General features: G+C 42.6%; 7 protein-coding genes across 7 annotated transcripts; 5 read left to right on the top strand and 2 right to left on the bottom strand.

Moving 5' to 3' along the window:
* Nucleotides 1–444: 444 nt before the first annotated feature.
* LOC139456082 (hillarin-like) lies at nt 445–28,476 on the bottom strand. The gene is made up of 7 exons (XM_071237603.1): nt 27,942–28,476; nt 9,688–9,966; nt 8,820–9,188; nt 5,078–5,209; nt 4,781–4,863; nt 3,889–4,035; nt 445–3,268 (listed from the first exon to the last, which is right to left on the bottom strand). The coding sequence occupies exons 1-7, from the start codon at nt 28,350–28,352 to the stop codon at nt 1,915–1,917; spliced, it is 2,775 nt and encodes a 924-aa protein (XP_071093704.1). The 5' UTR covers nt 28,353–28,476; the 3' UTR covers nt 445–1,914.
* A 3,669-nt stretch (nt 28,477–32,145) lies between these two features.
* On the top strand, nt 32,146–55,950 carry LOC139455215 (lysophospholipase D GDPD1-like). The gene is made up of 10 exons (XM_071236761.1): nt 32,146–32,296; nt 38,365–38,407; nt 43,843–43,978; nt 45,329–45,374; nt 48,515–48,636; nt 49,301–49,390; nt 50,806–50,939; nt 51,876–51,938; nt 52,384–52,435; nt 52,809–55,950. The coding sequence occupies exons 1-10, from the start codon at nt 32,146–32,148 to the stop codon at nt 52,938–52,940; spliced, it is 969 nt and encodes a 322-aa protein (XP_071092862.1). The 3' UTR covers nt 52,941–55,950.
* Nucleotides 55,951–64,361: 8,411 nt separating this feature from the next.
* LOC139455214 (lysophospholipase D GDPD1-like) lies at nt 64,362–76,205 on the top strand. The gene is made up of 10 exons (XM_071236760.1): nt 64,362–64,530; nt 66,738–66,780; nt 67,918–68,050; nt 69,223–69,268; nt 69,678–69,802; nt 71,121–71,210; nt 73,968–74,101; nt 74,602–74,661; nt 75,370–75,421; nt 76,062–76,205. The coding sequence occupies exons 1-10, from the start codon at nt 64,362–64,364 to the stop codon at nt 76,203–76,205; spliced, it is 996 nt and encodes a 331-aa protein (XP_071092861.1).
* A 7,535-nt stretch (nt 76,206–83,740) lies between these two features.
* On the top strand, nt 83,741–94,841 carry LOC139455213 (lysophospholipase D GDPD1-like). The gene is made up of 10 exons (XM_071236759.1): nt 83,741–83,904; nt 84,398–84,440; nt 85,540–85,675; nt 86,705–86,750; nt 87,415–87,533; nt 89,101–89,190; nt 90,071–90,204; nt 91,371–91,430; nt 93,544–93,595; nt 94,420–94,841. The coding sequence occupies exons 1-10, from the start codon at nt 83,742–83,744 to the stop codon at nt 94,684–94,686; spliced, it is 1,110 nt and encodes a 369-aa protein (XP_071092860.1). The 5' UTR covers nt 83,741; the 3' UTR covers nt 94,687–94,841.
* Nucleotides 94,842–112,421: 17,580 nt separating this feature from the next.
* LOC139455212 (uncharacterized) lies at nt 112,422–118,146 on the top strand. Its single transcript, XM_071236758.1, has 5 exons — nt 112,422–112,649; nt 113,033–113,206; nt 113,856–113,957; nt 116,893–117,070; nt 118,058–118,146. The coding sequence occupies exons 1-5, from the start codon at nt 112,422–112,424 to the stop codon at nt 118,144–118,146; spliced, it is 771 nt and encodes a 256-aa protein (XP_071092859.1).
* Nucleotides 118,147–127,135: 8,989 nt separating this feature from the next.
* On the bottom strand, nt 127,136–128,449 carry LOC139456015 (SUMO-interacting motif-containing protein 1-like). The gene has a single exon (XM_071237533.1). The coding sequence runs from the start codon at nt 128,447–128,449 to the stop codon at nt 127,136–127,138; it is 1,314 nt and encodes a 437-aa protein (XP_071093634.1).
* A 241-nt stretch (nt 128,450–128,690) lies between these two features.
* On the top strand, nt 128,691–131,798 carry LOC139455211 (heparan-sulfate 6-O-sulfotransferase 3-B-like). Its single transcript, XM_071236757.1, has 2 exons — nt 128,691–129,252; nt 131,064–131,798. The coding sequence occupies exons 1-2, from the start codon at nt 128,738–128,740 to the stop codon at nt 131,680–131,682; spliced, it is 1,134 nt and encodes a 377-aa protein (XP_071092858.1). The 5' UTR covers nt 128,691–128,737; the 3' UTR covers nt 131,683–131,798.
* Nucleotides 131,799–132,485: the final 687 nt, after the last annotated feature.

The following is a 132,485-nucleotide window of genomic DNA, read 5'->3' as shown; positions in this document are numbered from 1 at the left end:
GGTCGGGGTTCGATCCCCGGCCGCGTCATACTAATAGACGTTAAGAAGAACTACACAGATGTGGAACAATAATCCAGTTTGGTGAAACTTTGCCAAACGGACCAATGACTACACCGCTTGCAACTCAACCAACCCATCAGCAGTATTTCTGGGATAAAACGTCATTGGGAAATCATCCATCAAATGACAATCTTTAAACGTTGTTAGCAGGTCTGCCCCTCGACATTAGGGAGATAAAACAAGGACTGGTCGGCTCGGAGTCAGTATACTGTGTCTGAGTGGGGTATTCATGTCACACTGCGGCATGTTAACACGTCGCTATATAAGTGCAATAATTTTGAACGCGGGTAAGCCCATTTCACTTCACCTCACGTCTCATGTGTTTACAGTACACGTAACTGGGGTTCTAAAGGAAACACACAAACTCAAAACTGTTCAAAGCGATATTTATTACAGAAATATAGCCAGAATGACGAAATACAGTTCGTGACTTTCCGCACACTTCCGTACGACCCTCCCGGATTCTGCCGAATGGGTCAGTATGACGAAATGTGTTACATTCAGCGTCGTGTGCCCGACTGTTGACATACTTTGGGAAGCCTTTTTTGAATGTGGGGGCACGGGTGGCCCAGTCGTCTAAGGCGCCGCGATTCGCTGTGCAGAGTTGCGTCCCTTGGGCACGCAAGAAACCTATGATTGTGGGTTCGAATCCCGGTTCGCCCCAATTATGTTTCTAGGTTTGTCAGCACCATACCCGTGCTCATGGGTTTCACCGAAGCGGTAAACGTCTGAGAGCTGCATCACTTCGGGCTTTCCTCCCACATTAAGCTGACACGCCGTGATATAACTGGAATAATGTTAAAAGCGGCGTTAAACCCAACTCACTCACTCACTCAATTGTATGGAATGTACATGAGGTGAATAATGTCATATCACACGGGGAGGCGCCTTTGACAAGTATACCTATATTGGGTATGGAATAACTAGGTCACAGTGAACTAACAAGCGGAAATAAATAACAACATGGCCTTGAATAGGGTAGCACAGTCAGAATTTGAAAATATTGAAATAATGTATTCGAATGTAAAAATGATTTTATAAATATTACAGCATGACGATCAATGTGTCAATAATGAAACATGGCAATTATGTAATGACAAGGGTGCGCATGCGTATATGTCAGTTGTTTATTGCACAATCACACAGTCCTTTTATGGCATACATGCGGTGAAATATGCATTACCATAATCCAAATTAAATATTGATCAGGTTAAAAAGCACGTTTATCACATTGATCGAAAACAGCAAAACGCTTCTATATGAGAGTAGTATGGTTATTTCCAATCACTATAACATACTTAAACAGCACGACAAAACGGTCCCTCTGTACATCTCAGTGTATACAATTCATATATTAATTATTCAAATAGCACATTTTATTGCAGCACTTATTATGTTGTCGCAATGCGTCACATATACATTGATACCTTACTTGCATCACGTGATTTAATGATATTCACGTCAGCCCTTTGACTAAAACAAAAAAATAAAATACACATTTAGAATGCTGAATTTCTGTCGATCTACACTTAGGTGTTTGGAACGCACATATTCAAGGGTTAGAAAAATACAATTTGCCCAGGTAATTATCCCAACAAAAATATAAAACAAATATTTTCCGAAGTTTCATTAATATCATTAACGAATTAGATTAATAAATTGTTTTAGTCACTTCAGAAATTTATATTGCTGTTTTAAGGAATGTAATTAATTACAAAGAATGATGTGGGCGAAAGTATGTTAGTGAAACCATTCCTCGCTATATCTGCCCCACCCCCCAATCCTCAATAACGCAATGTGATGAAGAATTAACATCATTTGTCATGAATCTGCTCTGAGTGAACACTGAACTCCTCAAATCTCAGTCTCAATCTCGTCCACAAGTTCATACTCCAATAGCTGAGAAAACAGGCTCTGGTCCTTTCCGGCTGGGAACCGCGCATATATTGTAGCACTTCCGGTACTATTTCCGGTATTGACGTTGGTCTCCCAGGTGAATCCTAACTTCCGTTTCAAATGATGCCAGATGTCCCCGATCACGAGGAACACTTCCACGGCTTGAGGGACATCGAGTCGGAAGGTGTATCGTTTGTCCGTCATTAAATCCCCACCCACGGGCTCATACAAGGTGCAACGCTGCCATTTTGGAAACGTCTTCGGGAACGCGTTTCCAGACGGACTGGGTTCTTGACAAATGACGAGATAGCGATATGCGCAGTCAAGACTGGTTTTGTCTCCTGTCGGATCTGCGCAAAAGAGGGAGAAGATGTAGAAGCCTTCTTTTGGACACCTCACCAAGTACGTGGCCCCTGTGTCGTTCCGCGAGCGGAGGAATACATATCTGTCAATGTCTTGCACGGATTCGTCAGCGACGTCGAAATATTGGAATGTATGCGATACTTTCGTGTCATTTTCCATTTTGAAGTTGATTTCTAAGTAGTCACTATTACACACAATCAGTGGATCGGTGCTCTCTGTGCTGATGCCCAATTTCTCCATGATGGGCGTGGCCCCAAAGAACGGCACGGGGGGATACGGAGGAGAGGGCGGTCCGGACATCTCCGAACAGCTGATGAGGAAGGAACAAGCACTCTCGAGGCATTCCGAATGCCAGAAATCTCCGGTAAAGATCGAGAAATAATATAACCCAGGTCGCGGAAGGGCAACTGTAAATATGGCCTCGTTTTTCACAAACCGTAACAGCGTCCTTCCATCAAGACTCCGGGAGTCTCCTGATGATTTGTTCACAGGTTCCAACATAGAACCAAATCCAAGAATTTTTGGCATCACAAGTCTCACTTCAATCATTCCCGTCTCTGTCGACAGAGTGGCACCATAGTTGGAATAAAATTTCAGTCCGTAGTTGAAAAATGGCGATTTAACCACAGGAAGGTTAATGAATTCGGAAAACGGAAGTGGAATTTCTAGAAGTTGCCATGCAGGGTCGTCTGGGTAATGTTGGTAGATGTAGTCTTCTGGGTCTGTGAGGAAGTAGAACTCGTCGTATTTGTGAAACAGCTGGGGCAGGTCGTCCATGTGACCTGACACGTGACGGGCTGCCCATGTGCAGTTGACGAATCGCCAACTCCCGTCGATGCACACAGCCGTCCACGAGTTCCGGAAGGTTGTGCCCTCAATGCGCATGCCCGGTTTGTAACCAGCTCCTTTGGAATATCCAAGAATAATCTCGCAATGAAGACCGGCGTACCTGGAAAAATGAGTTTGCTTCTATAATAAATTGTCTTCATGATTGTTTGGGGCTAATCCTTGTTTATAGTTCTAATTAATTTCTCTTGTAGACTTGTGTGTATTCGGTGTGATGTTAAAAATAGATACGATCCTTAACGAGAAAGCCAATCTAATCAGGGAACAATGTCTAGTTTCTATAATGTCATCATACCATCAAATAACTCACATTTTATACATATATTTTACATCAAAACAATCAAGAGTTTTAGACCTGAAATTAAGTATTGGTATTATGCCCGTGTGTGCACTTGTTCGAAAACAATGTACTAGCATTGTAATAACTATTTTCATTAAGTCAAAGTAGAAATCTCCCAGTGAGGCCACGACCTCGACCTTTTATCAGGTCCTGATTTTGAGACATATAAAAATTGACTTTGACGTCGTTCAGCGTAATAATGCAACACTAGCTCCGCCCATTCTATTATCAGCAAATCAGGAAACAGTATAGTCCGTTAGAGGGCGCCGCCTTATGATTTCCGGTTTATGGCAACAACAAAAATAAAAAAAATCCTTGTTTGACCAATCAAATGCCACGGAATAACTTGCGGTTATGTGTTTTAATTTTGAGAGTCCACTTACGTGCAGAGCCGCTTGAAAAGCTGATGGTAGGTCTCCTTGCCTGACTTAACTCCCTTGAGTAGCGTGATGGCGGAGGCGGAGGGACGGATGATGTCATTGACGGTATTCTTGTTCAGGTCTTTGGCGATCACCCAGCGGAACAGAACCCTGGAAAATAATGGAAATATCCACCTAGAAATAAGCCACTAATCCTTAATCGTCATTCAAAAATATCAGGTCACTAAGTTGGGCCTTGTGCCATTGATGACAATCGTACCCACTCGTATTCCGGGGCAAGCCGAATGGTTACGGAAAGGGTCCAGTAGTGCCGAAAGCATTGATGGGAATCATGCTGAATGCGGGGGTTTGGGGGATGACAACGGTAGGAATATACAACCTTGTACATTACAATTCACTTGTATAACTCAACTATACTTTGGGGATGTTTGTGTGTATATTGTACATTCACTTGATGAATAATGTCCATTTACTTGATGAATAATGTCCATTCACTTGAGGGGGCACGGGTGGCCCAGTCATCCAAGGCGCCGCGATTCGCTGTGCAGAGTTGTGTCCCTTGGGCACGCCAGAAACCTATGATTGTGGGTTCGAATCCCGGTTTTCCTCGATTATGTTTCTAGGTTTGTCAGCACAATACCCGTGCATACCCATACCTGCATCACTTCGGGCTTTCCTCCCACATTAAGCTTACACGCCGTGATATAACTGGAAGCGGTGTTAAACCCAACTCACTCCTTTCACTGGATACGTCGACAGGACGAACATGGCTCAGCTTTGTCAAAGAAAATATTCGGACATATATAATGATACAACCATTCGTGTTGTATGACAGCTTGCATTAGCGTTCTAACTTCTATGACTACTTGTAAGCCTACTGTGTATCTGAACTTACCTGACTTTCTCGAGTTCCGACTTGCAGTCTCGGGTAAGATCTCTCACGAGATCTGTGTAAGTCGAATACTCTCTGCTTACGAGCTGAAATATTATTATTATTTTTATAATAAATTATCAGATAATAAATATTAGCATCAAAATATAACGAAAGAATTTCCAAATATTTCAGTATAGTTCGGTAGACTTGAAATATGTCTTTATTTACATCGGTGTTGCTAAAGATAAATTTGGATCTACCCTCTCTCTACACAAATGTGTTTTCACAGTGCTATTTTCCAGGTATAATTGTGCCTACCTGCACGGCCTTTCTGTCCAGCTGCTCAAACCTGGCAGGTGTCTTGTACAGGTGAGCTTTCTTGGTCTCCGGCGGCTCCAGAGGCGGTCTCATGGAGTGGTCGTACAGCACGCTACGGTCGGCCTCGCGGTCCTGTGGAGGCAACACATACTGATTGAAGCGGCGGTAAAATATCTCAATCGATGAACTTGGTGTGTATGTTTGGAATCGAGATTTCCTCTTGTATTTGTCACCTTGTACTATCCAGGCATCCACGCGGGGTCCTCTAGTGGAATTAATGCCTACATACTACAAGGTAGTGAGTGTGTTTTTCACCTTTATCGCAATATTCAAACCATGGTAGGGGCACAAACAATGCCTTCTCACGAGGGATACCAACCGGTTCTTCAGTTTGGCGAGCGAACGCTTTAACCGCTGCATGGATGTAGCCTCAATTATTGGTAATAGAGTCTATGTATTCTGTGGAATAACTGTCTTACACTCGTGGACATGGCCTAAACTACAACACTTATTCACAGGAAAAAATCGCTAAAAAATCTCGGTTCTACCTACTAAACCTTCTATATTTTACCATAGACTTACCTTAGCTGTAGACCTAAGATCACTTTGTACAAGCGGGCACTTGTCTGTTTGGTCTCGTTTCATTTTTAATAAATAGATACCTGTCATATTTACGTCTGTTACTTTTTTTAGAACAATAATTTATGTTATCATGGGGACCTAAGTTGTTCATAACGACAAATGATGAAACTGTTTCACTTCATCATATTTACTAAGACATTTCAAAATCACACCTACCAACTCGCCCCCGAGCTCCTTCAGCAAGGACTTGAATGTGTGCATAACTTTCTTTCGTCGAATTGGAAACGACTTAAAACTTGACCCGAGTCGCTGACGGACAGGCATGTTTACAGCTCGTCAAAAAGTTATACAATGATTTCAAATACACGGATACCTTTTTTATAGCCAGGGTTAAAAGACTCCGTAATTAAATTTCTATTGCACTTAACCTGTCTCTAATTAATTAGCTCGAGTGTCCGCCATTGTTCTCGCACAGATGCGCGAGATTGCGCACATGATTACAATTAACAAGTCATTGATAGCACAACGTCAGTTTCCGCGGATGCTAGTTAATGAAACAAACGGCAACATCTTGGTTTTTCGGCTTAATGAAAAGGTCACGGGGGATGTGAAGCGGGTTGACACCGTGTCGCTAATTCTTGCGCTTTGATTGGCGATTAACGTGTGGAAAATTAGTAGTCACGTGCCCCGTGTAATGAGCGGTGTTGGTGAATGTGTTCCGCGATGGCCGACCAGCACACAATGCGAGATGTCGTGTGTGTATGTAAGACGCTCTGATTGTAATTACGGCCGCTGTGACACCGATGTTTGACAGTTTGTATACAGAAGGTGTATATACACACGCTGTACACTGCAAGACTTGGTGTTTATTTGTGGTATATTTAGCCAAATACCCCGTAGTGAAAAGAGTGGGACGCAAGTAAGATCGGCAGATGGCTATACAAAATTCAACCCAAGATCCTCCAAAAGCCCTACTCGTACTCAAATGAAAGGAAAGTTGAAATAGACATCTCATGCCTCAGACTCGGTCACAATTTAACAAGCACCATGACAAGGTATGCCCATCTTACAATCAACCTGAAACCATTGCTCACGTGTTACTGGAATGCCAAGGCCACGCCCCAGCCCGGGCTAGGTTAAAACAAGGATTACAGTTAGATCCGCTATCTATCGTAGATCTCCCAAAGCCAAAGGATGCAACAGCGAAGGCCTCACTAACTCTATTTCTGAGAGATGGACAGCTGTTCGAACGTATATAAAACCGTGCAGCCAAAGATAACATATGAAATCACGAAAATAGAAATCTTATCAATACAAAAACAGAAATTTTATCGAAACTCACAATAGATATTTTTGACCTACTCGCACACGACTCCCAAAGAGCGGCAGGTCAGCCGAAAATGCCAAGGCATAAGGCGACCGCTTAAACTATAAAACAACAACATTACGACTTCGTGCTGACATCAACTTGCGAGAGTCACACACAGGAGAATCTACGAGCGACTTGCGGCGACGTTTGGTTCGTGCTACGCTAGAGGGATCCTACGGCGTGGAGAGAATGATCTGGAGGCAGGAATATGCTTGAAACTGTGCAAATTAAACACCTAAAGCAACAACAACACAGGGCAAAGATTTTAAAGACACGCCAATGACCAGGCAGATGTTTATCATCCCGAAATGCAGCTGTTGGAAGTTTCGTGTTTCATACAAGTTCACGGCGGCAAATACTATTCGAGCACATGCGTTGACAGACCGTATTTGTGGGACTATGATAATCAAAAGTTCAAGCAGGATTTACAGTTTAAATATGGGGTGGATTTATTGGCACATATGGTGAGGTAAGATGAGCTGCAGGCGATGGAATACGCCTACATTTACAGGTACATAAGACCTGTTTAAATGGCTGAAAATTAACCCTTTTTTCTTTCTTAAACTTGTAATTTTTGAATGCATGATATGAATCAAATACATAAGTGTCGCATAAAGTGTGAAAAGAGTCGACGTTTTTAACTTCAAGAAAATATAACTGAGTATGAATCTTTTTACCAAATATATCTGTAAATATGTACTGTTATCATTTACACCCCTGCAAGGAAAAGCTTGGGTCAAATAATTAATGTCCCAAAATAAGACTCCCGTAAATCTCTTAAATTAGTCTTTTTGACATTTCTTAGCCTTGACAGGTCGTGTTTTTATAATGGATGTCAAGAGCCGAGGACGCGCGTGAGATGATCGCCGAGCGAACTTTGACCGCCCAGTGCAGATGAAGGCGGGGTGGGTTCTTGAGCCAACCACAATCCAGCTTTCTATAACGACCCCCCTTCATTCGTTTACCACCTGGACTCGGATATTTCGAATTTCATAAAATGAAAACCCAGACAGGACGCAAATAACTCTTCGATCGTACTCCCCTTTGGGTGTAGATGCCATGGCGCTCAGAAACGACTGAGTGTATAACATGATATAATGGCGCGGCTTTATTGTTTGGCCGTCCGTAATTATATTTGTTTTCCAGACACAAAAATCAGACATCCTTGTCTGAATGCTTCGCCCACTCGTACCGGTAACTTAGAAGCCTCGGTGCTGACTGGTGGATTGGAAAGTTCACTTGACGTGACCTCTTATGAAGGCGTCCTCAGATCTTCACGCAGAGGGTATGGACACAAGGGCAATGGATCTGATGTTGATGAGATTGTTTAAGTTGTCAGCATAACACGCTACAGAAAAATTCACCTAAGACACTACAATTACATTGCGTGACACATTAACTATACGGGGTAGAATAGGTCTTCAGCAACTCATGCTTGCCGTAAAAGGCAACTATGCTTGTCGTAAAAGGCAACTAACGGGATCGGGTGGTCAGGCTCGCTGACTTGGTTGAAGCATGTCATCGATCCTAATTGCGTGGATCGATGCTCATGATATCAATCACTGGATTGCTTGGTCCAGGCTCGATTATTTACAGATCGCCGTCATATAGCTGGAATATTGCTGAGTGCGACGTAAAACAACAAACCAACATTAACTTTATAGTCTAATACTAATATGAAACAATCGGATGGTCCTTGCATGTGTTTAGAAGTATAAATGTTTGACATTGTGCCTTTCAAGCTTAAACAAAGAACCATCTCATTGGACAAACTATTATGACGTCACCCACCTTTTCACCAATCAGCGTCAACATCTCATGACAGTGCCTCTCCAGCATCTTGGTGGTGCGGTTCTTCTCCTCCGTCCCCATCTTGTCCTGCATCGTCTTGAAGCGGTCGTCCCTGACAGTCTTGAAGTGATCCTCTATCCTGTCCCTCTCACCCAGGAGACTCCGCGTGCTGCCGTGAGCCCGGACCTGGTCAATGTTGGCAAGAAGCTCCTCCGCAGCGCGTTCCTTCTCCCCGGCGATGCTGTCGTCCAGACGCTTCATCTCTTTCTCCCTCTCCTCCAGGAGGAATCGCTGCAGACGCTCCTCCTCCTCCTTGTGGCGCGCCTCCAGGAACGACTGAGCCTCGAAAACGTTGCTGTTCTCAAAGTCCTACGACAAAAAAAACGTGTTGAAGATTCTACCATGCAAGACAGGACCAACTTGAGAAGATGGCGTTCTAAATTTGGACGGGCGTTTGGAAATCTTACTGAGTGAGTGAGTGAGTGAGTGAGTGAGTGAGTGTGTGAGTGAGTGAGTTACTCCAGAGTCAGCAATGTTCCAGGCAAATAAGTGGTTGACATGATGTAGCATCCTACACTATCAGGGTATGTTTATTTGTTTGATCGTTTGTTGCTTTTTTAACGCCACACTCAGCTATATTCCAGCTATTTGAAGGCGGTCTGTAAACAATCGCGTCTGGGCCAGACAATCCAGTGATTGACATCATGAGCATAGATCTACTCAATTGGGATACGATGACATGCATGAACCAAGTCAGCGAGCCTGACCACCCGATCCCGTTAGCAGCCTCTTACGACAAGCATAGTCGCCTCTTTTGAAAAAAAAATGTTTAACGACGAAGTTTTAGATAGTCGGACGTGTCCCCTACCTCATAGCTCTGCAGCACTGGTTTCGGGTGCGAGAAACTCTTCATATCATACGAATTTCCGAAGCTGTGGTCAGCGCTGTGCGGAGTGTAGGTCGTCCAGGGACTCCCCATGCTGGACTGGTCGTGCATGCTTCGCGGAGTGACACTGGTCATGCTTGACCCCGGGCTGTGGCCGTGGTTCATCGAAGTGTTGGGGGAGTGGCGTGGGGAGCGGCGTGGGGACCCAGAGCGAGGGCTGGAGCGACCGGAAGTCAGACCCGGCCGTGAGGTGCCATCGATCTAAAAATAATAAAAAGAATATCAATAATCAATCATATTCGAAGAATTGAAATATCCATGGTGAATAAACTAATTTACAAACTTTTGTTATCAAAGAGGCGTTTTGTGTGCTTATGTCTGAATGTTAAAATATAATGAACATGACGTGAACCCACACTATAGGCGAATGGAAACGACCACAGTGAAGAGGGAGGTATGAACAGATGAACATCCGGTCCTTCTCTAAGAGTTTGGCGATGTCCCTTCAATCTGTCCGCTATCATGGTGGATATGATTCTGATTCGGAGATAGCATGGCCTCCGACCACATGACTCGTGTTAAGTCCCGCCACGGGCCGGTTTATCATGGTTTTTTTGTTTGTTGTTTAACGCCGCCGTCATACAGCGTCAGAAACAGCCCCCGAGCCTGACCACCCGATCCCGCTAGTCGCCTCTTCCGGAAAGAATGGGTTGCCGAAGACCTATTCTACTCCGGATCTTCACGGAAAGAATGGGTTGCTGAAGACCTATTCTACCCCGGATCTTCACGGAAAGAATGGGTTGCTGAAGACCTATTCTACTCCGGATCTTCACGGGTCCGGTTGATCATGAGGTGAGGCGAAATGGGGTTTAACGTCGCGCTCATAATTATTGCAGTTATTTATCCACGTGTATGCACGTGTGTGTGTCGGTTTTATAGTGCCAGCCCACTGAGATATCACGCACCTAGTAATCACGTATACCCCTGGGTCCTTGTTTTAGCCCCTCAATACCGAATGTCAGACAGGGCAACATCAAGTTCCATCTTTTAACGTCGGTATGACGGCCTGGGATTGAACCAACGAGTGACCGCTTCACATCCAAGAAGTAACGGTAGACATGACCACCCATCTCCAAAACATCCTCAGTTTAGATGAGCATAGTCATGTTTGTTAGGAAAGGTTTCAGTGACCCACCAACAAAGCTTAACTAACCATGTTAATATTTTTTTCTACCTTTATAATGTATGTCCACATCTTGCCCGCCATCCCTGCAACCCTTGCTGCCCAGACGTTGAGACGCACCCTACACAACTGGTGGCTTGTCGCCGGACCTCGACCAAGCACACCCTGAGACTCTATCCCCATACAGTGTTGACATGGTTCGTCACAGTATTTAATTCCTTGCTACAACTAGTTAATTGATCAACAAATAATGAAGTGTCTGCGGATGTTGGAAGGCCGTGATGGAGTTGTGTGCTGTCGATGCCAGATCCCAGATGTCACACACCTGTATTGCACGTGTAAACGTAGGGCAGGTCTGTTCAGTTTGTCCTTTACGTCAATTAACACGTACCCGTAGAAGTAAATACATGATGGGGATGACTGAATATCTAGTTAAAACCAAACCTGATGTTACAGGCATGACTATCCTTAGAGGTAGTGATGGAGCGCTCTTCCCAGGCGCTGTTTAATACCAGAACGAGGCTTACATAAACGTGCCATTTTAGCATCACCTTCTTTTTGTCTCGACCTGTAAGTTAAAACTCTGGTGGCGTGTGCATAAATGGAATAGTTTTTTTATGTGGTCACGGGTTCCTTTAGATCTTCGAGCCTTTGGGTATTGTACGATGTATTCCTTTAATCGGGGGTAAGAATGGTCAATGTGCGTCCAGTGTTGCCATTTTTGTTTGAAATGATACTGATAAAAATGTTTTTGGAAGTGCATTTGTTTCAGTCAATGTGTAAAATCAGACATTTTCAGGCAATGTACCAGCGATGAGATGGAATGGTAGTTGAGGACATGAAACAAGTATAACTGCAACTGACTGCAATATCACAGAAGAACAAGATGTTTACTTAAATGCCACGCATTGTCCAGCATAAAAGTTGCTACGTAGTTCGAGTAGGTATGTACAATGCCCGGTCAGTATGACCTATGGGACGCTAATTTTTTTTTTAAAATGCGTAAAACATACATAGATTAAAAGGAAACAATATAAGTGAAAAAAGTAACATCAGTATAGGCACGCTCAGTCAATAACCCCATGTCTGCATGTCCCCCCGTGTATCCATACTCATACCCGCTCACGTGCATCCGCAACCGCTGCACTTACTTCATCTCACTATATCTACGCCAACCCATGATTTCACATAAACTGACACAAGCTCGGAATGACAGCCGTCTGATGATCTATCATCACCTTCCCCTAAAGGGACACGCCATGTTACCAGTCCGTGTGTCTGGCTGTCTACCGGCATCTGTCACGCCTGCCGCGGCACAGACGAGGAACATCATCGTGGACCTACATCTCGTATAGATGTATTGCATAATACGGCTGGCAGTGTCACAACCCCGTGAAGATCAGTGTTAGAATTGGTCTTCAGCAACCCATAACGGGATCGGGTCGTCAGGTTCGCTGACTTGATTCATGCATGTCATCGTATCTAAAATGAGTACCACCCGTGAAGATACGGGTTAGAAAAGGTCTTAAGCAACCCATGCTTGTCGTAAGAGGCGACTAACGGGATCGGGTGGTCAGACTCGCTGACTTGGTTGTTGCATGTCATCGTATCCCAAGGACGTGGGTCGATGCTTATGATGTCAATCACTTGGCTGTCTGGTCCAGACTCGATTATTTACAGACCGCCATCATATATAAGGAAGATAATTTATGTATGTCAACGTCTTTATTGTTAGGAACACGACGTTTCGGAGTATATATAGCTACTCCTTCACCAGGTGAATACAGCTGGAATATTGTGGAATCCGACGTCACCTTGCATAGAGTGAGTGAGTATGACTTTACGCCGCGTTTAGCAATATTCCAGTAATATCGCGGCGGGAGACGCCAGAAACGGGTTTCACATTGTGCCTATATGGGAGAATCGAACCCAGGTGAACGAACGCGTTAACCACAAGGCTACCCCGCCGCCCCCAAAACATGTTCACCGAAGCTGTCTGACCTGGTATATTTATGTATCCAACTTGTAATTTTGGATTTCGGTCGGCATAATATCACTGAAGGATGCCAGGCTTCAAATGGATATTAATTTACAATTCATTGTTTATTAATGTACAGCAAAATAGTAAGTGGTTGTCATGGCCCTAAATTAATAACCTACAAAAATCGTCCCGTGATCGAATAACCCTTGACCTGTTGCTTGTCAATATTAATTTCAAACAATCAAGTGTCCACTCGAGTCGGTCAAACTGACAAGTACACTAAAAGTCCATCGTATTTATCCTCATCAAGAACAGATAAAATACCCTGTATAAGTGAGGATGGACTACAGCCACCCCACGACGCTCCCGTCAAATGTTCATATGTCAAACAAATATGAGTGACAAGGCTTCTGTGTCATACGTGCATCAACATAATATTCAATACAATTCATATCTCATACAAGTCCAGGGGTCGATGCATAAAGATTCATTGTAAACAAACATGCCGCTCACTGCGCCGTGACCTTTACCCATATCCCCTTGACTGGCTTATCAATAGTAGGGCCCTGTGTCGAGCATAGTTAAAGTGACAGGTCGCGTTGTGTGCTGATGCACAAGGTGTAACGCTGGCGTGGGTGCCGCAACGTGTGCGTTACGACAGCACGAGTGGACATCGCCTGAGTTAGCATCGAACTCTTCACATTGTTGGCGCCATCTTGATGTTGATGATAATCCCCCTCGAGGATTAGGTCCATTGATGTCTGATCCGTGTGTTTTCAGAATGGACAGTTTCTGTTGTGTTTGTTTGTTGTATAACGCCGCAATCAGCAATTTTCCAGTTATAAGACGGCGGTCTGTAAATAATCGAGTCTGGACCAGACAATGCAGTGATTGACAAGATGAGTTTCGACCCACGTCATTCGGGTACGATGACATACCTCAACCCGTTAGTCGCCTCTTACGATAAGCATAGTCGCCTTTTAAGGAAAGCATTGGTTGCTGAAGATCTATTCTACCCCGGAACTCCACGGGTGGGTGACGCAACATGTGCGGTACGACTGCACACGGGTAGACATCGTTTGACCTTGCATCGAACTCTTCACATTGTAAGAGGCCATCTTGATGTTCTTGATAATCCCCCTAGAGGATTAGCTGCATTGATGGGGGCGAAGTGTGTTTTGTTTTCAGTATGGACAGGCAGGATGGACTGGGGGAGTGAATGTGAGTGAGTGGATATGGTTTTACGCCGCTTTTCGCAATATTCCAGCAATATCACCAGAAATGGTTTTCACACATTGTACCCACATGGGGAATCGAACCCAGGTCTTCGGCGTGACAAGCGAACGCTATAACCGCCAGGTTACCATAACGCCCGAGAGAGTGAAGGTAGTGAGTTGTGTTTTACGCCGCTTTGAACGGTATCTTAGTAATGTCACCGTGATTTTTTGCAGTCATATACCTTGTTAAACAAAGCCTGACAAGACTAACGCCGTTATGTTGCAAATAATCGTCGAATGCTCATCGCGGTTTGTTTGGAAACAACAGGGGCGGTCGGGTAGCCCAGTGGTTAAACCGTTCGCTCGTCACGCTGAAGACCCGGGTTCGATTCTCGACATAGGTACAATGTGTGTAGCCTATTTCTGGTGTCCCCCGCTATGACATTGCTGGAATATTGCTAAAAGCGGCGTAAAACCCTTTCACATAACCGCGTAGTGAAAATATAGACGGAGTAAAAAAATGTTGCGTAGTAGTTTTGTTTTACAACTAAAACCTCATCTTCAGTGCTTCCTTTTGACATATATTGAAAACCCCCCAACTATTTGTGCACATAGATTTATTAGGACACTCGTAAATGGATTTATTATCCACTGTGACCGTTCGTACAACACTCATAACTGATTAATAACCTATTATATGTAATATTATTACGATGGCTAAACGTGGCTTTGTTATGTCCTCTGTACAACCAACAGAAGAGGCTTTGTTATGACCTCTGTACAACCAACAGAAGAGGCTTTGTTATGACCTCTGTTCAACCAACAGGAGAGGCTTTGTTATGACCTCTGTACAACCAACAGAAGAGGCTTTGTTATGACCTCTGTACAACCAACAGAAGAGGCTTTGTTATGACCTCTGTACAACCAACAGAAGAGGCTTTGTTATGACCTCTGTGCAACCAACAGGAGAGGCTTTGTTATGACCTCTGTACAACCAACAGAAGAGGCTTTGTTATGACCTCTGTACAACCAACAGAAGAGGCTTTGTTATGACCTCTGTACAACCAACAGAAGAGGCTTTGTTATGACCTCTGTACAACCAACAGAAGAGGCTTTGTTATGACCTCTGTGCAACCAACAGGAGAGGCTTTGTTATGACCTCTGTACAACCAACAGAAGAGGCTTTGTTATGACCTCTGTACAACCAACAGAAGAGGCTTTGTTATGACCTCTGTTCAACCTACAAAAGAGGCTTTGTTATGACCTCTGTACAACGAACAAAAGAGGCCTTGTTATGACCTCTGTACAACCAACAGAAGAGGCTTGTTATGACCTCTGTACAACCAACAGAAGAGGCTTCGTTATGAACTCTGTACAACCAACAGAAGAGGCTTTGTTACAACAGTTTGTACAACATACAGCAGCGATATTTAATGTCTCTTACTAACTGACCAACAGCCTTGCATAAAAACGCAAAATATAGTCAAAACGCTTCACAAGTCTTATATCCAGAATTGTCGAACCAGTTGAATACTGCAAGTGAAACAGGTGTTTACTGTTGCTTATAATTATCAGAGCAGAACATACACCAAGCACAATCAACAACCATGCTGATAAATACATGGGTTATGGAGGGCCTCGCCAACACGTAAACATGGCAGACACACTTATGTGTAGGAATTATTTATGCGGATATAAAAAAAAGGTTAATGCTTGAAATTACACCATACCACAGGAAATAATTGCAGAAGGTTGTTTTTTAAAGGGAACAATGAACTTAATAACTTGCATACCGTTATGACAACTGAATTATACAACTTGTGAGTATACTACGTATACACTTCGCCTTGTCCATTCACATAGCCAACACATAGAACTCAGACGTACTTGTGGCAAAGATGACACCTAGTTCGCATAATATATTACAACAAATGAAGTTGTTTAAATTCGATCAGAATCTGAAAAATTGAACACACACCATCAGCTGAGAAAAGATTGTCGTCTGCCTTCGAATAGCAGACGACGTTGAACGGATGATGTTGAAGCAGACGACAATGACACCATGTAGAAAATGCAGGTAGGTTTGGATGTATCGGGCACTCTGACCAAACATCTACCCCAACAAACATGAAAATAAACATGGCGTACCTGAAATGACTCGATATCCGTGAAAAGCTTTTCATAAAATAAACTGCCGGCATGAAGTAGGTCACACAGGCTGCTGGTAGCAAGGTGAGAAAGACTGGGCAGTCAACTCGAACTAGCGTGCCCCCAGTGTGACACCGAATATCACCCGAGAGAATGTCGTTCACCTCCTTCATTGACAGGGTAATACTACAGTCTGGGCGGCAGAAAATATAATAATCTCGGCGGCCGACTCCCGGCAGTGTTGTAAGGAATATATGGCACAGAGCGTGCTGTGTGTTACAGCTGACGTCCGGGGCTGCAGCATGGTTTGGGGAACTGAATGTGAACTAATTATCTCTCAGGCAAATATTACAATGAACAAAAATGTCAATGATATGTATCGAAAATGGTGCTGACAAAGCTCAAGAGGCGTGGAATGAAATACTCGTCGATGGGTACTGAAGATGGTAAAGAGGCTTGTCAAACGCCCACTCCATGACGTGAACAGAAATAACAAGCGCGATACCGATGGGTGTCGAAATGCCTATCCAAAACAAAAGAAGTCTATTCAAAAGAATGTTCGATTTACAAGAAGGAGGATTACAATAACCGCGACTCTTAAATGAAATCTACGTGAAGCCATAAACATGATATTACGCTCCCTGTCACTATTATTTAGAGATGGGGGGGGGGGGGGGGGGGGGGGGTATTCTCGACCTTAACATGTAACCAAATTACTGCATTACGCGCCTTGATGTTCCCGCGGACAATTGGGTCCACGCTAGAACATACCACGTACCACTATGGTCACAGAATCCCCAAAGTAAGACAGACGTGATGGGGAACTGTTTTGTACTCGACTCCTGTCTCCGTTAATGAGCATCCTCAAGAAGCACCAGAAACTGCATGAATTATATTTGTAGTTTTTCAGAATATTAACGAATCACTATAATCATAACTCACTCGGCATAGGTAAAACAATGATCACACAATCGGATTGTTTAATGTACAAAAAGCCAAAATAACGCAATGGTTCATTCGAGTCAATGTGCCATGCGCACTCATACAAGGAATGACCATTGTCCATGGACGATGTTGGGCCATCTGGAGAGACCTAACAACGACCCCCCGAACCAAGCGCGGTCAGCTGGTCCGGCGCCGGACACCTCTTTTGTCGTAGGTAGGTTTCAGGCGCGGTCTGGTAGCCTTGTGGTTAAAGCGTTCGCTCGTCACGCCAAAGACCTGGGTTCAATTCCCGACAGGAGTACAATATGTGAATCCCATTTCTGGTGTCTCCCTCCGTGACATTGCTGGAATATTGCTAAAAGCGGCGTAAAACCAAAGTCACTCACTCAGTAGGGTTCTACTTTTCACATCTGAAACCCATGTCTGATATGATCCACGCGCAACACGGAGGGTGATGTATTTGTTGAGGTTGTGTTTGTCGCTTTTGGACTTCAGTTAATGTGAAATTGAGGGTGGGGAAACAGAGTGATGTGTTTGAAGACAAAAACGTCTGATTATAATTGGTTGATTTGTTGTTTAACGCCACTCTCAGAAATATTCCAGCCATATGCCTCTGAGCATACTATAATCAGAGGTCCGTGAAGATCCGGGGTAGAAAAGGTCTACAGCAACCCATGCTTGCCATAAAAGACGATTATGCTTGTCGTAAGAAGCGACTAACGGGATCGGGTGGTCAGACTCGCTGACTTGGTTGTTGCATGTCATCGTATCCTAAGAACGTGGGTCGATGCTCATGATGTCAATCACTGGTTTATCTGGTCCAGACTCGATTATTTTACAGACCGCCGTCATATAGCTGGAATATTGCTGAGTGTGGCGAGTGCGGCGTTAAACAACAGACAAAACAAAGAAAATGCGTGTTCGGGCCCTGCTTTCATGACAGGTATTGAAGCAGTGGCCGAAATATACACCCCAGCATCTGGGACAAAATCCGTCCCTCATATATGTTGTATCGTACACAGGATGACACTGAGATGTAATCGTATATTTCCTTATAAAATAATACCAGTTACTTTCACAGGGAATATTTTGTAACTTCTTGCTCAAACATTACAGAGTCACTTCATTTGTTTCACTCACGCCAACGAGTGAGCGTACATTAGAATGGAACCAAACCGTGTGGGAATCGAACCCGGGTATTCTGTCTGACGAGTCAACGTTACAATCACTGGGCCACCCTAACTCCCTTAATAATATTTAGGTGCAACGATTACAATCCTGACTGAATATCCACTATAAAGGTGTTACCGTCTTCCGTCCAGCCCTTCTCATTCTTTATTCACAATTAAAACCTTAACACGCCATCTTCTAAACACCATTCACTGTACAATAACTCTGTCAAAAACTCTGCCAATAGGTCAAGAAGTAATCACAGCCCTGTCTTGTGTCAACACCTTGAAATAAGGTCCGGTTTCGGACAGGACATGGCTGTTTGTCCACTGACTGTCCGAACGGACATTATGGGAGGGGTAGCGTCACTAACAACCCTCGTCCATGTTGCTTCCCGCCCTTACTGTGCCCCCCTCCTTACTGTAACGACCGGGCCCATGTCACAGCACGCGGTGGAATGCAGGAACTAGGCTTAAAACATGGGAGCAATGTGGACGCAGTATTTTCATTAACTAAAAACGTGTTTTGGGCCATCAAGGTCACTCTAAGGTCACTCTAAGGTCACGCGAACTACAGTGACACGACTTGTGACCGAGGCTTATTCGATAAACTGCATGCCAAACAAATGTTGACATTGATCACGCATACCCGACCATATGCCATACTGTTATTATAATGGTTACTTTTCAGGTTATTGTCCGGTGGGAATCCGCGCCGAATAGGTCCTGGTGGTTGTGCTCAATACGAGCAAATATGAAGAAAATGCTCAGCAATGAGTTGGCTTAAAACACTGGTTGTTGATAGTTACATTAATTATGATAGGAGTTACGTTCCACACATGGGGACAATGATTTTACGGTACTTTAACCTCTTGGGCAAGAGCCAGTCTCCTGAATGCGTTTGTTGGAAATAGTATGGACCAATAAATATACAACTCAAAGGGAATGTTATAGTCGGAGTATTTTAGAGGACAACTGCGTCAGATAAGCAGGATGCCTACGCCATGCGAAGTCCTGGTGGGACTATGATTGTTAATTGCGTGTCCTCGTACCCCGACCGCGTGAAGTATTGCTCATGCTATCAACCGCTGGTTTAACAAACACGTTATGTACATACTCTCTTCGTCACGTGCATCTTCCCGAGGCAAGAGAGTTAACTGACTTTAAAAGTCCAGTTTCCACCCTTGCCGAACTAGGCTGGAATTACTGGGCTCGATCGTAGCGCCACCAGTGGCTATTACCAGCTATGTCCCTTCTAAGCCTCGCCTATGGACCAATCAGATTCCACCTCTCGTATCACTTGCGTTTGCTTCACACAAAAAGGTCAGGACGATCTGATCGATAATCAATATTTATATTGTGATAAAACGTGTCTTACATCGCGAAATGCATCAAATCACGTGAGCACCTTGCTTAAAAACATGAAAAAAATTGGAAAATATTTGCTGACAACGAGTTGGCGGTGCACATGCTTTGCAAATCCTGCAATCGACCGAAATCTGAACGACAGTTAACGAACCGGATTTCGATTTCGGTGCCCGATTTTGATTGGACTATGCATAGACTCGTTAACTGGACTTTTATAGTCAGTTAACTCTCTTGCCTCGGGAAGATGCGTCCCGTGAAGATCCGGGGTAGAAGAGGTCTTCAGCAACCGTAAAAGGCGACTATGCTTGTATGAGACGACCAACGGGATCACGTGGTCACGCTCGCTGACTTGTATGACGCATGTCATCGTATCCAAAATGCGAAGATCGATGCGCATGACGTCAATTATTCACTGACCGCCGGCATATAGCTGGAATATGCTGAGAGCGGCGTTAAACAAAAAATAACAACAAGAAACCAAACACGACATACTCTTGTCAGTTGGCAATACTCAGTCCATGTCTAAAGGCCGACACACAGCACACCTATCAATAGTATCAATATGTTGTTTCAGAACCCCAAGCAGTGTCCTCACAAATCATCTACCTGCTGTTACAATGCTGTGAATATGTTACTACGCGTCACGTGATAACTGTCACCGTGACTTATATAAAAATAGAACGCTTCACGCACGTCAAGGCCACAGCGACCTTCTATCACCTGTCGCACTATCTCCCTCACAACTGGTTTGACATGAGCTCGTCGTGCGAGACAGAATGACGTTTAATGAGCATGATTGAACGACTATGACTGGCACAACTGACTGCTTTGCTAAGAATACAGAGATAGTATGGCTGTGCCGTGTAGTCGATATTGGCTCACAACCTTCTTCATACACACGATAAGTATAAAAGTAACACTTTGGTTCACAATTGTGAGTCACGAAAACCAAGATGAATGGGTGTGAAGCACCCTGACTTATTGCACGTGACCTGCATGCCAGGATTAAATCTCGAAACCGATTTATGAAATATGATTAAAAAGTTATTTTTCATATAGGCTTCAATACGTGCAATTTATAATGGTATCGTTGGAAGAATCTTTCCTCAGTGTAACATGAAAAACTATGGACAAAATCACAATAGAGTCCCCCAAAATGGTTGATGGTTGATGTTATTATCTATCTATATATACCACTCAAAAGAAGTTAAAGAACGCCCGATCCTTTTATATTACTATAGTTATTATTTCACACGGTAATATGAAAGAATCGGGATTTCCTGAACTTCTTTGGAGGAGTATAGCACTCCGGTCAGATGACAACTGGATTAACCTGAGGTATCACTCATCCTCGATTAACCAGTAGCACATATCTGCATATAAATGCCTGGGACAATTTCAGCGGCCGCAGATAACACCTGAATATCTTGCCGAGATTACGATATGAAATTTGGCTAGGATAGCATTGTTGTCGGATTCGAATGTCATAACGTAAACATAGGCGTCCAATCAAATTACATTCTCGAGCGCTTGGAGTGTGACGTCACTGAGAAGAGAAATAAAGAGAGTGACGTCACTAAAACAAGAAGCTATGGCAGCGAATGGATCATGGTCTTTGTCATACATTACAGATAGTAAACGCTGGACAGTCGAGGATGTTTGGCTATATTTTGGTACAGGCGTTTTACAAGCCGAGGTGTCTATTTCTGAGCCACAAACCTATACATACACTGACATATGACTGGCACATTTCGGTCAAGAGCGCAGGTCTCGAATCCAGCTCGCTCCGCCATTCTAAGCTGTGGGCGTGGCTTGAAGTTGAAGGCTATCTTTCAGATAACAGTCGCGGGCTCTCAAACTTCAATAATGTAACAGTACAGCTTATCTGTGCAAGTCGCGACGACACACTGTACGACGTCACACTCGATCATCCAGTTAATATTATCTGTGTTAAATATGAATGGTGATCAATTACACTGCACAATCGATGACGTGTGTACGTAAGCAAAATAATATTTATTTTTTCATTCACAATATCACGTCTGATACGTTATGGGAGCTGAAATCTCAGTCAGATTTATTTATCTTTCTTGACTGATGTTCATTTGACATACCCAAAAGTTATATTTGAGCTGTTACCAATGGTTACCGAGAGAGGTCACAACTAACGTGAATATATGACACGCTGGTCTGTACAGAAACATTGCAACACTCTTTGCAACACGCTTTTCATCCTCCATCATACACTCCTAGAATGTTAACACTAGATGTCAGTTTGAAGAATTCATTTAAATATATCTTTGCAGAGTTAATACATTATTGACCATAGCCTCTATAGGTTTAATAATGTATCTGCAACAGGGTAAACACACGAACCCCACTGCAAGGTTGATAAAGGTTTGGTATATAAGACCTTAAGGGGTGAAGCATTAACCTGGTGGTTCAAGTGTTCGCTGGTGACGCCTAACATCCGGGTTCGATTCGCCACCTGAGCAATGAGCATCAACTCGTGGGTTGTTTCGGCGCAATAGAAATGTCCATCATCTTTACACGGGTAGAATGTGTGAAGCCCATTGTTGGAGTCTCCCCGCCTTCATAACGCTCGAACATTGCAAACAGCGTCGTAAAACGCAACTTTTTCACACCTAAATTGGACGTTTATTAATACATTTCAATGCCGCTTGTTGTATTTGATGGGCACAACATATGCGACACATTATCAAACCTTCAACAAGAAATGACATATAAAATTCAGAAGCGGCCCACAATGAATTGTTTGATAGGCACTATAATACTTAGAAGTTGTCGGATGACAAAGCAGACACAAATTCTGAAAATGTTGTCATTCATACATCGTGTCTCCTTTGTCGGCCACAGCCGACTGCCGCCTCCAGTGTAAAAGAGGGGCACAAGACAGTTCCTTCAATGAAAGGAAATATTTATAGTCAATGCCACCTTGCAGGTTACTGCGGGACTGGGTGGGAGAATAGTTCCTACTCATGACGGAATGTTGGTCTGAATGGCTGACACCTGTGACAATTGCTTCTCACGCTGACTCAATCTCAGTGAATTGGAGACGCGTTACGCATGCGTCTGGCCACACTGCCCGACCAGTCCTTGGTGAAAACTGACAATATGAACCATGTCTATAGGATAAATAGATCTACTGTAGTAGTTTTCTGCAGAATTTCTGCAACAAATGAGACGCTGATTTGGGAGATATGTGACTTTTTAGCGTTAATTACCGAATATTGTGCATGTGTTTGATAATGGCAAGTCACTATCGTCATTATTTATTTTTTTGATGTATGGTATTAGGGAATCAGTACATTCTAACTTGGTTGTTTAAACATTATCTGGGCGGATGAACGGACACCAGCTGTGCATTTGTATAGTCAGCTCAAAGTTACCTCTCGTGGCCAACTCGTGTCATTCCGGGACAAGCCGAATAGCGGGTTACGCAAAGAGGCGAATGGTGACGAATGACTCGCATCCGTAACCTGCAGTCTCCATTCGGCTTGTCCCGGAATGACACGAGTAATCACGAATGGCAATTGCATGCCCATTGCTGGTTACTAACAGGGAAGGGTGATGACGAATGCGTAATCAGACCTGGCTTCGAGGAAGTGATTAATAAGGAAACCCTTATGGAAGCACTGTTTTCTAATTGAAATCTATATCAATGCAAGGATATCAGTATTTGAAACTTAAAGAAACTATAATCTCGAATAGGAGTGTGCACGACCCCCATGTGGCTGAATGTAAATACGACGATATGTGAAACACGCAAAACAAACAGATACTATTTCCCTACCACCTCCCCACGGTGCCTATGACTCACTAGGCCGTGTGGTCTTATCTAGATTGTTATGCAGGCGGGTGGGTCAGGAATGTCCACTGATATATAGGACACGTCAACAACGTCGTGTAATGGTTGGGGAAATAATATATTGGGAAGTCACGTCGCTGGAAAGTAGCTATGAAAATTCGACTTATTTATGTTATGGAGATGAACGTGTCCACATACGCTGTGGTACCCAGTTTGTTTCGATGCTTTCATGGTCCTACAATTGCTAAATAAGGCAATGTTTTGTGGTTGTTTAGTTGATGTTTGTTTGTTGTTTACGCCGCAATATGCCAGCTATATAACGGCGGCCTGTAAATAATCGAGTCTGGACCAGTGATTGATTTAAAGAAGAACGACCCACGCCGCTGGGGTAGATGGCACACCATCACCCAAGTCACTGAGGCTGACCACCTCACCCATTAAGTCGCATCTGATATTTTTCGATATTGAGTCGCTAGATGTCTGAATTCGCCATCATTATGTTTCTAGGTTTGTCAGCACCATAACCATTCTCGTGGGTTTCACCGAAGTGGTCTGAGACCTGCATCACTTCGGGCTTTCCTCCCACATTAAGCTGACACGCCGTGATATAACTGGAATACTGTTAAAAGTGGCGATAAACCCAACTCACTCACTCACTTTATGTTTGAAACGTCGATGCGATGTTAAAGTATAGCTCACTCACTCATCAATGATATCGATCTGGTACACATGAAATTATAACACTTTGATAATCAGCACTTCAACCCATACTATTCGGTTTAGTTTTATCACAAACACCCTCGGGACACCATATTGTATTATCAGATATATTATTCTATATGGTCTAATTCTGTCCAGAAAATGGAAAACCTAAACATCACTGCACGAGGGTGTGTGTGTGTGTGCGTGTTATGTAATACGAAACCCCACAGACACAGAAAAGTGACCCCGAGTTGATCAGCCCTAGTTATCTCCAAAACGCCGAGCGCCAGGCAGGGAAACAACAAATACCATCTCTTAACGTCCTTTGGTGTAACGCGGCCGGGGATCAAATCAGCGGCTTCCATTTCTGGGCATACGCTCTACCGCCAGACCACGGAGACGGTCTTCAGTTCAGAAACATAGTTCAGCAACACATTAATATAAAATACATTAAGATTGAATTTTGTGTCATCTTCCGTGTTTGCATGGTGAGATTTTCTTAAATTCGACACTGAGGAGAGTAAGGTAGGTCACAAAGTCACGTATAATCCTGAGCTCCGTGACGAGGCGTGTGGTCTCCGATATCAGGCGACATTAAGCCGTGAGTGGTAGTCAGCGGGCACCTGCACAACATTTGCGATAGAGGATTGTCAGTTACCACATCCCGGAAAGATTTGTCACTTGAGTACGCGTCACTCTCGCTTAATCTAGAGATTACGTCAGTGGGTGAACATACAACTTTGATAATCCACAGCTAAATCGTGACACAATTAGATTGATGGCTTCACAAAGTATCAGATAGATGTGTCAACAGATCATCTTACACTCACCCCGAAACTTAACGTCATGACACCGTCCGTCGATATACAACCATTTATAGTGAAACCTTAAACAGCTAACTCGTTCTGGCATTTCAGACGATTTACTTTGAGGTCCTGGTCGAACGCTTCAGGACACAGTCGTCAACATCAACAGTCGTCTACATATCATCTTACCTCAGGGGAGATAATTGATATCAGAGATTATTCTGTAAGCTAACGCAGCAACTATTACCGTACCAGAAATAAACACGAGTCTTCCTGGTGATACAATCTCAGTGTAAATAGTGCGGTGGAGTACGCATGTATTCACACCATTAGTTCATGGTTGTCTGGCGATCGGCATTAAGGGGCTAAAACAAGGACTGGTCAGCTAGGAGTCAGTATACTAAGTCTGAGTGGGGTATTCATGTTAAACTGCGGCATGGTATCTCTAGCTAGCGCTATAAATCGGCATTTGTCCGGACTAGTACAAGCAGCCACACACACATGCATGCACGTCGCTATATAAGTGCAATAATTGTGGACGCGACGTTAAACCTCATTTAACCTCACCTCATTGCCACGGGCAGGGTGAGTGAGTGAGTGAGTGAGTGAGAGAGTGAGAGAGTGAGTTGATGGGTGAGTACGTAAGTGAGTGAGGGAAGGGGGTTTTGCTTCACTTTTAGCATTATTACAGCAATATCACGGCTGGGGACACTAGTAACGAGCTTCACATTGATGAATGAATGACACATATATATGGATAGGTAACAGATCAGGATGGGATTCTCGACGGATGAAATCAGTCGAATCAACTGAGGTTTCGGTGGAAAACACATCTGCAACTGCAACGCATGTCAAACAATTTTATTCATCAATATAATGTCGCAAAAAAACCCGATGCATCTCAAACACGCTGTAACTAACGTATGAGTAAATAGTCATTTACACCGCTTTTTGTAACAACCAACTATTTCTAGAACAGGGACATCTGACGGGCTTCACACATCGTATCCATTTGGGAGTCGAACCTGGCTTGCGAGCGGACTACGTAACCACTAGACTACTAGGACTGACATACAAGGAACTGAGCACTGTGAGGTGGATCACAGGGGAGTAGAAGGAGTTCCTGCCTGGGTGAGAGTGTGCGGCGCTCCAGGCTTACAAAGCAAAAAGTACATCACCAGGAAGTCAAAGGGGCCATTGTTGTATAAGACATAAAAATGGGCGTATCTACTCTGACTCTAATTGTCTGCGTTTGATCAGGGTGTATTTGTTCTGGATCACCCAGCTGTGGTCGCCGAGGCAGAATGTAACGCGTTCACTGAAACTGCCACGCAAAACCATAAGGTCTGCAACGCTTGGCTATGCGTAACCATGGTAACTTGACATTGACACTTTATTTTATTTCCCAAAAGCGTATGTTCAAATACAAAAGAGCACTTGGGGACGATGTCTGTGCTGGTGATGTGTGTCTGACAACGTGTATAATAGGGAGTAGACATACGGTAAGAACAAATGAGAGACTTGCTTCTTAAGGTCTGACGTTTGTTGTGGAACGAGAGGAGCGATATTGATGTTAACACTCTACCTGCTTTAGTAGAGCTCCTAACCAACAAAGATACCCATTCAGTGTGATGGGCCTGGTAGCTGGAGATAAGGGATACAGGAAATGTATTGGACACGCTTGGAAGCCGGGGGTTCCTACCGAGAACCATCCTCTTTCCTCCAGGGTAGCATGTCTCCATTGTATTATGATTAAAGACCTTCGGTCACTGGGACAGTCAGGGACAGCGGGGAACGTGTTCTAATCCAGAATCACCATAACAATAAAGGTGAAACTGCCTACCTGTATGACACTGGAAGGTGAAACTGCCTACCTGTATGACACGAGAAGGTGAAACTGCCTACCTGTATGACACGAAAAGGTGAAACTGCCTACCTGTATGACACGAGAAGGTGAAACTGCCTACCTGTATGACACTAGAAGGTGAAACTGCCTACCTGTATGACACGAGAAGGTGAAACTGCCTACCTGTATGACACAAGAAGGTGAAACTGCCTACCTGTATGACACGAGAAGGTGAAACTGCCTACCTGTATGACACGAGAAGGTGAAACTGCCTACCTGTGTGACACGAGAAGATTAAACTGCCTACCTGTATGACATGAGAAGGTGAAACTGCCTACCTGTATGACACGAGAAGGTGAAACTGCCTACCTGTATGACACGAGGTGAAACTGCCTACCTGTATGACACGAGAAGATTAAACTGCCCACCTGTATGACACGAAAAGGTGAAACTGCCTACCTGTATGACACAAGAAGGTGAAACTGCCTACCTGTATGACCCGAAAAGGTGAAACTGACTACCTGTATGACACAAGAAGGTGAAACTGCCTACCTGTATGACACGAGAAGGTGAAACTGCCTACCTGTATGACACGAGAAGGTGAAACTGCCTACCTGTATGACACAAGAAGGTGAAACTGCCTACCTGTATGACACGAGAAGGTGAAACTGCCTACCTGTATGATACGAGGTGAAACTGCCTACCTGTGTGACACGAGAAGATTAAACTGCCTACCTGTATGACATGAGAAGGTGAAACTGCCTACCTGTATGACACGAGAAGGTGAAGCTGCCTACCTGTATGACACGAGGTGAAACTGCCTACCTGTATGACACGAGAAGATTAAACTGCCCACCTGTATGACACGAGAAGGTGAAACTGCCTACCTGTATGACACAAGAAGGTGAAACTGCCTACCTGTATGACACAAGAAGGTGAAACTGCCTACCTGTATGACACGAGAAGGTGAAACTGCCTACCTGTATGACACTAGAAGGTGAAACTGCCTACCTGTATTACACTAGAAGGTGAAACTGCCTACCTGTATGACATACTTCTTTTGAGGGTTGTTAATGGCGTCCAGGTTCATCATCTTTCCCTTCTTCAGCTCGCTGATGCTCTTCCCCACGTGCGTCTTGCAGAAACACTCCTTGTCCTTGCTGCCATTCTTGTTGTTCCGATAAAACGACTGCGTCGTGAGCGGCACCCCACAGATCCGACATCGGAAACACTGTTTGTGGAATAAAACTCCAACGTTGATCTGATCATCGGGGAACGCTTGCTTATTACACCGAAAACAGGGGTCGATGGGATCCGGCTCGGCCGCTCGCTCGTACTTGAATTCATACAACGATGCCTTCTCGTAGGTAAAGGAATACTTATACGTCTTGTTTTCGTCCTCCGACTCATGAACCAATACCCGACCCTCGGGCTCGGGGGAGGGGGCTGACATGGCTAGAGGTGATCCCGGGGCTGGTAATCCGTAAATGAATAAAATCACAAGCACTGGTATAATCCGTTGACAGGCTTGTCCGCCGCCGTTCTCTGACTGACACGCTCAGCTCTGTTGTGGCTGGGAACACTGACCTAGATTACCTGGGCTTGAATAACACAGGCACATAGCATTTATATATTCAAATAAAGCCAGGTCCAGTTTCCTGTAAAGGGAGACAACTGCTGTGGTGTTGCAAGGGGTGGTGTTAATGCATACCTGCGTCGGTTGGCCCTGATCGTGTGTTGACAATGGTTCTGGTAATCACAAAGTAACTTTCAGTGTGGTATGTGCAAACGTGACGACGCGCAGAGGACGCCATTCGTTCCGTGAATTCTCTCTCCATTGAAGACGTTAATGATAGCGTTTATGGCCTCATTGTCTACACCTATGTGGTACATTTGTAGCCACTGTTTGAGAATTGAAAAAAATAATTTCAACTTAACAGAATTAAGTTTCGATAACGGCTCCTTTGATCGTAGTAGGCGCTTATCAAAGGTCTATTCATACAGTTTTATTCTGGTATATAGTAGAATTAAGTAATCCATAATGTGAAAACGGGAAGCAATTGCATCCTTGAGTAACTCGAGCATTTCTGCAAAATATGATTTAATAAAGCGATCATGTTCTCTGTATGATTGGATTAGTGAGTAAGTTGGGTTAACAGTTTTCCAGTTATATCACAGCATGTCAGCTTAATGTGGGAGGAAAGCCCGAAGTAATACAGGTCCAACGCTCTCCTTCAACTAAAGCTCACTCACTCACTCTATTTTCTAATGACGTAATCATGTTCTCCAGACAATAATTATATAATCCATACCAACAGCGAACTCAGCAGGATACAACAAGGAAAGTAGGTTTTCTTTGGACACCGCCAAGAAACGTAACAAATATAGATATTATGATATTGTGTCTGTGAGATCTAATAATATTTTAGTCACATCACGGTGTCCAAACTTATGTGTTACGCATGTTTTCGGCCAGACGAGCTTTAAAAGCAAATATATGGTGCTGACAGATCACTGGCCATAGTCGGGACTTATCTGAATTTCGAACTCAGAACCAGCTGAACCCGTGAAGATCCGGGATAGAATAGGTCTTCAGCAACTCATGCGTAAAAGGCACTATGCTTGTCATAAGATATCAATCACTGGATTGTCTGGTCCAGGTTCGATCATTTACAGAAGGTCGTCATTTAGCTAGAATATTGCTGGAGTGTGGCGTTAAACAACAAACAAACACAGAAAAATCCCAAACAACCAGCTGATCCTAGCAGCTTAGGGAGGTAACTCTGCAATATCACGGCGGGGGACTTCACACATTGTGCCCATGTGGGGAATCGAACCCAAGTCTTCGGCGTGACGAGCGAACACTTTAACCACAAGGCTACCCTACTGCCCATGTGTCCAAATAAACAATGTTGAACAGTGATAGAGTATTACTGAATTACAAGTCTTTTCTTAGCAACGTTTGGTATAATTCTGGTTAGATTTCGCATATGTACGCACTTCCCGATCTGAAGGTAGATCACGTGACGCGATCTCTTTACTAAAACCGGTCGAAACAATACGGTTCCCAAAAGGATTAACCGGTTGTGTTGGGTGTTCTATTGCACTTCACCACCTGGATATTATATTTTTGATTCGGAAGTGATGTCACCATCACCCACTCCGTTCTCACTAACCTAGCACAGAATAACTTTCGCACAGGAGTGTAATTTGATTGGACGACTAGTTTTAGCTTTTTGTTGCCAGAACCGAAGCTCAAAACGAAGCTTTGGTGGTGAATAACATGGCGATATAATACACTGGAAAATCGGGGGTGGGACTTCACGTACTTTCTCCTCACTATTTTAACAGTTCAAACATAATCGGCTAGGCGTCCACACAACACGTACCTTTACTTACGGGGGCACTAGGCTTAAACGGGTACAATGTGTGAAGCCCATTGCTGGTGTCCCCCGCCGTGATATTGCTGGAATATTGCTAAAAGCGGCGAAAACCATACTCACTCACTCACTATGCTAAAACAGTACAGCGAAGTGTTTGTTAACTTTCCACTTGACAAATGTTCACCAACCATAGAAAACATGAAACTGGATATTTATATGACGCTTCGAACAATTAGTCCCCTTTGAAAGATGCAATGGTGTCCTCCTTTTTGACCCCTTAGCGACCGTCATTGTTGAGGAAATAAATGTCTTTCTTGCATTTGCGTGACGTAGTCTTTGTTAGACTTATACGTCCGACCGTTCAACCTTCCTGTTATTTTCTGCATCTAAATAAAACAAAATTACACATAATACTTATTTTACATTTAGATGAATACAATATTATTCCTGGTGATTTAAATAGGAATTATTCTTTGAGGTTTCAGAGCATTGTTCATACCAGGATGTATAGATTGTAGCAGATGGAGGGAAATATTTCTTCCATAATTTCACGGAGGGATTTCTTATGCTTGTCATGTTATTTGTGTTATCCGTGCTATTATAACGCATATTTCTCATAAGGGCTAAGAAGCCAATATTAACGTATTATGAAATTCATGTTGTAAACCCATTCTACATGTTCTGAAACTATTGCAACTGCCATGTGACATGGGCGTGGCAGTCCTAACAACAACGCAATAGATTCATATCTGGTCCTGTTATTTATAGAGAATCCCGAACAATAACAGGAAGCCTAATTTCAACATATACCGTTAGAAACCGGCTCTGCATTGTCCAAGCTCAAGGTCGCCGAAAAAAACCGAAAACGGTTGTATTGTTGGAATGTGATTAAGGAATATTATGACAAGCGCCCCCAACGGATACTGGTCTGCTGTTGGCTCTGTATCACATGAGTGCAATAATGACTTTACCAGTAAGCATATGAAGCGTGTGAAGTGGATGACAATCTTAAGACTCGCCCTATTCTTAAAAATTCTGAGGTGTTAAACAATCTTGATGTGAAATTAGCTCACCTTACTCCAGAACTACAAGGACGGTGTCATATTTAATTCACAAGTGTGTCCATTTGTTTCAGGATGTACCGGTGGCAGTGGGGTGGGGTGGGGTGGGGTAACCTATTAGTTAAAGCGTTGGCTCGTCAAGCCGATCGAAGGCCCGGGTTCGATTCCCCACATGGGTATATATTCCAAATGCTATTAGAAACACATCGGAACTTACAGTATTACACATCATGTTTGAACAAACCCTGGTAAATTTGGCAAATGGTCAGAATATTTCGAATCTATGATAATCAAACGTGTTTACTGCATGGGATGTCAACTTCGGAAGTCTGGCAATTTCGGCAGTTCCGGTCATAAGATTCATGACCGTAACCATATGTTTCAAGGTGTTGCTTCGTTTAAAATACACCCGCCTCTCTCCTCTTAAATTCAATGAAACCAGTGAATTCGAAGAGGTAGGTGACGTCACTGTTCTCTTCTTGTTTCATTTCTGTCCATTAAATCGTTACATTTTCCATATAATATTGGGACATTTCTTCTATAAAATAGTGTATATAATTGGTGTTTATGCCCGATAGAAGATGCTATACACGACAATCATTTAAACCACGGGCGCCTGGTCACGGCGCAGTAGTTGTCACAACTTTTCGACTACCCAGAAAACTCTTTATGATCTCTTCAACGATACGTCATCCCTGCATATCGCACCGACAAGCTCCTCACAGCGATATCGCGTCACGCGCTGGGATGGAGCTTACTCACCGGAACTGAAAGGGAGGTAACTCCTGTTTATTGTGAGTAGATGGAGTTCGTCGCGTTTGTCGTACTGATGGTGTTTCTCGCTCTCGTCGGCGGGTACATTGTGACCTCGCTGCTGCTGTTGAGGTTTCCGAGCCTCATCCACAAGAAAAAGAACCTTAAATTCAGATGTCGTCACATAAGTCACCGAGGAGGTATGTAAAACTGTCAAGTCATCGTTAGTTACTCATGGTTACTCGAGAGGCTCCCCACTCGATGAGAGTAATCATCAGCTGACAACAGAATTTCGAGAATATTTGCGTCCATTTCGTTTGTTTAAAAATACCCGCACGATTTAAATTCATGACAATCAGTCGATGACATTTGTTTTAAATATTTTGATTTCGTTTTATTCTCTCACTATTGTTACTAGTCTTGTCGTTTATGAAAAGTAAACAAAACATCCCCATTAGCGAAATACGTCATTAGTGAGCACTAGACATTTGAATGGTCGGGTCAGCCTTTATTATTTCCGTAATGCATTCTAATCAGTGATGCAGTGTTATGATGTGTGCATGTACATGAGAAAGTCATAATGCATCCAGCTGTGAGTTTTCAATGATCAATTAATGAATTATTGTCATTCATCAAAGGTTTATCATTAGGCCTAGTGTATTCAAAGCCGTATTCAAATGTCCACAATCGATACTGAGTGTTTATTTCCAATATTCAATCATTTATTACTGTCATTTTCTCTGATATTTATCAGCGCTTTCCATTTTCATTTTCACTAACTCTGTTACATGATTTTATTAGGTTTAACATTTTTGAATAACAAAGAAGTCAAGGAAAGTGCGGAATATATTAGCCTATCCTAAGCAATTATGTTTTTTGTGCACCATGACAGTTAACAGCTTATTGTGCTAATTGGCCGAAGCTGCTGTCTATGGCATTCACTTGAAAGGTACAGCACGTCAATGGTTCTGTTTTTTAAATCATACATGAAATAATTTCTTGAGTGGGACGTCACATGCCCGATTCAGTTCTCAAACCAAAACAATAGAGCTCAGCACGGCATAGCCAACAATGCAAGTGCTGCGCAGAGTAAACTGACTTCAGTAATGTTTTTTTATTATATCCTATTTGCATTGATTGATGGTCATGATGTCAATGACTGGATTGTCTGGTCGAATCTTGATTATTTACAGACAACCCCCACATAGCTGAAATATTTCTAAGTGCGGGGTTAAGCCACAAACAAAAAAGGCAAACACAGTGAGCAGTGTGATGTCATACTTGTAACATGCAGTGTCCAACTAATAAACCTTGCAAGGCTTACCTCATTTTCTTTAGGGTGCCATCTCTATGTTAGCTTAATAAATAGCAATACTACACACTTTCAATTACGTGAAACAAGAATGTTTGAGCATATGCAGCACCATAATCTGTTTTATAGAATAGTATCTGTGTTTCCTTAATTCAGTTAGAAAACTCACTCAAGACCCTGGACTCAACCAATCCCACTTCACTCACTATCTTAGCTAACATCAAAGAGTTCACTCTTAGTTTAGTCCTGGTAGAATTGAGATAAACAAACTGTGTTTTCAATGTAGATCTAGGTAAACTGTTGATTTACTTGCTCAAAATCTTACACTGTTTGTTTTGTTCCAAATGCAATTTACCGTATTCGACATAATAAGCGCCCAGGGCGTTCTCAAAGTTAGAAATAGGGGGCTCTTACTAGAATATTATTTTGGTGAAATTTTGTAAATTTCGTGGTTTATGCTGACAGCCTGAAATGTTTATATACGACAGATATATTTTTTCCAGAGTTTAAATTCCCATTATTAAGAATGCATATAACATAGGTATTACTCACGAATAGATAAGTCCTGTGTACATTGATCAATCGGAAGGGGTGCTAATTGGGATTTTTCACTAGACAATATACTGTATAGCAAATATCGCTGTGGGCACTTATTACGTCGAATATGGTAGCTAGGTTAATCCTGAAGCTAGCATCACTCTACATTGAAAACAAATGCTTTTTATGACATGTTATTTGTAATGAAAAGTTTATTTTTGTTGATGGGCGGTCCTTTAGGTTGCCACTAACATGAGTCATCCATGTCAAATTTCTCATTATAAGGCCAGACTTTCTTAATTTTATGTTTCACAGATTTATTCCTGCTTTTTAACAACAAGGTCTGTTGAAATAAAAATAAATAGCTGTGTCAATCATTTATTTATGTGAAAGTGATTCCGCCATAGAGTTTAAAACTGCAGCTGTCTTCTTGAATCACTGATAGTGATGTAGACATGGAATTTATATATAACATTTACATGTATAAGAGGGACTGTTTATTAGTGGGAGACATAATACAACAAATATTTTTATGTTTAATTTATTTCTTTTCCAGCTGCTTTTCAGTAGTGGTGGGGTCCCGTGAAACAAAAATAAAAAATGTGTGGCCTTATGTAGCTTTTTGGGCATGTTGGAGAACAAGAGACGATGATGCCATTATCCGCTTAATTATCTCCCAGCCCACAGCACCTTACATGAATATTATCTAGAAGATAGGTTATGTCATTGTGGGCCTGATGAGCTGTGGGGAGTTATAGATTGTATTTCCTGAGTGGAATGAACACAGGACAAAAGCTTGCTCTGTAGACATTGTGAACAACAATAGACCTTACTGATAATCAGGGATCTGCAGTAGATGCTGTGTTGGGTACGTACTGGTGTGTGTGTGCACTCACGTCACAGGCCTGCAGTTAACACTGGCTCTTAAGGTGGTTATAAAATCCAAATTGTTAGGAAGCTACTGGTGTGTCTTAGGGCCAAAAATTGCAATACATTGATGGTTCAATATGTCACTTCACTCCTAATGATTACTGTGATTATAGAAATCTTAAACATCTTGTATTTTTTAACAAAATTAATCTGATCTACTGATCCCAAAAACTTTGTTCTATATAAAATAATAACATATTGAGTTACACAATTTATTTCTATTTTTTGTTTCAACTTACCAATCATAATTCCTTTGTAAGAAAACTTTTAACAAAACAGTAAAAAGGTTGGCTTAATTAGAGTTATGTGTAGCTAGGCAACCGACAGAAATACAAGTCGTGCCTCCAACCAGTAGAGTGGAGATCTGCTATGAGGGAAGGACCCGCAGCATGAGTATTGTGACATGTTGCAGACAGTTCTCATACTGAGAGGATCTATTGAAACGTTACCTTTACCACTGCTGCACAGCTGTGGTCAGAGATGTGCACAGATATTTGGACCTGCTAATCAAACAAATATGTGACACAGATTAATCATTTGGTGTGCTACAATTCAGGTTAAATAAGTATCTATAAATTCAAATCAAAACAGCTTGCTCGCACGCTCTACTCAACAATTATTGACTTTTTCAGAATAAGTGGAACACAGTTTCAGAAACTGGCACTAGCCTGAGAGTCCTTGCCAAACTACCCAATAGTTAGGTATCACAAGGACTAGTGGAAAATTGCCCTTTGTAAGGGTTTTGCTATATGTTACCATGATAAGGACTAGTGGACAAAGACTGTTTTTCTAACGCTGGAACAGAATGGTCTGTCTTCTCCATGTCTAAATTGTCTTACTGACATGATTAAGCATGACCGGTAGTGTGACTTTGAATTCATTTTTATATTTGCCAGATAGTCGGCTTGATCATGTTGCTAACAATCCCACATGCCCCTGATATATCTATCAGTCCATGATGTGCAGGAACACTTCCCTGAGCCCTTTGTATAATCCCCATTGCCACTGATGGTGTAACTGATATCATTGTCAGTCCCCAGTGCCACTGATATCATAATCAGTCCCCAGTGCCTCTGATGTCATAATCAGTCCCCAATGCCTCTGATATCTTAATCAGTCCCTAGTGCCCCTGACCGCCTCCGTGGTCTAATGGTAGAGTGTCCGCCCAGAGAGCGGAAGGTCCGGGGTTCGATCCCCGGCTGCGTCATACCAAAAGACGTTAAAAGATGGTACTTGTTGTTACCCTGTCTGGCGCTCGGCATTAAGGGGGTAAAACAGGGTCTGGTCGGCTCAGAGTCAGTATACTGTGTCTGTGGGGTATTCATGTTAAACTGCGGCATGGTATCTCAGTGTGCTAGCACTATAAATTGGCATCAGTCTGGACTAGTACAAGCAGCCACACACACACATACACGTGCATGCACGTCGCTATATAAGTGCAATAATCTTGGACGCGACGTTAAACCCCATTTCACCTCACCTAGTGGCCCTTATATCATTATTATTGGATATCAGTATCCGATTTCCCAGATATCATTGGCAGTCCTCAAGGTTGCTGATATCATTAGCAGCAATAATCAGTCCCCAATTAATATTATTATCAATCCCCAGTGCCTAGATATCCTTATCAGTCCTTCTCAGGATTTTGTAATGAGACCAGATATTTTTTCAGCTACAACTGCAAAACCAGATTGCAATAATCTAATTTTTGTGGCAGTCATTTTCTTTATTATTTGCCAATATGAAGCATAATTATTATTTCAAGAATTTACATGGACAAAATGTAAAAAAAGTTGGCCGCTAAAACTGGGCTTGAGAACTTGTGTAAACCTTGTTTCACTAGGGCTCAGAAGTTGCAGCTAGCCCTGCTTGAACAAGAGAAAAATGTTCACTATGTTTACATTTTCTGTCAGTTTCATTCAGTTCGAATTTGAAGCAAAATTGAAGCACTGAGAACTGGTTCAGAATTATAGCCCTCAAATTCTACTCCCAGTATTCATTTTGCCCTTGATGCCAGTAAAGCCTGCTTCCAAATGACAGATGTTGCCAGATTTCACTGAAGAACCGCAACTTAACGCCAGAAGCATTAAACATGGAAAAAAACTGTGGTGCAATGCGAGAAAAGTGAGAAAAGACATTTGGTTGGGTGGTTCCAGAGTATGGTCAGTCAGGGCGCAGAGCACACACATTTTTGTCACTTGTGAACTGTTCCCTTTTAACAAACACTGCTTGATTAATGAGAGTAAATGTACCTGAGTGACGTAGCGGACACACCAAGTGTGAGTGTGAACTGTGTACATTGTGACCTTGCACTCAGTTGTGTCCGCTGCTGGTCAAACCCTTGTTGTCACCAATAGGTCAGTGCAGGTCAGTGCCTCATGCTTTCAATAAGAGTCACATAAAAGTGGGGTCATTTTATTAAATGGGGATCATTTCGAAGGGGGAGCTACAACCTACTTGGTGATCCTGGTGCTTGTTTTGAAATAGTTACAGTTTATCTGATGATTGAATTTAATTTTTTGAATGCACTTTCAAAAGTCAATTTCCAATTTTGGTCAAACAGCAACCCAAAGATAAAAACAGCCACTTCTCTTGGAAACAGCGGATGTTTTGCCCATCATGACAGCAAGACTGTAATGAGACTATACAGCTCACTTCTGAATCAACACCTTCAGCAAAAGAAGCACCTTCATGAGTGTTAATGTGATTAAACAAAGCCTGTTCAGATACATGACATTCCTTTGTATTAGAAACCATGTGCCCAACTGCCGAGTGTGAATGATTAGTTTTGCATTATTGTTGAAACAGATGCAGCAATGCCACACTCTAGAATGAACACTGCTTAGGAGGTCCGGTGTTCTATTACCAGTATCAGGGACCTGTGAAGATCCGGATTAGAATAGGTCTTCGGCAACCCATGCTTGCCGTAAAAGGCGACTATGCTTGTCGTAAGAGGCGACTAACAGGATCGGGTGGTCAGGCTTGCTGACTTGGTTGATCCATGTCATCGCATCCCAATTGCGTGGATCATTTTTCATGATGTCTATCACTGGATTGTCTGGTCCAGACTCGATTATTTACAGACCACCGTCATATAGCTGGAAAATTGGTGAGTGCGGCGTTAAACAACAAACAAACAAACAAACAACAAACTGTCTGTAGGGAAACCTGGCATCCACCCTGACCACTGATATTTTAACTGGTCCTCTTGGTCATGTGTAGTTGGGCCCAGAACAGTTTCCGTGCATCGTTTGGTGTGTGAGTCATCACACCTTATTTACAACACCAGTTGACTGCAGATCAGGAAGGTGTTCAGGTTGACATATTCTGTATGTCATTGTACAGCTTGACATGACTCGTTGTTCCGCTTTAACTGGTTTGATTCCCACCAGGGTACGATGTGTGAAGCTATTTCTGGTATTCCCCATCATCATATTGCTGGATGAGGTGTTGAACCCGACTCACTCACTCGCTCTGTTCTTGTTTCAGGTGCAGGGGAGAACTTGGAGAACACGATGGCAGCATTCAAACAGTGAGTACCGACTTTTTGTCATGAGTGGCCATATTGCTGCAGTGTGTTAACTTGTGTAAAGTTGTGTCTAGAGGAATGGACAGGGATCGATGGATGCTGTCATTATAAGAAATAAATGACAAATGGGAGTTGTTTATTGTACAATATAACACTGCAGGGAGAATAAATCTCAATGTATCGTATGCTCATTGTCTGCACATTGTTTAAACATTGTTTGCACATTTTCTGCACATTTATGCTCATTGTCTGCACATTTTCTGCACATTGTCTGTACATTGTATGGTCATTTTCTGCACATCGTCTGCGCATTGTCTGCACATTGTTTGTACATTGTCTGCACATTGTCTGTACATCGTATGCTCATTGTCTGCACATTTTCTGCACATCGTCTGCACATTTTCTGCTCATTGTTGCTGATTGTCTGCACATTGTCTGCACATTGTCTGCTCATTGTCTGCACATTGTCTGCTCATTGTTTGCTCATTGTCTGCTCATTGTCTTCACATTGTCTGCTCATTGTTTGCTAATTGTCTCCTCATTGTCTGGTCATTGTCTGCACGTTGTCCACACATGGTCTGCATATTGGATGCACACCATACATCCAGGGTTCCTGTGCTACTAGGCCAGACCCCACATTCCCTGGGGAAATTCCCTGGGACCTTCCCTTGATGTCCCAGTCTAGAACAAGGAGCATCCTCTGAATCAATACCTTTCATCTCACACAACATGGTGGAGGGCTTCTCCCACAAGTCTTAAGCCTTAAAAAGTGCTGATATTTCAGTCAGTTGAGATGTTGCACACAATCTATGAAGTGCTAGAACATGTACAGGAGGGGAGCTCAGATTGGGTAGAACAGGTTCTATAGTTGGCCATCAAGCATTTCCCTGTGGTTACTGAGGGTTTTTGAAGAAAATGCGAGGAACCTGAACATTATGCCTTAGAATGATTGAGTTGGGTTACTTGCTGCCTTGAGCATGTTGAGTCCATCACCTTAATGAGAGGGAAGCCCGAAATTAAACATGTAGACACTTATCACTGTGTGGATACCACCAGCCGGGGCATGGGGCTTTTCAAAACATGGGAACTGTAGGATTCAAACTTGGATCAGTGGATCCTGTCCCAGCTCTGGGATGCACGTAGAGGATTCAGTCATCACTGTTTACTGCTGTTATTGTGTTAACAATGTAGACTTTCCTAGTCTAGCTCACCTGTATGCTATCTGTCCATCTGTTTGTTATTCATTTTTACTTTCCATATCCCTGGAGATATCAGGGATACCTGGAATTAGAACATTTTCATCAGGACAATCTTTTTACCATTAATCAATTTCAAAAAATTGTAAGGAATTTTTGGATGATAATCCCTTGATATCCTTGAAAATTAGCTGATCTGATCCCCCAAACACACACACACACACACACAATACTGCCCACCTTCACACACTCATCCCTGCTTCACACATTCATCCCTCCTTCACACATTCATCCCTCCTTCACACACTCATCCTCCTTCACACACTCATCCCTCCTTCATTCACTCATCCCTCCTTCACTCACTCATCCCTCCTTCACACACTCATCCCTCCTTCACTCACTCGTTCCTCCTTCACACACTCGTCCCTCCTTCACTCACTCATCCCTCCTTCACTCACTCATTCCTCCTTCACTCACTCGTCCCTCCTTCACACACTCATCCCTCCTTCACACACTCATCCCTCCTTCACTCACTCATCCCTCCTTCACTCACTCATTCCTCCTTCACTCACTCGTCCCTCCTTCACTCACTCGTCCCTCCTTCACACACTCATTCCTCCTTCACTCACTCATCCCTCCTTCACTCACTCATCCCTCCTTCACACACTCATCCCTCCTTCACTCACTCATCCCTCCTTCACTCACTCATCCCTCCTTCACACACTCATCCCTCCTTCACTCACTCATCCCTCCTTCACTCACTCATCCCTCCTTCACTCACTCATCCCTCCTTCACACACTCATCCCTCCTTCACTCACTCATCCCTCCTTCACACACTCGTCCCTCCTTCACACACTCGTCCCTCCTTCACTCACTCGTCCCTCCTTCACACACTCATCCCTCCTTCACACACTCATCCCTCCTTCACACACTCGTCCCTCCTTCACACACTCATTCCTCCTTCACTCACTCATCCCTCCTTCACACACTCATCCCTCCTTCACTCACTCATCCCTCCTTCACTCACTCATCCACCCCTGCCTCACTGGCTACACACATACCTCACTGGCTACACACATACCTGCAACTGTTGATGTTATTGATCAGGGTAACCATGCCCCGGCCGGCAGGTCAGGCTGACATTATTTTAATTGCTTACTCAGAGGTTCTCACCATACTTTCTTGAGCTATTCAGGGAGGTATCTGGGGATTTACAGGAATATACTTGGACTTCAACTGATTAGATCTTTGCAAAAAATTGCTTCAATTACCGGTTTGTGGTTTAAGTCTTTTTGTTGTCATCGTGCTAAAAAGGAATGCATATTATTTGATGCTCTATGAGTCAGCATCTCATCTACAAGTGGCTGCTTGAGGTGCGAGATGAAGGATGGGACACACATCAAAGACTGTTCTGTGGTTCCTTGTTACCGAAGTTGTGTTTTCCTGTCATGTTTTAATCACCTATTCAGGGATGCCAACCATTATGGCTTTGGCAGAATCATTATTTTGCAGCAAATTAGGAATTCTGTCAAAGAATAGTGCCAGTAATTTTCACTGGTTATTGACATCGCTAATAAATGTGTTCATTTACGTGTTTAATCACCGTATTTAATGAATGAAGCTGTGTTCATTGAATTATTGCCGCATTCACCTTGGACACTCAGTACATTGCCAGGCAGAAAGGAAGGCCTGGTGTTTGAAAAATCAATCTTTGAGAAACCAGTTTACAATGATTTTCTATAGTCCATAGTGCGGCTAGGTACAAGCTAGGGCCAATATTAGACCATAGTGCAGCTAAGGACAAGCAAGGACCAATATTAGACCATAGTGCAGCTAAGGACAAGCAAGGACCAATATTAGACCATAGTGCAGCTAAGGACAAGCAAGGACCAATATTAGACCATAGTGGAGCTAGGTACAAGCAAGAACCAGTATTAGACCATAGTGCAGCTAGGTACAAGCAAGGACCAATATTAGACCATAGTGCAGCTAAGGACAAGCAAGGACCAATATTAGACCATAGTGCAGCTAGGTACAAGCAAGGACCAATATTAGACCATAGTGCAGCTAGGTACAAGCAAGGACCAATTTTAGACCATAGTGCATCTAAGGACAAGCAAGGACCAATATTAGACCATAGTGCAGCTAGGTACAAGCAAGGACCAATATTAGACCATAGTGCAGCTAGGTACAAGCAAGGACCAATTTTAGACCATAGTGCATCTAAGGACAAGCAAGGACCAATATTAGACCATAGTGCAGCTAGGTACAAGCAAGGACCAATATTAGACCATAGTGCAGCTAGGTACAAGCAAGGACCAATATTAGACCATAGTGCAGCTAGGTACAAGCAAGGACCAATATTAGACCATAGTGCAGCTAGGTACAAGCAAGGACCAATTTTAGACCATAGTGCATCTAAGGACAAGCAAGGACCAATATTAGACCATAGTGCAGCTAGGTACAAGCAAGGACCAATATTAGACCATAGTGCAGCTAGGTACAAGCAAGGACCAATATTAGACTCTAGTGCAGCTAAGGACAAGCAAGGACCAATATTAGACCATAGTGCAGCTAAGGACAAGCAAGGACCAATATTAGACCATAGTGCAGCTAGGTACAAGCAAGGACCAATATTAGACCACAGAGCAGGTAGGTACAAGCAAGGACCAGTATTAGACCATAGTGCAGCTAGGTACAAACAAGGACCAATATTAGACCATAGTGGAGCTAAGGACAGGCAAGGACCAATATTAGACCATAGTGCAGCTAAGGACAAGCAAGGACCAGTATTAGACCATAGTGCAGCTAGGTACAAGCAAGGACCAGTATTAGACTATAGTGCAGCTAGATACAAGGTAGGACCAATCTTAGACCATAGTGCAGCTAGGTACAAGCAAGGACCAATATTAGACTCTGGTGCAGCTAGATACAAGCAAGGACCAATATTAGACCATAGTGCAGCTAAGTACAAGCAAGGACCAATATTAGACCATAGTGCAGCTAAGGACAAGCAAGGACCAGTATTAGACCATAGTGCAGCTAAGTACAAGCAAGGACCAATATTAGACCATAGTGCAGCTAAGGACAAGCAAGGACCAATATTAGACCATAGTGCAGCTAAGGACAAGCAAGGACCAATATTAGACCATAGTGCAGCTAGGTACAAGCAAGAACCAGTATTAGACCATAGTGCAGCTAAGGACAAGCAAGGACCAATATTAGACCATAGTGCAGCTAAGGACAAGCAAGGACCAATACTAGACCATAGTGCAGCTAAGTACAAGCAAGGACCAATATTAGACCATAGTGCAGCTAAGGACAAGCAAGGACCAGTATTAGACCATAGTGCAGCTAGGTACAAGCAAGGACCAATATTAGACCATAGTGCAGCTAAGGACAAGCAAGGACCAGTATTAGACCATAGTGCAGCTAGGTACAAGCAAGGATCAATATTAGACCATAGTGCAGCTAGGTACAAGCAAGGACCAATATTAGACCATAGTGCAGCTAGGTACAAGCAAGGACCAATATTAAACCATAGTGTAGCTAAGTACAGGCCTGGGCCAATATTAAACCATAGTGCAACCCATAGTGGACCAGACAATCCAGTGATTGACATCATGAGCACCTATCCCCGCAATTGAGATACAATGACATGCATCAATCAAGTCAGCGAGGCTGACCACTCGATCCCGTTAGTCGCCTGTTACGGCAAGCATAGTCATCTTTTACAGCAAGTATGGGTTGCATAAGACCAGTTCTACTTCTTATCTTCACGGGCCATTAAACCATAGTACCAATATTAGACCCAAGTGCCAAAAGTAGACCAAAGCATAAATATTAGACCATAGCGCCAATATTAGACCATAGTGCCGATATTAGACCATAGCGGCAATATTAGACCATAGCGCCAATATTAGACCATAGTGCAGATAAGTAGAACCTAAGTGCTAATAGAACATAGTGCCAATAATAGTCTGATAGTGCTAAAATTTGATCTTAGTGCAGATAACTAGAAGCTCAGTGCCAATATTAGACCTCAATACCAATATGATATTGCTAATATTTAATCATAGTGCCAATTTTAGACCATAGCACGAATATTAGACCATAGTGCCAATAAAGATTCTACCGGGGCCATGATGTTATTAGTTTTAAACTATACAGTGGTGATGTAGAAATATTTACTTGAACTAAGTGTAGAAAGACTTAGTCTGATGTGGTGTTTGTTATTCCAGTGCCCTGTCTCTGAACACGGAGATGCTGGAACTAGACTGTCATGTGACCCGAGATGGTCAGGTGGTCGTGTCACATGATGAGTCCCTGGAACGAGCGTGTGGCTACAGTGGCAAGATCTCGGGTATGGATTATAAGGTAACTCAAATTATGATGTGTCGTGGATATTACATCGGTGCTCAAATGTAGGTTTACACAAGTTTCTAATTACTGTATCATGTATACAGAGATACTTACAACTCACACATGTTTTCAAGATTCTGAGTAAGAATTGGTCTACAGGAGCATTAAACACCATTCACTCACTCACTCCCTTTTAGTTGCTTGGGCGTCATGACTTGAAGTGATGCACTATGCCTACCTCTTCAGCCCAGAGATCCGGGTTTGAATAGGTCTTCAGTAAGAGGTGACTATCTGGATCCAGTTGTCAGACTCGCTGACTTGGTTGATGTATGTCATTGTATCCCAAATACGTAGATGATGGCAGTCTCTGGATTGTCTGATCCAGACTTGATTATTTACAGACCACCATCATATAGCTGGAATATTGCTGAGTTCGACAAAGAAACAAACAAACAAACAAACAAACAAACAGACCTCTTCAGCTGAGGGTCTTGCCAGGAATACCTGCCAGATTGTAGATATGTGTAGATAAGCAATATCTACTCTCTCACTCACTCACTTACTCACTCAAGGTTTAGTACTTGAGTACCTTATAAGTGTTGCAGTACTGAATATGTAATTTGCACTATTTGTCCTTCTCCATGTTTCCTGCGGCCCATCTGACATGAAGGTGATGCTGTCAACCAGTTTGTGTTTAATCTGCTTAGTTAGACTTGTTGTTATATTAATAGGGGGAACGGGTGTCCCAGTCGTCTAAGTCACCGCGATTCGCTGTGCAGAATTGCGTCCCTTTGGCACACCAGGAATCTATGATTGTGGGTTCGAATCACGGTTGGACCTGATTTTGTTTCTAGGTTTGTCAGCACCATACCCGAAGTTGTAAACGTCTGAGACCTGCATCACTTCGGGCTTTCCTCCCACATTAAGCTGACACGCCGTGATATAACTGGAATAATGTTAAAAGCGGCGTTAAACCCAACTCACTCACTCATGTTATATCAATAGTATTATGAAATCCTTATGTTAAATGTATTATGGAATTCTCATGTTAAAAGTACTATGGAATCCTTATCATATTAAAAGTATTATGGATTCCTTGTCATGTTGGTAGTATTATGGAATCCTTATGTTAACAGTATTATGGAATCTTTATCATGTTAATAGTATTATGCTGGGATGATGCTGGCCTGAGCAGCTCTCAGACTGGTTAAATGCAAAACTTGTAAGACCAATGAAAATACCACTGTTGAAAACCAATATAGATTTAAGACATGGATTGTTACATGAGTAGACGGATCATGACACTCTCAATCTGGACTTCACGTCATACATGGCTACATTGTACATGTTTTCTTCCCTCCACAGGACCTCCCTCCTCTGAAGCCCTGTTTGAACGTGGACTTCAGCTGCTGTGAGTTGAACCTTAGTGTCCCTGTGGGGAGTCCAGGGTAGAGCTGGTCTGACACAACCTACAGTTGACTAGAGTGGACAATAGTCAGTTGGGGTCATTGGTTGATAGAACCTGTGAAGATCCGGGGTAGAACAGGTCTTCAGCAACCCATGCTTGCCGTATCAGGCGACTATGCTGGTCATAAGAGGTGACTAACGGGATCGGGTGGTCAGGCTTGCTGACTTTGGTGGATGCATGTCATTGTATCAGGATTGCGTTGATCCATGCTCATGATGTTAATCACAGGATTGTCTGTTCCAATCTTGATTATTTACAGATTGTCGTCATATAGAAGGAATATTAGTACTGAGTGTGGCGTTAAAATACCAACCAACAAACCAAACAAACAAACAAACAAACAAACAAACCAACAAACAAACATAGGTTAATAATTATTCTACCATAAATTTGGAATTTACTCGATTCTGATTGGTCAATCAGAGCCTATTAAATCACAATAAACCCCCTCTGATTGAAACAGCTGGGTCGACAACCGCATCACCGCGGAAGGTAATATTCATAGAATAGTACTTTTTTCAGTCATTGTTGGTAGGCATATTTAAATAATTATATCTACAATTACAGGTTACAAAACGCACAGATCCAGTTACTACAATATTCAAAGGATGTATAGCAATACATTTCGTGCAGAAAACACGATAGCCAAATTTTGTTCGGTGATTCCGTAATTCAGATCAATAACCCAGACGAAACACTGGGCTCAACCCATATGCCGCTTCACTCAGTATATTTGCCGACACCAAAGAGTTCGTGTTTTATTTAGTCATGTTAGAATGGAGATAAACATACTGCGCGTTCGGTTCCAAATTCAATTTAGCGCGGTTAAATCTACATGTAACCTAGCTCTACATTGAAAACACAGTATGTTTATCTCCTAAATATGTATTCTTATCCCGTTGCTGGGTATTGTTCTCAATATCGATCAATGGTTTGCTTGGTCCAGACTTGGTATTTACTGATGCCATCCAATATTGATTCCATTATGTACAGAGCATTTGGGGATTTTGCCATGATGTGATACTGATGGCCGATTATAGTGGGTTCAAATCCCGGTTCGCCCTGATAATGTTTCTAGGTTTGTCAAGCCCATACCCGACTCATGTGTTTCATCTTTGGCTTTCCTCCCATGTTAGGGGTGGTGGGGTAGCCTAGTGGTTAAAGCGTTCGCTTGTCATACTAAAGATCGGGTTTGATTCCCCACATGGGTACAATGTGTGAAGCCCATTTCTGGTGTCCCCTGCCATGATACAGTGTTCCCTCATTATTGCGCCCTTCAATATAGCGCTATCTCGGTTATGGCGCGCAGTAAAGCATTGCTCCCAAAATTGACTCACATTTTCAATAAACTCAAATTTTCCAATGACACGATGTTTTCCCCCATCTCAGAAAACATTATCAGCTGATCGCCGCGATCACGTAATCCCGGAAATACCAGTCAACAAATCCGAACAGAAGTACGCAATTTAATCCTATTTTTATAATATCTGGAAATATAAAAAAAATTGCATTGTTTATCTGGACTTATGTTTGCATTATATATTTTTTAAATAATATTCAAAATTTCATTTAATAATTTTTTCAATAATTTCTGCGAAATCGTATGCGAAGTGATCGGTAGATCACACAACTCACTGTTATTATCAGCAACCACGGTCAGATTACCGCTGTTGACGCTTTGAAAAGAACTTTAGTTGCAAGAGAATGGATACACATATCATATATGCCATATATCATATATGTATTGCTGGAATATTGCTAAAATCGGCTTAAACACCATACTGACTTACTTACTCACTCCTCCCACATTAACATGACACGCCGTGATATAGCTGGAAGATTGTTCAAAGCTGCGTTAAACCCAACTCACACCCTCTCTTACTCAGCCACTCACTCACTCACTCACTCAGCCACTCACTCATGGTTTGTGTACACAGCATCCCTCCATCACCCTGAATACATCTGGCTCCTGTATGGTGTACTAGTGGTGCAGGTGTATGTAGTGAGCTGATGGAGTGCTGACGTTTATAACTCATGGAATTCAGAGTAAGACATCACCCTGAATACATCTGGCTCCTGTATGGTGTACTAGTGGTGCAGGTGTATGTAGTGAGCTGATGAAGTGGTGACGTTTATAACTCATGGAATTCAGATTAAGACAGAAAATTATACCTCTCTGACTGATGGGAAACTGGGATTTATCTGGGCGTGCTCAGATCCCAGTATCTGACCCCAAGTCTGCAGCCCATGTAACACCGTGTTGATACATTAATATATAAATAATACCTCATTTTATGGCTTAGTAGAAGTAGCCTGTAGTCACTTATAACAAGACCAATAAAAAGGAATAGGCTTTAATGACTCATTTTATATTATGGTATAAGATACAGTCTCAAAAGACCTCGAAATTTAAGAAATATGGACTTTTGATAAATCAAAATAATGATTTCCCCCAATTTGCCTGCCAGGGTCACTTGGTTAAGAATCCCCAGTAAACATGAAGAATTTACATTTTGAGCTAATATGAAAGCAGTGTATAGAGCAGGCAGTCACAAGGCCCATTTTGTACACGCTTGCTAGAGGTAGATCTGGATTTTCAGAAAGGGTGTGTGCACATTAGATAACTTGAGTTACTTGGCCAAGGGTGCAGTTAACATGTCACATGTCTGAACCCTCCGCTGTGGATCCGCAGTGTCAAGTGAGATGTTTGTGTGATGTAAGCTGTGCTCATTGTTGAGGTCACTGACTGTCTGCCCTCTCATTGGAGCCAGGCCATCGCTTGATTGGATGGTTGTGAGTGAGTGAGTAAGTAAGTATGATTTTACCCCACTTTTAGCAATATTCCATCAATATCATGGCGGGGCACACCTAAAATGGGCTTCACGCATTGTATCCATGTTGGGAATGGAAGCTGGGTCTTGGGTGCGACAAACAAATGCTTTAACTACTTGGCTACCAACCGCCCCGGTTTATGAATAGCGACTACAGCACATTGTTGAGGAACATTGTGTATACAGAGTACTGACGATGAAAGGTTGTAGGAAATAGCACAGCTACAACACTTCCCTCCTAATGTTGACCAGGTCATGAGATCCAAGGTGGAGAAGATCGCCAGATTCCGCTGCTGAGGGACGTGTTCGAGGCCTTTCCGAACTTAGCCATCAACATTGACATCAAAGTGGACGACGATGAACTCATCACAAAGGTTACTCTGAGACTGGATACATGTTTTAAAGATTAAAATTCCCCAGTATCCCATGCTTGTTGGAAGAGTTGACTGAGTTGACTGAGTTGACTTACAGGCACACTAACTAGGTGGCATTGTATCACAGTCGTCCTGGACCCGTGAAGATCCAGGGTAGAATAGGTCTTCAGCAACCCATGCTTGCCTTAACAGGCGACTATGCTTGTCGTAGGAGGCAACTAACGGGATCAGGTTTTCAAGCTTGCTGACTTGGTTGATGCATTTCACTGTGTCCCAGTTGCGTGGATCAATGCTCATGATGTCAATCACTGGATTGTCTGGTCCAGACTCTATTATTTACAGACCACATTGCTTCTTTATTGGCCGTGCCTAACAAATGTAAAACAAGCAGTAGAAAGGTGGTGGCAGAGGGCTGATACACCCTAGTGTATCTCAAGCTTGATGACAGAGGCCGGATGGGTATTGGTTGGGTACAGTGGCTGTATGGTATGGATAGAATTTGATTGCCTGACTTGAATGTCTGAAATTAATTTGATGTTGAATCATACCGGATGTGGATTAAATAACCATGGTGTTTTCTGCTCCTGCCAAATAATGTACAGACTTGGTGTGTCTCTCATATGTTTGAATTCACTTGATTCACTCACTCACTCACTCACTCTAGGTGTCGGACCTCGTGCGGGAGTACAAGAGAGAGTCACTCACAGGCTGGGGCAACCGCAGCGACAAGGTGGAGACCAAGTTACACAAACAGGTACACTGCCAGGGCAGCCATATTTACAAAACAATTTACGAATGGTGAACTTGTCCCTGATCAAGTCACCAGTAAAAACTCACTTGTTCGAAGTGAAAGTTATCCAGAACATGACTAGAAATTGTGTATGTACTCAAAATTGGTCATTCACTGCCCACAATTTTCATTTGATGTTGAACAAAAAAACTTCTCTGTGTTTTTTCCAACCATGAATTATTATGAATACATTATTGGCCAGTGTTACTTGCCGTGACATCTTACAATATGTTGTGCAAATGGCTACATGATACTCTAATCAACCAATCAGAGGGCATGTCTCAGCAGTGATTGAAATCAGAACAAGGACGTAAACAATATTGCCATCGGTTGGATTTCTACATCCCTGCCCATAAATGGTTAATGGTCATGACTCGGCCATCTTTTTTCAAAATAATATTGAAATTTGGCATATACAATTAACTATGGTTGTAACGAGCGCAAAGGGAGAGCTAATTCTAGTTTGTTATAACCATAGTTTGTTATGAGCATGTTACAGAGTATATACAGCAAATGGCTGGGACAGAAAAACCCAAATTGTTATTCCTGTCAGCTCGTTATAAGCGTTTCCTTTGTAAATGTAGTATACTGTATGTAGTTTGTAATAGTACCTTACAAGTTACATACATGTTGCTTTTTGTGATATTGAATTTTGACCTTGATTCCACCTTTTCACCTTCATGGCACAATAGTTGGTGTCTTCCGAATTTGTCAAAAATATAATATGTAATATAATAATATGTAATTAATGAAAACCTGTTTTTATGTATTTTATGTTGTTTTGTTTTATTAAAAGATATGGGTGCTATTGTACAAAGTGATCTAAGCGCTAAGGTGATAGTAACTCCCATAGCAGAATAGGTCTTCAGCAACCCATGCTTGCCGTAAAAAGGTGACTATGCTTGTCGTAAGAGGCAACTAACGGGATCAGGTGGTCAGGCTCGCTGACTTGGTTGATCAACATATTCCAGCTCATGATGTCTATGCCGTCGTGTGGCTGGAATATTGCTGAGTGTGGAGTTAAACAACAAACAAACAAACAAACAAACAAAGCATGTGGGCTTCACCAAAGTGGTCCAAATGTCTGAGCCCTTCATCACTTTACTTGGTTGTTGTCACTCCAGCTTGATAACAGTGTAAGAATCTACATCGAAATGTCGCTACATGCAACTTCTAGAATGCCAATCAAACAGAAAGCTTGTGGGCTTCACCAAAGTGGTACAAATGTCTGAGACCTCCATCACTTTGGGCTTTCCGCCCACATTAAACAGACAAGCTGAGATACAACTGGAATACATCGAGGTGGACTGCTGTGAAAAGTTGTTTAGGAATCACTACGATGTGAACATGACTGCATGTTTGTGTTTGTGTTTTCCCAGAACCCAGACATCCCGCTGATATTCTCCATGAGGAGGGTGGTGCTGCTCCTCTTCTATTTCTACTCGGGGTTACTTCCCTTTATTCCACTGAAGGAATCGCTGTTCGAGGTCATCATGCCTAGCATCCTGTTAGAGTGAGTACACAACAGAGTTACCTCCCTTCTGCTCCAGTTCGCAGGGAACATGTCCTCAGTCGGTGACTCAAGTATGGATGTTAATTCCATCTGCTCCTGTCACTGTATGTCCTTGCCGTCATCATAGCAATCAGAAACAACTATTATATTCTAATCTTTTCTAAAACTGAAACGTGCAGCGTAGATCATGTTATGTAGGCAGAGTAATAATGTAGTGTTGTGTTGCTCATCTACCCCCTACGACTCCACCTCGGGTAAACTGCTGATCATCTATAACGTTTATCAATTATTTAGCCCCCCAAGGTTAGTGTTGCAGTGAGGGATCACTGTACTATGTCCCTCAATCACCTGTGAATACTTACCATTGCAATGAGGTGTAATGGTGAGATTTTATTCAAGTATTGAAATGAGTTCTGTCCCTTTTTTTCTTAATTGAATGAGTATGGTTTTACACAGATTTTAGCCTTATGCCAGAGGATATCAGAAATGGGCTTCACACATTTTACCCAGGTGGGGAATCAAACCCAAGTCTTTGGCTCAATGTACCTGGGTAGAATAGGTCCCTTGATTGGATGAGATGGTCAGGCCCGGCACTCTTTTGCTTGTAAGAGGCAACATGATTGGATGAGGGGGTCAGGCCCTGCACTCTGTTGCTTGTTGTAAGAGGCGACATGATTGGATGAGGGGTCAGGCCCTGCACTCTGTTGCTTGTTGTAAGAGGCAACTTGATCGGATGAAGTCCAGCACTTGTTTGTTGTAAAAGGCCACTGGATTGGATGAGGTGGTCAGGCTTGTCATTGGGTCATCATGCTCTGACAGTGTTGAGCGTTGTTCATAATATTAGTCACTAGTTCGTCACTAGTTTGTCTGTTGTAGTCCGAGTCCCCATATAGGTGGATACCAGTGCCTGTGTTGATGGAATGTTTATGTTCACAGTGAAGGCAAGAGCCCGATGAAACTCTCCAAAAAGCAGAGGTTCGCCATCCGAGTTGTTGATGCGTGAGTATGTCTCAGCTACAAAGTGACCGAGACAAGAAGTATCTCCGTTTATGTGCTGTTGCATCCTTTGTTACAAGACAAGGAAAGCTTGTTGTACCATGTTTGCTTGAACATTTTGTAAACCATTTTCATTAAGTTCACCATGTAGTTACATTTCGGGGAGGGGAGGGGAGGGCCCAAATGTCAGAGGTTCTGCAACTGGCTGAAATACTGTTGACAGTGACATGAAACCAAACTAGCTATGAGACCATGTGATGTCGGCTACAGTTAGTGTTAGCTGTCAAGGTACAATGTTCTACTCTGTGGCCTCAAGCCTCCTTTTGTTATTTTGTAATTTTGAGCTTTGGCAAAAGCGATATTTCACAAATCAACACAATTTCTCAATCATGGAGACAATTACAAACTGAAAGAATGCAACATAACAGAGATGCTGTGTGTGTTTTAGGCTGATGATGAGGCCACTGCTGTTTAAACATCTGGAAAGACGGGGTATTCAGGTAGGTGGATTATTGTGAACACTGCTGTTTAAACATCTGGAGAGACGGGGTATTCAGGTAGGTGGATTATTGAGACCACTGCTGTTTAAACATCTGGAGAGACAGTGTGGTCTCATCCACCTTCCTGAATGATCTCGTGGATTTTCCAAGTTAGAGTTGGTCCCAGCGGTCAAGGCCGTGGCATATAATGTTTTGAGTCGTCCGGTCGATGTCTTGGTTGTCATCGTACTTTGACATTTTTTATTGTTGCTCATAATATCAATCACTGGATTGCCTAGCCAAGATTTGATTATGTTCTGGCCGTCGTCACATCGCTATAATATTGCTAAGAGAGGCATTGAATACAAACTAATAACCCCATATTTTGTTTCAGACATATCTGTGGGTACTGAACACAGAGGACGAGTTTGAGCGAGCGTTTAAACTGGGAGTGCATGGTGTGATGACCGACTTCCCTACAAAGTTGACCGAATTCCTTGATGCCAACCCGCAGTACCGGAAATAAACTGTCTTTGGCTCTTCCTCCTTGAAACCAGACAATACCATCGTCAGCGACGTACAGTCAGTGTGCTTTCTTGGAAATATGACCGTGTCTTTCTCTTACTTTGTTTACAGTACCACCGATCAATAGTTCATAATTTTTGAGTCCAAGTAAACATTTTTAAATCATGTTTAAAAAGCCAAGAGTACAAGAATTCGAAAATGGATTCTATTGTAAGGGAGGTAACTCTTTGACTTGCTCAGCGTGGCATGAGTTGTATGTTTCATATATTTTCATTATTTTGTGAGAAAAATGCTTTGCTGTTTTTTTTATTTGATGTCAACCACACACATATTTTTAAGTAACAAGTAATGTCTATTCCATGTTTAAGAAACATTTCTTGTGTTCGTGGTTGGAGGTATGTGTCTTTTTTAAAAAACCCTCACAAATGCATGCTTAAATGCTGAAACTAAGGAATAATCTGCATTAAGTTAATCTGTTATTTGACTTTCTTCATTGGGGGAATATTCAGTAACCATGGTTACAAGCTTTGATATTGGCTGACTGGACAGGATATTGAATGTTATGCCACTAATGGCCAAATTAGTTGTTGCCATGGCCATTGGACTGTATTCATTGGCTGATCAGTTACCATGGTGACAGGCTTTGTTTTCTTGTTGACAGAAAGGGCATCAAAGCTAGACCACGTGTTTTTTCTTTCTTCAGGAATCAAGCTTATGTAAAAGTCTGCAGAAGCAAAACAAAGAAACTTAATATATAAAACTAAGTATACGGAAATGTCTTTGATTGAAACTATGTTATTATTTGTATTTTTGTTTCACTTTTATTTCAAGATCATTATTTTTTTAAAAGGACATTTGACCCAAATCAACTTGGACTTTGTATTTTTTAGAAACATGTTTATGTTTACCCTCTTGCATGTTTTGTATTGGACTTATCATCTGTGAAAGCAAGAAAACATTGACATCCTCTTGAACTGATTGTATCTCCAGCTATTGTGACAATAGAAGCGTCATTGTAGTTGTTTGAGCAAACCTGTATTTTCTGTGTGTATAGTTATATATTTTTGCTTTGAATATGTCAATGAAGTTTGTCCTTTTGAAGAATCCTTTTGGATGTTCAAATCCAGTGGCTGGTCACAGGTGATTGTGATTGTAATGATAGTGGCTTAAAAATACTATATTTTGTGTGTGATATTGTCAGGGTACTCATTGATCATTGTATGTGATTGTTGGAGTGGTAATGTTAGTAGACAGTGTGGTGATGGACTGTGTATCCCCCATGTATCTGTAAGAGGCATTTCGACACTGTCTTCATCTTCGTTGTGAGGTAGGTGGCCCAGTAAGGTCGCGATGAATGATACATCAACTATTGTCCTCACAATGTTGTGGTAGTGAGGGAGTCTTGTTAATGAGAGAGCGAGAAATTAAGCAAGTATATAATGTCAGGAAATCTTTCATATATCATTTTCTTACCAGATAGCATTTCTTACATCAATTATATTCTGCTCAATCAAACTATATCTCCATTATGATCCTTGTGTGACATTTCACAGATCACAGTTTCGTCCATTGTCAAACTAAGTGACATTCATGACAGTCTGTGCCCAATCATTTTTGTCTAAAAGTCCAAAATTATCATTTTGAGATTTTCTTACGAGAATTTAGGCTATATGATTTTATATTTAGCTGAGCTGACAAGACCAAAATATATTTGACTTGGCTCTTGCATCAGACTAGTCGTAGACTGTTAGGCTTTATCTGAATTGAGATTCTCTTCCGGCATTTTGTTCATGTTTATCCTGATGGAGTAGCCAAGTAGCCAAGTAGCTGAGTGTTGATATATTTGATATCAAAAGAGGCAAGGGTGAGATTTTATTTATCATCCAACATCATTCTTCCAACTGTTTCAGTTTGCAGACAGTAATAAACAGTGTCTTAGTGTAAAAAGTGCTGCTAACAGCTTCAGTTGCAGAGCCATTAGTGATGTCATTTGATTGTGACGTCATGGTAACTGATGATGTCACAATGGTCTGCAAAGCATTGAGATACAATATGATTGCAGTGATATCTACAATGTAGATATCGCTTGATCACACCTAAGCGATATCTCTTGTGGGAGCCAGTTTGGATGATAAAGTGTTGGCTCATAATGTCAAGGTTTGGTTCCCCATGGTTACAAGGTGTGAAGCCAGCTGTGTTGTCCACCAAGGAGATATTGGTGTAGTATCGATCAAAGTGGGAGATCCAACGTTCCCGGATACGGAAGGTTTACTCGACCGCAATTCATCTTCCATGTTAGGACAGAAATACAAGACCTTGGGTTCAAATGGAAGTCACAATTTTGTTCTATGTACAAAGAGGCTGGCTTGCTGTCATTATTTTCTTTTTTTGGTAATGTTTAACAATTGTTTTTCATCAGTTTAGCAAGCAGGCTACAAAACATATCAATGATGCATATCTTGTTGTCATTCATGCTACCCACCGTCTTGGCATCCGTGATGCATCTCATCATCAGTGGTACATGCGCAGCAATGATGCAGTCTGTATTGACGTCTCTGATGCATTGTGATATAATATTGATAATGATGTACTTATTAGTCATCAAGATCAAACTGAAAATGTCTTGTGCCGTAATAGAAATATGTATCGATCAAATTGGGTAGAATCTCAATCTAATACACATATGCTCCCTGACACACTTCCTGTTGATCTGAGAGCCTTGGCGTTTGCTTGGGTGTATGGCATGATTTGGTGGCCGAATCTGTGATGTGCTTGATGTGACTGTGAACATGGTGGATGGTTCCGTGACTTCAAGATGACACACATACTGGTGTGTCAAGGTACTGTGACACCCAAGGTACTGTGACACCCAAGGTACTGTGACACCCAAGTTACTGTGACACACAAGGTACTGTGACACCCAAGGTACTGTGACACCCAATGTACTGTGACACCCAAGGTACTGTGACACCCAATGTACTGTGACACCCAAGGTACTGTGACACCCAAGGTACTGTGACACCCAATGTACTGTGACACCCAAGGTACTGTGACACCCAATGTACTGTGACACCCAAGGTACTGTGACACCCAAGGTACTGTGACACCCAAGGTGCTGTGACACCCAAGGTACTGTGACACCCAAGGTACTGTGACACCCAAGGTACTGTGACACCCAAGGTACTGTGACACCCAAGGTACTGTGACACCCAAGGTACTGTGACACCCAATGTACTGTGACACCCAAGGTACTGTGACACCCAAGGTACTGTGACACCCAAGGTACTGGAACACCCAAGGTACTGTGACACCCAATGTACTGTGACACCCAAGGTACTGTGACACCCAATGTACTGTGACACCCAAGGTACTGGAACACCCAAGGTACTGTGACACCCAAGGTACTGTGACACCCAATGTACTGTGACACCCAATGTACTGTGACACCCAATGTACTGTGACACCCAAGGTACTGGAACACCCAAGGTACTGTGACACCCAAGGTACTGTGACACCCAATGTACTGTGACACCCAAGGTACTGTGACACCCAAGGTACTGTGACACCCAAGGTACTGTGACACCCAAGGTGCTGTGACACCCAAGGTACTGTGACACCCAAGGTACTGTGACACCCAATGTACTGTGACACCCAAGGTACTGTGACACCCAAGGTACTGTGACACCCAAGGTACTGTGACACCCAAGGTACTGGAACACCCAAGGTACTTTGACACCCAAGGTAGTGTGACACCCAAGGTACTGGAACACCCAAGGTACTGTGACAGCCAAGGTACTGGAACACCCAAGGTACTTTGACACCCAAGGTACTGTGACACCCAAGGTACTGGAACACCCAAGGTACTTTGACACCCAAGGTACTTTGACACCCAAGGTACTGGAACACCAAATGTACTTAGACATCAATGTTTGGCCGACAACAAAACCTGAAATGCCATCTACAACTTAGAATTATTATTATACATTTTGAAGATGTCCTTTGTAATATTCAATTTTAATAATTACTTTTCTTTGTAAAATTGATTTCTGCATTAATGTTTTTGCTGAAAGATGTTTAGGTATAAAACTCTGAAACACAGAAAATAATGTCTCTATTATCCCACGAATCAGATTCCACCGGACACCAGAAGGAAAAACACTTGGGAAACAGCTGGTTGTCTTGCATATTTCAGTGTTCATGGCAATCATGCATGTTACTTAAAGCTTGTGTCAGTCTTTGTTCTGTATTTCTGTATACATGTATTTATTATGTTCTTGTGATTGGACTACTAGTCATTCATAACCATAAACCATTAGCAACTGATTGGAATTTGTAGAAAATTAATTTTTTCAAAACTTTGTTTTAAGGGATGTCAAATGATTCATATCAATGTCAAGGCAATTCACAGGGCACTCATGCTCTCAGTAGGGTATGTCTTCTTACACTATAAATTTTTGGCACCTGATTTGTATTTTAATAAGGTCAACAAAGTATTAATACCAGTACCTCTTTTTATGAATGCCTTATGAACTATAGGTGTGGGCTTATACTGCCTAGTCCCCACTGGCATATTGCTGGAATATTACTTAAGGCGGTGTAAACCCATACTCACTCACTCACTCACTCACTTAAGCTGTTTATTTCTTGAGGACAAAGAAGGGATATTACTTGATCTCTTGAAGGATCATTTCTTGTGGGTGTTGAAATGATATAAATTATGTTGTTTTCCAATAACTGATGATAACCTACTTTCCATCATTGATGATGATGATGATGATGATGATGATGTTGATGATGATGAAGGAGTGCTTATAGTTTTACACGATGGAAGATAATGCTTTATATCAATAAAATAACTTGCTCAATGAGATGTTAATCTCTTGTGTCCCCACTTGTGCTAAATTCATTTGCAACCCATGGGGATTATGGGTAAGAATATAGTTCTCCAGGAATCTGTGCTTGTTGTGAAAGAATGGTCAGGGTCGGTGGTTTGATGAGTGGATCGATGCTCATGATGTCAGTCACATGAGTGTATACACAAATGACTGTCTTGTGCTTGGAACATTGCTTCGTGTGGAGTTTCCTTCTAGATAATAGGTATGGCACCTCAACACCATGATGATCTTGGGGACATTTTTCTTACTTCTTCTGTAAGTCAAAGGGTCCTGCTGGAACCAGAGATCAGCTTCAGTAGCAGAGCTATAAGTGATGTCATCTGATTGTGACGTCATGGTATCCAATGACATCACAATGGTCTGCAAAGCAGAGATGATTAAGAACAAAGTATGTGTGTCTTTGTATTGCTGTTTGGAGAACTATATCACAGTTCATACTACCAAAATGCTACTCAACTTTTGATAGGCATATTCCTATGATTGCATGTTACACCAAGCTGATTATTTTCACATGTATGTTTAGATATCATGAGAAGTCAGTGTCCCTATCAAAGTGTGGTGTAGCGTTTTCAGCAGTGTTACCGGTACCCATGTTTTATATTTGTATCGTCCAACATGGGGAAACATCTGAGCAAATATCTGTCTCACTGCTGGCTGAGGGGTGGCCTTAGGGTAAGAGTGGTTGCTTGTTATGGTGAAGGTCGGGTTCATTTCTCCACATGTGTGCAATGTGTGAAGCCATGTCTGATGTCTCCCGCCTGATATTGCTAGAAGGGGGGCACGGGTGGCCCAGTCGTCTAAGGCGCCGCGATTTGCTGTGCAGAGTTGTGTCCCTTGGGCACACCAGAAACCTATGATTGTGGGTTCGAATCCCGGTTCGCCCCAATTATGTTTCTAGGTTTGTCAGCACCAAACCCGTGCTCGTGGTTTTCACCGAAGTGGTAAACGTCTGAGACCTGCATCACTTCGGGCTTTCCTCCCACATTAAGGTGACACGCCGTGATATAACTGGAATACTGTTAAGAGCGGCGTTAAACCCAACTCACTCACTCACTCACTGATATTGCTAGAGTTGTTACAAGCATCGTAAAACAATACACACTTCCACTATTGTTGCAAGAAGCAGCAAAGTTGCTGATGTGGCAGAAAGCAATGTTCTCTCACTCATGCTGCTGATGTATTCTTTCAGAACTAACTCATTCGTGACTTACTCGTGTTATTCCGGGACAAGTCGAGTAGTGACTCGTGCCCTTCTCGTGGCCATTTTTGCGACTAAGGGATCTGTCTAAGGACAAATGGGCATAGTTAAAAGAATTGTCAACTCGGTGCGTCATGATTCACGTATATGTCCCCCATGTCATATACATTTCAGGTGTTATTTAAAACACATCGGGAATTACAGTATCTATCCAGTATGATTGAACACATTTAACTGTATATTTTCAGATTCAGGACATGTACAATCATTATTCCTGAGGGATTCTTTGACCAAAATACTTGAAGTCATACGCGCATTTGGATTGGTTTGTCATATTTTTGCACATAACATTCATTGATAGGGGGACGAGCCTTCTTGCAGGTTGCGGAAGGGGCGAGTGGTGACGAATGAGAACTATCTGTGTTTCATATTGGACAATCAGTCTGTCCACAGGGCGCCCTGTTTTTGTAACGTGTTCTGGAAAGGCTCACCACAACATAAGACACCAGTTAGAATAATTATTGCAGGCTTATGAAGAATCTGACCTATTTTTATATTGATATTACCAGTTGCCATGGAAATGGGCAAGACAGGTTCTTGCTTCAACACTGAGTATTCTCCAGCATTATGGGCAATGGAGGCGTCAATTGTTGAGAAATGGACTACGTTGTGGCGTAAAGCGTATTATTTTATCATGATGGAAGTTTTGATGTGATTATTGTGTTGTTAGTCGTCATATTGTTAGTGTATTTATTATGTGTGGCTGCATTGACTGTTATTTATAAGATTTGTTTTGTATGTACTGAATTTGTTCTGTTGGTTTAAGTGTAAGACTTACGATGAGCAGGCCTTTCTGCCTTAACAACATTCCACATAAAGCTGCAAAATATTTATTTAAATACATTGTACTCAAACACACAATTATCCGTGATAATATTATCTGACACTGAAAGTTATTATTCATAAATGATTGTATGTGGCTTTGTAGATTCTGTGTAGAAAAGCACTTGTCAGGATGCACCAGGGTCACTGCAGTGAGTATTGGGCTGATGATGAAAGTCATATCTAAAATGTACCCTCTCTTTCAAATTGATGTATATCTCGTACTGGAAATAAAAAAAATCAGACATTTTACATTTTGTGTAAGAAATTGTTTTATCCAAATTCGAAAATATTAATTAATGAAATTTTAGTTTTTTAAAAATAGTAATCTTTAGAAACACAACGGTGGTTATGTTCAGCCCAATTGAGAAATAGTACACTTAGATCTTAGAACATGAGAAGGGTGTTGAATTGTTCAAGTACCACAAAATCACATAATCGTTCAAAATAAATCACAGTTAATTTTGTGTTTGAGTATAGTTCTGATCTTCTCAAGGAGGTTACAATGTATTGGACATTGAGTTGATTCCCCTCTATATCTCTATCAATGTGTGTGTGATGGTCTAGTTGGTGATGCCGTCTATCTGGATGCCTTGGTCCAAAGTTTGAATCCCAAACCCTGTCATTCTTGGTTCGTCACCAGTCTATGTCTACTTCCCACACCAGTTTGGACTTTCTCCCTAAGTTTGTTAACCTACTGGGACATTCCTTAAGTACTGTTCAAAGTGGCATTAAACCCAACTCACTCACTCACTCACTGAACATAGGATCATCTACGCAAAGTCTCAATTTTGAAAATGTAAACTGAAATAGGAATTTTGAATCTGTAATTCCATATCATTGACAATATTGGTTACATTGAAACCCTGTTAGTCTGAGAACTGGATGTGTACTGTTTGGAATGTTTATACTTATTTTAAGCGTCATCACTAGTGCAATGTTGTGCTGTTCAAAGCTGTGTTAAACCATACTCACTTATGGATCTGATTCAGTTATCTAATCGTTTGTAAGTCTTGATGTTGTCAATGGAAACACCACAGTCTAGTTCAACAGGCTTTCACTACACCACAATGTTTCATCAGTTTGTGCTCAATATATTACATCTATGTATTTGTATTGGAATATAACCTTTGTTGTATAACTCAACTTGTGACTTCTTGCTTTAAGATTCAGATGTGATTACTTGTATTTGTAAACGTTTCTACCTTGATTGTGTTGTGTGTTGTCTTTTGTCCTTTATCTTTAGCTACATTAACATCACTACTGAACACTTGCTTCTCGTTCTCTGCATCTGCTGACACCCTGTCAGGAGTCTGGGTTCAAACTGGTCCACAGACACCTAACCTGGTTGTCACAGGCGACTAAATGGATCGGATGGTCCGGCTGGATGACTTGGTTGATTGTGTGTCAATGACCATGGTGCCCAGTGTGGCATAACAAAAAAAATCTAAACATGGGGATGATGTTTGTCGTTTAACACAGCACTCAGCAATATTCCAGCTATATGATGGTGGTCTGTAATTAATCCAGTTTGGACCAGGCAATCCAGAGGTTGACATCATGAGCATTGTTCCACGCAATTGGGACATGATGACATACAACAACCAAGTCAATGAGCTCGACCCCCGGATCCCATTAGTCACCTCTTACAACAAGCATAGTCACCATTTACGGCAGGCAAGGGTTGCTGAAGACCTATTCTACCCCGTATCTTCTCAAGTCCAAATCTGAACAACTAAAGGGCCAAACTTTGACCAGTGTTCCATTTTGCAGCGCTGCACTCAGAAGCAAGGAAAGGATCGGCTTGTTACAGGTTTCGAATACCACAGTCCCTAAAATTATGTTCCTTGAACTGTCAACATGTTACACGTTCTGAAGACTTTTTTTACCAAAGCAGTATTTTGGGCTTTCTGCTCCATTATAAACTGTCACACCATGTTATCACTGAAATTCTGTTTATAACATTAATGTTTCTTACAACTATGACTCGCCCTGATTATGTCTATTGGCACCACCATATCTGTGCGGGTGTAAAATCTTTGGAAACATTTACACGAGGTTGATCTCATTTTAATAAATGTCTAAGATACCGCCAATACTTGATTGAAGACAGGTAAAGGAACATTGTATGATATTCTAGATGGTGAGGTGAAATTGGGTCTAACATCGCGTCAAAGATTATTGCACTTATATAGCGACGAGTATGCACATGTGTGTGTGTGTGGGTGTGTGTGTGTCAGTTTGTACTAGTCAAGACTGATGCTGATTTATGGTGCTAGCTCACTGAGATACCATGCCCTAGTTTAACATGAATACCCCACTCAGACACAGTATACTGACTCCGAGCCGACCAGTCCTTGTTTTAGCCCCTTAATGCCGAGCACCAGACACCAAGGATAACAACAAGTGCAATCTTTGAACGTCTTTTGGTGTGATGCGGCCGGGGATCGAACCCCAAACCTTCGGTTCTCCAGGCGGAGGCCCTACCACTAGATCATGGAGGCGTCGATGTTATATATGAATGTGCAGTGTAGGAATGTATAATGTCTATTCTAGAGGGACACTGCTTCACATCATGTGTATGATGACGTCCAAAAGAAACTATACCAGGAATAATTGTCTTCAATTCCAAAGGATATGAAATGTTGCCTAAATATGTCGCTCAAATATGTTGCTCAAATACAACCAAATGTATCTGATGACTAAAAGCCAGTGGAAGTGTGAATGATAAAAAAACAAAACAAAACAAAAAACGTAGAACAAAATGCACCAGCTAAACTGGTATAGAAATCAGCTGACACTATCCGTTAGAGTTACAACTAAAAACACACAAAATGCCTCGGTTTATCAGCACCACAGAGAGTGAGTGAGTGAGGTTTTACACCGTTTATTTCAGAAATATCACGGTGGGGAACACCAGAAATGGGCTTCATACAATGTACTCCTATGGGGAATCGAACCCGAGTCTCCAGCGTGACGAGCGATGTCAGCAACAGAGCATGACAGATTGGTATGGCGCAGCATGGAGTCGCGCATGACCACATTGCAACAGTGGTTGGGGCTGCCATAGTGAGTGAGTTGGGTCCGCTTTTAACAATATTCAAGTTATACCACGGGTGTCAGCTTATTGTGGGGGGAAAGCCTGAAGTGATGCAGGTCTTCGACGTTTACCACTGTGGTAAAACCCATGATCACGGGTATGATGCTGACAAACCTAGAAACATAATCAGGGAGAACCGGGATTCGAACCCATAATCATAGGTTTCTGCCATAGACAAGGGACGCAACTCTGCACAGCGATTGCGGGGCCTTAGACGACTGGGACACCCGTGCCCCAAACGGGGCTGCCACAAAGAGGCTGATGGAACGTTGTCGGCAAACAACTGACAGGACGAGGATTAGGACGACCGGTGTGACCACGCCCATTCAAGACTGTCACATGTTCTCCTTCACGAAACTGCTTCCTCTCCACTATGACATCTGCATCGACTGTACTCGGACATCGTGTAAGTCGACAGTGTCCAGACAATTGATGGGCCATGGTATCCCAGTGACGTAAATGTTAACAACGCGGACGTGACAGATTTCTGACGTGAAATAATAAGCTCTCTATTTTTCTGATAATATGGTCGCTATTTTCGTACGTGTGAGTTTAACTAAAATAATATAGTCGCTTTTATTTTTACGTGTAAGTTCAACTCAACTAATATTGTCGCTGTTTTACGACGAGTGGGTTCAACTAAAAAAATAAGGTCTCTATTTACTAACGTGTGGGTTTAACTCAAAAAATAAGGTCGCTATTTTTTTATTATGTGTGGGTTTACATATTTTCGCGACACGCACACGCACACACACACACACACACACACACACACACACACACACACACACATGCAATAATCTTGAACGCAACGCTAAACCTAGTCTGCACCATGACCGGGGAATATATTTATATATGTATTTTAAGATTTTTTTTAATTTTAGAGTCAAGAAGGATATTGTGGGGAATGGAACCCGGGTCTTCGGCGTGACGATCTAACGCTTTAACAACTCTGCTACCCATCGTCCGCCCCTTCCTTATCAGTACATAGATAATAGGATTACCTTCTTCCACTGCTGTTGTATTTCTCTCTCTCTCTCTCTCTCTCTCTCTCTCTTAAGAGAGTGGTACAATATCGGGCGGGAATACAAAATGAAAAGACCGCGTTCTACAGCACGTCCACCTGTCTCTCCCAGAAGTCGGATCACGTCTGTCACGCGCGTGATCATGTGACGTGCATATCTACTCGATGTTCGGGACAACTCCCAGCTTCGTCAGTCTCTGCACACTTAATATATTTGACTGAATAGCAATGAACACATGAACAAAAGCTTCGCCAGGAGACCGCACATTCATTGCTGGCGACCGCTGCTGTAGATTTGGCTGTGAACAATGACGTGATCCAAGATGGCGGCCGATATGGTGTTTCTGGTCACTGTGTGCATCGTGTCTGTTACTGGATTCTTCTTCCTGTGTTTCGTGGTGTTGTCCGTCGCCTGCAGCGTCTACCCCAACGTCTGCCACAAGCGGAAGTCGCTGGGAAAGTTTCGGGGAAGGGTCTGCAGTTTCAGGGGAGGTAACCGGAGTCTTCTTCATCGTCATAACGCCATTGTATTAATCAACACATTTATGAGTATTTTCTCTGATCTCTAGGTAAACACATCACGTGTTATGTGGTAGATATGGTTTTGTGCAGGTAAATGAAGATGTTACACATTTTGATTAAAGTGGAAAATGTTGCTGGTGTTTAATGCAACGTATCCACGACGACGCGCGTCCCAGTTTAAGCGTTCGCAAATTACGTTAATAAACTGTTTCCTCCTGCAGCCATCAAATGATAGCCAGGGGATTTCTGGTTCTCGGCAATTGTGTCTTTCTCAAATATCACTGTAAAGTATACTATTTCGCTATTGGAAGCATTTTGTATTTTGAAGGCAAGAAAACTAGCCATTTGGATATCGGACAATGGAAAAGATGGTTGGTACGCACACGCACACGCACACGCACACACACACACACACGCACACACACACGCACACACACGCACACATATATATTTATATAATTCCTTGTCGCTTGTTCTGAGATTGATCGATAGCTCGTTTCAAACTGTTTAAGAAATCTAGTATATCTACATATAGCGTATATCGACAAACATTTCACATGACCCTGAACAGTTACGAAATTGTTAAATTATGTATAGGTATTTTTTAGTCCAATATCAAGTTTGAAGAGTGTGGTATGAATAACATAGAAAGGAAAATATTGCTTATTTCACCGATATAGTTCCCATGCAATACTGCAGCAGATATACATTGGATACAACGTTGTTAAATTTTGTAATTAACTAATCGAATATATTGAAAAACACTTCTGAACCGTCGATGACATTACTGGCAAGATCAGTTTTATCACATTTTAAACAGTTTTCACTGGTTTTGATGCCAGTTGATATCGAACATTTTTAGCCATATACCTAGAATATCCGGGCGTGCTCTCCGCTGAAGTGATATCTAGATATATACTAGTATGTGTTTCATGTAGCTGCTTCGTGACTGGCATAGCCATGGTAGATTACCCTGACCAGCCGTGTGTGTGTTGTAAATACTCTGTGAATACTCGGCGAATTCTCTGTGAATACTTTGTGAATATTCTGTGAGTAATCTGTAAATATTCCGTGAATATTCTGTGAATACTCCGTGAATATTCTGTGAATACTCCGTGAATACTCTGTGAATATTCTGTGATTACTCCGTGAATATTCTGTGGATACTCCGTGAATACTCTGTTAATATTCTGTGAATACTATGTGAATACTCTATGAATACTCTGTGAATACTATGTGAATATTCTGTGAATACTATGTGAATTCTTTGCGAATGTTCTATGAATACTCAATGAATACTCTATGAATACGCCTGCAATAGCTTTTCTGACATGTATTTTGCTAAATGAAGTAAATGACCAGCCGATGCATTCCGGAAATAACCGAACATTGGAAGAAAATATCCAGCACTTTTAACTGCTCCCTAACTTATTGCCATCAGTATATTCCAACACCCACATGATGAATACCTCAAACTAAACTTACATTTAACTTATGTGGCACAAATCCAATATAACCACCAAATATCAATATTTATCTCTTAAGATGTGTTGGTGAGTTAAAATATCAATGTTGATTGGTAATGTCTGTATCTACTTATTACCATGACAATAAACACTATAACAAGAAAATAAACAAATCCCAAACCCAGCTTATGTGGTCTCTTAGCTCACCGGGAGCACGGGTGCCCCAGTTGTCTGAGGCTCCGCGATTCGCCATGCAGAGTTGCGTCCCTTGGGCGCGTCAGAAACCTATGATTGTGGGTTCGAATCCCGGTTCGCCCCAATTATGTTTCTAGGTTTGTCAGCACCAAACCCGTGCTCGTGGGTTTCACCGAAGTGGTAAACATCTGAGACCTGCATCACTTCGGGTTTTCCTCCCACATTAAGGTGACACGCCGTGATATAACTGGAATACTGTTAAGAGCGGCGTTAAACCAAACTCACTCACTCTCAGCTCACCACCCGGTCAGCTGGTCGTGAGTTCGAACCTCAGATTCACCCCGCTATGCTCCATGGTTCACCGGCACCATACCCGTTGTCGTGTTGCTGACCTGGTTAACGTCTGCGACATTATTTGCTCCCGAATTAAGCAATCATGCCGTACTTAACTGACATACTGTTCAAACATTCATGCTCACACTGGATAACCGAGTCTGACCTGCTGTTTCTCTTCAGGAGGCGGCGAGGCTCTAGAGGGATCCCTCTCTGCTTTCAAACAGTAAGTACATTGTAAACTGCTGGACGACAGAAAGTATGCACTTGGAAATTAGATTTGACAAAAAAAGTACAAACAACATAAAACGTAACTTGGCTGCATCAGTCGCCGAAACTCTGTAAACATGACTCTTCAACCGGAAGTCAGAGATTTCACCGCAGACGCTGTTGCCCGGATTAACGGGGGTTACCCCGTGGTCTAGCGGATAGAGCTCCTCCCGGAGTGCGGGAGGTCGGTGGTTCGATCCCCTGGTCTCGTCATACCAAAAGACGTAAAAAGTTGGTACTTCTTGTTACCATCCCTGGTGCTCGTTATTAAGGGGCAAAAACAAGGCGTCACTATACTGTGTCTGTGTAGGGTATTGATGTTACGGGGCGGTCGGGTAGCTTAGTGGTTAAAGCGTCCGCTCGTCACGCCGAAGACCCGGGTTCGATTCCCGACATGGGTACAATGAGTGAAGCCCATTTCTGGTGTCCCCTGCCGTGATATTGCTGGAATATTGCTAAAAGCGGCGTAAACCCATACTCACTCACTCACTATTGATGTTACACTGCGACATGGTATCTCAGTGGGCTGGCACTATAACAGCAGCAGGAGTCTTGACTAGTACAAGCAGCAACTCACGTCGCTGTATAAATGCAATACTCTTTAAAGCAACGTTAAACCCACCTTATATACCTAGCCAGTGGGTGCTTACACCGCTGATTTGTGTGAAACTCCACAAGACCGTGGATGTGTACTACTCACAACAAGTTAAACGACACCTAATTGGAAAACTGTGTGTACCCACCAGCCTTGGCATCATAACTGTCATATTCAAATCGGGCGTTCTTTAACTTCTTTGAGCGGTATATATGCACCTACCTTGGTTAATGTGTTAACATGCTGACACGACAGATATAGGTCATGGACTGTTCTTCCGGCAGTGAGCGTAGTTTTTAGCAGCGACACCACGCTGCGTATGGTTTGTAAACACGCATTGTATACAGCTTGGGATCAAACCCGTGACTTCGTTGTGACGAGCGAACGCATTAACCGCTAGGCTACTGTTCCGCTCTTCACATTAAAGTAGTATGCGTCATCTCAGAGTGTAGGGTGGTGCTTGAACACATTTAAACATGTAACTATAACCTGTGACAGTTCTTCCTCGATCGGAGCAGACTTCTTCCTCACTGCCAGAAGAACGAGAGATGGCGAGATTATCGTCTTCCCAGACGAGACTTTGAAGCGGTGTTGTGGCACGCCGTGGAAAGTAACTGACTCGTTATATAGGGTAGGTTCGCATGTCAAAGTAGCAAAGGCACCGTTGTTATATTTCCCTTCATTGTGAATACCAATATATCTTAATAAACGAACAAATGTTATTTATTTATACAGAAAGATAAAGTATTGTTTCCGAACGTGATTTAGGTTACATTTTTTAAGTGAAATCTCGTTTATCAGCACGATACTACCGTATGGAAACAGAATAACGAAAATTATTGGCGCGTAGCATTGTCGGTTTAAATATTTACGGACATGATCCTCCAGATGATGGAGCTTCCGGGATGTCGAAATTTCGCTTGGGAGTTAAAATTGCGTTATTGAGTATTTGACCACCATTAATTTCATTCGGAAATGACTAGATTCAGAACAAAAAAAATATATTTATTTAGAAAAAAATGGGGATATTCTTACGTAGTGAAAGGATTTCCGGGTTCCAAACTGATTTAACAAGTTTCAATCAATCATGACACTCTACTGTTTATTTTATAAAGTAAAGAAAAGGGAATGTGACACAGAGATATAGTGTTTGTTTGTTTGTTTGTTGTTTAACGCCGCACTCAGCAATATTCCGGCTATATGACTGCGGTCTGTAAATAATCGAGTCTTGACCAGACTCCACGCAATTGCGTGGATCATGAGCATCGATCCACGCCATTGGGATGCGGTGACACGCATTAACCAAGTTAACCAAGCATAGTCGCCTTTTACGGCAGGCATTAGTTGCTGAAGAGTGTAGAATACCGAGTGACGACCGTCGATGAAACAGTTGGCATATGCCGATTGAATATCAGCTGCAAACTCGTTTAAAGGTTATGAAACCTTAAACTCCAAACCCGTTCATCTGACAGAGCACTTTTAAAGGGGAACAACTTCGGTTTCTTTTGAGACAGGTATTCAACCAATCACTTATTTGTAACATTTAGTGCATGTGAATTAGGGTGTACGTCGATCGGCAAGTTCGCACAAAAATGAAATCAAAATGGTCTTACCTGTAGGCAACGACCATTTGATATTCTGAGGGGTTCGGGGTATATTGTTTCAGCTCTAGTTTCCAAAACAGATATTTTTAAAAATTTAAAAGTATGAAAGAAAAACATGTAGCAAATATGTCATTTTTGTGCATCTTAAGTCTTTGGATCTTAAGTTTATGAGCTTAAGGTTATGTTTTGTTGGTTACAGGTGCTGCCATGCCTGAGGCCGCCATTCTTCCTGCGGTATCAGAAAGGTGAGGCCATAGGATCGCCCCAGACTGCCTTTCGATGTTAAGCATTACGTGTACGCGTCCAGGTGTTCCATGGAATCCTGCCATGAGTGAATGAGTGAGTGAGTGAGGGACTTTGGTTTTACGCCGCTTTTAGCAATATTCCAGCAATATCACGGCGGGGGACACCAGAAATGGGCTTCATACATTGTACCCATGTTGGGAATCGAACCCGGGTCTTCTGCGTGACGAGCGAACGCTTTAACCACTAGGCTACCCGACCGCCCCTATCCTGCCTTGAAGAAGGGTAAACAAATACCCAGAAGTTGTACTTAAAATACCCACTGAAACTACTGTGTCTTGTAATGTACTAAGTTTTTTTATATTTGATAAAACATATCTACCATGATTTACGGTACAATGTCTATGACAGGATTCGCATCACGAGGAAAGCCAGAACCGATTCCAACTCTTCGGGAAATATTTGAGAGGTTTCCTAAATCCGCCGTCTTTATTGACGTCAAATGTGAGGGTGTGGACCATGCGTTGATTGACGGGGTGAGTTGCAACAGGTGCAGGCACGTTCAGAATTCTTGTTGATCATGACCCCGCTCTGAAAGTTGCCCCGACGACGAACTTGTATTTAGTTTATATGCACTGTTAAGAACGGCTATTTTGAACCTGATTCCTACTTTTCTCTCTCTCCCCGCCCCCAGTACCCAGTCTGTTTTGAAAAAAGTCATAAGAAGGGTAGTCTTTACTGGCCTTATCTCCACTTACCGCTTGGTGAATGGATTCTAACGCGTAATAAGTTGACGTATAATTGATATGTGCCTCAACGTCATGTACGTGTTTCGACGTTCCATCAACGTTCCACCAACGTCCGACGTCTGATGACTTTTGTATGTAAGGCCCATTGACGTAGGCGATCGCAGCCACAGATGAACGGTGGCTCGTAACGAAGGAATGTGAACTAAATCGTACTTAAAATAGAATGAAAATGAATTATACTAAATCAGCGTTTGCCTAATATAAGTTTACACTATGCATGAATTTCGCCCTGTCTATATAGGTCAGAGTGGAACAGGTCACCAGCACTGTTACATGTTGTAAGGAGAGTTGCATCTTCCTGAGGCAAGGGCGTTAACTGACTATATAAGATAGCTATATGATAAATCGCAAAGAACAATGAAGAACGAAGTGTTGTTTATTCTCCCTGCAGTTTTTTTATTGTACGATAAACAACTCCCACTTGTCGTTTATTTCTTAAATAGAAGTCCAGTTTCCGTCCTTGCCGAGTGAGTATGGTTTTACGCCCCTTTTAGCAATATTCCACGGCGGGGGACACCAGAAATGGGCTTCACACAATGTACCCAAATCGGGAATCGAACCCGGGTCTTCGGCGTGAAGAGTGAACGAACGCTTTAACCACTAGGCTACCCGACCGCCCTCTGCCCTTCCCGAACTCCCGTGGATTTTTTTCCAAACCTTTTCATGATTTTAATCAAGGGGCTCGCGTGATTTGATGCACCTCGCGATGTAAGACCCGTTTTATGACAATATAGACCTTGCTGATCGACCATATCTTCTTGACTGGGGGCCACCGTTGTGTTTGAAACAAATGCAAGTGATGGAATCTGATTGGTCCATAGGAGAGGCTTAGAAGGGACATAACTCGTAATAACCACTGGTGGCGCTACGATCGAGCCCAGGAATTTCGGCCAAGTTCGGCAAGGGTGGAAACTGGACTTTTAAAGTCAGTTAACTCTCTTGCCTCGGGAAGATGTGGACCACTGGACCGCACACCATCTCTATCCCAGATCCATGTTTGTGAAGTCTGTTTTGTGTATGATCTGACGTCACTTCCTCTGTTCAGATCGCGAAGCTGGTGGTGAAACATAAGCGAGAGACATCCACCGCGTGGGGGAGCCACGACACCAAGCTGGTGAACGCCCTCTACAACAAGGTGCGTGTTCGTGTCGGGGCATCAGGACGTCATGGGTATCTTCTCTCCCGCCGACCTTGAGGTTACACACAACCAAATGTTTTCCCATAGACTTCTATAGTAACGTTATATATTTTTAAAACAAAGTAGGCAATCAACAGTCATTACTTGCACATGTATGCACAGTCTGGCCTTAATGCTGTCATAAAAACACAAAAGAGCTCCTTTGCGAGAACAGTTCCACACCAAATGTCACCTTCTTGAAAATATCTCTGGTCACATTCAGCACAAGTCATCTTGTTAAAAAAGTCAGCACCAAATATTGAAAAACATGGTCAGTTTTAAGTACTGGATGGATGTATACAAAAGACTAAAAATCTAAAACAATATCATCCAATCACAGCCTCCAGATATCTCTCGATCTGCACTGTAGGCTCTACGGAAACGGCTCTTACTCTCAGTCGTCTCGGAGTAAATAATCACCAGATGCCAAGTAGCGCTGAACACAAGTCAAACCAGTCGAGATTATAGTCCATAATAAGCAAATTTTGAAACCGCGAAGAAAAAGCCATCAACTTTGAAAGTTGGAGTGTTGTTGCCCATTAAATTACCGCCCCACTCAAAACATATTTCCATTTCCCCCCGCTTGAATATATCTTATCAACACAGCCGGAAAGAATGAACGAGTTTCCCTTTCATAATCAAATCCGCGCTGCGTCGTTGTGAGAATATTCCAAGAATTAACTCTGGCCATTCCTTTCTTCTAATATTATTATTCGTATCCAAAGCACGGGTTAACATGTCAACTTCATGAAAAAAACCTCCTTGTAAAATAGTTCCTGTGTTTGTTGTTTAACGACGCACTCAGCAATATTCAAGCTATATGGCGGCGGTCTGTAAAAAACGAGTCTGGACTAGACAATCCAGTGATTGACATCATGAGCATCGATCTATGCAATAATTGGTCAGCGAGCATGACAACCAGATCCAGTTAGTCGCCTTATACGACAAGCATGGGTTGCTGGAGACCGATTCTCATCAGGATCCCGACGGTGAAGTGAAATGGGTTTAACGTGTCCAAAATGATTGCACTTATATAGCGACGTGTGTGTGTGCGGCTGCTTGTACTAGTTCGGTCTAATGCCAATTTTAAAGTGCTAGCCCACTGAGATACCATGCCACAGTTTAACACGAATACCCCACTCAGACACAGTATACTGACTCCGAGGCAAGTCCTTGTTTAAGCCCCTTAATGCCGAGCGCCAGACAGGGTAACAAGAGGTATAATCTTTTAACGTCTTTTGGGACCGGGGATCGAACCCCGGACCTTCAGCTCTCCTGGCGGACGCTCTACCACCAGACCTGGTGGTCGATTATAAAATGTAAACACGAGGATAAATTGAGAATCTCACCCGAGTGTCGTTTGATATTTATCACCCAACATCATTTTTCAGTTTGTAGACAGTGATAAGCAGTGTCTAAAGTGTGAAAAGTACTGCTAGCTTCAGTAGCAGAGCCATTGGTGATGTCATTTGATTCTGACGTCATGGTAACAATGACGTCACAAGCATTGTGATGCAATTTCATTGCAGCGATGTCTACCCAAGCGATATCTCCTGTGGGAGCCAGTTTTGGATGATAAATACTTTTTTAATTTGAAGTTTACACGATATAAGGCTTTTTCATTGGATGAGAGGTCGGTCACATGACCGCGAAATTGACGTTCATAAGTGTATGAACGACACAATTTGACGTTCATACGTTTTTCACGAGACCGTGTTCTTTAAATGACGTAAACACTGACGGACTACTTCCACATTCCTGGGGAAACCCCTGGGAATTCCCTAGCACGAAAACACACATAAGCGTTCTTTCTGATAATTTAGAACCTTTATTCTTGGTCTCAGCGTTTCAGTATACATTGAGAAATGTCAGAGAGCGTGACTGCATGATTGTTCACGAATATCCTCGCTGCGGCCTATCCTAATGAACAAACGATGAAATGCACATCTAAACTATCGTAGTATCGACTCGATCCGTGCCAAGGCTGACATTGACCGTCTCCAGCAATCTATGAATTTACCTTAGTGTCTGTTTGACGCATCTTTATTCACCTTTCAATGAGCGGCCAGTTGATCAATGATGACGCACACATGTAACCGCCACACGTTCATTAACAACTTCGGAAATCTCTCCCGTCACGTTTATCGTGTCGGCCATTTTGACGTCTTGTACTTGATGTAAATGTATTACGACCCGCTGTCATTGTGACTGACTTACTGAGGTAGTTCTTTACAGACCTTTCTCATCTAATGAGGATATGATTTGAACACATGTGCTGCTTAAGATGTTTCTGAAGAGCAAGTTGTGCATCCATACGCCCATGTCACCTCTCTTTTTGAGGAACTATTTTACTCCGCGATATAGCTGGTTGTTGTATGGCTGTCAGAGTAAACATGAAGTCACACGTACTAAATAAAATTGTGTTTAGATCTTGGCCTACATCGTTTGAGGTAAGAAATTGTGATGAAAAAATTATAAGCATTGACTTTCACTTTGTGTGAGTTCATTGGAGTATGAACCTTCATAGAGTGAGGGCCAAACATTGTATGAACGTCGTCGCAAGCTCCGACGTTCATACAGTTTGGCCCTCACTCTATGAAGGTTGATACTCCAATGAACTCACACAAAGTGAAGGTCAATTCTTAAATGAATTTCGATAATTCCTGGCGTTAGCTTGAGTACCATGATGACGTCACTGAGTGGTTATTATTCCAGAACCCCTTCATCCCGCTGTGGGTGAACCGCCACCGTCGCTCTGTATTCCTCTTCTTGTTCTACCTCGGTCTCCTGCCCTTCACGCCCATCAAGGAGACGGTGTATCTCACCCCTATGCCGTTGCTGACGCTGGAGTAAGTCTGCGTGATGCTTGAGTCCCATTCGGTATTCGAGCCCACACTCTCATATTTCGTACGTGTGTTTTGTATGGTAAATACCCTGCATCAGGAATACCCATTGTATTTGGCGAGCCTTGGGTAACCCCAACGAATACCGTCCTCCTGGGCGTTATCCTGGAGCGAAACCTATTCATTATATGATAAAATATTATGTCAACACACTAAGGGACTAATAAAGATCGTTAGCCGAGTGGGTTTCAGTATCGTAATTATCCCATGTTAGGAATAAAGATTGTGAACCTTTGGCGAATATAATTATACATTTTAAGTATTCCCAATGGGGAAGCACATGGGGAAATCCCTTTCCAAGCAGCATATTGGGAACTTTAGTCAAAAGCTTCATCATCATCATCATCATCATGATCATGCTCATCATCACTCGCCGTCTTTGTATTATTATTGTTGTAGTAGTCGTCGTCGTACTCGTAGGTGTAGTTGTACTGTAATTATTGCAGCCCTCAGCGAGGCTTCCAGGTCGGGTACATGAGAGGCTGGAAAACATGGATTATTGACAAGTGAGTTTGGTTCTCTGATGTCACGGTGCATGAACCAAAAGGGAGGGTCGTATTGAAAATGACGGCACAAATATGATATGAAATCTTTAACACGTCACAAATATATAACATACAATCCTCATTTTAGTTTGTTAATTATTTTCTGTAATGAAAAATGACCTTAAAGTCGGTCAGCCCATTGATTTGTAGTTATTAACAACTTAAGACATATATTCATATATAAATTTGTTTCATCTTCAAACAGTTAAGATAATAAGGCCTACCGAAATCACAAACTGATAATGGTTATGAGCATACTAACAGTAGGTGCTGTGATACTATCAATGGGTGAAGATCCGGGGTAGAATAAGTCTTCAGCAACCCATGCTTGCCGTAAAAGGCGGCTATGCCTGTCATAAGAGGCGACTAACGGGATCGGGTGGTCAGGTTCGCTGACTTGCTTCATGCATGTCATCGTATCCCAATTGCTTTGATCGATGCTCATGATGTCAATCACTGGATTGTCTGGTCCATACTGGATTATTTACAGACCGTCGTCATCTAGCTGGAATATTGCTGAGTTCGGCGTTAACAACAAACAACCAGTGGGTGTTGGACTGGGTATGCTGGTTGTGACGGGTCTCTCAGGCAATTACCACTCAACGAGAAACCAGATAAACTGAAGACGTAGTGTGAGGTCATACGTAACTCACTAAATCTCCCTTTCAGACTGATGATGAGCGGGGGATTGTTCAAACATCTGAGAGCCAGAGGGATACCGGTGAGCTGTGACCTAAAAGCATTTGTGACCAACTCATGTTACTCCGGGACAATGCGAATAGCGACTCGTGTCCCTCTCGTTGCCATTTTTGAGACTGGGTTCCGTCTAAGCGCAAACGGGCAGAGCTAAAAGAATTGTCGTACATATAATGATTCACGTACATTTCCTCCATATATCGAAAAGAGATTCTATTGGAAACACATCGGAAGTTACAGTATTATACAGTATGAGTGAACACAGTTTACTGTATCTTGGGTATATTTATAAATGCAAGACATATGATAACCACACCCTTAGAAAATATTCGGCATACGTGTCCTCGAGAAACCATTCGTTACACCTCGTTTTACTTACGGTCCATTCGGGACATCTCGTGACCCTATGAAATATTATCCTTGCGAAGCACAAAGAGTTGCGTCCCTTGTGGTTCGAATCCAGCTTCGCCCCGATTCTAATTCTTGGTCTGTCAGTACCGTCCTGTTCTCGTTGGTTTAGCCAAATGGTAAACGTAAAAGACCTGCGTCACTTCGGGATATCCTACCAAGCGGCTATGTATCTGAAGTAATGTTCAATGCGGCGTCAGACAAAATTCTACACTTACAACTGTCTCCTATTGTTCATACACATTGTTCTATTTCAGACATACGTCTACTGTCTGAATCAGCCACACGAGTTTGACCGCGCGTTCGAGATGGGCGCGACCGGTGTCATCACTGACTTCCCCTCCCGACTGAAGGACCATCTGGACCGTCTGGATGCCGAGAAGAAGGATCGCGAGGAGTAGAGCCATGGACCATGTCGGCCGATTGGAGATAGTGGACCTATGGACCATGTTGGCCGCTCTGGGAAACAGTACCATGGAACATGTTGGCTTTCAGAAACACTGGACCATGGATCATATTGACCTCTCTGGGATAGTGTACCATGGATCATGTTGTTCTCTCTGAGATACTGTACCATGGATCATGTTGGTCTCTCTGAGACACTGTACCATGGATCTTGTTGTTCTCTCTGAGACACTGTACCATGGACCTTGTTGTCCTCTCTGAGACACTGTACCATGGACCTTGTTGTCCTCTCTGAGATACTGTACCATGGACCATGTTGTCCTCTCTGAGACACTGTACCATGGACCTTGTTGTCCTCTCTGAGACACTGTACCATGGACCATGTTGTTCTCTCTGAGACACTGTACCATAGATCATAGTGTCTTCTCTGAGCTACAGAACCATGACATCTGCTGTGCTCAATGCATTTTATATCAATAATTACTCTTGGCGAGGTCAATTAGCGCAGTTCAAGGACCTGTGGACCCGACCCCCGGGGTTCGGTCAGACCGGCGATGGGATCGTGTCCAAGGTTCTTTGTTTTCGTATACTGACCTCGTCAAGAGTAAACATTTTGTTGTTCCGAAGTTCACTTTAAGTTTATGAAGCCTTCAAACACTCCGCCGTTCACTTCAGTAATATATGTACTGCTATCTGTCAACATGAGAGATACCCTAACTGAGGGTTGTCTCCCTTACACTGAGCACTGGTCCCAAAAGGCAGCCAGGAGTAGCCTCCCTTTGCATCCTTCACATACATGTGTGCATACCATGTTGCCTCCGTCAGACAGAGTCAGGGAGTTTCAATGTGCCACAATAAACATATTTCACAAAAAAGCAAAAATGGTAAACATATACAACTTTATTTTAACATTGTTCATACACAGACTAGCTGTGGAAACCCATTTCTTTTCACTGTTTGGCAATCTGGGAATGTCAAGTGACCCTCATGAAAAGATAAACCATAAATCTGATCTGCGTGGGACTGACATCTTGACATTTGGAATAATTAAAGAGGATAACTTGTCCAACGTCAGTTATTAAGTAATAGGAACACATGTCTGTAATATCAAATGTCAGATTAGACAAAATTTACTTTGCCTGGTTGCAGTGAATTTGAGCTGTATAATTGACTGTTTGTGGGGCAAGATGCATTTTCTGCTGCATCGTCTGTCACGCTGAAATCAGTTTCCTGCAAAAGTTTCTGGATGCAGTCGTTGGAAACTAGTATGAAACCACTTCCCCCTCAGGAACATTTGATAAAACCTCCCCTAATACACGACACACGTCATGTTCCTGTTCCCATTTCCCGCGTGATGTTTTGGTTGATGAATACATGACACACTTCTTTTATTCTTTGTACGACGTTTTAGAGCTACGTCTCGTTCCTTAATCATTCACCTGATGAAAGAGCAGGAAGTAGCTCGGAAACGTTGTACAAAGAATAAAAGAAGTTGCTATCCATAAAAAGTGTCATGTATTCATGTTCCACCAACTTCTAAATGCCTATCAAAGACTTCATGTTTAACTGATGTCTCTGATTTGTGTCCAACTACATCAATGCTGTGTCTGCCCCGTGAAGATTCCGGGGTCAGAATAGGTCTTCAGCAACCCATACTTGCCGTAAAAGGCGACTATGCTTGTAGTAAAAGGCGACTAACGGGATCGGGTGGTCAGGCTCGCTGACTTTGTTGATACATGTCATCGTATCCCAATTGCGTGGATCGATGCTCATGATATTAATCACTGGATTGTCTGGTCCAGACTCGATTATTTACAGACCGCCGTCATATAGCTGGAATATTGCTGAGTGCGGCGTAAAACAACAAACAAACAAACAATGCTGTGTCTAGCCTCTATTCCCTTGACATCCAGCACAGTGATGCATGTTGCTGTGGGGCAGTGGTTGGTATACAGTCATGAAAGTCCTGCCTCTTCAGAAGTCGTCTTCATCCTCTTCCCCCGGACATTAGGACCACCAGGGAGATTGTCATATCCCAATTTCTTGGAAATGTTTTCCCTGTCTTTACCACAGGCTTTCATTGACAAGGATGATGTTTTGACAAATACTTTTCCAAACTGGACACTTTGGTTGCCTACCTTTTGAATAAAAGACACTCAAGAATCACACTAAAATTTCAGTTTTCACATGAGCTCACTCAGACTACATGCATCATTGGAAAGGAAAAGATTCAATATTCAGCAGACTTTTACACGAAATCATTGTGACTATAGATTCACTTTACATCTACTGGTACAGGTTGACATGATAAATCTAAGTACATGTAGATAAAATAGATCCCAAGTTCAGTAATAGCGAACACATGCCACGACTGACGGAATCCTAACGCAACAACGCCATCGGCCGACTACAAACAGGAGAGTCATCTTTGGCCGTACCCAGGTTTTTCCACGTAGCACCAAGCACCATTACAAGACTGTGGAACCGTTATCAGACACAGGGGACAACACGTGACCTTCCCAGATCCGGTTGATCCCGATCACTACCAGAGCAAGAGAGAGATTCATGCGGCTACATCACTTGTGTGAAAGAACCACCACAGCCACCTCTACAACTACGGCAATACCAGAATTGCGTAGGATATCAGCTCAGACAGTGGGGAACCGTTGAGGGTATTCGCTCTAGACGACCAGTTCGAGGTGTCATTTTGACGGACCTGCATCGTCGGCTGCGACATCAATGGTGTCAAGGTCACAGAGTATGGCCACATATGCGATGGAAACAAGTTTGGTTTTGTGACGAGTCATGTTTTATGTCACGGATTGTAGACGTCATGTTTACAGGCGTCGCGGGGAACGTTATGCACGAAACTGCATTCAGAAAATGGTGGCAGTGTGATGATGTGGGCAGCCATCTCCTGGTAGAACAGACTGGAAATATAACGGCACAACGTTATACGTAGGAGATTCTTCGACCACAGGCCCTTCCAACAAGACAACGCCCGATCTCACATGGCAACACAGACAACCGCCTTTTTCAGGAATCCCAACATCCAGGTCCTGCCATGGGCCTCCGGGTCTCCAGATTTAAACCCCATCGGACATTTACTGCATGCACGGGATCAACGGCTGAGAGCACGTCAGCAACAATCACAGAACCTTCGACAGTTGGCACAAATACTGCAGGCAGAGTGGGTGAACATTCCCCAGGCCACAACTCGGGATCTGATTGCTTCTTATGAGACGACGATGACAGTCAGTTTTGGACTCTAATGGTGGCCATACAAGATATTGAGAACGGACGACCTTCACCTTGAACATCTACTGTTCCATGTGTGCCATATGAAACCTTGGTCAATGACAATGATATGTGCCGTTTTTGAAAAATCGATTATTTATATGATGTATAGAATATTTATCTAATATCACTTTTGCGTTTCTACTGCCTAATCTAAACAACGCCAGTTATATTGGCATGGATAACGCCAGTTATCACCAGATACCAGATACTGTCGCGTCAACCATTAGTAGTCTGAAAGCGACTCTGGAAATCAACTGAAGAACTACAAATACTTCTTGATTAAAAAACCCCCAACCTCCCAATACTCATTTCATAGCTTATAATTATTCTACCATTTTCCCAAGCAAATATAATGCAGTACATATCTTAATTGCTCCTCCCGTCAACGCATATCTCAATAAAGTAAATAACAGCATTTTGAAACCACCTCCAAGTCAGGTGATATTTGTACAAGTGAGAAAGCACGGACCGGTGTGAGGTCATCACCTCGGGACAGGTGTCAGGTAATTACCTCAGGCTATAGGCCGTATCACACATGCATGACAACACACGAATAGTTGATCATTTTACCTGTAAAAGTACCTTTTTAGGTTAAAGATGACACAATTGATGGATAAGAACTTCTTTATTTACCGTAAAGGTGACGTTTCGGTATAGATCCTTACACCGTTGTCAAGCAATAAAGAAGTTGTTTTCCATAAAAAATATATCTATTTTGTCATCCGTCAACTTCTAAGTAATGCCAATCGAACTCAATTAGATTTGCGTTGTTTTGATATATGTCATTCGTAGTTACTGCATGAAGCCAGCAAAGCATCTCTTCCGCCAGTATTTCAGCAGGACCAAGTGATGAAGCGCTGCCGACGTGTCGATGTAATGCTTGCGTCAGGAGATTTTCTGCAGACACTACATACTAATCCTCTCCCAGCAACGCGCACATTTATCCAATAACCCCCTTCATCATTAAAACCTCCTCCCCCCCCCCCCCCCCCCCCCCCCCACACACACACACATACTCAGTCATCCCCGACTCGATCCGCCAGCTGGTGTAAACAATTAACTCCTAGACGTCAAATAGTTATAACTTCCTGAAGACGGCCGGCGGGGGTCTGTGAGTGGCGAGTGGCGTACACACGGAGGGGTGGATGCTGCGCGGGGGACGAGATCTACATCTGCAGGTCAGTGTCAGTGTGTTGTTAACAGAATGAATCACATTATAATTGTTATAGACGTTATTTTACAATGACTTTTGCCTCATGTCGTAAGGTGCAGATATTGTGTAGATAATGTACAGGGCCACGGATAGCCACACTATTACTGACTGTACTGATTACATTTTTTTCATGTAAACAGTACAGTCAGTATGGCTATCCGTGGCCCTGTGAGATAATGCAGCCAGTCTGACTCAGCCCAGCTGGACGTACATCTATGCTCCCCACAACCCTTAACCCTGTCTTCGAGTCAGTTCATCACACTGTAGATGTATGATTCAACTGACACCAGTTGAACTGCACCGTCAAGCTGCCGCAGAGGATCAATGCTGTCAAGTGCAGAGAACAATATACTATAACCTGCTCAACGATTTCCTCTGTGCTACACGTGGATGTTTCTGCTTCATAGGCGGTGAGTGAGTGAGTGAGTGAGTGAGTGAGTGAGCGTGCGTGCGTGCGTGAGTGAATGAGTGCATGGGTGAGTGAGTGAGTGAGTGAGCGTGCGTGCGTGCGTAGATGAGTGAGTGAGTGAGTGAGTGAGTGAGTGCTTGGGTGGGTGAGTGAGTGAGTGAGCGTGCGTGGGTGGTTGAGTGAGTGGTTGAGTGAGTGAGTAAACGTGCGTGCGTGCGTGCGTGCGTGGGTGGGTGGGTAGGTGAGTGAAAGGTGAGTGAGTGAGTTGTGGTTTAGGTCTAAAGATTTTAGTATCTGGACCGAAACGCACAGGAATAACAGAAGCTGGACCACACGGTCTGTGCTGTCACAATCTCAGTAGCATTTATCAATTATGCTGAGTCAACTTTAAAATAAATATTTGGGACATTTGGGCAGATAATGACCTTAACCTTTCATATTCAATAATTCTACATATCCCTAAATGCCAATGACTTAAAATATATTACGTTCTAAAGGATATACTTTAAATCGCTTTTATCAATAGTAACTGTCGTCACAACGTCACACACGTTACATACTGATGCTTATGGTTTAAATATACTTGTACATATACGCATACAAACTATACACCCGACCTGTATGATTGTATCACGTATGATGTTGAAGTATGACCCTACTCCGCCGAACTACTGGACCGGTTGACCTTGTTCCAGAGTTCGGCACGGAAGTATTTATAAGCATGCCGTTTTATATTAACCCTGGGGTCTTCCGTTGCTTGATCAGGTGATTTGCACAGTCAATGAGTTCATGGAATCTCCTAACACTATCCTTAGCGATTCCTCACGTGATATAAGAATGAGTTCCACATCTACAGCGTGGTCTGTGAGTCTACATAATGTAGTGTTTGAAGTCAAAATCTAAGTGAACAAGTTATTTTTTATTCGAACACTTCTACAGATGACTCAGAACTACAAGTAATTAATACACGTGAGTGCAGTCACGTCACGCTTGACATACTATGACGAAGATATGGAAAATCAATAGTTGACTGGTTCTATTTTGGGTGTGAGAATCATTCTATAGTCGTTGTTGCGGACATAGAAACGCAACCGCTTGACCCCTGAACAGATACAGCCAACCCGTGTGCGCTTGTATGTCACCTGGGCTTGAAAAGATATCTGTTAGGCGGGAAGGCCAGAAGATCGATTTTCTTCCTTCACTGCAGGACAAGCCCGAGCAGACGACAACTGGAGCAGAGGACAACTGGAGCAGAAGTGAATTTGTGTAGTCATGTGAGTAATACTTTATTGTGTACTCATTAACACACATAGTTTGTCCGGATAATCAACACAAGGTTCAGTTGCTAATAGTGCGGGGTCGTTTTGTAGTCGAGACTCGGTTTAATGATCAGATACCTTTGTGTAAGCTTCTCAATACTGTTTGCTTGGCTTTAATTTGCGTTTTTGTTGTGAGTTAGCGGCAGAGTCCCAAGTGAACTTAGTATAACAAGAACGCCCGTTTTAAAGGTACAAGGTAGCTTTTTCTAGTGTGGCGTTGTTCATTTTATGAAATTGAGTTCTGTTTGAAAATGGGCAATAAAGTCCCCCAAATTGGCTTTAATTACACAGTCCCGTGCAAAGATACCATTGTTAAAAAGGGAATTCAAGCATGGACGCCGGCTAAAAATAGACTCATCGGAATACAATCTACATCGAGAAGAAAAGCTATATCTAAATAAGATTTAGATGACGCAGCGTAAACACAGCAATGAACCAGACTTGTAGTTGCCACTTTTTGTAGTCTCTGAAAGTGCTGAAGCAAGGGTCAGACGTTGCATCTTTAATTGAATGATAGAGATGGGATACAGTCGTTGTGTTGACATCAGCTGCGGAGACGGAATGTGAGGCCGGTAATTCCATGTTTAATTGATGGTCCGGCAATTAATACAGTACTACTGAATGTGTTAGTCGAGGAGGATACAGAAAGAACGTTGGAGCTACTCACAGTTCTAGTGACAGTAACGGTGTTCATGAGATGAGAGAGGTGCGAGTAGAAGGGTGACGTCACAATCGTGGATATTACAGTTATGTCACGGCTGTGTCCACACCGGGGAACCAACGGTTGATAGTGTGAATAATAGGTACCAGTAGTGTGTAAATGAATGTTGTTTTATGTCATATTTATCAGTATTACAGTTATAAGACAATTCTGCACCCGGCGAACCAGTGGCTGATAGTATGAACAGGAGTCGTGGGTTAATAGTGATTAATAGCTTATAGTGATTTCATAGACAGCAATGATGTAGTATATTACCCAGTCTGTACCGAGTGGGTTCTTTTGAGTGCACAGGGTGAATGTACTGTACACTAGGAGTAGTGACAACACTATAAAGACCTCTAAACATTGTTGGTCCCAAGGCTGAATAACAACCTGTCTGCACAATGCGAACCAGTCACATTTTATGGGTGAACTTGATACAGTTTTAGCCTGCTTCACACACACACACACACACACACACACACACACACACACACACACACACACACACACACAGAGAGAGAGAGAGACACAGATATGTTATTATTTTAACTTATTTCCCTTTCAGACAACTATCGATACCGAACCAAGATGGCCGATTGGACTCTTCCTGTGGCTTTGACCCTCGGTGTCGGACTTCCGATTCTCATCTATGTAATTGTGTCAGTTGTATTTTTCCTGAAGCCTACATTAATTCACAAAAGGAAGAAGGACTACGGATTTAAGCTGCGACGACACTTGAGTCACCGAGGAGGTAATTACATCGAACACGGCGTCATGTGACATGCCTCTGTAGCTGCATGGGAGTACTTGACTGACCTTTCCAATGGTTTGTTCGTTTGTAGTAACTGTTTAACGACACACTAAGTGTATAACGATGGCCTGTTTATAATCGAGTGTTGGCCAGACAATCCAGTGATTGATATTATGACTCACGATCCACGCTGTTGAGGTATGACGACACACTATCAACCAAAACTGACCACGCGATTCATTAGTTGCCTCTGGCTTGGGAATCTGTTCCTGCGATTTGAATATTTGTGGCTAGAGAATTTTGATGAACTAGAACGTTTTGATATTCTAAATTTAGTGAGTGAGTTTACTTTACGACCGGAAATACTTCAGGTTTATCACAGGGTCCTGTAATGGCATTCTCTCATTATAACACTATTTCAACTGACAGTTTTACAACCTGTTGTAAGTATTTTTGCATGCAATACAAAATAAAGTAATATTATTTTTTTCAGGCGGTGGAGAGAAGCTTGAGGGAACCATGTCCGCATTCACCAAGTATGTACAGCAAAACCTCGCTTATCCGGACGTTAAATTCTCAATCAGAGAAACAGCCCAGATTAACACATATCCAAAATTCCCAATTTTACTAAGGAGTATTGTGCTTTAAGTATTTGTTAAAGTCCCTCACAGTAATTGTTCGGAAAGCGGCTTCGCATAAAAAGGGGTTCGTATATCCGACGACCTTGGCCTATATTAAATCGCTTCTCTCTGCATGTTGGAAGATTATCCTGAGAGATGTGACGACATCGGTAAATGTTTCACGTTCACGCAACTATCCGAATATCTGTGTAACTTAATCTGAATATGACAGCGAGTTGAGGCCACATGTCAACAGTGTGTGTGCGGTGATTAACTCGCTCAGCTGACCCGATGTCATCCGATAGAAAGATGTTGTGAAACTACAGTAAACTTCATTCATAACGAACACGCTTATTACAAACTGACGGATATAACGAAATGTGTTTTGATCCCGCCCAGGTCGTATATACTGTATATATGCTTATAACGAACTACGGTTATAGCGAACTAACATTAGTGCACGTGGTCCCTTTGAGTTCGTTATAGCCGTAGTTTACTGTTTGTCTCCTCTCGTGGTGGTGATGTTTAAAGGTGACGTGGGCCAACAGAAGGCCTATTTATGCCCAACACATTGACTTAACTTAATAAGAGTCAGAAAGTACAGTATTGTATTGCGAAAAACAACGACACGAAATCGTTCAGATAGCATGAAGGAGACGTCAGCATAAGTGTTACTCATTTGGTTACACACATACATTGCACGTGAAAATTAATAATGGGAAAAAGAAAAGAAATTCAGAAAAATAATCTCTGTCATGATATGAATTAAAGCCTTCAGCAGACAGTTGCATTTCTGAAAAATCGCAGTAGATCAACATGAGAGAATCTTTAAATGATTGCAAATCATAGAACAAAATCTGTTTAAGCCATTTGGGACCCTATCTAAGTTATATCATATTATATTAAATCATAAAGGCCTAAACCTTGACTTGGACCCAAACCGTGATTAAGGCCTTCAGCAGCAACACAGAACGACGAGGAAATCCGCAGTCTTAACACATCTCTCATCTTGCAGCGCCGTCGAGTGCGGAACCCAGATTCTGGAGATGGACGTCAGGTTGACGAGCGATGACGTCGTTGTGGTGTTCCATGACGAGACCCTGCAGAGGTGCTGTGGAGTCCCGGACACCGTCATCAGCACTAAATATGAGGTATGTCGTCAAAGAACAGAAACGTGTCACCAAGGACGCAGGGTCACGGGCGGGCCAAGTGGCGTATTTGCAGTTCGCGGTGCAGAGGAGACAGGATCCGCTGAGTCTAGTTTCAGATAAATAATCCTGTATGATCAGTAGGGACGGTCGGGTAAGACTATTGGTTCAAGCGTTCGCTCGTCATGCCGGAGACCCGGGTTCGATTCCCGAACATGGGTACTTTGTGTGAAGCCCATTTCTGGTATCCCCCGCCATAATATTGCTGGAATATTGCTGAAAAAGGCGTAAAACCAAACTCCCTCACTGACTCATTCTCCTCTTGGTCAGTCAGCATCACCACGAGCTCGTTTCAGCATGTTGGAGACGTGTAAGACCTTCCTTCGACGTAAGTTCCTAGCCGTATCATTGCTGGATTATTGCTAACAGTGGCGTAAACCCCCCTCACTCACTCCACCTGGGACTGACGCGAAATGATGTAACTGAAATTCGGTGGCCTTACAAATTCATTCACATCGTGATTCTTATAGTTTGTTTTTGTAAGTTATTATTTCTCCCCTTGAATTGCTGTGTTCTCCGTATTTGTTGATTCCGGGTGATTTGCTCTCCGGTGCCCCACTACCCAATGCTGGCCCAAAGAGCCGATGACGTGGAGGATCTAGTGGTCACCGCTGATGGCGTTTCAACGTACTCCAATTGCGTGGGTCGTTGTTCGTGCTGTCAGTCACTGGTTTGTCTGATCCAGACATGATTATCTTCAGACCGTCATCATATGTATGGAATGTTCCTTATTGAGATCTAAGCTCAACACCCTCCGTGCTTCCAAACAGGAGCTGAGACGCCAATTTCCACGTAACCGCGCAATGTACAGTGCAAGGGTTATTGTATGCCTACATATGGACTCTGACCTCTGATCAGCGAGTCATTCGTCTGTCTAGCGACTGGTTCAATGTCAATTCGGTAAACTCTTTAACACATCTGAGAGAGTTTCCGTATTTTATTTTTCTTGTAAATCGCTATGTTCTGTCCCAGGACCTGCCACCAATGAAGCCACCGCTTGACCTCTACTACAGAAAAGGTGACATGCTACACATGATATCATCTTTTGCATTCATTCATTCATTCTACTACTCCAACTACTGCTGCTGCTACTACTACTACTGCTATTAATGCTGTCATTATAACTGCTACTACTACTACTACTTCTACTACTAATGCTAATACGACTACTGCTGCTGCTGCTACTACTACTACTACCTTTACAACTACTGATACTACTAATGCTTCTACTTTTACAACTGATATTGCTACTACTACTACTACTACTACTACTTCTACTACTACTACTACTACTACTACTTCTACTACTAATGCTAATACGACTACTGCTGCTGCTACTACTACTACCACTACTACTACTACTACCTTTACAACTACTGATACTACTAATACTTCTACTTTTACAACTGATATTGCTACTACTACTACTACTACTACTACTACTACTACTACTACTACTACTCATACAATTACGACTACATCTGCACATGATGAATATATATAAATATGAATGATTATCTTACTACTAATGTGTTAGAAGATATAATTATCTTCAGAGGCTCTGATTAACGAAAGAGGTGACAACACATTCCAGGAACAAAACTTATAGATTGTTCTTGCAACTGATGTCAGACGGTCTGGTTATCCATACACACTGACGTACTCTCTTGTATTGTGAACAGGTCACAGGACGTACGGCGATGACACGCGGATACTGACACTGAGAGAAGTGTTTGAGGCATTTAGGGATGTTCCTGTCCTGATTGAACTGAAAGGCACACAGGAGCTGCTCATCCAAAAGGTAAGATATGTGAGTGAGTGAGTGTGTGAGTGTGTGAGTGTGTGAGTGAGTGAGTGAGTGAGTGAGTTTAACTCCGCAATTAACAGTATTGCGGTTATATCACGACGTGCTTGATGTGGGATGGGTGGGTGGGTGGGGGTTGGGGGTGGGTGGGGGTGGGTGGGGGTGGGGGAGAGCCCGAAGTGATGCAGGTCATAGTGCTGACGAACCCACGGTTACAGGTTTATAGCATACCTAAAGGATACAAACGTAGTCAACTGCGGTGCCCTAAGCTACTGGGCCACCCGTGCCCCCTTCAACTCAGAACGATCGAGCTGTACATAATAGGTTGAAACCGGTTGTGGTTCAGATGTATTACACTATCTTAAGGCACGTACATCTGCATCCTCGATTATCCAGGGTACTATATCCGCACTGTACTGTTTGAATGGCAAAATAATACCCTGGTTAACCGAGGATGGTACATCGGATCGGTGTAGTAGCTAAGTAGACACTGATTGTGAGTTCATGTATGCCAGGACCCGCTGGTGATGTGTTCGAATCCCAGCTTGGTTCCGATTATGATCCATGGTCAGCAACATGTCCGTGCTCGTATAGGTTCCCGACCTTACTTCACTGGATTGTCTGGTCCAGACTCGATTATTTACAGACCGCCGTCATATAGCTGTAATATTGCTGAGTGCGGCGTTAAACAACAAACCAACCAACTACACAACCAGACGGTCATGCTGATGCTAGACCTCCTCACACGGGCGGTTGACTAGAAACAGAACGGTAACGAGAACTTGGTGGTCATTTAATAATTTGAGTGTCATGGAATAAACATTTATCATCCAAAACTGGCTCCCACAGGAGATATTGCTTGGATGAGATCAAGCGATATCTACACTGTCTACACTTATCTAATTTAATAATATTTGAGTATTTGAGTCCTGGCGAATGAAATATTTGAGCACGTTATCATTAGATAATCGGACAGCAGGGTACTTGTGTATTACAGTGTTTAATCAACAGCAAACATACACTGAATATGTAATCAGTATAGGAGAGTATGTATAGTAAGTATGTCAATGCATATTCGTTTGGAATGCTGTGTGTTGGATGAATTGTCAGTTAATGAGAATTACGATTCTTAAAAATAAAAGCACGGCTTCGAGTTTGTATTTAAGGAGGTGGCTAACGTTATAGGAGTGGAATAAGTAGGAACAACGCGATACGCTAGCTACTTCAGGTGGCCTAGTGGTAACAGCATCGCCTCGAAACGCTGAACACCCGGGTTCGATTCCCACTAGGGTACAATGTGAAACACCCTCATGTAGAGCCCAGGTGTACAATATGATGGGAGTGGTCAGTATCAAATACTAAGATAGCGGTGACAACAAAGGTAATTGATAACAATAGATTCACCCAGCAGGGACAGTGGTCAAGCTTCCGAGATATACCTAAGCGGCGTAAAATCCCACTCACTCACCTACAGTCGCTGTCGCCATGACGCTGCTATTGGACCTGTGATTGACCTCCACCCGTGTCGTGTATATCAGAATAGAGCTGTGTTCTGTCCCTGTAGGTGTCGGATATGATCACAGAGTTTGACAGAGTGGACAGGACAATCTGGGGCAGCGAAAATAAATCCACGTCGACACTCATGTATTCGCAGGTAAGTCACTTTTACCATACTTTCCTCCCGCTGCATTTCTTAAAACTGACAAGCCAGAGCTCTCACCTTATTCCAAACTTAGACACTTTGCAATGATACGGGTAATGGTAAGAATGTTCCATTAATGCTTAGTTTGGCTCCTGCATACTTACAGGAACTGATCCTGTGAGATCAAAAGATCAATATCTGCTAGTGGTGCCCAAGTCACGTACCAAAACATATCGCGATAGGTCATTTCAACATGCAGAAAACAACAGAAAATCTGACAAACTTTAAACAGACACTGTCTCTTCAAGAGAGCCTTTGACTAGATCAGTCATGGTCTAAGTGCATTTGAGCAGTTGTTAATTGGAAAATGCGCTCTACAAATTCTTAATTTAATTTATTATTTTTCAAATTTTACCAAAAATTAATATGTTAGAACAAAATTTTACATTATTGGAAATTCATCAATTTACCATTTGAAATTAACCTATTAGAACCTAATTTTAAATAACTGAAAAGTAATCTATTTGAACCGAATTTTACGTCATTGAAAATTTATCTATTTTAACAGAATTATATATTACTGTAAATTAATCTATTACAACAGAATTCTACATTATTCAAAAGTACTCTGTTAGTGGAACAGGGTGACGCGGAGAGTAGATCTTGCAGATGCAATTCATATAATAGCTACATCATCACTACTACTACTACTGCTGCTGCTGCTGCTGCTGCTGCTGCTACTACTACTACTACTACTACTACTGCTGCTTTAGCTACAATTTGTCATACATACTGCACGTTTAAGAAAAAAAGTTACCGAAGTGAGTTGTTTGATTGATGACAATATTTACATTGTAGAGGTGCTTAATGGATTCCATTCCATGCATTTCAGAATGCGGACATTCCGATCTTCTTCAGTTACAAAGGGGGACTACTCATGCTCCTCTGGTTCTACACTGGATTACTTCCCTTTGTCAGATTGCGCGAAACCATTCTTGTTGCACCTATGCCATCTATAGAGCTGGAGTGAGTACTTGGCCGGGTCAGACATCGGTAACACCTCGGTGTGCTGGGCACCATCAGGGGAACTGGATAATGAGAATACAGTGATACCCGCATCCTGAGTGAATGAATGGTGTTTAACGCCACAGTCAGCACTATTCCAGCAATACCACGGCGGTTGTAAATATTCGAACCTGTCCATGTGAAACAATCGCACGTGATCAGCCGAGCCGCGGAACTCTTCTTGTTCCACGCTGTTGAACCCTCAGAGTGTCCGGGGAAGAAAGACTCTCACTTCCTCTTCATATTGTACACCTAACTTTACTTGAGGACAAACTTAAGTTCGGGGTGGTTACAATGAAAGGTGAGGCTGTTAGAGACTCGTCGTACTCACGTGTGCATGCGGTCAGTGGTACAGAATCGATGAGGTGGAATATTACTTGAAGTGGCAGGCGACTAGGCTTGTCGTAAGTGGCGACTTACGGAATCGGGTAGGTCTTCAGCAACCCATGCTTGTCGTAATAGGCGACTATGCTTGTCGTAAGAGGCGACTAACGGGACCGGATAGGTCTTCAGCAACCCATGCTTGTCGTAATAGGCGACTATGCTTGTCGTAAGAGGCGACTAACGGGATCGGGTAGGTCTTCAGCAACCCATGCTTGTCATAAAAGGCGACTATGCTTGTCGGAAGAGGCGACTAACGGGATCGGGTAGGTCTTCAGCAACCCATGCTTGCCATAACAGGCGACTATGCTTGTCGTAAGAGGCGACTAACGGGATCGGGTAGGTCTTCAGCAACCCATGCTTGCCATAAAAGGCGACTATGCTTGTCGTAAGAGGCGAATTACGGGATCGGGTAGGTCCTCAGCTACCCATGCTTGTCGTAAAAGGCGTCTATGCGTCACTCGTGGTGTGGCATAACTCACTCATTTACCTACATATTTATTCACAGTTTTCCGAGAGCAGTAACTCCGTTGGAATTTCGTCATAGATTCTGTCCCTAGTATTTGTATATTTGTTTGTTTTTAAAGTGTTTTAACACCCACGCTACAATATTCCTGATTCTGCGGTTGTGCAGCATACATACCATCTTCTTGGTAAATGACCCAGGAGTATGTTTTCCTTGTCATGTTTGGAACCGTTATTCACCGCGTGCTTCGTAATAACTGGTGCATTACTATTGTTTTCAGTCCCCAAAATGGTTTTGAACATCGTGGTTTTGATCGATTTAAAGTATGGCTGACAGACAAGTAAGTAGACCACCCTTCACCAGTTGCACCTCTAAAACACGCCACATTAAACATATACCGCCACATTAAACATATACCTCCACATGAAACATATACCGCCACATGAAACATATACCGCCACATTAAACATATACCGCCACATTAAACATATACCTCCACATGAAACATATACCGCCACATTAAACATATACCGCCACATGAAACATATACCGACACATGAAACATATACCGCCACATGAAACATATACCGCTACATTAAACATATACCGCCACATTAAACATATACCGCCACATTAAACATATACCCCCACATTAAACATATACCGCCACATTAAACATATACCGCCACATGAAACATATACCGACACATGAAACATATACCGCCACATGAAACATATACCGCTACATTAAACATATACCGCCACATTAAACATATACCGCCACATTAAACATATACCCCCACATTAAACATATACCGCCACATTAAACATATACCGCCACATTAAACATATACCACCACATATACCGCCATATTAAACATATACCGCCACATTAAACATATACCGCCACATGAAACATATACCGCCACATGAAACATATATCGCCACATGAAATATATACCGCCACATGAAACATATACCGCCACATGAAACATATACCGCCACATTAAACATATACCGCCACATTAAACATATACCACCACATTAAACATATACCGCCACATTAAACATATACCGCCACATTAAACATATACCGCCACATGAAACATATACCGCCACATGAAACATATACCGCCACATTAAACATATACCGCCACATTAAACATATACCCCCACATTAAACATATACCGCCACATTAAACATATACCGCCACATTAAACATATACCACCACATATACCGCCACATTAAACATATACCGCCATATTAAACATATACCGCCACATTAAACATATACCGCCACATGAAACATATACCGCCACATGAAACATATATCGCCACATGAAATATATACCGCCACATGAAACATATACCGCCACATGAAACATATACCGCCACATTAAACATATACCGCCACATTAAACATATACCACCACATTAAACATATACCGCCACATTAAACATATACCGCCACATTAAACATATACCGCCACATGAAACATATACCGCCACATTAAACATATACCGCCACATTAAACATTTACCGCCACATTAAACATATACCGCCACATGAAACATATACCGCCACATTAAACATATACCGCCACATTAAACATATACCGCCACATATACCGCCACATTAAACATATACCGTCACATTAAACATTTACCGCGTAATACCGTTTCAACCATGTACCAACCACATCAAATGTATTCTAGACTGTTTAACAGGAGGGGCGGTCGGGTAGCCTAGTGGTTAAAGCGTTCGCTCGTCACGCCGAAGACCCGGGTTCGAATCCCGACATGGGTACAATGTGTGAAGCCCATTTCTGGTGTCCCCCGCCGTGATATTGCGTAAAACCAAACTCACTCACTCACTGTTTAACAGGCACGATGCCCATTTGAGAATATATGTACTGTATGTGTTGGAACTGATAATAGTATGTGTATATCTAAATGTGTATAAGGGTGATTGTGAGTAGGGGCGACATATATTATATTTGACATGATGTGTATGTGCAGAAAAACGCGTGGCTTATATGTGCGTGCATGTGTGTGCGTGCGTGTGTGTGCCTGTGTGTGTGTGCCTGTGGTGTGTGTGTGCATGTGGTGTGTGTATATATGTGTGTGTGTGTGTGAAATTGTGAGTGTGTGAGCGAGTGTGTGTGTGTGAATGTGTGTATGTGTGAATATGTGTGTGTGTGTGTGTGTGTGTGTGTGGTGTGGTGTGTGTTGGCGCTGGATCGCGTGCACTTATATTGTATTGCCTGTATTTGTTTATACCAAACTGATTTCACTGATTTATGGCCTCTCATAACAACCGGGTGGTTTCTGTATGTACAGAAAGTGAGAATCTTATAAACAACTCTCTCCGTAATCTAACACTACGATTAGGTTAATGTTAACCTGTGTATCTAACACCATAATTAGTTTAATGTTAACCTGTGCTTTCAGACTCTTCATGCGATCGTCTCTCTTTGGTCATCTGTCCAGGCGCGGGATTCATGTAAGTAGCCATAGGAACGTGATTATCTGCAAACTCTCCACAGCAGAAATTATATTAAGCATCGTTTTGATCTTTCGCGGGTACGCTCTGTCCAAGTGTCACATACTCCCATTGTTTGGGATATTGTTGACTTGATCAAAACAGAAATATACTCACCGTTCTGAGACTATGATCTTAATACAGGAATATCTGTTCACCGTATTATCTGTAATTAATGAACGGACACCCAGAGCCTTACTACCTTTGGTTAGGAGATTGTACTTTTCAAGTTTTTACATTTGTAATGAAATAACAATGAAATGTCCCGGTAGGGAACTACACAAACAGTATATGATAAATCAGATATTCCATGTGTCGAGTGAAATATCACGTTTTCTCTCTTATCTCTCTTATGTACGGGCTACACACTTATGACAAAGGGGAGATAATAGATGGGGAGGTAACTCTTGTAAGACAATAGTTCCGTCAAAGTGTTATTTTAACTGTAATCAAAAGATCACTTTTCTCAACTTCAGGAATCTCACACTGAAGTATATTATAAAAACGATTTCTTCGGTGTACTTAAGCTATAAAGAACGTTCACTGCTATCTTGTTTGAAGATTTGAACCGACACTCTCAGAGTGAGGCACCAAATCGCCAGCAAACAAAGGCAGAGATCTAATCCACTCAACCACCGAGGCTTCCACAAAAACGAAAGTCCGACAACTAGTAGGCTAGATCACGTAATGGTTAACTGCACGGCGGCCATGTCTAAATATAGCAATTGTTATATCTTGTTTGATTCGTCCAGATCGTTTACAGATCGTTACCTTTACACTTGCAGACTTTCGTGTTTGTGCTAAACAAGGACAGCGAGTACAAGCGAGCGTTCCACCAACTGAAGGTCACCGGCGTAATGACCGACTTCCCATCCGTCCTGTCGGCCTACCTTAAGTCGGCTCCACAGACGCCAGGCCCGACAGATAGCTTGTTAAATGCGGACACACAAACGTCAAGGACGACAGACAGCTTGTTAAATGCGAACATACAGTCGTCGGGACAGACAGACAGCTTTGTTAAAGGCGGACACACGGACCCCAGGGCCAATTGATAACTTAGTAAAAGGGGACACAGACGTTGGGGCCGACAGACAGCATGTGAAATGCGGACACAGACGCAAGGCTGACAGACAGCTTGTTAAAGGCGGACACACAGACGCCGGAGCCGAAAGACAGCTCATAAAAGGCGGACGCACAGAGGCCGGGGTCTACAGACAATTTACGAACCGGATACCGATTTCGTTGCGTTACTTTGGCTGGACTATGACTAATTTCAAGGCTTGATCGTAGCGCCACCAGTGGGTATTACGAGCTATGCCCCTACAAACAAATTCTACCTCTCATGTCACTTGCATTTGCTTCAAACAAAATGGCGGCACCCAGTCAAGACGAACTGTTCAATAAACAAGCTTTATATTGTAATAAAACGGCCTACACCGCGAAGTGCATCAAATCACATGAGCACCTTGATTAAAAACATGCAAATATTGCAAAATATCTCTGTAGGACAAGTTCACAGTGCGCATGCTTTGCAAATCCTGCAGTCGACCGAAATTTGCTCATTGAAATCCACGTTGTAAACGAGCCGGCTGTCTGGTTCGTTACGCGATTTTGACTGGACCATGCATAGACGTGTTAGCCCAGCCAATATATTACTCCATAACTCCAGCTTGTTCGGCAAGGGTGGAAACTGGACTTTTTAGTCAGTTAACTGCCTTGCCTCGGGAAGCTGACACACGCCGTGTCTGACAGACAGCTTGTTAAATTCGGAAAATTCGGATGCATAAACGCCAAGGCCAACTTATTAAAAGCGGACACACAGACGCCTGGGCTAACAGAAAGCTTGTTTAAAAGGCAGACGCACTGAGGGCGGGGCCGACAGAGAGCTTGTTAAAGGCGGACAAATAACCCGTAATGTGGACAAAGCTAGTTCAATTCGAACAAATTATACTTGATACACATACATCGTGTTGAAAGGCGGACAAGCAATCAGGTCATCTGTGTTGCACAGACTACTGACAACATCACCTCTACCGTATAGACTTGTATAGTGTACAGGCATACTCAATAACGTATACAAGGTCATGCGAGTAACAGTATCATAGCTCGATTTATTTCTACGATGTGATACTTTGTTTATGATTTTGAATGTTAATATTTTTCTGACCAATACATTGTTATGTTGCTTTGTCATAATAAAACTGGAATAATAAAATAATTCTGAGCGCTTGTCTTTCATTAGATTGCCGGGGTTGGGTATTGGTCAAAAGCAGACACCTTTCTCCAATTAGTCCACAGTGAACACATATCATTGGAGCTCGCACGCAGCAGTTCACCTGAAACAGTCAGTGGTATAAATAGTCAATATACGCCTGACCGGATAGGGAGAAAAGAAGGTTATGACGGCCTAATTACGGGAAAAATACCATCTGATATATAACGTTAAGTTCAAAGGTATCAATTCGAAAAAGTGAGTGAGTATAGTTTTACGCCGCTTTTGCAATATTCTAGCAATATCATGGCAGGGGACACCAGAAATGGACTTTACACATTAAACCCATGTGGGGAATCGAACTCGGGTCTTCGACGTGACGAGCGAACGCTTTAACCACGAGGCTATCCCACCGCTCTTCGAAGTATAGATTCAGGAGATGACAACCAATGTGGTCTAGTGGATAGAGCTCCTGCCCGGATGGTTCGATCCCATGGCCGCGTCATACCAAACGACATTAAAAGATGGTACTTGTTCTTACCCTGGTGCTCGGGATCAAGGATAAGAAACATGGTCGGCTCAGAAATAGTGTTAGTGTCTGAGTATTCTTGTTCAACTGGTATGGTTTCTCAGTTGACAAGCAGAATAAAACCAACATCACTACGGACTAGTACAAGCACACACACACACATGCACGCACACACTCACACACACACACACTCGCACACACGCACGCACACACACTTGCACACGAACGCACGGACACATACACGCACACACGCACGCACACACACGCACACACACACACACACATGCAAGCACGTCGCTATAAAAGTGCAATATATTGAACGAGACGTTCAACCCCATTTCACCTGAAATAACATAACAATGTAGTTTGCTGATATACAGCATAACCCCGTAAGTACGGAGACCTCGTTTCCCGACCTACACTATTCTATATTCTGCGTCTATTGCTTATGAAGGGACATCACTAAGGACCGTAAGAGGTGGATCGATGCTCATTATATCAATCACTGGGTTGTCTGATCCAGATTTCTATTTGCAGACCGCTTCAAATAGCTGGAGTGCAGCGTTAAACAAAAAACAACAACCAAAAGTATTATTTGGGTTCCGGGTTAGAATAGGTCCCAGCCCCTTGTCTAGCCAACTAGATGGATCTGTCCCCGCACCTACGACGCCGTAGTCCCCGGATTGTCTAGTCCAGACTAGAACAAACAACATATCACAACGTCATTCATTGTTAATCTAGCCGCAAACGAGTCTCGTGACAACTGATTTTTGGCGCATATTCCGACACATTAACGATGCAGAAGCTAGCAGCAGCTCTTTCGCCCACCAACTGTCGCTAATTGAGAGAGCAACAGGATACAGATTAACGAAGAGGAAAGCGCAACCTTATTGTTTAGTGGCAGTCCAAATGGTCATAAGTTATTCACGGACCATAAGCTCAGGTCCGATGTTGACGCTGATGTTGACGCTGATGTTGATGTGGATCATTGAGAGCAGCGGAGCATGTCGTCCATGGCGCCGTAAATACGTTCCCTATGCGCCCCAGAAACCTATGAGTGCAACACCCACATTCGCTCTGATGTTTCGTGGTTTGTGTGTTTGTAGGTTTCAGTGGTAAAAGTCTAACACATGCATCAGCAGTTCCTCCCACATCAAGCTGAAAACTCGCGTTAAACCCGTCAGGTCCTTTGCCGTGTAATATTGGCATAAGAATGGTTATATGGCAGTGTAATCTTTTTTCAAATGATTGTAACTTTGTTGCATTGCTTCTGTTGGGATTATGAAGACACTCATTGCATTGTGTTTGGGCAGTGAGCAGTCGTCAGGAAGTTACCATATTTCTTCCGGTTCGGCATTCCGCGAACAGTGATAGCATGTTACCAAAATTTCTGTAATGTTCTATGTGGTGAGGGCATGGTATAGAAATTTCCAGGAGCTTGTTAGGTTGTATATAAGGGGACAATAGAGTGTTTGCGTATCTCTCACGCATGTCATTGCTTTGGAACCAGCTTTCATGTGAGGATCGAACATCACACTGATTCCCTGCCTTGCCCTTCCTTGTCGCCGCTTGGTGAATAATATATTATTATCACTGACTTTTGCTATCAGGGTGTATTTTTGTATTTGATACTGATCACTGCCATCATATTATTTATTTTTATTGAATATGTTACTACCACTTTATTGTGTACTGCCATTTTAATTGCGGTGCAGAAATTTGTGTTGATTTGTAAACTTAGTTAAGTTTTGTATAATATTATATTATATAATATATTTCTTGATTGTATACCACTTGTTGTTTGTTTGTTGGTTTCACACTAAGTTATTTTACGTATATACATGTGTGTATGTCTGGATTAACATATTGTTTCAATTTGGGGATAGACACGTAACGGAATCTACATATTCTACCTTAGCCTTTCGACGTTACACAGATGACCGTATGCAGTGTCTTTGTGGAAGCTTTGGAATTAGATTTCGAAAGCATTTTGTAATGCGGTGCTATACTCTACGACAGTGTGTAGTGAGGCGGCGCTATACTCTACGACAGTGTGTTGAGAGGTGGTGCTATTCTCTACGACAGTGTGTTGTGAGGCGGTGCTGTTCTCTACGACATTGTGTTGTGAGGTGGCGCTGTTCTCTACGACAGTGTGTTGTGAGGTGGTGCTATTCTCTACAACAGTGTGTTGTGAGGTGGTGCTATTCTCTACGACAGTGTGTTGTGAGGTGGCGCTGTTCTCTACGACAGTGTGTTGTGAGGTGGCGCTGTTCTCTACGACAGTGTGTTGTGAGGCGGCGCTGTTCTCTACGACAGTATGTTGAGAGGTGGTGCTATTCTCTACGACAGTGTGTTGTGAGGTGGCGCTGTTCTCTACGACAGTGTGTTGAGAGGTGGTGCTGTTCTCTACGACAGTATGTTGAGAGGTGGTGCTATTCTCTACGACAGTGTGTTGTGAGGTGGCGCTGTTCTCTACGACAGTGTGTTGTGAGGTGGTGCTATACTCTACGACAGTGTGTTTTGAGGCGGCGCTATACTCTACAACAGTGTGTAGTGAGGCGGCGCTATACTCTACGACAGTTTGTAGTGAGGCGGCGCTCTGCTCCACGACAGTGAGTTGAGAGGTGGCGCTATACTCTACGACTGTGTGTTGTGAGGCGGCGCTATACTCTGCGACAGTTTGTAGTGAGGCGGCGCTCTGCTCTACGACAGTGTGTTTGTTCAGGCGGCGCTATACTCTACGACAGTGTGTTGAGAGGTGGTGCTATTCTCTACGACAGTGTGTTGAGAGGTGGTGCTATTCTCTACGACAGTGTGTTGTGAGGCGGTGCTGTTCTCTACGACAGTGTGTTGTGAGGTGGCGCTGTTCTCTACGACAGTGTGTTGTGAGGTGGCGCTGTTCTCTACGACAGTGTGTTGTGAGGTGGCGCTGTTCTCTACGACAGTATGTTGTGAGGCCGCACTATACTCTACGACAGTATGTTGAGAGGTGGCGCTATACTCTACGACAGTGTGTTTTTAGGAGGCGCTATACTCTACGACAGTATGTTTTTAGATGGCGCTATACTCTACGACTGTGTGTTGTGAGGTGGCGCTTTACTCTACGACAGTGTGTTGAGAGGCGGCGCTATACTCTACGACAGTATGTTGTGAGGCGGCGCTATTGACCTTTTTCACACTTCGCTTCTTCCGGTTTGAAAGCGAGGCTTGGAGAGCAGAAGGTGAAGGCTGGATAGCACATGAAACACATGGAGATGTCAACAAGGCACGCAATCGGGACAAACTGCGACAATTTAACCATCCCGGTACATTTATCGTAAGTATTGAACATTATTCTTATTGACAAACTATTCTACTGTTATCTGGTCTCCTTATCGATATAAATTTGAGTCTGCCCGTTCTGTTGTGATTTCAATTTAAAATATCCATGACCACCTGGTAACTCCCAGTGCAGTTTATGGTAGCTCAACAGACTTAATACAAATGCTACTGAAATCTTGTAAAGAATAATTCATTGTTTACACACCATGAAGCCAAACTATTTATTGTGAGTTTAAATATTTTTGCGGGTTGTATTTGAAGTCGAAATAGTGACCTTTTGACCATGTCTAGATATATGTCAGAAACTAACTAAATTGATATGTTGATATAATGTATCAAATTGTAACCTACTGAGAATTTACAATCGTAACAAATCAGAAGTTTGCATCAGTTGCGTATTCGATGTAAATTGTAATGGACTCAAATGCATTCCAATAAAATATTAGACCTCTCGATCTACTTGTGCTGTTGTGATTGTGAACAGTTGATATTTTGATTGTCAATGTTGACAGATTAGATTGCATGAGGTGTAATATTTCAACTGAATTATTACATAAAGGGTGTGTAAATATTTAAAGTAGAGTACAGTTTGATCTGCAATTTTGGTAACAATTAATATTTCTACCAAAATGATATTTACTTTACTGTACCAATTTAATCATGTCATGAAATGAACAAAAAACCCAACTAATTAATGTCCAGTAAATGTTCAATCTACATGTGATCTTTATATAATTTACAGAAACAGATAACTCTTTAACAGTTTGTATTCAAATATTTCAAATGCATAAATTGATATTGACATTACTAAAATTTTAAAGTATCAAAAGAATTATTTTTAATTCCCATGCGTATTGCAATCATAACTCATTTATTCCCTTTGTTTAATTGTGAAACCCATCTGGTTTTGTGTCCACACACTTAATTCAAAACTTTTAAAACAAAAAGATTTCTTTTGTGCAAGCAATTGCCATGTATTATTGATTATCAATCATATCAATTTATATATAAGAATATAGTTGTGCTTACTGTGTCATTTTGCAATACTTATATTGTTATGGTGTAATATTTTACTATTGTTAACAATCTTTAGAACTTTAGTTTATTTCTATCAAGTCAAGTGGTGTGATCATTTTGATATTTTTTTATTATTCAATCAAAACGAGAAAAAAAAAAAAAAAAAAATACATAGAAGAAATTTGTTTTCCTTGTCAAATAACGATGATAGCATGAATTTATCTCATGCTCCTTGTATAGCATGCTCCTTGTGAAAATTCATTCCATTTCTTCTTCGAATGTACCTAATATGATAGTTTTAGGGAGACATTACTGACAGCTATCGATAATCTTGGAGGACAAAAAAATCTACATAGTATTCTTTTTGGTGATCCAAACTTAGATGTTTTCCTGAATACAAAAATATTCTTGTCCGTACACAGATTTATAGAAACGACTAACAGATTCAGTAGCTAGCATATTATTGTTTCCAAACTGTTATTCATTAACATTGTTAAATCTATATTCTACACTAAAATGTATAATATTAGGATATGTATGAGATGCACACTGTCTTCACTTTCCAGCACATTGTACATATCCTTCATATGAGCACTGTTTGCGCATTATGTTTCCACAATGTGAAGCTTCAACTGTAAATTGTTCATTTTCATTATGCAATATTATGTATAACTGTATATAAGGAGAAGGCGGTAATAAGTGCTGCCCTTTGTCTTTTTGGACAATAAAATATGTTTAATAATATTTCATCTTGTGATCTGACAAAGTTAATATTTTCAAGTCAAGATATCAACTTTAGTAAACCACATGAAGGGATAAACATTGCATTTGACCAAATAAATTCAAGTCTTACATTTTCTTTGTGATCTGCATGACCTTACTCAGAAAACCATAGTGTCAATGAGGCAGACTGACTGTAGGTGTGACAAAACGTGATATTTCACCTGATTTTCACTCCAGCGAAAGTATGTTTTCAACATGGTCAGAGTAAACAAAGTATTTCATGATTAAATACATACCGGTAATACAAATATCAAAACGTGTTTCATTAAAACAAGAGTGAATTTCTGTGTGACATTGATATTAAGAGCTGTAGTACACTGTCATTAAATTGATGCATCTGTTGAGTTTACTGTTTACAAAGAATATACAGTTTGTGTTTTCGACATATCAGATGAATTGATTCCTTCAAGATTGTTCTTAAGTAGCATGTAATGTTACACACTGTGATTAATTTTCCTTAAACTTCTCTATTTCAGAAGAAAGTTGTTTTCTAAATAAGCAATATTTTGAGAGAAGGTGAATGTGCATTGTTTATAAAAAATGTTATTGAAGTAGGAATATTTTTACAATATTATTGAATTATTCATTTCAGGCAAGCGAGTCAACACAATGAAGTAATAGTATCCGGTGACAGATGTCTGGTGGAGCTTTCTGCTGACAGTAACACAATGGTTACAATGTGCGTCCTGTCAAAGGACGAGGAAGTGAAAAGCCATAATCATTTAATCAACAAATGTGCTTCCTGTCACATTTCACTTAAATAGAACGAGGAAGTGAAAAGCCTTATTCACTCACAAATCAACATGGCCAATATTTATCGGACACTGAAAAAGCACATTGTACCATTTGTTTTCTCCTGGAATTTAATTAGGTGCTTTTGACTGACAAAAACACCCAGTCCATGTTAAGTTTTGAAAACTTATATTGTGAGAAATAAAGATATGAAAATTTTGGTTTGTTTTTCTTTGTTAAATATGAGAAATCCAGATTGTTCCATCAACATAATTTGTACTGATACATATATTTTATCTTTGCTTGATTACCAGTTGAAGTTGATTCCTTTTTATCGTTTGTTATTTTATCTGTACTCATATCTGATCAAGACATTTTCAAACTATTCAGGATAAATGTATTAGTAGCTTCCTTTTGATATACAATTACCTATCATCATACAGGATTAGGTGAGGGTTTTCAAGAAGTTGGTAGTTGTATCAATTTTTATATTTCTTCAATTTCATACATTATTTATATTTATCAATTTTTAGTTTCCTTTTAACTTATTTTAAACAGTTCACACATTATTACTTTTGTCGTGCACGGCGCAATCTCAATCAGCAATAATCAGTTAAGTAAGTGATGTTTGAAAGTATCATCTGTCATTGTACACACTGAATAGAGTTATCGCCCCTACTGAACATTTATTTTGACACACGAATTATTTTCATAATTAATATTGTAATATGTTAAAATGAAAATCTTAGCAGAAAAAGTGTCTTTTGTCAACTGGACTCATGGCAAAACGATAGTACGTTGTGCAGCAAACACCACTATGAAACGTGAAATAAACATGCATGATCTCAATCTTGATCCAGAGTTCGCCAAGCCACGCATTGACTGAGCAATTTTGCAAAAGTATACTGACGTGTTTCATGTTATGCAGTTTATTTACGATACAAAACTTCTGTCATTGAATGTACTGTCACATTGTACCTATATGCTGACGAGATTATGATAAAACAATCTAATTCTGAAATACGTATCTCGAAATGCACCTTTCGATTCACTTCCGGGATCCTGACAGCAAAATGCTAATTCCAGTGTATTACAGGCATATTTTATTTGGACCTCATGATTTAATGTGAATTATCTTCTGTATTAGATACAGAGGATACCATTTTTTGTTTGTTTAAAATGTCTATCAGTGAAATGCACAACATGCTGTCTGTTCCCTATGAGCTGATGCGACTCTCACTGCATGGAGCTATGCTCTCCAAGCCTCGTTTTCGATCCAAGATGGCGAAAGTGTGAAAAAGGTCAATACTCTACGACAGTATGTTGTGGGGCGGCGCTATACTCTACGACAGTGTGTAGTGAGGCGGCGCTATACTCTACGACAGTGTGTTGAGAGGTGGCGCTATACTCTACGACAGTGTGTTGAGAGGTGGCGCTATACTCTACGACAGTGTGTTCTGAGGCGGCGCTATACTCTACGACAGTATGTTGTGAGGTGGCGCTATACTCTACGAGAATGTGTAGTGAGACGGCGCTATACTCTACGACAGTATGTTTTGAGGTGGCGCTATACTCTACGACTGTATGTTGTGAGGCCGCGCTATACTCTACGACAGTGTGTAGTGAGGCGGCGCTATACTCTACGACAATATGTTGAGAGGTGGTGCTATACTCTATGACAGTATGTTGAGTGGTGGTGCTATACTCTACGACAGTGTGTCGTGAGGCGGCGCTATAGTCTACGACAGTGTGTTTTCAAGTGGTGCTATACTCTACGACTGTATGTTGTGATGTGGTGCTATACTCTACGACAGTATGTTGAGTGGTGGCGCTATACTCTACGACAATATGTTGAGAGGTGGCGTTATACTCTACGACAGTTTGTTGAGTGGTGGCGCTATACTCTACGACAGTATGTTGTGAGACGGTGCTATACTTTAGGACAGTATGTTGTGAGACGGCTCTATACTCTACGACAGTATGTTGAGTGGTGGCGCTATACTCTACTACAGTATGTTGTGAGGTGGCGCTATACTCTACGACAGTTTGTTGAGTGGTGGCGCTATACTCTACGACAGTATGTTGTGAGGTGGCGCTATACTCTACGACAGTGTTTTGAGTCGTGGCGCTATGCTCCATGTTAACCTTTGTACACATTATTGCCATCCCACTAACAGTGATTGACGTATTTGCGCTAAAGCTGTTATGAAATGAAAAGATTAATATTGAATATCTGACCTCTCTCCATGCACCCCTAACAATAAAGCTGCTAATGGCTGGGATGGTCAACATGCAAGGTAGATTGGCGTCTCGTAGTGGACATGTTGTCCCTAGGGTCACCTGTACTCACTGCATTAGTTAGACTCAATGACCACAAGCGCCCATCACACCAACATGTGCCTTCAAGCGCCCGTGAATCAATAATTACTTGTCAGATATTATTCCACCGAATGTTTGTTTTAAGTGATGCCAGGGTAATAACCGTTACTTAAAAAATCATATTATTAATCGACAATACCCAAAGTCAGTACACACAGGGCGTTTTAATGTGTTAGAACACAGGAAGATAATTATGTACTGAGTGAATATTGTGGCTGGTGTTTCCCCCGTTGTTTCATGATGCGACCAGTCCGTGGTTAGTTGTAGACATCATGCCCCGTGTCCTCCAGCCATTTCCCGAGCCTGCGATTGAAGCGAGCTGTTGCTACAGTTGAACCCAGCAGAACAAGGTGAGTCGTTATTCGCTTCTACAGAAATCCACTTTCGGTGCCGTTGAGAATAACATTCATTCATTTTCTCCGCATTTAATTGCAACATGGTTTAAGATCTTCAAGCACTTGTGCTGTATTTTGTCAACAAATTTTATTATCATTTGAATTCATTTTTCAAAACATATTGAGCTGTATACTCCCATATTTGATGGAGGTTAACAATTAAACAAACAAGAAATGGTTATTTGATGGTGATGTATTTGATGTAGGCATCATGACCTTAAGTTTGCAGTGATTCAACGACTGTTTCAGCCTATTAAAGTTTTGATAACGTTTGTAAGTTTTTTATGAATCCAATTTTCAGTTGTAGACTTTATTTGGCTGGGCAGTTCACGTGGTATTTAAGAAAAGTGGGGTTCAGGTGATGCTAAGTCGATACAGCTTTTTGTAAAATAAGGGGTGCATTTAGCAATTTGACAATTCGCGTTCAGTAATCATGTTTTTTTTATTGTTTGTTGTTTAACGCTATCAACTATATCACGGCGGTCTGTGAATATTGAGTCTTGACCAGACAAACCAATGATTGATATCATGACCATCGATCTACGTAATTCGGATACGATGAGATGCATCAACCTAGTCAGCGATCCTGAACACCTGATCCCGTTAGTCACCTCTGACGAAAGTAATCATGTAATTACATTTCCAATTAACAATTATATGCAAACTCCCAAGAAATTTCTGTCAAGAGTAAAATTAATAAATGAATATTTTGCAATGCAATTAGAAAAATCATTAATACACTTTTTCGAACATCCTTTACAGCTGCAATTACATCAGGATGATCATTCTTCTCCTGCTTTCTTTCCTCGGAATCGCAACTGCCTCGAACGGAAGTGACGTAGTCAACGCGATCCAGAATACAACAAGATGGACATCGCCCGTTGACAAGTACAAGACACACGACTTTGAAGAAGGGTTGGTGTCCAAGACACAGCGGGAGACGTGTGAACTTATCGCCAATATCATACTCAGGCCCATTGTGTGCATTTCCGGTTTTGTGATGAACGTCATCGGATGTTGTGTACTTCTACACAAGTCGTTACGTCACTCTTCGTACCGTTATCTGCTCGGTCTATTAATAGCTGACTGTGGTTATTTGCTATGTGGAATTATCAGCATTCCGATCAATGTAACACAACTGACAGATGAGGTCTTCTCCAGTTACTTAAGGTCCTTGATCGCCCCATTCACCTCTCTATACGCTGAGGAAGTATTTTCAAAGATTTCAGCCTATATTATTTGTGTCCTGGCTCTTGATAGGTTAATTGCCATTTCCTGTCCACTGAAGGTCAAGGACATGTTCCTATCTCGACATTCCGGCAAAGTCAGTATTTGGTTATTCATAATCATAAGCGTGCTTTATGTTCCAATGATATTTGAGAGACACTTTCTTCTTGAATTCAACCCACAAATAAACCAGTCGATGTACATGCTGGACAAAATCTTTTACTCAGAGCCATTGGAATCCATTATGGTGCATCAGAGAATCGTCATACAAAACGTCATTATGACATACATCCCCCCAATCCTCCTCCTCCTCCTCAACATTGCAATCCTGGTACAGCTGGTCGTCATCAGAAAACGCCGGAAGTCCTTATTTGGCAAGACTTCGCAGGAACAAGGAAAAGTGACCTTGACATTGATTGTCATTTCCGCTTCCTTTTTGACCGTGTTCATTCCAACAACTGCGGCCCACATTCTCCACAACCAGGAACCGCAGTCCTTCTCCCTTAGGAGGAGGGAACATAACTTCATGGTGATGATGCGCACATGTACGTCTCTCGGCTGGGCCATGAACTCCGCAAACGACTTCATCATCTACGTCATCACCAACGTCAAGTTCAGATGCGCGTTCAAGCAGATGTTTTGTTGCCATTGTAACAAGATACCCTAAACGTATCAACGGCTTCAACAAGCAAGAACACGTCATCGTCTACGGCGACTTCAGTCGAAACTATGTAACCTTGTTCACAAAGCGTTCTTTAAGCTACGACTGTCACGATAGTCGTAGAGCAAATTTTGCACAACCTGCACAACAGTTTAAAGGAATCGTGAACGCTATGTTTTCCCAGCTAACTACGAGTTGAAATGTCAAAACACCAGTGGAAACGTGCTTTGTGGATATCGTGCGTTCTGCTTTTGGTCGCCTCGCCCGAATGATGTACGTGACCGATTTGACAGTATGTGACGAGAGTCACGGAACACCGCAATCTGTCGCCACTACAATCTCTAACCTTTGAGGATACTGGTTACACCTGGCGGGGAGCGTTCCCTATGACCGACTGTATCAGCCTGCTCACACCGACGCCCACACAGCCTGAGCCATATATCCGTGTCTGCCCAGGGAGGTGAGTGAGTTGCCCTGGGCGCTGCTCTGAACGGTACTTCATTTACATCAAGCTGTGGCAGCACGGGGAAACTGAAGCGATGCAGGACGTGAACGGTGTCCAGTTCCGGGAAACTGACGCGAGGGGAAGCATCACAATCTCGGAATGTCTCGGAGTAACCAGCTTCGAGTTGTTCTTCCTGGAGGTTTCATTATTTGTTTGTTTGTTGTTTAACGCCGCACTCAGCAATATTCCTGCTATATGACGGCGATCTGTAAATAATCGAGTCTGATCAGACAATCCAGTGATTGACATCATGAGCATCGATCCACACAGTTTGGAGACGATGACATGCATCAACCAAGTCAGTTAGCCTGAACATCTTCCGGAAGTACACAAGCTACATTGCTACAGTGCTACATTGTATGTCTTGTGATATAGGTTCGTGTCCTTTTTAAATAAGAAGGCCATAACTATGTGAGGAAGAGAATTTATGGATGTCAACTTTTTAATTATGAGGAACACAACATTTCGGAGTATATGCTTACTTCTTCATCACTGCTCCTGATGAAGGAGTAAGCATACTCCGAAACGTTGTGTTCCTCATAATACAGAAGTTGACATCTATACATTCTCTTCCTTATGTGTATAACTTCTAAATGTCTTTCAAAGAGTTTTGAATTTGTCGTATGCATGTTGTGCTTATATTGTTTGACTTCTTAAGTATGACAAGTGAAGATTTACTTATTACAAGAAATGTAGATTTTGATTTCGGTTCTTATTTTTTGTTGTTGTTGTTTCAATGTGACAATTGCTGTGCATTTTAAATGTGCCGGAAACGCAAGTGTTGTGCTACATGTGCCCCTCCTGTCCCAGGGGGAGACTTTAAGTGAAATCTAACATGCTACCGGAAGTGTTTCATTTATATTTATTTTTTCATCATGTTTTCGGATTTTACTTTTTTAAATTAAATGAAACATTGAAGCATGAGATCAGCTTGTTTTCAAGGAGAGGCGTATGTCACATGGTGAGAATATCACCGTTTTGTTTAGCTTTAGCCATGTCTAATTTATTAGAACGTTGTATTCTTGTTTGGGTTCGTGTTTGATTTTTATATGGTGTGAGTTCCTTGGAGGTTGGTTTTCCGTGTACTTGTGTAAAGAAAAGCGACAAAATATTTTCCATATTCAGGAGAAATCTCTGCTAAGAACGACCATGAGCAGGATGTACGGTGCGGAGTTAACGTTCGGAGGTTGAGCTAGAACTCTGCTCACCTCAGGTATGTCTCAACTGGATCTCCGCTCACCTCATGTATGTCTCAACCGGAGCTCAGCTCACCTCTTGTATGTCTCAACTGGATCTCCGCTCACCTCATGTATGTCTCAACTGGAGCTCCGCTCACCTCATGTATGTCTCAACCGGAGCTCCGCTCACCTCGTGTATGTCTCAACTGGATCTCCGCTCACCTCATGTATGTCTCAACATGAACTCCGCTCACCTCATGTATGTCTCAACTGGATCTCCACTCACCTCATGTATGTCTCAACATGAACTCCGCTCACCTCATGTATGTCTCAACTGGAGCTCCGCTCACCTCATGTATGTCTCAACTGGATCTCCACTCACCTCATGTATGTCTCAACTAGATCTCCACTCACCTCATGTATGTCTCAACTGGAGCTCCGCTCACCTCATGTATGTCTCAACTGGATCTCCACTCACCTCATGTATGTCTCAACTGGAACTCTGCTCACCTCATGTATGTCTCAACTGGATCTCCGCTCACCTCATGCATGTCTCAACTGGAACTCCGCTCACCTCATGTATGTCTCAACTGGATCTCCACTCACCTCATGTATGTCTCAACTGGAACTCCGCTCACCTCATGTATGTCTCAACTGGAACCCCGCTCACCTCATATATGTCTCAACTGGATCTCCGCTCACCTCCGCTCACCTCATGTATGTCTCAACCGGAGCTCCGTTTGTGACTTTAGGCAGGTATTCTAATCATTGATTATTTATCGGTATATATTGTTCAAACATGCTACAATGATTGTGATGTTCTTTGTGGTTACAGTGTGAAGGTCAATACCACTATTATCTAGTTCTGTATGTGTCTGCATATTATGTACTTCCTGTTGTGTAATAATTGTTTCTGAACAATGATGCCGATGTTGTCCATACCCCCAAGAGAGAAATAGTGGTCTTGATAGCTAAATAGTGGTCTTGATAGCTAAATAGTGGTCTTGATAGCTAAATAGTGGTCTTGACTGAAGACATATGCGTCGACCATAAAAACACCTTGACACTCAGCATTTACACAAGAAGTGTGTGTGTCTCTGTGTGTGTATATATATAATTATATATATATGTGTGTGTGTGTGTGTGTGTGTGTGTGTGTGTGTGTGTCTGTGTCTGTGTGTATATATATATGTGTGTGTGTACGTTTGTTTGTGTTTGTGTGTGTATGTGTGTGTGTGTGTGTATATATATATGTGTGTGTGTATGTTTTGTGTTTGTGTGTGTGTGTGTATGTCTGTATATATATATATATATGTGTGTGTGTATGTTTGTGTCTGTGTGTGTGTGTGTCTGTGTGTATGTTTGTGTATGTGTATGTGTGTGTGTGTCTGTGTGTATATATATATGTGTGTGTGTATGTTTGTTTGTGTTTGTGTGTGTATGTGTGTGTGTGTGTGTGTGTGTATATATATGTGTGTGTATGTTTTGTGTTTGTGTGTGTGTGTGTATGTCTGTGTGTGTATATATATATATATATGTGTGTGTGTGTATGTTTGTGTGTGTCTGTGTGTCTGTGTGTATGTTTGTGTATGTGTGTATGTTTGTGTATGTGTGTGTGTGTGTGTGTGTGTGTGTGTGTGTGTGTGTGTGTGTGTGATAAATATGAGGAGAACGTTGAAGCTAGAAAAATAAATACAAATTAATAGTACGTACAGTGTTGCGTAATGATTCCCAAGTGGAAACGCGAAGGTTAACCCCTAAAATCAGTGAAAAACCACACAAGATCAATGTGAAATTATCAAACTCTATTGAAACCAACAGGACTAAGTTTACAATCACAAAGGGATATGCAATTGATCAAAATATGAGGCAGCAGTGATAAATAATAGGAGATTTGTCACAAGTCAGTGCACTCACGAATGTCTGGTATTTGTCACAGTTGACACACTGGGGAAGAGAAAAGTCTCAAGCCGCCCTTGTCTCGCTTTATATACACTCTTCAAAAAATGAAACGCACACGTAGTATGTTGATCACTGAACCTGACTACACAAAAAATCCTGTATATAAATTAGATATACATGTATGTTATTGGAAAATGTTGGTGGCCTGATATTCGACAAACAGTGCGTCAAAACGGAGCTATTATCGATTTGCAATGTCTTAAACGGCATTGTTTTCACACTTATTCAAAAATGTCTTGGAGGAAAACAGTAAAGCAAATTACTTGTGCAAATTATGGCATTCGTTACTCGTGGTAGTGGTTATTAAAGGCAAGCATAAGCCAATAATTTGTCATTCAATTGTCAACATTTTCGAAAATGCCGAGACTCAGAGCTGCCGATCGGAACAGCCAAGAGGGGAATCGCACTCTTCTGTTGAACGTCACTTCAACGTCCACCATAGCACCATTTGCCGGCTTTGGGACCGATACACACAGTTCAGTTCCACTGCATACCGTCCGAGAACCGGCCGAACTGTTAACACCCCTGCACAGGATCGCGACATTCGACTGTTCCACCTACGTCATCGCAGTGCCACAGCTACGGAGACCAGACCGTAGCCTGGAATCCGACTCATAAGACCAGTTATCGTCCCTGTTTTGCAACAGACCCGTCGACAGCGACGCTTGCGTTGGTGTCATACCTTACAGCATTGGAATTTGAGAAACTGGAGACGAATGTGGTTTAGCGATGAATCACGATTTCTTCTCCACCGGCGAGATGGAAGACAACGTGTTTATCGTCGTCGAAATGAGGGTTTTGCCCCACATTGTGTACGTGAAATCGACAAATTCGGTGGCGGTAGTGACATGGTGTGGGGGACATATCCTACACCAGGAGATCTGACTTGGTTGTGGTTCAGGGAAAGTTGACAGCCAGCAAATCGCTACATGAATCAAATTCTTCAATAATGGACCGCCAGAGGAATCTGTTTCAACACGACAACGCTCCACCGCGCACAGCTCGTGTCACGGTAGACCACCTTCATAATGCCAACATCAACTTCTTGTCCTGGCCGTCGAGATCTCCAGATCTCAACCCAATCAAACATCTCCAGGAAGAACTCGATCGACGTGTACGTCAACGTCAGAACACGCCGCAGACGCTCCCACAACTGGTCAAGCGTTACAAGCAGAATGGCGCAGAATTCGGCAGGACAGAATTCGTACACGTATCCACTCAGTACCGAGGAGATGCAGATCAGTGATTGCTGCCCGGAGCAGTCACACGAGATACTAAGTTCAGCGCAACCTTGTGGCCTTATGTGACATGACAATGAACAGTTTTCAATGCTTTTGTACAACGACACCATGACTATCTAGCTCCAAAATGTCATATTTGTGCCTATGATATTAAATTAAAAATATAAACTTTATTAGGTACAATACATTTACTAAAAATCTACCTGTGCGTTTCTTTTTTTGAAGAGTGTAGGCACAGCAAGCATTCAAGAAGCTTCTCGAACAATGTCGTCTATCCCAGTGTCGGAGCTTGCGGATAACTCTCATGTTACCACACGCCGCTCTCTTTATCTTTTTCTCTCTCTCTCTGAAAGCATTTATGGGAGGGGAAAGCTAGGGTGTTGTACAACTAATACAGGGAAAGCCTTGTGTTGTACAACTAATGGAGGGAGCTCTTGTCCCCAGGCTTTGCACAGAAACAATCCTTCCAAATTCTTTTACTACTTGTTACTTGACTTGTTTTTGACAGACATTTGAGAGAGAATGGATCTGTTTACGTCACATTTATCAATGTGCTCAATCAAACATAAGATAAATCATCAGGAGTGTTAGTTTTACCGTCACACTGATCTCCTTACCGAGTAAAAGTTGGCTGCTAGTTGAAACATGAAGGTCGCACTTACTCTACTGGTTGCCTTGAGTTTTCTTGCAAGTGTGCAGTCTCATGGTGGAGGCAAGAGTCGGGCGGGTGGTAGAGGACCTAAAGAAAATGGAAGAGGACCAGGGGGGTCAGGACCCACAGCAAGGCCAAGTGGACGAGGACCTTCACCAAGAGGACGCCGGCCGGAGGGGAGAGGACCTAAAGCAGGAGGGCGCCGACGGACTGCTGGGGCAGTGAGTACTTTGTCACAGGCGCCAACATACTTGATAGTGGGACACTTGATCTCTGAACACCTTCCGCTCTACAGATTTCACAACCGTCTATGATCTCCCCCCTGTTTACTGTTTGTATTCGCTATTCACTAGGGGCGGCGGGGTAGCCTAGTGGTTAAAGAGTTCGCTCGTCACGCCGAAGACCCGGGTTCGATTCCTCACATGGGTACATTGTGTGAAGCCCATTTCTGGTGTCCCCTCTGTGATATTGCTGGAATATTGCTCAAAGCGGGCGTATATATCCATGTAGTTACCGTTTTGAAAGAAATGTTGATTTTGCAATTAAAATAGTTCTGAGTTAGTTGATGATTGCCAGTTATTAGTTTCCTTGACCCTTCTTCCAGCTTGGGGAGGGTTCCGAGCGTCGACAATGGCGTCGCATAGTGGATGCTGACATCACCGTCAAGGAGTCAGCCAAGTTCAACAGGACCAAGGAGTTCATTACGCTATTTTCGTTCGACAGAAAGCTCAGGAGTTCTAACATCTCAACCGCATTTTCAGCCTACGATTTTCAAAACGTACGTCTTATCATTTATTTCCTCAACTAACCAATACTCCCAACAAACCATTTCCACATGTTCAATTTCTAGACCACCAATTAGTTATACAACTTGCTATTGTTTTGCATTTTACCGAATATATTTTATAGGTCTCTATGAAATAAGATCTGACCCGTGAAGATCCGGGGTAGAATACATGTAGGTCTTCAGCAACCCATGATTGCCGTAAAAGGCGACTATGCTTGTCGTAAGAGGCGATTAACGGGATCGAGTGGTCAGGCTCGCTGACTTAGTTGATGCATGTCATTATATCCCATTTGCGTCGATCGACGCTCATGATATCAATTACTGTATTTTCTGGCCCAGACTCGATTATTTACAGAGTATTGTCTGGAATTACGCAGTAGTTGACGTATGATAAAGTAGACACAACTTCTGTAATTACAGTAATTAAAGAAGTTGTTATCCATAAACTGTGTCTACTTTTGCAACTGGAATATTGGTGTGTACGGTGTTAAACAACATACAAACAAAGAAACAAAAACAACAAAACAAACAAACAAACAAACAAACATGCGCCTCTACGCCTGAACGCAAACAAACAAACATATATACAAACAAACAGTCGCCTCTACGCCTGAACGCGGCACGTGTTTTGTCGTTCCAGGGAATGGCTGCAGTTCGACTCAGGGTAAACAACACCAAGGTCTGTGTGGTGTTCTCCGTCTCCAACTTCAGCGAGGCGGCCGACACTATCTCTGGCAGGAATGTAAGTGTAAATGCAAATGACATGAATGAGAGAAACGTAGCCTCAGCCATAAGTTCTCACTGAGCAGCAAATGCCATCGCTAAAGTGAGTAAGTGAGTATGGTTTAACGCCGCTTTTAGCAATATTCCAGCAAAATCACGGCGGGGGACACCAGAAATGGGCTTCACACATTGTACCCATGATGGGAATCGAACCTGGGCCTTTGGCGTGACGAGCGAACGCTTTAACCACTGGGCTACCTGACCGCCCCTCCATCCAGGAGACCAAGACAATCATCCAGGTGAATCTTTGTAATCCCCGAGGAGATGGCTATGTATTTGATGAAACGTGATGGTCGTGAGATACCATCAACACACAACATAGTTCAGCTATTTTGTCAAAAAGACATGTAGAAGGTCAAATGGTGCGTCCGACCTCAATCAGAAGGTCCGTGGTTCGAATCCCATCACGTGACTCCGAAATGTTATGGTCGCTACATCGGCGCCCAACGTGAGGCTCAGCACGTTCATATTACATTTGAGCAAACTATACTCAACAACAAAAGTTCCTGTGACACCAATATTTTAGTGTATTTTTCAAACAAGTAAAGTTTGTTTTTCAATATTGTACAAAAACGCAACTGCTACGGAAAAGCATGCATTCCATGCAAAAGTTGACTTTTATGCAAGCCCCATACATTTCACTACCCAAGAATGGGTATAAAAACATGTGCGTTAACGGGATTCCATATGCATTGTTTAGCTGACAACCACTCAGAAAAACAACAAAATTACGCATTTATTCAACATTACGAAATGCCACGCCTGTCCGAAAATGAGCGTTTGCGAGCCATTCGTATGCTTGAAGCAGGATCGAGTCAACGTGATGTTGCAAGACAATTTAACGTCCACAGAAACACCATTTGGTGTTTATGGCAACGCTGGCAACAGACGAATGCAGTCAGAGACCATCCTCGGAGTGGCAGGACACGCGTAACCAATAATCGACAAGACAACTGGATTCGAACACACCTACGAAATCGATTCCAGCCAGCAATAGTGATTGCAAGAAGCATCCCTGGCCTTCGACGAATATCTTCACAAACCGTACGTCGTAGCCTCATATGTGCAGGGATTGTCGCCAGAAGACGTCCCATTTTGACAGGAAACCATCGTCAAGCACGTCTACAGTGGTGTAGACAGTGTCTACGCTGGACGCGCCATGCAGTGGGAACAAGTTCTATTCACTGACGAGTCTCGTTTTCACCTCAGCCACAGCGATGGACGGATTCGAGTGTACCGACGTCGAGGTGAACGTTACGTCAATCATTGTGTCATGGAAGAAGATCGGTTCGGGGGCGGCAGCGTTATGGTATGGGGTGGGATTACAGCAAGACAGAGGACCCGTTTGATAGTGGTAGAGGGAAATTTGGACATGGACAGCGCTACCGCGACGAGATCATCGGCCCTGTTGTTCTACCGTTTTTGCGTCGTCATGGCCCAGGCATTACCTTTCAACATGACAACGCCCGGCCACATTTTGCTCGACTTGTTCAGGAATTCTCTTAAACAAAACAACGTGAATGTCATCCCCTGGCCGGCTCGCTCCCCTGATCTCTCACCAATCGAGCACATGTGGGATGAGATGGATCGGCGCCTTCGACGTCAACCAAGTGTTCCACAGATACTCCAGGAACATGCTCCAGCAGATATGGACAGATATCCATCCCACAGGACCCCTGGTCCATTCCATGAGACGAAGATGTGTCGCTTGCATCGTAACCGGAGGTGGACACACACGCTGTTGATTTGTATATTGACATTTTGGCATGTTCATGTTGTTTTTTTATTTTTATGAAATCACGCATTTTCTGAAGTCAGTATGGCAAATTAAACCATTTGAACACTCAGGAGTCTTTTTATTTGTTGCAAACCAAAATTGTCTCAGGTTTGGTAAAAAACATAACTTTGCATTAAATCTTATTCAATGTCACAGGAGCTTTTGTTGTTCAGTATAGTTCCAGTACCCTACTATGCGACCCGGAACTGTTGATGGGGGAGTGTGTAGCAGGGCGTGGAGTCATCCCAAAGATGACACCTTTACCTTGTCAGCTTGCCGACGGGGTTAACACCTTTGGTCACGTGGACAAGGCGTCCGACCTAGTCTCAGAAGGTCTTTGGTTCGAATCCCATCATAGGAATCGGAATTTTTATGGCCGCAACATATTGGCGGGAAGAAATAAAATGCCAGTGTAACTACTGTTTTAAATATATGTGAGGCACTGGCAAACTATGATGTTGAATATGCATATACATAATTACACTTAATAACTGTTCGGTTTTGGGAAGCAAGTACACTGCTTATTATAACACCAACTGAACTGTGTATTGACGAACCTGGAAATATTGTGTAGAGGTGTATGAAAACTATCCTGGAAAGTGTAGTATCGTTATATCAATATATGGTTTGTTTGTTCATTTCCTAGTGGAATGTTTCGAAGATTGGTCGTTGTCTGGAGTCGACGTTTTGTTGTTAACCTGGACAGGGTCATTGTTTGTGTTGGTTGACTCGAGGTTCATCATAAGCTCAGTGGTATTTACGCTATCGTGTTGCTGGATTTTCTTGTCCATGGATCACTTGATGATCTGGTCCAAGGATCACCTAATTATCTGGTCCATGGATAACTTGATTATCTGGGTCGTTTACAGACCAACGTCGCACTGCAGGAGTACTGATGGCCGGCGTCAGGCAACACACACTTACCCTCTTATGTAAATTGTGTGAGTGGTGGGTGCTACCGGTAGGGCAGGATAGCTAACCTTTTTCGCGAACATCTGGTGTCATCATTGATTTTAAGGGATCCATTGATGTAATTTTCACCTATATCTTGCCTTTAACCCCAATGGAATCTGTTTTGGAGACGAGTCATTCTCTGGAGTGGACGTTTTGTATTTAGATGAGTGAGCTCGTAACTACCCCCGATATTGCTGACGAATACAGAATGAAGACAGATGACAGGATGACAGATGCTGAGCTGGTAGCGTTCAATTCCACCTCACCGCCCCTGTACCAGATCTGCCAGGGACGACGCAACGGGCCATATGTTATCATCGACGCCACAACAGTGACACCTGGTGAGAAATAAGATCATATTTGCACTCAAGTTATTGTGTTTTCTGTTTCGGAATTAGTAAGCTTCATCCATTTTGAAACCTTGTGTTCTTGTGAACACGGTAGACGCTGAGCACTGTTGTCAAGTCAGGACAGAAGCGCCAATTATGAACGACCCATGACTATGAAATTCATGAAGACCCATTGTTTTAGAAGGTCTCGGCCAAAGTATTCCCAGTATCCCCATTATTCACCAATATCCCCAGTCTCCCTAGTGTTATCAATAGCCCCATCATTCGAAGTATCCCCAGTATCCCAGTATTCCCACTATTTCCCATCTCCCTAGTATTCCCAGTATCCTAGTATTCCCAGTCTCCCCAGTATTCCCAGTCTCCCCATTATCCCAGTATTCCCAGTCTCCCTAGTATTTCCAGTGTCCCCTGTATTCAGTATTATCAATATCCCCATTATTCCAAGTATCCCCAGTATTCAAGTATTCCCAGTATTTTCTGTCTCCCTAGTATTCCCAGTCTCCCTAGTATTCCCAGTAGCCCCTGTATTCCCAATCTCCCTAGTATTCACAGCCTTCTTAGTATTCTCGTTTTCCCCAATTTCCCATTGCCAGTATTCTCATTTTCCCAAAATATTCCAGTTTTCCCAGTATCCTCAGTATTCCCCAGTATTCTCATTTTCCCCAGTATCAAAGTATAAACAGTATTCCCAGTATTCTCATTTTCCAGTATCCTCAGTATTCCGAGTATTCTCAGTTTGCCCAGTATTCCAGTATTGTCATTTTCCCCAGTATTCCCAGTATTCCGACTATCGCCAGTATTCTCAGTTTCTCCACTATCCACAGTATTCCCAGTATTGCCAATTTTCCCAGCATTCGCAGTATCCAAGCTATCCCACAATTCCCAGTATTCCCAATATCCCACAATTTCCAGTGTCCCAGTAATCCCAGTATCACAGAATTCCCAGTATTTACAGATTTAACTTTCTATGTTTTGCAGGAGAGGACGTAACCAACCTAAACAATGTAACGTTCTTGTCAATCAACGGCAAGGTGACAGTCTACCTCAAGTCTACACTCTCACTGTGATGAAACCAAAATCACCAATATTCATTGTATTCTAGAAACCCACGCTGTTTCTAGTTAACTAATAGCTACTTCCATCGTGACAAAGTAACAGTTCCTAAAATTGTACAGAAATGGACGTGTCATTTGCAGGAACTGCCAAACTGGAGTTATTGTATAATGATGGACATGTATATTTTGAGAAATGAATAAATACTGATGTTCTGACCATTGACTGTGAGGCTGTTCATTGTTCAGTAGACCATGCTCTGACCATTGACTGTGAGGCTGTTCATTGTTCAGTAGACCATGTTCTGACCATTGACTGTGAGGCTGTTCACTGTTAAGTAGACCGTGCTCTTACCATTGACTGTGAGGCTGTTCACTGTTCAGTAGACCGTGCTCTGACCATTGACTCTGAAGTTGTTCACTGTTAAGTAGACCATGTTCTGACCATTGACTGTGAAGTTGTTCTCTGTTAAGTAGACCATGTTCTGACCATTGACTGTGAGGCTGTTCACTGTTCAGTAGACCATGCTCTGACCATTGACTGTGAAGTTGTTCACTGTTAAGTAGACAATGTTCTGACCATTGACTGTGAGGCTGTTCATTGTTCAGCAGACCATGCTCTGACCATTGACTGTGAAGTTGTTCACTGTTTAGTAGACCATGCTCTGACCATTGACTGTGAGGTTGTTCACTGTTCAGTAGATCGTGCTCTGGCTATTGACAGTGAGGTTGTTCACTGTTCAGTAGACCGTGTTCTGACCATTGACAGTGAGGCTGTTCACTGTTCAGAAGACCATGTTCTGACCATTGACTGTGAGGCTGTTCACTGTTCAGTAGACTGGCTCTGACCATTGACTGTGAGGCTGTTCACTGTTCAGTAGACCGTGCTCTGACCATTGACTGTGAGGCTGTTCACTGTTCAGTAGACTATGCTCTGTCCATTGACTGTGAGGCTGTTCACTGTTAAGTAGACCGTGCTCAGATCATTGACTGTGAGGCTGTTCACTGTTCAGTAGACCATGTTCTGACCATTGACTGTGAGGCTGTTCATTGTTCAGTAGACCATGCTCTGACCATTGACTGTGAGGCTGTTCACTGTTCAGTAGACCGTGCTCTGACCATTGACTGTGAGGCTGTTCATTGTTCAGTAGACCGTGCTCTGACCATTGACTGTGAGGCTGTTCATTGTTCAGTAGACCATGCTCTGACCATTGACTGTGAGGCTGTTCACTGTTCAGTAGACCATGCTCTGACCATTGACTGTGAGGCTGTTCACTGTTCAGTAGACCGTGCTCAGACCATTGACTGTGAGGCTGTTCACTGTTCAGTAGACCGTACTCAGACCATTGACTGTGAGGCTGTTCACTGTTAAGTAGACCATGTTCTGACCATTGACTGTGAGGCTGTTCATTGTTCAGTAGACCGTGCTCTGACCATTGACTGTGAGGCTGTTCACTGTTCAGTAGACCGTGCTCTTACCATTGACTGTGAGGCTGTTCATTGTTCAGTAGACCATGCTCTGACCATTGACTGTGAGGCTGTTCACTGTTAAGTAGACCGTGCTCAGACCATTGACTGTGAGGCTGTTCACTGTTAAGTAGACCATGTTCTGACCATTGACTGTGAGGCTGTTCATTGTTCAGTAGACCATGTTCTGACCATTGACTGTGAGGCTGTTCATTGTTAAGTAGACCGTGCTCTGACCATTGACTGTGAGGTTGTTCACTGTTGAGTAGACCATGCTCTGACCATTGACTGTGAGGCTGTTCACTGTTCAGTAGACCGTGCTCTGACCATTGACTGTGAGGCTGTTCACTGTTCAGTAGACCATGCTCAGACCATTGACTGTGAGACTGTTCATTGTTCAGTAGACCATGCTCTGACCATTGACTGTGAGGCTGTTCACTGTTCAGTAGACCATGTTCTGACCATTGACTGTGAGGCTGTTCACTGTCCAGTAGACCGTGCTCTGACCATTGACTGTGAGGCTGTTCACTGTTCAGTAGACCATGCTCTGACCATTGACTGTGAGGCTGTTCATTGTTCAGTAGACCATGCTCTGACCATTGACTGTGAGGCTGTTCATTGTTCAGTAGACCATGCTCTGACCATTGACTGTGCGGCTGTTCATTGTTCAGTAGACCATGTTCTGACCATTGACTGTGAGGTTGTTCACTGTTCAGTAGATCGTGCTCTTACCATTGACTGTGAGGCTGTTCACTGTTGAGTAGACCGTGTTCTGACCATTGACTGTGAGGCTGTTCACTGTTCAGTAGACCATGCTCTGACCATTGACAGTGAGGCTGTTCATTGTTTAGTAGACCATGCTCAGAAGACTCTGGCCTTGGTTTGCAGAGGTTTTTAGTTAATTTGCTTAGCAGCTGCCTTAATTAGAGATTTTGTTCCAAGTTCCAAGTTCCAAGTTTGCCATTTCACTTATACAGTAAATGGTGTAATGAAAACATTGATTACCGCTCTTGGGAGCAGCTTTCAGTTATTGAAGTTTGCATCAGACTCGACGACATCCTGTTTTGGCCACCAGGCGACAGTTAACGCCAGGAGTGAACGAAGGATGTTCTATACTTAAAACTGTATCAGGGCTCAATGTGGATAATTGAGCCAGTTTGAGAATACTTCCGGGCTTGTGAGGCAGGTTGCGTCTCACGCAAGTTCATTATGGTTGTTGGATGAAATGATTAATCAGGATCGAGTATCTACAGTGTGTGACCTTGCATATTTTGTGTCTGCGTATGGTTGTCCAAATAAGGACATTCAGCCAGCGACAGAATACATCAGATTATTACACCTCCATACAAATGATACTGTAATAATTTTGTGTAAGGATTTGCTAATTGTACACAAATATCAATATTATCAAAATATTTATATTTTTTTCACGCAGAGACATATGTGTGTATATATCACACTGTACATCTTCCCGAGGCAAGAGAGTTAACTGACTTTAAAAGTCCAATTTCCACCCTTGCCGAACTAGGCTGGAATTCCTGGGCTCGATCGGAGCACCATCAGTGGCTATTACGAGTATTGTTCTTTCTACGCCTGATCGATAATCAAGATCTATATTGTGATCAAACGAGTCTTACATCGCGAAGTGCATCAAATCACGTGAGTACCTTGATTAAAAACATGAAAAGATATAGAAAATATCTGTTGACAACTAGTTAGCGGTGCACATGCTTTGCAAATCCTGCAGTCGACTAAACTCTGCATGACACTTTACGAACCGGATTTCGATTTCGGTGCCCGCCTTTGATTGGACTATGCATAGACTCGTTAGTCCAGCCAAAAAGTAACGCCATAATACCAGCCTAGTTCGGCAAGGGTGGAAACTGGACTTTTTATAGTCAGTTAACTCTCTTGCCTCGGGAAGATGCACACTGTAATATGTTATTTGAGACACTGAACGTCCAACACATCAGACTTCGGTTCAGAGATGAACATAATTAAAACAGTTTTCACCCTAATATGCCGCGTGTCTGTTGTGCGAATTGAAGTCCAACTAGCTACAGGTGGTCGCGATCACAGTCCAGCTATCACCATGACGTAGTGTGTCAGGGTATACAACTGCCCAACATCTCTCCCTTAACATATTTAGAAAGGTAGAAATCAATAGTCCAAGTGTATTGGCACAGTGATACGGGGGGTGTTTGTTATGTTTGTTTGTTGTAAAACACCGCACTCATCCATATTCCTGCTATATGATGGCGGTCTGTAAATCATTGAATCTGGACCAGACAATCCAGTGATTGACATCAAGAGCATCGATCCACGCAATTGGGATACGATGACATGCATCAACCAAGGCAGCGAGCCTGACCACCCGATCCCGTTAGTCGCCTCTTACGACAAGCATGGGTTGAATTGAAACAATTCTAACCCGGAGTCTTCACGGGAAGATACGAGCAATGAGTAAGTTGACCATTATTCCATTATTGCAGTTACATCACAGTGTGTCAGCTTTATGTGGGAGGAAAGCCCGACGTGATGCAGGTTTCAGACGTTTACAACTTTGGTGAAACCCACGAGCACGGGTATGGTGCTGACAAACCTAGAAACATAATCGGAACGAATCGGGATTCGGACCCATAATCATAGCTTTCTGGCGTGCCCATCGGACGCAACTCTACAAAGCGAATTGCAGCGACCACCGGGCCCCCAACACCCGGACACGATCCACATGTCTGTCCTACACAGGCGGCACACTGCACTCTCACATTACTAGGCCCATTACTGACGTGACATGAAGGTTTTAGGATGATTTAGTCGTTTCACTTATACCAAGGAGACATCCTTAAATATCTATTCTTGACAAGGCGAGCACAAAATCAAAGGTCTTGTCTGCTGTCTTGTCTGGAAAAGCCCCGCCTAGTATCCCGTGAAGAATCAGACTGACGATGATGGATGCTCTAGAAATACCAAATGGATTTGCCCCGTGGGAAACTACTCAACGATCACAAAGCGACAGATGTACATGAGTTAGCAAGTCACGCCCATATATAGAGGTTATCACGCGATTGTGTTTGGGGATGGTAAATATCCTGCATTAGGAATAAACATTGTATTTAGCGAGCCTTGGTGTTTATTCCTAGGATATTTACCATCCCCAAATACACAAACGTGATAACCTCTTTATCATATAATGTCATTCTTTAATTCTGTGCTTCAAAATCGCTTTCCATCTCTCATAAACATTACCCAAACATTGCGAGTTTTCCTGGAATGCGCGCATTAATATGTATTACGTCACTGGGTAAGTGATGTGTCAATCTGACAGTGACAGTGGCCAATATAGTTCCAGCTGAAATCTGTTTCTTATACAGTGGCGAAGCAACATATACGCAAAACAAGCTGTTTTTATTTGCCTTTCGCGGCAATCCATCGGTCTGTCCTCTAGAGTAACTGCCCTTTGTCAAAGGGAAGCTACTCTAAACCTAGTCTACGAGACGTCACGGCCACGGTCAGACGTTTTTGACAGTCAGTCTGTCCTGTCATAACGTTAAGAAGTGTAGTCAGATGTACACACAGCGACAAAACGAAACAAGGTAACAATTCAAACATATTTCGGCCAAATCCAACTATTTTAAATTGTTGAAAAGGTTTCAAGCCGCAGAGGTCTACAAGCACAGATATGGCTACTGATCCCGCTTGGCTAGGCCTCGTGCCCTCACAAAATTGTTTCTCCAAAGTTGCCAAAACTTATAAAATGCCTTCGCTCCGTCACAGTTAGACACTGATCTTCAGTATATTAGACTGTTCTTTTGATAACGATAGCAGTGATCTCTGTAGTTTATCCAGATTCCCGATGGTCAGTTCTGACTCGATCGCCGAATGACGAGGGCGACTCCATGTTTGTTTATAAACACCGAAAGTAGCCCCTACTTTGATATTTGCATCTCTATCAGCATATGACCCCAAAGGACATCGTTTTTATCCGTTGGCTTTATCCTGCCGAGAAACCTACCCATTATATGATAAATTCATATATGTGTAACCGAATTAGTGCGGGGAGTTGAACAAGCTTCCCATTCGTGACCAACTCGTATCATTCGGGACAAACCGAATAGCGACTCGTACCCCTCACGTTGCCATTTTTGCGACTGGGTTCCGTCTAAGCGCAAACGGGCAAAGGAAAAGGATTGTCAACTCATTGCGTAATGATTCACGTATATTTTTCCGGTGTATCATATATATTACAGATGCTATTGAAACACATCGAAACTTACAGTATCATACAGTTTGATTGAACAAATGTAACTGTTTCTTGGGTATATTTTTAAATGCAAGACATATGCTCAAAAAAAATATTCCTGAGGGATTCTTTGACCCAAGTACTTAAAGTCGTACGTGCATGCTGATTGGTTTGTCGTTATTCTCATCAATAGGGGAACGAGTCTCCTTGAAGGTTACGGAAAAGGGCGAGTGGTGACGAATGCAAGAAGCTACGACGTCGTATTCGTGTTTTAGACGTTCCTGTAGAGATCTGGTATAATTCAACTTTGACCTAGACTTTCCAGGATCGATATCAATTCCGAATGCTAGGCCGGCTGGCAACGAAGATGTCTCCCAAACATACACAAGAATGGAGATAGTGATGTTGTCTCATGGCGTGTACAGTTAAAAGCTTGGACTAATGGAACTACATGTGCTTTTCTTGCTGTCTGGATTCCAAGTACCGAGCATGTGGCAAAGAGTGCGATTAAACCGTTCACAGATCCCGTTGGTAAGGGGTGGTACGTGACTTGTCATTTTTTAACATTTGGAAACTTTGACTTGGTCTGCATGAATCCAACAAATGTATTGAAAACAGCTTCAGCTATGGTCTTTGCCGTCATATTCTTAGTTGGATATGCCTGGGGCTATGATTTCTGAATGTTTGCTAATGGAGTACGGCTTCTGCAAAGGGAGTTCAACGTCCTTGGTCATTCCTGGCCAGTAGAACTTATCCCGTAAGAGGGAAATGGTATTTTTGTCATGTAGATAATGCAGAGCTGCTACACGACATCTAGACGGAAGACATCAATACTCTGTATAGCACTCGTCTCTTCAGCCTGAAATGATTCTTTGGCAATGCCATCATCTCTTTGTCTCCAATGAAGCGAGACCGATCTGGTCTAGTCCTGTTTGTGAGATGTTGAATGATTTCAACTAGGGCAGAGTCCTTGGCTTCATATTTCCCCCAGTCCCTTGCGTTCATATCACATCTGTCCTCTGTCTCCTCTGTCTCCTTCTATAGAAGATGAGAGACACAAACTCTCCACTAAGATGGTCGTATGAATGCCTCAACAAATGGCACTAACAGAGTCGGTAGGAATCTGTCTCCTCTGTCTCCTACTATAGAAGATGAGAGACACAAACTCTCCAGTAAGCTGGTCGTATGAATGCCTAAACAAATGGCCCTAACAGAGTCGGTAGGAATCTGTCCTCTGTCTCCTACTATGGAAGCTGAGAGACACAAACTCTCCACTAAGATGGTCGTATGAATGCCTCAACAAATGGCCCTAACAGAGTCGGTAGGAATCTGTCCTCTGTCTCCTACTATGGAAGCTGAGAGACACAAACTCTCCACTAAGATGGTCGTATGAAGGCCTCAACAAATGGCACTAACAGAGTCGGTAGGAATCTGTCCTCTGTCTCCTACTATGGAAGCTGAGAGACACAAACTCTCCACTAAGATGGTCGTATGAATGCCTCAACAAATGGCCCTAACAGAGTCGGTAGGAATCTGTCCTCTGTCTCCTACTATGGAAGCTGAGAGACACAAACTCTCCACTAAGATGGTCGTATGAAGGCCTCAACAAATGGCACTAACAGAGTCGGTAGGAATCTGTCCTCTGTCTCCTACTATGGAAGCTGAGAGACACAAACTCTCCACTAAGATGGTCGTATGAATGCCTCAACAAATGGCACTAACAGAGTCGGTAGGAATCTGTCCTCTGTCTCCTACTATAGAAGCTGAGAGACACAAACTCTCCACTAAGATGGTCGTATGAATGCCTCAACAAATGGCCCTAACAGAGTCGGTAGGAATCTGTCCTCTGTCTCCTACTATAGAAGCTGAGAGACACAAACTCTCCACTAAGATGGTCGTATGAAGGCCTCAACAAATGGCACTAACAGAGTCGGTAGGAATCTGTCCTCTGTCTCCTACTATGGAAGCTGAGAGACACAAACTCTCCACTAAGATGGTCGTATGAATGCCTCAACAAATGGCCCTAACAGAGTCGGTAGGAATCTGTCCTCTGTCTCCTACTATAGAAGCTGAGAGACACAAACTCTCCACTAAGATGGTCGTATGAAGGCCTCAACAAATGGCACTAACAGAGTCGGTAGGAATCTGTCCTCTGTCTCCTACTATGGAAGCTGAGAGACACAAACTCTCCACTAAGATGGTCGTATGAATGCCTCAACAAATGGCACTAACAGAGTCGGTAGGAATCTGTCCTCTGTCTCCTACTATAGAAGCTGAGAGACACAAACTCTCCACTAAGATGGTCGTATGAATGCCTCAACAAATGGCACTAACAGAGTCGGTAGGAATCTGTCCTCTGTCTCCTACTATAGAAGCTGAGAGACACAAACTCTCCACTAAGCTGGTCGTATGAATGCCTCAACAAATGGCCCTAACAGAGTCGGTAGGAACCTGCTCCATATGTTCCATTCCACTCAGGTAAACGAAACTGCGTCCGTATTGTCTGAACCTGGTCAAAACCTTATGTTCAAGTTGTAACTTGCAAGGGCTGCAAGCCATCTAAACGAGCAGTAGTCAGGACATAGGTGAGAGGATAGTTATCTGCCACTACTTCAAAGTGATGTCCGTACAGGCAGTCGTTGAATTTCTGAGACTGACCATTTGAGACTCAGAAACTCAAGTTTATGTGCTAAATAATTTCTTTCAGATGGAGTTAACTCTGGCTTGTATATTCAATGACACGCTGATGGTCCTCTCATGGTTGATATAAAACATCACCTAAACCCTGTGTGTTAGCATCAGTGTGAGATTCAAAAGGCTTTGAATAATCGACATAACCAAGCACAGGGGGTGTAGTAAGTCTTGTCTTCAGGGCCCGGAAAGCATCCTCTTGGGCAGGTCCCCAATTCATATCAACATTCTTAGTTTGTTGACGTGACTTCTTGGACCCAGTCTTCGGCATTAGCTCTGACAAATGTCTTGCAATCTTTAAGAAGTCTTTGACAAACTTTCTGTAATGGTCAGCAAATCCTAAGAAGCGTGTGACATCCTCTGGAGTAGTTGGTGTTGGCTAGTTTTTTTATTTATTCTACTTTCTCTGGGTTGGCCTCAATACCATCCTCTGAGACAATACACCCAACATATCGAACTTTGCGCTTAAGAAACTTGTACCTCTTCAAACAATTCGCCTCAAAGACACTTCGGCAGTTATCAAACAATTTGCCTCAAAGACACTTCGGTAGCTATCAAACAATTTGCCTCAAAGACACTTCGGTTGTTATCAAACAATTTGCCTCAAAAAGACACTTCGGTTATTATCAAACAATTTGCCTCAAAGACACTTCGGCAGTTATCAAACAATTTACCTAAAAGACACTGTGACCGGCTAGCACACTGTAATGACCAGCTAGGAGACTGTAATGACCGACTAGCACACTGTAATGACTGGCCGGCAAACTGTAATGACCGGCTAGCACACTGTAATGACCGACTTGCACACTGTAATGACCGACTAGCACACTGTAGTGACCGACAAGCACACTGTAATGACCGGCTACCACACTGTAATGACTGGCCGGCACACTGTAATGACCGACTAGCACACTGTAATGACCGACTTGCACACTGTAATGACCGACTAGCACACTGTAGTGACTGACAAGCACACTGTAATGACCGGCTACCACACTGTAATGACTGGCTAGCACACTGTAATGAATGGCTAGCACACTGTAATGACCGACTAGCACACTGTAGTGACCGGCTAGCACACTGTAATGACCGGCTAGCACACTGTAATGACCGACTAGCACACTGTAATGGCCGGCTAGCACACTGTAATGACCGACTTGCACACTGTAATGACCGACTAGCACACTGTAGTGACCGACAAGCACACTGTAATGACCGGCTACCACACTGTAATGACTGGCTAGCACACTGTAATGACCGACTAGCACACTGTAGTGACCGGCTAGCACACTGTAATGACCGGCTAGCACACTGTAGTGACTCTCTAGCACACTGTAGTGACCGGCTAGCACACTGTAGTGACCGGCAAGCACACTGTAATGACTGGCTGGCACACTGTAATGACTGGCTAGCACACTGTAATGACCGACTAGCACACTGTAATGACCGATTAGCACACTGTAGTGACCGGCTAGCACACCGTAATGACTGACTGTCACGCTGTAATGACTGGCTAGCACACTGTAATGACCGACTAGCACACAGAAATGACCGGTTAGCACACTGTAATGACCGGCTAGCACACTGTAATGTCCAGCTAGCACACTGTAATGACTGACTGGCACACTGTAATGACTGGCTAGCGCACTGTAATGACCGACTAGCACACTGTAATGACTGACTAGCACACTCTAATGAACGACTAGCACACTGTAATGACCGACTAGCACATTGTAATGACCGGCTAACACACTGTAATGCCTGGCTAGCACACTGTAATGAACGGCGAGCACACTGTAATGACTGGCTAGCACACTGTAATGACCGACTAGCACACTGTAATGACTGGCTGGCACACTTTAATGACCGGCTAGCACACTGTAATGTAATGATGTGGGCATTCCGTAGCACGTGCATTATTGATTGACAGATATGGCGTACCAGATTGGTGACATTTATCGTTTCTCTTTCATAAGATCGGGAAGAGATAAACCTTTTTTTTCCATGCACTATATCATTCATATTTTCCAACTTCAGTGTTAACGCTTCAGAATGTACTGAATTTCAACATAGGTCCATTTAGATACTCGCATTGCATCCTGCTATAAATAAGTATACGGTACGTTTCCCTGAACGTTGGAACTCAAGTCCAATTCCCGGATTCACAACCGAAGAATTCTTGTGTGATTACCGAGATCATTTCTGATGTGGAAAGCAATGACACGAAAGGTTTTGTTCTTCGTTATAACGGTATTGTCAATTATTGTTTGGCTAACTTATTCGATCCTCCAAACTCGTTCAAACTCCTTTGGTTTTCTGAAACCAAACTTACCAGCTCTAAAGAAGATTTATCCCAATGACAACGTTGACGCGTTTAACACTGGCGTCGTATCATCTGCACACTTTTCACGCACAGACTTAATCCATAGTTTCAACGTTAGTGGAAACGGAAGTGACGTCATTGTCTTTGTGCGAATCCAGAAAACCGGAAGTACGACGTTTGTGTTACATATGGTGCATGACCTCGATATTCCACCGTGGTGTCAATGTGAGGGTAGAACTAAAGTTAAGTGTGGGTGTTATCAACAGTGGAAATCGAATGTTTTGTTCACGGGAGAGCGGAAGGACCATCCCCACATAGGCCATGCCGATTGGACTGTCCTGCACGCCTGGGTCAAAGACGCAATGAAAAAACGGTATGGTCGGAAAGTCAAACAAAGGTACGATGTTATTTCTACGTCACTGATTAAACCATAAACATTCTTTTAATTTGACCCTTTTCTACATGGGTACAAATGTATGAAACCCTTCTCTGGTGTCTCTGAAATTGCTGGATGATCGCTAATAGCGGCGTAAAACCACACTCACTAACTTTGTTCTAAATCCTTTTCTAATTGGTTTCATTTTCCGAACAAAAAATCATAATTGCACTAAACGCACCTCCAAGGCTCCAAAATCACGAATGGCGTTGTTGGTTGTCAGGATTGATTACATTAAAAACTTCGGGGTTACAAATCGATTCGGAAACCGAAAACGAATTCAGCATTATGAATTTGTTTTAAATTTGTTCGGTCGGTGATGAAAATCTAGGCCCAATCATTCTTCAGTACTCAACACATGAAACAGACGAAGTCTCTCACTTTCTGAAATTTGACAGTTTCATGTTAACAGTTTCACGTAAAAGATATTGTTGCTGCTTAAAATGTCATAAGCAGTTTTTATTGAATTAATTCATCTTCTCCCCTTCTAGAATACAACAACAACAACAACAACAACAACAACAACAACAATACTACTACTTTTGCATCAAAATGTAAATATGAAATGAAGATTTGTAATGAATTTAATGAGACTGTCCAACACATTGTCAGTGGGTGCCAAGCTTTGGCACACACACAGTATCTTAAGCCACATGATTGAGTGGCTCGATCATTTTATTACCGTCGTCGCAATGCTTGTGGTTTTGACACAGAGGTCCATCCATGGTACGACCCAGAATATGTAGAGGGTGAAAATGATAAATAGAAAATTCTTTGGAATAGGCCCGTACACAGCCTCAGACGTATCCAGGCCAACAAACCTGATCTTGTCCATTCTAATAAATCCAATGAAATCATTTATATTATTTAATTTTCGGTCCCTTTTGACACTAATGTGATTGACAAGATTCAGGAAAGACATGGCAAATATGCGGACCTCGCTTTCGAAATGCCACGCTTGTATCCAAAGTACCAAGTTGTCCGACTCCTCATTGTTCTCGGTGCCCTAGGTTTAGTACCTCCCAATCTGTTGACTGACATTTGGAGAGTACCCGGATGTGCTACCATGAATACAACCCCTCTGACAATCTGGGTAATGCAAAAGGCTGCAGTGTTGGTGAGTCCGAAAAGCTCTGGGTGGGTTTGACCAGGCAGCGCGTCCTGGAAGAAGTCCAATTCGCCGTATGGGCTGCGTGTAGAGGGGGCAAGGGCCCTGAGCTGATGATGAGGTTCACCAGCCCGATTGTGGAATGATCATCCAAACCCTCTTTGCTGCATTTTTATATTCAAATATGTATACCAAAATAAAATTGTAAAAAATAGTATCATAATTATTGTTATTTTTTTCTAGTATTTCCGACAGTAGTTTAGTTGATTCCAATGCTGTGGCTCTGATGCACGGGGTGGGCGTTGTCCAAACTGTTTCAACTTCGTGATGATTTGACGACTGTGACAAATGTAAAACTTTTTATTCTCTTATCACGACGCGAGCTGCCGGTTTTTTAAAATTTTAAGTAGCTTGTTCAGAAGGTTTTGATTGATACCATGCACAAGGCTGATGCAGTGTTCCATTGTTGAAGGAATTTAGAATTCGGTTCATATATTTGACAAAATATTAAGCCCCACAACACAGATGCATTAACACTGGCATCGCTCTCCGCTGGCATCGATATATGGCCAATACTATACTTGGAAAACAATTAACCTTTTGGGACAATTAACACACGGGTTCAGCTCAATTTCATGGTAATTTACTATTTTCTATGTTTCAGGCACCTGTATGTTACCATGGTGAGGGACCCACTGCCGCGTTACATCAGCGAATGGAAACACGTTTCAAGGGGTGCCACTTGGTCTACAACCCCCTTTCTATGCAACGGCCGTTCCCCGACCAAGGAGGAGCAACCCCCGTGTTTCGATGTTGATTGGAAGAACGTTACCCTGCATGAGTTCATGGAATGTCAATCAAATCTAGCTGTGAACAGACAGACCCGGATGCTGGCCAACCTGAGCATTGTTGACTGCTACAACACTTCCGCTTCCGGTTGGACTTTCGACGAGAGACAGTACCTCATGCTGGCAAGCGCTAAAGAAAATCTGAAGAATATGGCTTTCTTTGGTTTAACCGAATATCAAGAACTGTCACAAATTCTTTTCGAGAATACCTTTAATTTAACATTTACTACCAAATTTAAAACTAAACATTTAAAGTATACATCATCCGCATACGATCTAACTGAGAGCGACCAGAACAGAATCATTCACATCAACAGATTTGATGTAATTCTTTATCAATATGCAAAAGATATATTTTTTCAAAGATTGAAATACCTTGCCTCGGATAATAAACAGTCACATCTGAGGCGTCTAATGAGGAAACTTAATATCTAACCATGTTCCCGCTTTCAGTTAGAGAACAATTTCCAGATACTAACGGCACTCACAACTTCCTAATAACGAATACATGTACACCTCTGTACGCCTGTAACCTAAACTGTCGTCTCTACCTATACACCTGTAGTCTTAAAACTTCCTCATGATGAATATATATTTAATAAAACAAATATTTTGACTGGAACCTTCAGCCTTCACCCGCAGCCTGAACACCCCCCTCTACCAGTACACTGTAACCTTCATGTCGGCCCTACGTATACAATTAGACACCTGCAGCCTGAACACCCGTCTCTACCAGTACACTGTAACCTTCATATCGGCCCTAGGTATACATTAAGACACCTGCCGCCTGAACACCCGTCTCTACCAGTACACTGTAACCTTCATATCGACCCTACGTATACATTAAGACACCTGCCGCCTGAACACCCGTCTCTACCAGTACACTGTAACCTTCATATCGGCCCTACGTATACATTAAGACACTTGCAGCCTGAACACCCGTCTCTACCAGTACACTGTAACCTTCATGTCGGCCCTACGTATACATTAAGACACTTGCAGCCTGAACACCCGTCTCTACCAGTACACTGTAACCTTCATATCGACCCTACGTATACATTAAGACACTTGCAGCCTGAACACCCGTCTCTACCAGTACACTGTAACCTTCATGTCGGCCCTACGTATACATTAAGACACTTGCAGCCTGAACACCCTTCTCTACCAGTACACTGTAACCTTCATATCGGCCCTACGTATACCTCCATACACCTGTAGCCTGAACACCCGTCTCTACC

The sequence above is a fragment of the Haliotis cracherodii genome, unplaced genomic scaffold (assembly GCF_022045235.1).
Source record: "Haliotis cracherodii isolate W230 unplaced genomic scaffold, xgHalCrac1.p SCAF_11, whole genome shotgun sequence".
Classification (NCBI taxonomy): Eukaryota; Metazoa; Mollusca; class Gastropoda; order Lepetellida; family Haliotidae; genus Haliotis; species Haliotis cracherodii.
Note: the sequence above shows the minus strand (reverse complement) of the source record. Positions and strands in the feature narration are given on the sequence as shown.

Excerpts from the sequence above, each read along its gene's own strand:
- LOC139455212 (XM_071236758.1), top strand. The coding sequence starts at position 112,422 with ATGAAGGTCGCACTTACTCTACTGGTTGCCTTGAGTTTTCTTGCAAGT. Across the intron at positions 112,650-113,032 it reads GCCGACGGACTGCTGGGGCA|CTTGGGGAGGGTTCCGAGCG; the intron begins GTGAGTACTTTG and ends CCCTTCTTCCAG. Across the intron at positions 113,958-116,892 it reads ACACTATCTCTGGCAGGAAT|ATGAGTGAGCTCGTAACTAC; the intron begins GTAAGTGTAAAT and ends TTTTGTATTTAG.
- LOC139456015 (XM_071237533.1), bottom strand. The coding sequence starts at position 128,449 with ATGCACGTGCTACGGAATGCCCACATCATTACATTACAGTGTGCTAGC.
- LOC139456082 (XM_071237603.1), bottom strand. The coding sequence starts at position 28,352 with ATGTCAGCCCCCTCCCCCGAGCCCGAGGGTCGGGTATTGGTTCATGAG. Across the intron at positions 5,210-8,819 it reads TGACGCTGATTGGTGAAAAG|GACCGCGAGGCCGACCGTAG; the intron begins GTGGGTGACGTC and ends TTGCCTCCACAG. Across the intron at positions 3,269-3,888 it reads CTTTTCAAGCGGCTCTGCAC|GTACGCCGGTCTTCATTGCG; the intron begins GTAAGTGGACTC and ends TCATTTTTCCAG.
- LOC139455215 (XM_071236761.1), top strand. The coding sequence starts at position 32,146 with ATGGAGTTCGTCGCGTTTGTCGTACTGATGGTGTTTCTCGCTCTCGTC. Across the intron at positions 32,297-38,364 it reads TCACATAAGTCACCGAGGAG|GTGCAGGGGAGAACTTGGAG; the intron begins GTATGTAAAACT and ends TTCTTGTTTCAG. Across the intron at positions 48,637-49,300 it reads ACGATGAACTCATCACAAAG|GTGTCGGACCTCGTGCGGGA; the intron begins GTTACTCTGAGA and ends CACTCACTCTAG.
- LOC139455213 (XM_071236759.1), top strand. The coding sequence starts at position 83,742 with ATGGCCGATTGGACTCTTCCTGTGGCTTTGACCCTCGGTGTCGGACTT. Across the intron at positions 85,676-86,704 it reads TCATCAGCACTAAATATGAG|GACCTGCCACCAATGAAGCC; the intron begins GTATGTCGTCAA and ends GTTCTGTCCCAG. Across the intron at positions 89,191-90,070 it reads CGACACTCATGTATTCGCAG|AATGCGGACATTCCGATCTT; the intron begins GTAAGTCACTTT and ends CATGCATTTCAG.
- LOC139455214 (XM_071236760.1), top strand. The coding sequence starts at position 64,362 with ATGGCGGCCGATATGGTGTTTCTGGTCACTGTGTGCATCGTGTCTGTT. Across the intron at positions 68,051-69,222 it reads TAACTGACTCGTTATATAGG|GTGCTGCCATGCCTGAGGCC; the intron begins GTAGGTTCGCAT and ends TGTTGGTTACAG. Across the intron at positions 69,269-69,677 it reads CTTCCTGCGGTATCAGAAAG|GATTCGCATCACGAGGAAAG; the intron begins GTGAGGCCATAG and ends TGTCTATGACAG.
- LOC139455211 (XM_071236757.1), top strand. The coding sequence starts at position 128,738 with ATGTGGAAAGCAATGACACGAAAGGTTTTGTTCTTCGTTATAACGGTA. Across the intron at positions 129,253-131,063 it reads GGTCGGAAAGTCAAACAAAG|GCACCTGTATGTTACCATGG; the intron begins GTACGATGTTAT and ends TCTATGTTTCAG.